Source organism: Marmota flaviventris, chromosome 10, assembly GCF_047511675.1.
Source record: "Marmota flaviventris isolate mMarFla1 chromosome 10, mMarFla1.hap1, whole genome shotgun sequence".
Taxonomy (NCBI): domain Eukaryota; kingdom Metazoa; phylum Chordata; class Mammalia; order Rodentia; family Sciuridae; genus Marmota; species Marmota flaviventris.
This window is the reverse complement of record NC_092507.1, coordinates 36,563,289-36,682,125: the sequence shown is the minus strand read 5'-3', so window position 1 is coordinate 36,682,125 and position 118,837 is coordinate 36,563,289. Positions and strand designations below refer to the sequence as shown.

General features: G+C 36.1%; 2 protein-coding genes across 2 annotated transcripts; one reads left to right on the top strand and one right to left on the bottom strand.

Moving 5' to 3' along the window:
* Nucleotides 1-13,070: 13,070 nt before the first annotated feature.
* Nucleotides 13,071-56,488, bottom strand: Cmpk1 (cytidine/uridine monophosphate kinase 1). The gene is made up of 6 exons (XM_027937241.2): nucleotides 56,185-56,488; nucleotides 33,358-33,504; nucleotides 18,446-18,598; nucleotides 16,944-17,020; nucleotides 16,609-16,705; nucleotides 13,071-15,412 (listed from the first exon to the last, which is right to left on the bottom strand). The coding sequence occupies exons 1-6, from the start codon at nucleotides 56,350-56,352 to the stop codon at nucleotides 15,371-15,373; spliced, it is 684 nt and encodes a 227-aa protein (XP_027793042.1). The 5' UTR covers nucleotides 56,353-56,488; the 3' UTR covers nucleotides 13,071-15,370.
* A 19,267-nt stretch (nucleotides 56,489-75,755) lies between these two features.
* Nucleotides 75,756-118,398, top strand: Stil (STIL centriolar assembly protein). Its single transcript, XM_027937388.2, has 15 exons — nucleotides 75,756-75,841; nucleotides 78,944-79,056; nucleotides 79,364-79,551; nucleotides 81,947-82,194; nucleotides 84,595-84,678; nucleotides 86,167-86,253; nucleotides 90,767-90,917; nucleotides 92,457-92,566; nucleotides 96,433-96,547; nucleotides 98,178-99,161; nucleotides 105,143-105,308; nucleotides 108,174-108,396; nucleotides 113,922-114,132; nucleotides 115,383-115,633; nucleotides 116,942-118,398. Exons 1-15 carry the CDS (start codon nucleotides 75,798-75,800, stop codon nucleotides 117,729-117,731), a joined length of 3,765 nt encoding a protein of 1,254 aa, XP_027793189.2. The 5' UTR covers nucleotides 75,756-75,797; the 3' UTR covers nucleotides 117,732-118,398.
* The last annotated feature ends 439 nt before the right edge of the window (nucleotides 118,399-118,837 follow it).

Here is a 118,837-nt window from a genome sequence, read left to right as displayed (position 1 = left end):
GAAATATGAGAAAGAAATATGAGACATTAAGAATCAGTTCAGGGCTGGGGCTATAGTTCTGTAGTACCTGCCTCACATGTGTGAGGCACTGGGTTCGATCCTCAGCACCATATAAAAATAAATAAATAAAGATATTGTGTCCATCTACAGCTAAAAAAAATATATTAAAAAAAATCAGTTCAGGGCCTTGGGGCATAGCTCAGTGGTAGAGTGCTTGTCTAGCATGTGAGAGGCCCTGGGTTCCAGCACTGCCTTCCCCCCACCCTGCAAAAAAAAAAAAAAAATACTATGAAGTTCACGAAGTTTCATTTTAAAAGAATGATGTTCCTAAAAATGAATGAAAAAAGTTATCTGCACTCAGGTATAACATCCTGACATTTTTGAACAGATAATGAAATTTATAAAAGCTTTCCGTGGGGAGAAATAAGAAAATAAAGAGAAAAGGTAACAAAAGATAAGAATCAGAATGACTTCAGAATTCTTTTTTTTTTTTTTTTTTTTTTGAGAGAGAGAGAGAGAGAAACAAAGAGTTTTTTAATGTTTTTGTGGACACAACATCTTTATTTTGTTTTTTATGTGGTGCTGAGGATCGAACCCAGTGCCCTGCACATGCCAGGCGAGCACGCTACCGCTTGAGCCACATCCCCAAACTGACTTCAGAATTCTTAGCAGCAACCATGGATGCTAGAAGACAGTGGAGAAATGCTTCAAAAAATGTTCCAAAATGGTGAGCAAACTTAGCTAGAATTCTATGCAGGCCAAACAATAAATTATAAGAGATAATAAAGCAAAAAAAAAAAAAAAGAGAGAGAGAGATAGAGATAGATAATAAAGGCCTATAAAGACATAAGAAGTCTGAATATTTACATCCTATGCACTCTTCCTTAGGTAAGTCCTTGGAAGTTGTGCTCCAGAAAAAGAAGGGAATAAACCAGGAAAAAGAGAAACAGGAATTTCATAAAAGAGTAGTAAGCCTTGTGTAGAAAACTATAAAAGGAAGTCAGAGTTGGAAGGACACATAACCAGCAGTCTTGGGAACTAGCAGACCAACCTGGAGTAGGAGAACATAGGGTCTTGAAAAGAGACTGCAGGAAGGAGCAGAAGGGGGGAAAGAGAGACTGCAGAAGGGAAAGTTAAGGCCATTAGAAAGAGGAGAAGTGGTGTTAAGCAAGGAAACGCAGTCTAGTAATGGCAGCCCTGCAGTAAATGGCAATAACACAATTACACAAAAATCACAGTTTATTTGTCTAAGCTCCAGGATGTGTCTATGATCAAAGTGAAGAAGACTTAGTTTTGGTTGAAGAAGAGAATTTAAATATCTTTAACCTTAACAATGTAAAAGTAAAAGCTACCCGTGACAAAAGATGGGAGAGGCAAAGAAAGCTATATTATTCATTCTAGGTGATTCCTTGCAGCATCGTGTACAACAACAAGAGGCTGAAAACAAGCCACATGTTTATCAGGAGGGGATTGATTAAATAATAGGGTATACAATATATCCAGTAAGGAGAGTGAGGCAGAGGTATGATCATAATCTGTAAAAAAAAAAAAAAAAAGCCTGAAAGAGAGTGCATGAAGCTAGGTGCAGTGACCCACACCTGTAATCCTAGCAGTGACTCAGGAGGTGGGGGCAGGAGGATCACAAGTTCAGCAACTTAACAAGAAAGACCCTGTCTCAAAATGAAAAACAAAGATAAAGGTCTGGGGATGTAGCTCAGGAGTAGAGCATTTGCCTTGCAATGTCTGGATTACTAGGATTGATCCCCAGTAATGCAAAATAAGAAAAACCAAAACAATGTATTATGTTTCTCAGTGTAATGATAGAGACATATGTGCAAATATATACATATATATGCAATATGCTTATGCTTATTTATTCATTGAATATTTTGGAGAAAACAGACTGAAAACCAGTACCTGGTATTACTTTGGTGGGGGCCTGTAGAAATAGAGACTTGGATCAGACAGAGACATAATTTTCACTAGTTGAAATCTTTACCATGTTATTTTGCCTAAATTAAAAAGAAAAAAGTACCAGGCATAGTGGCACATACCTGTGACCCCAATGGCTTGGGAGACTGAGAAAGAAGGTTTGTAAGTTTAAAGCTACCCTGGGCAACTTAGCAAGACCCTGTCTCAAGATAAAAAGGGCTGGAGATGTAGCTCAATGGTAGAAGAGCCTCTGGGTTTAAACTCCCAGTACCACAAAATAAAATAAAATTGAAAGACAAGAAAAGAAAAAAGAGCAAAGACTATTATTTTAATATATGGAGGCAAGTCTAGAATCAGAGTCTCAAATCTTTCACCTCACAGAAGATGGGGCAGGGGGTAGCAGCTGCTGCTTTTAACCACATTATGCATCACTTTGATGAACTTTGCAATTGTTTTATTGTGGTAATATATATAAACCAAAATTCAGCATTTTAACCATTTTTAATTATGCAGTTCAGTGGCAGTATGTACATTCACTTTCCATGTAACCACCACCATCTTTCGTCTCCAGAATGGCCACATCTTCATCAGCTGAAACTCAGCACCCATTAAACAGCAACTTCCTGCTTCCCAGCAAGCACCATCTACTTTCTGCCTCTGTGAATTTAATTACTCCTATAAGTGGAGTCATTCTGTACTTGTCTTTTTGTAACTGGCTTATTTTACTTAACATAATTTCTTCCAGGTTTATCTATGTCGTAGTATGTGTCAGAATCAGCCTTTTGCTGTTGTTGTTGTTTGCTTTGTTTGCAGTACTGAGGATTGAATCCAGTGCTAAGCATGCACTCTACCACTGAGCTACATTCACAGCCCCTTTCTAAAATTTTATTTTGAGTCAGGGTCTTGCTAACTTTCCCAGGCTGGTCTTGAACTTGCAATCCTCCTGCCTCAACCTCCCAAGTCACTGAGATTACAGGTGTGCGCCACTACACCCAGCAAAACTATGTTTTAAACAGAGGAGGAGGAGGAGGAGTAAAGGAAAAAGATGTAGGTAGATGATCAGAGCTCACCGTGGTCTGGTGAATGCAGTGCTATTTGACTGGCATATTAGCTTTCTATTGCTTTATAAAAAATTACCACAAACTTGGCAGCTTAAAACAGCGCCTCTTTATTACCTTACTTCTGCAGGCCAAAAGTTCTATGGGCTCAACTAGGTCCTCTGCTCCTGGTATTACAAGGCTAGAACTAATATGCAGTCTGGACACAGCTTTTATCTGGAGGCTCAGGTAAGAGTCCACCTCCAAGTTCATTCAATCGCGGGCAGAATTCAGTTACTTATAGAACTGAGGTCCCCATTTCCTTGCTGACTGCCATCTGGGTGTCGCTACCAGCTCCTACAAGCCTTTTTCCTTTCCTGGCACCTGTCCACCTCTATTTTCAAAGCAAACAATCACAAAGCAATTATTTCATGTGTCTCAAATCTCTGATTTCTTCTCTCCTACCAGCCGGAGAAAACTCACTTTTTATGGGCTCATGTGACTTGACTGAGTATACCCAGATAATCCACCTTTCGCCATATAACATAATCACATGTTCAGTTCATAAAGGGAAAGGAACTATGCAATGTGAATGAAGGTCACTGGGCAGTCAGAATTCTATCATGGCCCCCAAATATCCTCACCTTTGGATAACTCCCTCCTCTATGAATATGTTACATTACATGCAAAAGGGATTTTGCAGATGCAATTAAGGTACTAACCAGTTGACTTAAAATTGGGAGATTGCCCAAGAGGGCCTAATATTATTACATGAGCCCTTGATATTAAGGCAGAGCCTTGTCCAGTTGGTGACAGAAGTCATAGATTCAAAGAATGAGGAAATTCTTTCTGCCTTTACTCTCTTGAAAATGGCAGGCGCACATGCAAAGGATCTGAGAGCAGGAGCCAAGAGTACCCCATGGCTATCAGTCAGCGAGGAAATGGGAACCTCAGCCCTACAATCACAAAGAACCACATGAATGCCAACCACATGAATGAGGTTGGAGGTGGACTGTTTCTTGAGAGTCTTCAGGTAAAATCCTGGTCCAGCTAACATCTTGATTTCAGGCTTGAGGTATGGGCTGTGAATTTAGTCAACTTTGCTCAGACTTCTGACCTACAGAACCATGAAGTAATAAGCAGTGTTGTTTTAAGACACCAAGTGTGTGGATTTTTTAATGCAATGATAGAAAACACACACTGGCATGCCCTTTACCTGTCTGTCCCAAACTCTTGTTTGTGTTATGGGAGACATTCTGGACCAGTAGTTATGCTCTCAAACTGCAGACAGGCAGACCTTGTTGGAATTTTTTTCTGTGAGGATTAGCGGTTGTGAGCGCAGTAGACATTCACTAGACAGCAACAGTGATGCCTGTCTGTACTCATTCTGTGAGTCTCTGATCAGCGCTCTGTGAGCTTTCCCACTCCTCTGGAAAGTTCATCACAGCCTCCTCTGTACTTTGCACTTACTCTACTAGTGCACGCTTCACTCTGCTGGCTAATTCCCTCAGCAGAGCATTAACTCTTGGAAGGCAGAAACCTTGTCTTTTCAGAGCTTGCCCTAGACTCTGTCATGAAGGACTCTGAGGATGTCCATGGAGGAGGAGCCTTGAAGAAGAATTCTGAGCTACCCAGTGAGGAGGGTTGCTCAGGGAGGGGCGTTTTTTCATACTAGATAGCTACCTGTCAGGGATGAAGAAAGGAATGGACTTCATGACATTTTGGGTCTTTCTGCTGCTACCTTGTGTTTCAAAGCTGGCATTTTTATCATTGAAGCACAAAGAGCCAGGAGGTAAGTGTTGAAGGGTGAGAGATCACCCCAGCCGTGGTGAATAGGGAAGGCAAAGTCAGTATTTGGACTGGGTATTAACTCATTCACTCAATTTTACTTTAAGATGTTGAAGCTGGAGTCCTCTGCTGGAAGATGCTGAAATGAACTGAAAACAGGTAGGATTTTGACAGATGCTCCTGATAAGGAAGCTCTAGGTAGGAATCATGTGATGATCAATGCCTGACAGATCCAGTTATCCAAGGAGCCCATTACAGGAGCAGCCTGGAGCTCCAAAGCAGGCAGTCTGCTAGAATGGCAAGGATCTTTTTCAGTAGTGTGAGGCAGAAGAAAATGAGAATAAGTACAGTGGATCCTAAAGGGTTGGGGCTGGAAGCTCGGAACTTTGTGCAGGGAACCAGAACAGGGAGGCGCAGCCTTCTGTGTGCAGAACAATTGACCAGCTGACAGTGAAAAGGTGAAGGCAAGATGGATACTGGGCGCCCCCTGGTGGCCACACTGAAAACTACACCTAATACCACCCAGACTCAGCCAGCACCCCGCAGATTGAGTGCTTATTTGTTGAGTAGGAGGACCCACTCACTAACCCAGGAGAATCTCTCATTGTAGTAAAAATGAGTTGTGTGAATGCGTCTGCATCTGGGGTTGTGTTCTCCTGTTGCCCAAATGTGTAGGTGTATACAATGTGTTTGTGTGTATGAGCATGCCATTTTGTAAGTGCCTTGGGAGTGTCTGTATTTGTGCTGGTAATTGGGCTCATGTGAGTTGTGTGTGCTAGTGTGCAAGCATGCCTTTTGTGCACCTTTGCCAAAACATGGGACTATATGTTTGTATGTTGTATATATCTGGTGGTATGATCACTGTGTGCTTGCGTCTGAGTGCATGTGTTAATACAACTTCTTGGAGCTTGGCTTTCTTTTCTGTTACACATTGAAATAGTTAAGCTTCATAATCTTATTGTTTGTTTAAAGTTTGCTCTTGGATGCAGGCCTGTTCCAGAATAACTAGCAGATGCAAAAAGTATCCATTATGTATTTTTGCAATTAGCCAAAAACCCAGAAACTTTTCTTAAATAACAGACACAATTCTGTGGGTTACTTATTGCTGAGACCTATCTCCTCTCCCCGGTTTGCCCTGGGCCCAGCCCCAACCCAGAGAGATCCCTAGTGAGATGGAAAAACCATTAAGGGTTTCAGAATAGAACTCAAGGGAGCTTATAGTGAGGAGGAAGAGGAGAAAAGCAAGAGAGTAGCCTCCACAATCTAAATGCCTTTGTGGAACTGACTCATCCAGCTTAACAGTTACCCAGTCTTCAACCACAAAACAGAACCCACATTCCTTCACCTGTCACTAAGTCTTTCCTTTGTACATCCTCATCTCATCTTTGCACACTCCTATTGCCCATTAGTTGGTACAGGGACCCTCACCACCTCCACCTAGGTGAGTCTCCTCCATCCCTCACTGCTATCTCCTTGCTAGTGCTGCCTCTCTCCTCCACTACAATCCAGTCACCTCCTGGCCACCAGCAATACTTCCACCAGCAAACTTGGTTGGGCGGTTGCCCCAAGCACTGAGAAAGGCACCTAGGAAGCAGGAACAGAGGCTTAAGAGAATTTCTCAGTATTTGGGTTCTGAGAAGACACAGACCCTCATGATGCCCTTCCTCCTTCCCTCCCCACTTCTATGGAGGGTGTTATGGTTTGGATGTGATGTGTCCCACAAATGCTCATGTGTGAAACAATGCAAGGAGGTTTAGAGAATGATTGGTTTCTGAGAACCTTAACCCAATCAGTGAATTAATACCCTGATAGAGATTAACTGAGTGGTACCTGAAGGTGGGTAGGGTGTGGCTGGAAGAGATGGGTCATTGGAGGCATACCTTTGGGGCATATATTTGGTGAGCTGAGCTTAGTCTCTGCTTCCTGATCATCACATGAGCCGCTTCCCTCTGCCATGATATTCAGCCTCACCTGGAGCCCCAAGGAATGGAGCCAGCTTACCACAGACTGAGACCTCTGAAACTGTGAGCCCTCAAATAAAATTTTCCTCCTTTACAATTGTTCTAGTTGGGTCTTTTAGTCACAGCAGCAAAAACGCTGACTAAAACAAGGGGGAACTCCTTCCTCTGTGTCCTGGGTTTCAAAAGGGCCTACAGAATGTGCCTCAAGTTCCAGGGGGTGGTAGATAGCTATGATTTGAATAGGATTGTCCCTGAAAATCAGGGCTAGAAAGCTTCAGTGCCCAGGCTCTGCTTGCACATTTCCAGTTATGGGAAATTCATCGTGTCCTCAGGAGTCCAATTTACTCCTGGGCAGTTTTAACAGAAGGCCTTGCCTCCTCAGCCCTAGCTCTGCCTTCAAGCCACACTGAACATATGGACTCCATCCTTTTCGGAGGTTGGAGACAGTAACGGTAGTCCCTTGAGCTCTTTGTACCTTTTCAGAGAGTGGCAGCTCACATGTCAGTATCCATTTGACAATTCCCTGTGAGAGAACATTTGGGACCCTCTTACAGTATTCACCCCCCTCAACCCATGAACTTCAGGGATGGCAAGATGAGGCAACTATTTAATATGTAAGCTTTCATTAAGGTTATCACCAGTTGTCAATTCTCCAAACACTAAGTACCTACTCTGTGCTAGGCACTGTGGATACGAAGACCAAAAAGATGTGGTCCCTTGCCCAGCAAACTGCAAGGCTGTTTCCATTATCTGTTCTGTTCACTTTGTGTAATACACTGGTTCTCAAAGTATCAATATCAGTGTCACCTGAAACTCTATAAGAAATGCAAATTCTTGACCACACTGTAGATTTACTGGGCAGGGGGCCAACAGTGTGGGTTTAACAAGCCCTCTAAGTGATTTTGATACACTCCAACATCTGAGAGCCACTGATTTAGTTTAGATCACCTTCTCCCAGGAGACTTAAACCTAACTTTAATTCCTGGAGGTGAGGCCTGAGGCATTGGTTTTTGTCTTAAATATGGTTTAAAATACAAAAATTCAATAAATGCTTGGCTACTAAATGAAGTCCTGTCACACAGTAACTGGCTCTAGAGCATCACAAGATACTATTTTGCCTGTCCAAGTCCTTGATGGGAATGACAGCAGTGAAACCATGCTGATGCTGGAGCCAGAGCAGGGAGAAAGGACCACAGGTTCTAGGCCAGCTTCTGCTCCAGACTGTCTGGAGGGCACTAAGGAGGTCACTTTCCTTCTTCCACTATACAAAAGTTTACTAAGAATCTACCCTATGCTGGGTCATTAAGAGTTAGAGCCAGGCATGGTGGTGCACACCTGGAATTTATTAGCTAATCAGGAAGCTGAGGCAGGAGGATCACAAGTTTGAAGTCAGCCTCCACAACTCAGCAAGACCCTGTCTCAAAATAAAATACAAAAACAGGGCTAGGGATGTAGTTCAGTGGTAAAACAGCCCTGGATTCAATCCCCAGTATTGTGTGGGGGGAAAAAAAATCTACCAACAGAGATTGAATATAGATTGGTGGGAGGGGAAGGTTTTTACCAAATCTTTGTTTTCTGGTCATGGCCCTCCTTTTTTCCAAGATAGTTACATTTTAAGTCATTCTCAGTTTTGTACTGAAAAGAGAGGGAAGCTGATGATGTCCAAAATCCAACTCCCTTCCTACCCCTAGTACTTTATAACTATCAGCTCACAATCTTCAAGAGGAATGAAAATAGAATCCCAAAGGTATCACAAGCAGACCCTACTGAGACCCAAAGTTCAGTGATGGCTGCTGTCCAAAATACTTTTTTCAGTTTATTTTTTCAACAAATACTAATTGAGTGTCTACTGTTCCGGCACTGGTTTAGGATCTGGGAAGTAGGGATAAGAAAAAAAAAAAATTAATGTTTTTTCCTCTCCTCACACTTAAAATCTAGAAGGGAGATCAGCAACAAGCAAAGTAACTTCACAAGATGATAAATACAATAAAGAAAATAAAAATTTTCTTAGGCTAGTGCCCAAGAAAGGCTGGTAGAGGACATACTGCCTGATTATAGGTAGGCAGACTGGGTGAGGCTCAGAGATCTGGATTCCAGTTCCAAATCCCACAACTATCTAATGGCTATAGACATTTAACTTGGACTCTTTGGGTCTCAATTTAATCATTCATGAAAAAGTAAAATCACTATTCCAACCTGACTCAGAATTGTTGGGACAACAAACATGAGATCACAGAGGTAAAAAAAAAAACTGCCAGCTTCAAAGCACTAGGCTGAAACACAATAATTAAGAAACCACTGGATTTATCTAATGAGTTTGCTAAGGGCAATGGTCATATATTAATTGATTGTTGTATTCCTAATATCTCCAACATATTTTGTATCAGGGCCAATTTTTTTAAACTATTTTGTTACAATAGTTATTATTTTGCTATTGTAATTCTTTGGTCTGCTGACAGACACAATGCCCAAAGATGTAACCTACCTGCAACCAACTCTGATCCCAGTTACAGGAGTCAGCATCTCTGAAAACTGGTTTGCTAGTGAAAAGCTAGCTAACATTAAGACAACAGACCCTTGCATGAACATGATTACAGACTGAGATAACGCCTCCTATATGTATCTTGCCATTATTTCACCAATTAGCCATAAACTGTATGGTCCATAAAATGAATTTGCTGATGGTAATAAATACTTTCTAAAATCAAATATGCAAACTAAACTCAGAAATATCCATAAAAATTACTCAAAACACAAACTAAAGATAAATGAAGATAGATGGTATTAAGGGGAGTCACATTCCTAAAACACATTTTCTTCAACAAAACACTCGTTAAGAGGAAGGAAATGGGATTATGAAAACTTCTGAACAGATTAAGAAATGGTGTTTGTTTGGGGTTGTGGCTCAGTGGTATGGATGAGGCTCTGGGTTCGATCCTTAGCACCACAAAAATAAACAAACAAACAAATAAATAAATAAAACAGTTTTGATTTGGCATGGTGGTATATGCCCAATCCCAGCTACTTGGGAGGCTAAGGCAGGATGATCATAAATTCACAGCCAGCCTTAGCAACTTAGACAGAAATTGAGTACCTGCCTAACTCAAATTTTAAAAAAGAAAGAAAATGATACTGTTAGGAGTGACAATCTGTAGAATAAGTCAGCCTCCACAAGAGCCATCATGTATGGTACAGAACCTGCAAAATCCTAATTCTCTAAATAACGGGTGTTACTCTCCCTGCCTCAGCCCATCACCTGAATTTTGGAACTTTGAATTAGTACACACAGTAGCAGCCTCAAATCCAATTGTTACCTTCTTTCCCCAAGTAGCTCTTATACCTAAAAAAGGCCCTAAATAGAGAAAGGGATATAAATTACAGCCTCTGCCCAATCATGTTTGATAGTATATGACATGAACATCTGTCACAGTTGTTTTGAGACCAGAGGAATTCTAATATAGCTGGGTTTTTTCTTTTGTTTTGAGAAGGAGGTCTCACTATGTTGCCCAGGCTGCCCTTGAACTCAGGCTCAAGCAATACTCCCGACCCAACTCTCCCAAGAAGCTAACTAAGCCACGTGACACGATACCCAGCTGACACAGGTGTTTTAACTTGACTGTTTCAATGTGGGAATAAATTCATCCAATATAAAAGCCAATTAAACGTTAGCATCTCCCCCCTTCAAATAATTTGTCCATCTTGACCATTATCCCAGTTGAGGATAGGACATAGTGCCTACTGAGCACCAAGTAATAAGAGGAAAAAAAGCCTGACATCATGAGGTCATTTTGATACAGTCTCATCATGATCAGATACTCAGCTGGCCAATTTTTGGCAGCTGCTTTGGAGCCACTTGTAAAAATGTTTTTTTATAAAACCAATAAACAAGTCAGGGTGAGCCAAACACACAATTTTGTGTAAGTACTGATTGCTGAACTTACTCAGTGTTCTCCCAGCACTGGAAGCTTTTGGGACCAGGGCATGAGAAAGTTCAACCCAGAATCCTCAGAAAACTTGAAGAGCTTAGAAATTTGCAACGAAAAACTTAATATCTCAAACGTATTTTGTATCAACAGACAAGTTTAAAACTATTTTGTTATAATAATTATTATTTTGCTATTGTCATTCTTCGGTCTGCTGACAAACACAATGCCCAAAGATGTAACCTACCTGTAACCAACTCTGAATACCAGTCACAGGGATCAGCATCTCTGAAAACTGGTTTGCTGTGAAAAGATACATATATATATGCTCAGTAGCATACTCTTTCCAGGAAGATTTCAAGAAATTAGTACAGGAACATTTCCAAAGTTTGCAATGTGGCTTTAAATTCTTTTTTTTTTTTTTTTTTAACTTTCTTCCTAAATGTGGTTATTCACCCAAATGAGGACACATAAGCTAATTACATGTATATTGCTTAATGGCTTTTGATTCTACTGTGTAGAAGACAACCTGTAGAGTATATCTGTAACCACACTAAGTGTGGTGTGTTACCAGATTCCAGGCCAGAGGCCTGATGGGAAGGGCCCCAAAAATTAGGTCTAGCCATTTGCCCCAAAAACCAAATGAAAAAAGGAATGGTGAAAAGCAAAAAGGAACTTTAATCAATATGGCCCTACAGGGTATAGGTGATCAGTGTCTCAGCCCTGTCTTTGGGAGAACTGACATGAACCAAAGTGTGCAGTCAAGCAATCTTGGTCATAGGGTGGTTTGGCTGATGATTATCTCAGGATTGGTCAGGCAGCCTTGTAGGCTGCAGTAAGAAAGTGGTTGTTGCCTTGGAGGTAGTTTCCATTCATCGTTAAGATGCTTATTGATGAAACCTATTGTTCCTGGAATCCAAGGTGACTGACTCAGAACAAAGGGACAGATGCAAAACAAAGGCAGAGATACCAAGATTTTTATTCTGCTTTGAGCTAACCACTGGGCACTTACAGGCCCAAGTGAGGAGCCAAAGTCCTTGTTACTGGTGGGTGTGAAGTGGTAATGGCAACTTGCCTCTGAAGATGGTTTCCTCTAATTGGTTAGGCTGTCAAGGTCAATGTTTAGAATGTATAGTTACTTCAAAATATATCATAAGTAAAATAATAATTCTCTGTCTGAAACAACTTCATACAAACAGAAATTTTCTGACTTATTACCTCCCTGTCTCCCCTAAATAAATAAGTAAAATCTCTTCTTAGAATTGGGATTTAGGAAGGCAAGCCCACGAAAGAAAAACCTCCTTGAAGATGGACCTGAGAGAAGCAGGTTCTGCTCTGAAGAGCAGACACAGCAGGACTCCATAAAGGTCTGAGCCTAAGGGATGCTGGAGCTAGTATGGTTAGCCATGACCTTAAATTCAATTTCTTTCTTCAGCTCTCCCAACAGAAAGATGGTGGCCTTCAGGGATTAATGAATTCCCATATGAATATCACCCATCCCAAGCACACCTGGATCCAAGCAAATACTTATACTGGCCTCAGGGAAGAGGAAATAAAGGAATAGGTCATTAGGACCATTGTTTGCCTTTCTTCAGTGAAAGAAAAAAAATAGAAAGAAAGATGGTTAGAATTAAGGAGTACTTAATTTAGGTGAAGATGCAGGTAGATTGGGGAGAACTGAAATAAGAATATGTAAGAATGCCTGAGACATCTGAAAATCTATGCATATCAGAGTTTTTTTAGACAGAAAACTCCTGGAATATTTGAGCACTACGGTTTGTGCGATTAGTACCCGTTTGAAGATGAAGACCCAAAACTCCAGGGAAGAGATGCTAACCAGTTTGGCCTATTTCTTCAATTGCTATTATCTTCAAGAACCACTGGAATATTTGACAACCACTATAATCACAAGGACAAAGCCATAAATCCACAAAAGCCCTTCTGAGACCCATTGCCTGCTATCAATTTCCCTCTCAAAGGCAAACAAATGATGCTTCCCACAGTAAGAAACAGGCTGCATGTGACTGAATCCAGATTACTACAACAACTACTTTTTTTTTTTTTTAAACATACTACAAATTGAACCCAAGGGTACATTACCACTGAGCTATATTCCCAGTTGTTTTTTTATTTTGAGACTGGGTCTCACTAAGTTGCTGAGGTTGACCTTAAATATTCAATCCCCCTGCCTTAGTTTCCAAATTGCTGGGATTACAGGGACGCACCACTGTGCCTGGCCCAAATTACTTCTTGAAGAAATGGGATAAAGGCATGCTTCCCACCTAAGTCAAGATGCCCAAACATAATACACAGGGCAGAAAATTCTCCCAGATCTGAATTCTGCTTTTGCCTTTTGAGAACCCACATGTTAAATATGATACTTCTTGATCTTTAATATGCTTAAGAGAACAAAAATCTGAGCCAGCAAATACAAAAGGCCTTAGCACAAAATTTATTGGGATTATTTTACTAAATAACTTATACACATTCAACATCACAGAATGGAAATAATTTAAAGAAACACAGCAACACAGTAAGGCTCAAATTAGGGACTTTCCAGAAACTGAAGAATGTCTTAGTGACTATATCTTTAACAAATGGAATGACCAAACTAGTGAAATCAGATGTATCTCAATCAACTACAAAATTCAATCTTGCCAACATATTTTTCTACTTAAAAGCAAACAAAAAACAAAGCTTCATAATTTAGTAATTACCATATTTCTTGGTTTCTATTCTCAAATGCCAAAGAAAGATACCTGATGAAAGGAGGCAAAACACCTAGTCTCAGCAGTCTTCAAAACTGTATGGATGCTCTCACAGTTGTTGGTATAAATATTTAGATTCCCACCTGACAGATTTATTTACTTGTGTGACTAGGAATGCTCTCAAAACCTTAGTCTTTACTTTTGCTTCACACTACAGTGGTATGATGAAACCATTAATAAAGGTCCTCTGTATTGGATGGATTAAAGTTTTAGAAAAAACTACAATCTCTTCCAAGTAACCAAGATTAATATCAATATAAATTTTGGTGGCCAATATATTATAGTACTAAGGGATACTTTGTTTTCTAATGGCAAATATATTGAAAAATTTCTCATTAGTAAGTCAGTTTCATAATGTGCCTAGAAATAAATGATTCTATTATAAGAATAGCCATTAACTCGTTCTCACTATTCCCAATAACTTTAAATATAAAACTTAATTATTAAAAAATTCCATGCCTTATTTAACCATGTATACCAAGTAATTTAAGTCTTGAAAATGAAAAACATTTAAGAACTCTCTATTAAGAACTTAGGAGCCAGGCATGGTGCCACACACCTGTAACCTCAGCTACTAAGGAGGCTGCCGCAGGAGGACTGCAAATCAAGGCCAGCCAGGGCACCAACTGTGTCTCAAAACAAAACAAAAAAAAAAAAAACACAAAGGGCTGGGATGTAGCTCAGTGGTAGAGTACCCCTGGGTTTAATCCCAAGTTGTACCACCACCAAAAAGAAAGAGAGAGAGAGACACCATGGTTACTACTTAGCATTAGTGAGAGAAGGAGAAAAAAATTTCTCAGAGATTTTAAAGGAAGAATGGACTCGAGCCTTTTTAAAATTTTGTGCCTTTCAATGCTTCAATGTGATGCCCCCCCACCCCCAATTTACTAAACAAAAGTAGCCAGGAAGGGAATCAAACATTTGTAAGATAAATTTATTATTTTTTCTGACCAAAGTGCAATGATTTTTAAAATCTTTTAAAACAAGTAACTATGAAAAAAGTATTTCAGAAAATAAAATGCAAATGGGAACTTTAATCATTAGGTTGTTTTACAATTTATCTTATCCCTATATTTAGTCTCAAAAAAACAAAAAAAGACTTGGAAGCATTGCTAAAATGAGAACTGAATCATTTTAGTATAAATCTAGCACATGCATTTCAAGGTTCCACTGCTAGGAATTGTGTTAAGATCAGTTTACTAAATGAATAGCACTATACAATTGAGCATAAGGAACATAAGAAATTAGATGTGATCCTTGCTCCATATCCTCAGATTATGTCAGAATAAAACTGACAATTCCTCCAGGCTCTGAACCCCTCGTGCCCCCAACCCAAACCCTGGAAGCTCTGACATACAACTTTGTGCAAGTTGAAGTAAATCAAAGCCTAAGTTTTCCCATCTTACTATAGGAAATGGTCAGTTATTTCATAAATACTAAAACACTGTTTGAATCCATTTTATGAGTTTGTTTACCAAACACCTCGCACAAGAACTGACTACACAAAATAATTCCTTTGAAATTTGGTCCACAAATTCAATTAAGAGGTTAGAAATTTAAAACCTGCAAGAAAAGAAGTGGGAATCCCTAATTCTAACATGTTGTAATTACTAAAGGGATGTACATGCATACTAAAAAATTTTGCTCACAGAAGGCACAAACTATAAAAAGGACAGTCGTTAATAAAATCAAAGAACTAGCTGATACCCTTCTTTGTTTTGTGAGCACCATAATAACTAAGAAGTAATTAAACCTGAATTCACTGTCTACTCCTGTGACCAAAAACAAATCAAAAAGAAAAAAACACCATAAAAATTTACTTTGTCTTGTCTTACTATGTATTTTCTAGTCATTAATTGAGATGTAATTTTGAAGATTAAAATTGCCTTTAAAAGGGGTTGTAATAGCAGCTATCAAAGCAATATTCAAGCATGATTTCAAGGATGCTTTCAGGTTTAGAGTTAGCCTTCTTTGTCAAAAATCTTCACAACTTCATCAAAAACCTGTGAAGAAAAAAGAATAATTTTAAAACCAGACAGTGAAACACCATATAACATATGCAAGGCCATGGATTCAGTTCACAGCATGGAGATGGCATGGGATGAAGAGTGGGCAAAACGGGGGACAAAAAAAAAAAAAAACCCTATCATACAGATAAATTGTTATTAAAACCAATATTATATTAATTTTTAAAATGGATCTATTTTTTAAAATCACATAATTTCTTAGGTTCATCTATTTCACTTTAGACATCATAAACATAAAATTACGAACATGTGCATTCAATTTTATTGATGCTTTTAGGATAAAACATAATTTTTTGTTTGTTTTGCCATACTGGGTATAGAACCGAGGGCACTCCATGAATAAGCCACATCCCCAGATAGGTTTTTTTTTGAGACAGGTCTCACTAAGCTGCCCAGGCTAGCCTCAGTCTCCAAAGTCATAAGATTACAGGCATGTATCACCTCAACCAACTCAAAACATACTTCTTGACAGGCTATCAATACTTTAGTAAAAATGTAAACTGAAGTGGCTTATTTCCTTAGTTCTAATTCTAAAAAATGAAGTTTTCTTATGTATTACCTCTACAGAAAGTGGTAACAGATTTTAAAAAAGATTCACTGAATATTCTTCTTCTGGACCTTTCTATCTTATGAATATAAAAGAAAGGCGAGTCAAAAAAATAAGGGAAAGAGCAATTAGTGAACTAAGAAACACTAGAAAATGTGCAGACACTATAGGTTCAAATCACAATTTAGAGATCATTGATTTATGAAGGCAGAGATGAGTTGTGGAAACACTGCACCTTTGGAACTATGTGTTCTGTGATGAAAAAGGAGAAAGCACTGTGGAGCTCTTGCATTAAATGACTTGCCAGTCATACTATAGATTTTTTTAAAAAAATTAAATGATCCAAATCACAGCGATCAAAATACCAATGTTCCAGTGTTTAGGAAAAGAGATTTAGAATGAATAAACCACCCACTTCTCATGAAGAACAAATCTGAAGTTGTAAAACCTATTTTAGACCTGATATTCAAAAGAGAGAAAAACCTATTTTCTCGTTGATTCTCAAGTGTCTTGAAAAGCAAACAAACTAATCTGTCGTTAGTTTTTATTTTACTCCTGCCTACTTCTGAAGAAACAATCACATTTTCACTTGACTCTTTCTCAAAAACAGGCCAGGGACACTCACTTCATCAACAGACTTAGAAGCGTCTATTTTCTTGACTTTCCCCATTTCTTCATATAAGTCAATAATTGGCTTTGTTGACTGAAGGTAAGTCTGAATTCTGTAAAAGAAGCAAATATCATAAGATTCTAGGTATCTTCTTCCATGTTACAGAATGGCTCAGAGGACATTAGGCCCAACCCAAATGCCTCAGCATCCTCTCCTTACATAAGCCACTGCACCTGTATCAGCAGAACCTTTTAATTTAGTTTTCTACACTAAAACAGGACAGGAATTTAATATGTCACTCAAGGTCCACACTGGGATTGAGATGATTAAATGTAAAAACTGAAAAGTACCTCTTTTCCAAGCTCTCTCTGTTGTCATCACTCCTACCACTACTCTTTCCCCTCTCAAGACATCGTTCGATACAGATCTAAAAAGAGATATTTAAGTAAAAACGTTATTTAAAAAACAGAAAGATATGAGCTTGCCATTCTTTTAGCCTGAAAAGTTTGAAAAAACTACCAAAAATATCCTGCATTAAACCCAATGTGTCTAATTCATTAATCAACATGCAACTCTTTTTAAAATTAAACATGTGGTTCAATTTATATAAACTAGGTTAAATAAGTACAGAACATAATAAGAATTCATTCATGACTCAGTTTTTCCTGTGTATATTTTTTTCAAACCGCAATAAAAAGAAGATCTGTATGTGTATGGTTCCATCTCGGATATATTATTAACTTATTAGGTATGAATTACATGCCTCAAACTTTGTTTCATTTTTGCTTACTTTACAATAATTCCATAAATATCCAAATATTTAAGAGTCAACATATTTGAAAAAAGCATTTATTGTTAATTGTGAATAAACATTTTTTAGTTATAAAGCTGTGGTAACATTCTAAAGTTAACTTTGAAGGATAAGTGAAAACACATTTTTGGGGGTTAGAAGAAGAGTTACATTTAAAATAACTCAAAGGCTGCAGCAAGACTCTACCAAAGGCACATCTGTAACTCAACCTAAGAATAGCCAACTTCCTTTAAGGCAGTACTTTAGATTCTTATTCTTTCAGGCTGTTGGCATTAATTTAATGAAATTTATATCACAGCAGTTGTCAGACAGTCAGGCCTTTTAGTTAAATAAGAAATTCATTTAGTTATTTAAAGGTATGTCTGGGCATGTTATTAGAAAAAGTGGGGGAGGAAAAAAAAGAACTCTTTCCTGCTTTTTTCAAGACCATTTCATTCTTAGAAGTGAACTGGGCTACACTGCAGGTTTCTTTTAAAAAGAAAGCCTCCCTAACTTTCCAGAAAAGTTTTTTCCCCCCTAGTAAACAATACACTCTCTGAGAACACTGCATATTTTAAAAAGTAGTAGTTCAGTTTCATTACATAACATTATGGTGCATGTCAATTCCCCCCCCCCCCTTTTCTATTGCAGTACTAGGATTGAACATAGGGATACTCTACCACTGAGTTACACCTCTAGCCTTTTTTGTTTTTGTTTAAGTTTTATTATGAGACAGGGCCTCAGTTGCTCAGTCTGGCCTTGAACTGATGCCTCCATAGCAGAAATTACAAGTGTGTGCCACTGTACCTAGCCATGCATGGCAATTCTTAAATTTAAAAGAACTGATTCTTGTTATTGTGAAATTAAAGCAAATTTTAGGTTCACCAAACTGCTGATGTCAAGCAGCTGTTAGTACTCCAACAGCAAGATAGTCCTGTTCTGTTCACCCAGTCTACCAACTGGAAAAATACTGATTTAAAAAAAAAAATGCAAATAGAAATAAAATCACTTAGTTTTTCTCTTAATAGGTGACAATCAGTTGCTTAAAGCTGATTGTCTTACCTCATTATTACAGTCAAAAAACAGAACAAAAGATACTTCTGCCTTCCCATCCATGGTCTTGTTCCAACCTTGAAGATTGTCTTGATTTCTTGGAAATCCATCAATCAAGAACTTATTCTTCTCAGCATTGGCAGCCATTGTTTGATCCATTTCCTAAAGAAAAAAGATTTAAGTTTTAGTACTACATTAACAAATTTCTTAAGCAGAATAGTGGATCTGTGGTGTTTTGTTATTGTTTTCTTTTCATTTCCAGTTTTATATCCTCAAAACTTTTATTCAGGAGAGAAAATTCAGTAGTTGTTGCTGTTCAAGTCTCAAGTTTTCAGTTTTGCAGATATCCCAATGAAACTGACATGGGGGCATTAAAATAGACTGTAAATAATCATCTAGAGCTTATATATTATTATGTTTATTAATATTATAATCACTATATTATAACTGTCTTCTATTATATAATTATATATTATGTGCTATATAATTGTATTACATATTATATACTATATTTAAGTTTTTATAGGGGTTCCACATCTGGGACAATGGGACAAAATGGGTTAGTAAAGGCTATCCTGCCTTCCTTTAGCAACAGCTCTGTGAGTGCCAGAAAGCCCTGCTCTTTCATCAGAGCTGAGCAAGAGAGTGGCAGCTATCTTTATCCTCAATATTATATTTTCATTTCTTCTTTGTTTCTCTATTCTCCTCTTCTCTATTTAATTATTTTTCTGTGCATTGATGCAGACATCAGCTTAAATATTTGGTCCAAGTGAAACAAGCATAATGGGGAAAAAAAAAATCCTGCGTTCAGCCTCTACCAGAAAATTAAGAGTGGGGTGAAATGAATCAGAAATGGACACATCAAAGGAATTGACAGACTTCTAAGGAAGAAAGAATATATACCAGGAAACAAGGATGTATCGGGGACTAAAGACTCAAACTTCTCCAGATCTCAAGTTTATTTTGGTTCATGGTTTCAGGGGTCTCAGTCCATGGTCAATTGACTTCATCTCTCTGGTACTGAGGGGAGGCAGAGCATCATGACAGAAGGCCAGGATGAAGGAAGGTTTCTCACCTCAGGGTAAATGTTTTGTCATTCTTGCAACTGTAGATGTCATAGCAGGAACTATCTGCTTAATGCTGTATGTTGTTTGCATTACTTATCATTATTATTTGTCTCCCCCTAAACATTCAGGGACCCTGTTAAGTCCACAGTGTAGAAACTCTACTACTTCAGATCCATACAATTAGATGGGTAAACACACGAACAGCATGAAAAAGCAAGGGAACAAATCACCCCAAACAAAACAAAATACTTGCATAACAGAATCCATTGATACCACAGTGGAAGAAATGTCAGAGAAGGAGTTCAGAATGTTCATAGTTAAACTGATCTGCAAGGGAAAGGGTAATATAAGGAGTGAAATCAGAGAAAGTACAGGAAGTGAAAGATCATTTAAATAAAGAAAAAATTTTTAAAAAAAGATAAATCAAGAAGAAATTCTCAAAATGAGACTCAATAAACAATTTAAAAATTCATATCATAGCAGACTAGACCACTTGGAAAACAGAGTTTCAGGCAATGAGGACAAAATATATAATCTTGAAAATAAAGTTGACCATGTAAAAAAGATGTTAAAAGAACATGAATAGAACTTGCAAGAAATATGGGATAACATGAAAAGACCAAATATAAGATTTATTAGGATAGATGAAGGCTCAGAAATATAAACCAAAGGAATACACAATCTTTTCAAATACATAATATCTGAAAATTTTACAAATCATAAGAATGAAATGGAAAAATCAAATAAAGGAGGATTACAACAGACCCACACCAAGGCACATTATTATGAAAATGCTTAATATACAGAGTAATGATAGAATTTTAAAGTTGCCAGAGAAAAAAACAACAGGTCACATTTAGAAGGAAACCAATCCAGATCTCAGCTGATTTCTCAACTCAGACCCTCAAAGCTAGGAGGTATTGAGATAATACATACCAAGCTCTGAAAGAAAATAAATGCCAGCCAAGAATACTATACCCAACAAAATTAACTTCAGATTTGATGATTAAATAAAAATCTTCCATGACAAACAAAAGTTAAAAGAATTCACAACTAGAAAGCCCACAGTACAAAACATACTCAATAAAATTTTTCATGAAGAAGAAATGAAAAATAAAAGTGAAAACAAGCAAAAGGAGGAACTATACTAGAAGAAAAGTCAATCAAAAGAGAAACTAATACAAATTAAAAACCACAAATCAATAAAAATGACAGGGAATAAAAATCATTTCTCAATAATAACATTGAATGTAAATGGCCTAAGCGCATTAATCAAAGGACATCGACTGGCAGATTGGATTAAAAAACAAGACTCAACAATATGCTGTCTCCTCCAAAAAACTCATCTCATAGGCAAAGTCATCCACACACCGAAGGTAAAAGGATGGGAAAAAAACATCATTCTCATCTATCTCGTAAACAAGCAGGGGGTTTCTAACCTTTTATCAGATAAAGTGGACTTCAAGCCAAAGCTAATCAGAAGGAAAAAAGAAGGTCATTTCATGCTGTTTAAGGAAAATATTCATCAATAAGACATAACAATTGTAAATATTTATGCCACAAACAATGGAGCATCTACATACATCAAACCATTTTCAATTTCAAGAAGCAAACAGATCACAACATGTCCGAGACCAGCTCCAACAGGGGGTCTCAGGAGACAAACGGATGGTGAGGAGTCGGCGAAAGCAAGGTGGAGAAACAACACAGACACTAAAGTGAAGGTGTTGATCCCAATCTTTACTTGTGAAGTTAATCGTATATACTTTTCATTTTGGCAGGCTCACAGTACTTTGTGGTTACAAAACAGGAATCATTATTCAAAGAAACAAAATATTACATAGCTACAATTAGAATAGAAGAATGTATCTTGGCTTATGCATAAGCAAGCATTTGTACTTTCAGTTCACATTTTGCTTTGAGCTGTTTCTGCTTAGTTAACTTTTAATAATAGTTACAAATGTCCCAAACTATTGGCCTATACCTTGACTATTCTTTCTTGACTTACTGACTGGAACCGGTGCCATGGTTACAGCAAGTGGTTGACTTGTTATTAATTTTAATCAAAAAAGAGTAAGAGCACAAACCATTGTGCACAGGAACAAGAACAAGTTGCCCAGTACTAAGCACTAATCTGTCTTCTTAACATTAATTTTTCTTCTCTAGATTTTAATTTAATTTCTCAAAAACTTCCTTGACAGGAATACAGGGAGTTTTTCATTAGACATTAACAATTTATGCTCCACAGCTGAATCACTGCATTTAGAGCAAACAGATCCATTCTTTAGAAGTAGTTGCATTAATTGGAAAAGTCATGTTTTTTCCTTCATACTTAATGGTCATATGAGAAGTCATAACTATACTTATTAACGGAATACAAAAACAAACCAGCCCATTCCCAGAAATATACTGTGCTCCTCCAGAGGATGGACGCCTTGCGCCATCCACCTCAGTAGGGCCTTGCCATTGCCTGAATCAGGGGAGGGGCGCAGCAACAACACAATAATACTGAGTGACTTTAATGCAGCTCTCACCACTAGATAGTCTCCAAACAAAAACTAAATGAAGAAGATATACAACTAAAAAATACAAATAATTTAATAGACATGTATAGAATATTTCATCCATCAATGACTGAATATACTTTCTTCACAGCAGCACATGAATCCTTCTTTAAAATAGACCATATCTTAAGCCACAAAGCAACTTTAGGCAAATACAAAAAGAGAGAGAGAAATATCATACCTTGCATTCTATCAGATCATAATGGAATGAAATTAGTAATCAACGATAAAATAAAAAATGAAATACACTAACACCTGGACTCTAAATAATACATTATTTAATGACTAATGGATAGCAGAAGAAACCAGCAATGAATTAAAAAAATAGAAAGTCACCAAATAACTAATTTAACATTACATCTCAAAGCCCTAGAAAAAGAACTGCTGAGGGCCATTGCTAAGTAAGAATGACGCATGGCATGACCCAGGTCATTTGCAGTGTCATTGCATGTAAGGTGACCTTGCTCAAGGACCAGGGCGGATCCCGGTTTAGGGCGGTTCCAGGTTTAAGGTGTACCCTGCTGGGAATAGGGCGTATCCTGCTCCTCAGGCACGCCTGCTCTTTGAGTTCCCCGCCTGCTCTTTGAGTTCCCGTGGAGTTCTCCTTGAGTTCTCCTGGGATTCAGAGAGTATTTTGGGATTTTGCCCAGAACGTGATTTGGGCCCAGAACGTGAATTCCCCCAGAACGTGTTTGTAGAGTGACAGTTTGAGAATAAAGAGTTGCTGTTTGAATCTACAAGGCTGTGAGTGGCTCGTGATTTTGTGCCCAGCCAGACTGCGGCATTTGGTGGCCTGTACGCGGAACGTCTGAAACTTGGAGGTAAGTGAAATTGCTCACCCCTGAGGGAAGGCGAGAGAATGGGTGACCATTTCAAAAAACAATGTGTTCTTGTTTTGATTTATTTTGTTTTTGTTTCAAGCTGCCTATCCCTAGAAATTTCTCAGGCAAACTGGGAAAAATGGTTGGCTAAAGGTTTGAAGTTTGTAGGCCCTGAGGAAGAGAAATTTTTTATTCCATTTTTGTTTCATTCAGTTTCGGTTTTGTTTTGTGTTATCTTATTGGGTTGCGTTATCTTTATAGTAGATTAGAAATTAGTAAAAAACAAATGGAAAAGGTGTTAAGTAAATTGTTAGAGGTTCAGACCATGGAGAAAGACATTTTAGATCAAGCAAAAGAGAAGGTCTCTCGAGCTAGTCAGACAGGGGAAGATAATTTAAAGGAAAAGGGATTATTAGGAAAAAGACCACAACAGGAGGCTATTACTAACTCCGTTTTATCACCAGAGGGCATAATTCAACCAACAGCCCCACCTATGGAGACAGCTGAGTGGCCCTCAAACCCCGTAGTTGATAAATGGGATCCTGAGACAGGACCTTAAAGATTAGCATGCCCTGTACTTGAACAGGTAGGAGGGCAGCGAATTCACCGGGCTTTAGATTTTAAAACAGTGAAGCAGTTAAAGGAGGCTGTAACAACCTATGGTCCCCAAGCACCCTTTACGGTAAGCATGGTCGAGTCCATTACTAACTTGGACATGATGCCAGCAGATTGGGCTAGCATGTGTAAATCTGTGCTAAATGGAGGACAATATTTGTTATGGAAGGTTGCCAATGAGGAATTTTGCACGGAGACAGCTAGGCGAAATGCAGCAGCCAATTACCCTCAAAGAAATCTAGATATGTTGTTAGGAAAAGGACCTTATGAGGGTCAACGGCAACAAATTGAATATGATCCTGCTATATATGCACAAATTGCTGCAGACGCAGTTAGGGCATGGAAGACTTTACAAGATCAGCTATCTAAGGTAATACAGAGAACTAATGAACCTTACGCTGAATTTGTAGACAGGCTTCTTCAAACAGCTTCCAGAATTTTTGGGGATACAGAACAGGCAATGCCATTAATAAAACAACTGGCTTTTGACCAAGCAAATCGTTGCTGCAGAGAGGTCATTAGACCATGGAGACATGAAGATTTAAACACATATATTAAATTATGTAGAGACATTAATGAACAAGGGCAAGTCTTGGCAGCTGCAGTACAACAGGCTTTAGATGCCAGGCCAAAAACATGCTACAATTGTGAACAAACAGGACATTTTAAAAGGAATTGCCCCATAGGAGGAGGGTTTAACAAAAGTAGGTATCAAAGGAATAGAATACCGGGTATTTGCCCACGATGCCGTAGAGGGAGACATTGGGCTAATGAATGCCGTTCTCAAACCACCATAGAGGGTACTCCCTTATCAAAAAACGGATATCGTGGAGAAAGGCATCAGGCTCCATTGCCAAAAAACGGACTGGGGGGCCCAATGCTCCGGGGCCCACAACCACAAATATACGGGGCAGTGGAGGAACCCAGCAACACCATCAGGGTAGTGCCCAGGACACATTGTCCATTAAATCCCTCATCAGACAAACCCGAGGGAGCGCAGGGTTGGACATCTGCGCCTCTGCCAGAGCAGTACTAACTCCAGAGATAGGAGTTCAAATCATTCCCACAGGAGTAAAAGGACCTCTTCCCCAAGGAACAGTAGGCTTATTATTGGGATGTAGTTCATCTACATTAAAAGGACTTATGATAAGTCCTAGGGTAATTGATCCCGATTATGTAGGTGAAATAAAAATTATAGCTAGTTCTCCAAGAGGTATATCAGTAATTTCACCAGGAGATAGAATAGCACAGTTGTTAATAATACCCAGCCTACATGATAAATTCTCCAGCCGTAGTGTAGAAAGAGGTTCCAGGGGATTAGGCTAAAAAGGTGTAGATTGGGCTATGCTGTCTTTAAATTTAGATTCTCGCCCAATGCTAAAACTAAATATTCAAGGACATGAGTTTAATGGGCTACTGGACACAGGTGCTGACCTTAGCATCATATCTCGTCAAGAATGGCCAAAACATTGGCCATTACAACAAGCCACTCAAACGCTTCGAGGCCTAGGAGTGGCGACTAATCCCCATAGAAGTTCAATGATATTAGATTGGAAGGATCCTGAAGGATGTGAAGGAACTATACAGCCATATGTATTGGATCATCTTCCTATAAATTTATGGGGACGAGATGTCCTAGATCAATTAGGTTTGACGTTAACAAATAACATCAATCCTAATGCGCCCACTACTAGGGCTAGACAAGGTTTTAGGAAAGAAAAAAGATTAGGAGAACAAGAACAAGGTATAGTAGCACCAATACAAATAGATCAAGGAACAGACAGACATGGGTTGGATTTTCAGAAAGGGCCACTGAGACAATCAAAATTACTTGGAAATCAGAAAGACCAGTGTGGGTTCCTCAGTGGCCCCTGACTAAAGAAAAGATTCAAGTAGCCCATGATCTGGTAAAACAACAATTAGCAGAAGGACATATACAACCTTCCGTATCTCCCCATAATACTCCCATTTTTGTCATCAAAAAGAAATCTGGTAAATGGAGATTATTGCAAGATTTAAGAGCCATTAATAATGAGATGGTTATTATGGGACCTGCTCAATCAGGGATTCCTCAATTGTCTGCTTTGCCAAAAACCTGGTATGTTTTAGTTATAGATATTAAAGATTGTTTTTTTTCAATTCCAATTCATCCTGAGGATAGTCCACGTTTTGCATTTACTATCCCTGCACTGAATCATGAAGGTCCTGATCAGAGATATGAATGGAAAGTACTCCCTCAAGGGATGGCTAACAGCCCAACTATGTGTCAAATTTATGTTAACAAAGTAATCCAGCCACTTAGAAATCAAAATCCTGAACTACAAATATTTCACTATATGGATGATGTATTATTAGCACACAAAGCTAAAAACACATTGCTAGAATGTTATGCCACACTTACAAACTTATTAAAAAATTATAATCTAGAGATAGCAATAGATAAAGTACAATTAAATTTTCCAATTAATTATTTAGGAGTTCTATTATCCTCAACCATGGTCCGTCCACCAAAAATTCAAATACGAGTAGATCAACTCAAATCACTTAACGACTTTCAAAAGTTATTAGGAGACATAAATTGGATAAGGCCTTATTTAGGTATACCAACAGGAGAGTTGGGACCTTTATTTGATATCCTAAAAGGTCCATCAGATCCAAATTCACCCCGCATGTTAACGCCTGAAGCAAGAAAGGCATTAAAAATCATTGAAACATATATGGAAAATATGCATTTGGATAGAATTGATATAAGTTTGCCTTTATTATTTATTGTACTACCAACAAAAAATATTCCTACAGGAGTATTTTGGCAAGAAGGTCCATTATTATGGATACATTTATCTTATTCTCCTAACACTATTCTTACTAGGTATCCTGAGGCTGTAGGACAATTAATACTCAAAGGAATAAAAGCAGCAAAGGGAGTGTTTGGAATTTCTCCCAATAAAATTATTACTCCATATACTATGAATCAAATTGATGAGTTAGCTAATGAGTTAAATACTTGGGCAATAATCATGTGCAAATCTAATGTTTCATTTGATAACCACTTACCATCTAATCCTTTATTGTCCTTTTGGTCATCGCATCCTGTAATTTTTCCAAAAATGACAAGAAAAACACCTATCATGAATGCTCCAAATATATTCACTGATGGATCAAATAATGGTACATCAGCAATAGTTACACCTGATCAAACTTTTACATTTTTAGTACACAAACAATCAGCTCAAAAGGTAGAGCTTAATGCAGTATTACAAGCTTTTGTGATGTTTAAAGATTCTGTATTTAATTTATTTTCCGATAGTCAGTATATAGTTAACGCTATAGTATCCCTTGAAGATGCTGGTAGGATTTCCCCTTCCTCTACTGTTTTCTACTTGCTTTCCACTATACAAAGTCTAATCTGGGACAGAAAAGATCCATTCTTTATAGGACATATCAGGGCACATACAGGATTGCCTGGAGCCCTTAGTTTGGGCAATGATTTAGCAGATAAAACTACACATGACATATATATTTTTTCTACACTAGAAGAAGCTACAAATTTTCATAAAAGGTTTCATGTTAATATTAATACTTTACAAAAGCATTTTAAAATAACTAAGGAACAAGCCAGACATATAATAAAACAATGTCAAAATTGTGTGACATTTTTACCACAAGTTAATCTTGGAGTCAATCCTAGAGGACTGATACCTAACCATATTTGGTAGATGGACGTCACACACTTGCCAGAATTTGGAAAATTAAAATATTTACATGTTACAGTTGATACTTCTTCCGGATTTTTGATGGGCTCCCTTCATGCCGGAGAAAAAACTAATGATGTTATAGCTCATTGCTTACAAAATTTTGCCACTGTGGGCGTTCCTAAACAGTTAAAAACAGATAATGGTCCTGGTTATACTTCTACCTCTTTTAAACAATTTTGCTCATCATTTGGCATTACTCATATAACAGGAATCCCATACAATCCACAGGGACAAGGCATAGTTGAAAGAGCTCATCAAACTATTAAAACGTACTTATTAAAGCAAAAAGAGGGAATTGGAAAGGGATATATATCCCCCAAAGATAAACTTAAAATAACGCTTTTTACTCTAAACTTTCTAAATTTGGATTCATCAGGACTTAGTGCTGCGGAAAGGCATATGTATCCAAAAAATGTACATAAGCCTAAAGTACTTTGGAAAGATATTCTAACAGGACAATGGAAAGGTCCTGACCCAGTGATTGTCTGGAGTCGGGGTTCTGTTTGTGTTTTTCCACAGGGAGAACAGCAGCCGATTTGGATTCCAGAGAGATTAACTAAAGCAATTTCTACAGACCAAAAAGAAGATGCTTTGACTCAAATCCATAACAGCTGATATCCAGGGCTCCAGCTTGGCTATTCTTACATCTGCGACAGTGATTAACCAGGGTGCTTTTTTTCAATATCTATTTTATTATTGCTTTATCCCACATCATAAAGTTCTATTTTATTTTTTGAGCTCATACAAACCTAGGTTAATGTTTTTCTGATCAGTTTTATTTTTTGACTGTGGAGTTTTTAAACATTGCAATGGAGATTTCACCTAGGTAAAGCTACAAGGCCTTTACTATTGTCTTATGTGTTGTACGTTTGTGTGCGCATTTGTGTTTTGTGTTGTATGTCTGTGTGTGTGTATGTCCATAGATCTTATATGAGGAGCGCTCATGAAAAAATGGATCCGAATTATTTTTTTTTTATTCACATGATTTATATGGCTTAATTTAAATTAGGTAAACAGCTGTTAAGGATTGTTTTTAAACATGGTTAACAGATCTGTTTGTTTACTTTCACCTTTCCTTTTCATTATATTTAATAATTCTGTTCAGGATAATGTCTCTTTAGCATCATTGCCAGAATTCCTATCTCCATCCCAGTGCCGGTGAAGACAAAGATAAAACCAGACTACAGCTTCTATGATAGCTATCACAGTAAACTGTATAAACTGATGCATCAATGAATATAACTCAACAAGTAATGCTCAATCAAGGAGTCGATTTACTTTGGGAGGAAATGGACATATTGATAGACTCCTCCGCTTTGAACTGCCTGCAGAACTTGCCTGGACTATATATCACTTGTATGCATTGTGAACTATCGTTTGGTGCAGCGAATTGTGGTAGTGCTGGCATATCTTTGCTGATGGTGTCACCAGTGATGCAATTTTTCCAAAGGAGCCGTCAATTTGCTTGGTGTCGTGGCATTTCTGTATCCTCCTCCCTTCTGCTAGTGATGGTCTAAAATTTGGGGGCCAACAGAGGTGAGGCAAAGAACCTCACCCCCCCACTGGCACCAAGGGCAAAATTGGGGGCCAACAGAGGTGAGGCAAGAACCTCACCCCCCCACTGGTGCATAGGCCATTCCACAAGTATGGCTGTATGCTGGACCGTAGTCAGTGACGGGTATGATCCAATTGCAGTGGTATCAACCTAAGACAGGAGGCTGACGCCTAGAGGTCAGTTTTTCCCATGACGGGTAAGAACCATATGTTGAATTGGACAACCTACCAGGCACGGTCCTTAAGCCACATTGCTTGTTGTTTAATTAATCAGAAGGGGGGAGATGCTGAGGGCCATTGCTAAGTAAGAATGACGCATGGCATGACCCAGGTCATTTGCAGTGTCATTGCATGTAAGGTAACCTTGCTCAAGGACCAGGGCAGATCCGGGTTTAGGGCGGATCGGGGTTTAGGACAATCCGGGTTTAGGGCGGTTCCAGGTTTAAGGTGTACCCTGCTGGGAATAGGGCGTATCCTGCTGCCTCAGGCGCGCCTGCTCGTTGAGTTCTTGTGGGATTCAGAGAGTATTTTGGGATTTTGCCCAGAACGTGATTTGGGCCCAGAACGTGAATTCCCCCAGAACGTGTTTGTAGAGTGACAGTTTGAGAATAAAGAGTTGCTGTTTGAATCTACAAGGCTGTGAGTGGCTCGTGATTTTGTGCCCAGCCAGACTGCGGCAAAGAACAAATCAACACTAAAAGCAGAAGTGAGGAAATAATTAAAATCAGAGCCAATATCAATGAAACAATCAAAAAATTCAGAAAAATCAACAAAACAAAAGCTAACCAAGAGAAAGAAGGAAAAAACTCAAATTACTAAACTTCATGATGAAAAAGGAAATATCACTATGGACACTGAAATATAAATGATAATCAGAAATGTAAATGATAATCAGAAACTATTTTGAAAATTTATACTCCAATAAAATAGAAAATCTTGAAGACATCAACAAATTTCTGGAGATATATGTATATATAACCTATCCAAATTGAGTCAGGAGGACACAGAAAATTTAAACAGATCAATTTCAAGCAATGACATTGAAGATGCCATCAAAAGCCTACCAACAAAGAAAAGTCCAGGACCAGACAGATTCTCAGCCGAGTTCTACCAAACCTTCAAAGAAGAACTAACACCAATCTTCCTCAAATTATTCCATGAAAAAGAAAAGGAGGGAACCCTTCCAAACTCATTCTATGAAGCTAGCATCACTCTGATGCCAAAACAAGACAAAGACACATCAAGGAAAGAAAACTTTAAACCCATATCCCTGGTAAACAAAGAGGAAAAAATTCTTAATAAAATACTACAAATTGCATACAAAAACATGTTAAAAATATAGTGCACGATGATCAAGTGGGGTTCATTAAGGGGTGCAAGGTTGGCTCAACATACAGAAATCAATAAACAATTCAACACATCAGTAGACTTAAAGACAATAATCATATAATCATCTCAATAGGTGCTGAAAAAGCACTTGACAAAAAACAGCATCCATTCATGTTCAAACACTAGGAAAACTAGGGAACATACATTACAATTGTAAAAGCTATATATGTTAAACCCAAGGCCAACATTCTAAATGGAGAAAAATTGAAAACATTTCCTCTAAAAACTGGAACAAGACAGGAACGCCCTCTTTCACCATTTCTGTTCAACATAAAAATTAAAAGGATACAAATAGGAAAAGAGCTCCAACTATCCTTATTTGCCGACAACATGGTTCCATATTTAGAAGACCCAAAAACCTTCACCAGGAAATTTCTAGAACTCATAAACAAATTCAGCAAAGTAGTAGGATATAAAATTAAGACCCATAAGTCAATTGTGTTCCTATACACCAATGATGATCAGCTGAAAGAGAAATTAGGAAAACCATCCCATTCACAATAGCCTCAAAATAAATAAATAAATGAATAAATAAAATACCTGGGAATCAATCTAACAAAAAGGTGAAAGACCTCTACAATGAAAACTACAGAAAACTAAAGAAAGAAACTGAGGACGATGTGAGAAGATGGAAAGATCTCCCATGTTTGTGGATAGGCAGAATTAATATTGTCAAAATAGCCACACTACCAAAAGTACTATGCAGATTTAATGCAATTCCTATTAAAATTCCATTGACATTCTTCATAGAAATAGAAAAAGCAGTCATGAAAATCAATTGGAAAAATAAGAGGCCCAGAATAGTCAAAGCAATCCTTGATAAGAAAAGTGATGCAGGGGCTGGGGTTGTGGCTCAGCGGTAGAGCACTCACCAAGCACCTGCAAGGCCCTGGTTTCAATCATCAGCACCATATAAAAATAAATAAATAAAATGAAAGTATTGTGTCCAACTACAACTAAAAAATAAATATTAAAAAAAAAAAAAAAAAGAGAAGTGATGCAGGAAGCATCACAATACCAGACCTTAAATTATACTACAGAGCTATTGGCACAAAAACAGACATGAATACCAATGGAAGAGAATAGAAGACACAGAGACAAACCCACATAAATACAGTTATCTCATACTAGACAAAGGCACCATAAACATACATTGGAGAAAAGATAGCTTCTTCAACAAATGGTGCTAGGAAAACTGGAAATACATATGTAGTAGAAGGAAATTAAACCCCATCTCTCACCTTGCACAAAACTCAACTCTAAGTGGATCAAGGACCTAAGCATTAGATCAGACACCCTGAGCCCACTAAAAGAAAAACTAGGCCCAACTCTCCATCATGTCTTCTTAGGAACCGACTTTCTCAAGACTCCCAAATCACAAGAAATAAAATCGAGAATCAGTAAACAGGATGGTATCAAACTAAAAAGCTTCACAGCAAAGGAAACAATCAAGAATGTGAACAGAGAGCCTACAGAATGGGAGAAAATCTTTACCACCTGAACCTCAGAGCATTAACCTTCAGGATAAATAAAGAACTCAAAAAACTTATCCCCCCCAAAAAAAATAATCCCATCAATAAATAAGTAAAGGAACTAAACAGGCACTTCACAGAAGAAGAAATATGAATGGTCAACAAATATAGCAATTAGAGAAATGAGAATTAAAACTATACTGAGATTCCATCTAATTCCATTCAGAATGGCAATTATCAAGAATATAAGTAACGATAAATGTTGGCGAGCATGTGGGGGAAAAGGTACACTCATACATTGCTGGTGGGACTGCAAACTGTGGCAACCACTATGGAAAGCAGTATGGAGATTCATCAGAAAACTTGGAATGGAACCACCATTTGACCCCATTTTCCTGCTCCTCAATTTATACCCAAAGGACTTAAAATCAGTATACTACAGTAATACAGCCACAACAATGTTTATAGCAGCTCAATTCACCATAGCTAAGCTATGGAACCAAGCTAGGTACCTTCAACAGATGAATGGATAAATATATGTGATATACATATACATACACAATGAAATATTACTCAGCCATAAAAAGAATTACTTTCTGACTTTTTCTGGTAAATGGATGGAGCTGGAGACTATCATACTAAGTGAAATAAGCCAATCCCAAAATACTCCCAAAGAAGGTCATTAGATAAGATAAAAAAAAAAAAAAAAGAAGGTCATTAGATGAGACAAGGGGAATGAAGCAATGGGAGGGGGGTTGGGAATAAGAAAGACAGTAGAGTGAAACATACATAATTTTCCTATGTTAATATATAAATATATACCACTAGTGAAACTCCACCTCGTGTACAACACAAGAATGGGCTCCTAAATAGAGTAAATTATAGTCCATGTATGTATAATATGTTATCATACACTCTACTCTCATGTATATCTAAAAAGAATAAATTAAGAAATGGTGTCACAAAGAACAAAAGAGGAATGAGTTTCAAATGGTGATAAAAGTTAAATGCTACAAAAAAAATAATAAATACTCCCTGGACTTGGTAGAGAAGATCAGTAACATGCAAAAACAGTTTCCATGGAGATGGAAACAGCATTTGGCTGGAAAGGGTTGAAAAGCGGAAAGTGAATAAGTAAAAAATAAACTACTTTTTCATGACGCTTAGCTATAAACTAGAGGAAGGGCACTCAGTTCAAAGAATAAGGAAACAGGATTTATCTACTCTGAAATGGAAGTATGTTATTCTAATTCTGAGATAATAGAGTGTATATTGAGTCACTCCTCATCCTTAAGTGTCCTTATCCTTGTTCCTTCCTGATACTTATATATATATTTTAGGGAAAAAGAAGAGATAAAGGTTTAAAAAAAAAAAAAAAACAAAGTGGCAAGGGGTAAGAAAAGAGAAGAGGGAAAAGAAGAAAGAGAAATGGAAAAGAGAACAAATGTTTGTATGTTGCAAAGTAAAGGCTCAAGTATGTACACACGGATTATTAAGTTGAGGTATACAGCTGTTCAATTTCTTCCCAAGGGAAAGCAGAGTTTCCAGTTCTGCCATTCTCAAACATCATGACTACCTTCTACATGCAAGGAATTCAACACTCCTATTGCTCCACTACTCCAAAAAGGGTGGATTTAATTTGCTTCCTTGCTGCCCTGAACTAGTTGGCATTTGTGCTCCTTACCCTCTTTAATAAACTGATGGTTATCTCAACTGGCACAATCTTTCCATCTTTAATGTACTTTTCAATGAGTTCACCATACTGTGAATCTGGGTTCTTCCTTTCATCACGAAGAAGTTCTCCTGCAGAGAGGTGTGTGTAGCCATATTTCTAAAGAAAAAACATAAAGGAAAAAACTCAAAATTCATTCAAACCCAGTAGTAGGACTATACATTTTTTATTTCATGTTAATTTTCTATATTCTATCTTTCAACAATAAATAAGTTTTGCTTGTATATTAATAAAAAAATTTTTGAGATTTCATATACTCCAGTGGGATTACTAATAAGTATCCTTACCCTTCATAAACATGTGTGTGAACATAAAATCATTCCCAAATTTTTCTTAAATGTTCAAGGCATTAGCACCTCATTATACTCCTGCACAAACACAACCCAAGCTTAAGTACTATAAATACTGTTCAAAGAAAAGTCTAACAAAAATTTATATGAATCAAGACAAAACATCAAAAATCTTACCAGACTTTGCTACACCTACCTTCTATAAAAATTTCTGCTTTCTTAAACTTGAAATGTCTAAATTGGGGGCGGGGAGTGTGGCTCAGTGATCAAGCACCCTAGCACATATAAAGCCCTTGGGTTCCATCCCTAGTATACACTGCCCCCCAAAAGCTTAAATTAAACATCACTATTTATAAACCTCATTCCATTTGGTTTTCCTTTAATAATAAATAGCATAAGATCTACCTTCCCCACAAAATCACCTTTCCTGACCACTCTGGAGAGTGCTCACATAATCAAAATGTGCCTGAAAGTATCAATTTCTCTCTACCTAGACCACTCCTATCATGCCCCAAAGTCCATTTTCTACCTTTCTACTTGTGATAAGAAGTCTCATTTGTAAAGTGGGAATACAGAAACCTACTTTTCAAGTTTGTAGGTATAATTAAATGCGATAATGCACATAAATTGCCTACTACTATTTGGACATAAAAGCCATTCAATTACATTCTTGTTATCATGAAGATACTTACCTTATCTTTTCATATAATACACAGTCATGCACTGCATAACAATGTTTCTTTCAATGATGAATCACCATATATGATGGTACAAAGGATTATAATGGAGTCAAAAATTTTTATTGCTTAGTGACACCGTAGCTGACAAGTTGTAGCACAATGTATTACTCACATAACATTGGCAATGCTGGCGTAAAAAAACCCCAAAGTGTTGTCACTCATATAAAAGTATAGTACAAAAAAAAAAAGTATAGTACATGCAATTATGTATAGTACATATTACTTGATAATAATAAACAATATTACTGGTTTATGTATTTACTATACTTTTTATAATTAGAGTGCATTCCTTCTATTTATCGAAAAAATTTCACTATAAAACTGTTTATGCATTGGTGCACACCCATAATCCCAGTGGCATGGGAAGCTAAGGCAAGAGGATCATGAGTTCAAAGCCAGCCTCACAAAAGCAAGGCGCTAAGCAACTCAGTGAGACCCGGTCTCTAAATAAAATACAAAATAGGACTGGGAATGTGGCTCAGTGTTTGAGCACCCTGAGTTTAATCCCAGTATCCACCCTCCCCCCCCCCCAAAAAAAAACCTGTTTATGACATGTTCCCAGCATCAGCCTCAAACATCTCATGCTTTCTGTGTCTACTGACTGCATCAAGAGGCCATATTGAGTAACTACCCCAAATCATGTAGGTATGTGAAAGTGCACTCACAACAACAAAATGCCTAATGGCTCATTTCTCAGACCTTATTCCTATCACTAAGGAATGTATGACTTAATGACAAAGATACTTCTGAGAAATGTGTCATCAGATGATTTTGTTGTTGTGTGAACATCAGTGTATACTTACACAAACGAAGACAGCTACAAAGCCTTACTTTAGTGATATATCTTATGGCACCAAATCATACATGTAGCCTGTGGTTGACTGAAGTGTTTTTATACAATGCACATAAGTTTTATATAGAGAGAAAGAGAGAGAGACAGACAGACACACACATACTTTAGGGGGTTTTGACAAAAAAACTAGAGGAGCTTAAGTGAGACAACAGATATGAATATCTTCTAAAAGGTCAACAGTACGGTATTATTATTATGGCATTGATCTTTATTATTCAGGACTCAGAAATCATATATTAGGTCAGGGTATAGGATGACAGTTAAGCTAAGTCCCTTAAGATGCTATATTATATTGCCATTTCCCCTTGGGTAAAATGAGAAAACAATACAGTGTAAGAAATAATTCTGAGTAATGAAAAATAAAGACGTTGTGTCCACCTATAACTAAGAAATTAAAAAAAAAAAAAAGAACTATACAAGCCACTTTAAAAATGTTCTTTTCTCTCAAATATTAGAAGACATTCAATGCTTGGTTGCACCAACCAACATCCTAAATTCTTTAAGATTTCCTCTATAGATTTTTATCTTATCTATGATAAATACTTGGATAATTTAAATGTTATATTAAATTTCCATGTGAAGATTTGAGATAGCCCACACTACCATCCATCTTTTAAACTGTTTGCTTTCTCATTTTATAAAAAACAGCTCTTTTGATTATCCAGGACATGGTGAGCTTTGTATTGTTTAAGATATTTAAAAATTTTTTTTTTGTTTTAACAGTTCTGGAAATCAAACACAAGGACTCATGAACACCAAGAAGGTGCTTTACCATGGAGCTATATCCCCAGCCCAAGGGTCATTTTATTTATTTATTTTTTGGATGGCAGAAGCCATATTGTTTACCTTTTTCCCACTTTCCAAAATTCTTGGTTAAGCTTGTTCTTGCTTACTAAATAGTAAGCTAGCAGTACGGTGGTCAATAAAGGAAAACAAACTCTGAACAGATTATTTGCTGACTTAACTTGGGTAGGAAGCTAAATGAGAACAAACAAAAACCTTAATATCATCCCTGTCTCTTAGTCATATAGGTCCTTCCACTAGAAGAAATGACCAAAAAGTGATATCTAATTACTACAATTAGTATTTTTATTGAAAAACCACATTTACATGAAATAGAAATACAAAGTTGTTTAATTATTTAAACTTATTTTTAAATTATTTCACATCATTTATAAATGCCTATTTGGATTAGTGAGTATAGGCAAACTTCTGAAAGCTGTTTAAAGAAAAGGACTTTATTTAAAAAATGAGGCATGACCTACTTTCCCACCTACTATGTACAATTTTCAAAGAGCACTGTGTAACTGCTGTCCACAAAGTTTATAGCAGCTTCATTTCCCACTGTTTATTTTGGCTACTACTTGGCAGTCTCCTCTTGCTGGATACTCACTCTGATCTAGTGATTACAGCATATGGTAATATTGAATAAATGCAGAGACAAACAGTACCAAACAATGGCAAACACTCAGTGAAAACATCAATGATACAGATTGCTTTATAATCTCTGCTGTGTGAAAAACATGTACATTTAGAAGCCTAGTTAGTAATTTAGAAATTAGTATACTGTTTGTTTCCTGACACAGGAGAGCCCAAATCTGCAAGCTTTATATTGCATTAAAATGGGGTTTGGCATTATAACACTATTTTTTAAAAAAACAGAAACCAGTAAACTATAGATATATATAAATGATATAATAAAAGAGAATTTTATGGTTTATCAAAGAGAAAATAACCTGACCTGCAAGGTAATTTAAACAAATACAACTATGTTAAACCTATACATGTGTCTTTCAACTTTTCATCCACATTCCATTTTTAAAAATTCTCTTACCAGATACCTTTTCATACTATATTCTTCTTAAGGATTTTATTGAAGTTATCCTCTTACCACAGAGTTGCAACAGCAACAAAAAAGGAATGATCACTTACATACTAGTTATTATGGCATTTTAATAACAGCTAGACTCTTGCGGGTATATTTTCAAAACATTCTGTTGTTACTAAGTAATCACTGATGGCAATTTTTAGGAAAGCAAGAATGAACATTTTCCAACCTTTACCAAAACTTTTTTACATCCTGAGACTTTCTAGCAATCAAAACCTAGTGGGTCACTAACTACAGTCTTAAGGGTAACATTCACAGCCACAGCACCTTATAAATACTATAACGGACAATAACTACAATTACCAGCTACTAGTCAATTGAAAAGTAGTAGTTTTCTAGTGACAAATACATAAACTTAGAAATCATATATTAGGTCAGGGAATAGGATGACAGTTAAGCTAAGTCCCTTAAGATGCTATATTATATTGCCATTTCCCCTTGGGTAAAATGAGAAAATAATACAGTGTAATAAATAATTTATTTAGTGTAACTGTCTATATTTTTTATTTTCATTTTTTCCTTAAAGAAGTTGAAAAACTTCTCATGATATAGCTCAGTTGGTAGAGTGCTTGCCTCGCATGCACAAGGCCCTGGGTTTGACCCTCAGCATCACAAAAACAAAACAAAAGCAACTAATGAAGAAGCTGAAAAACTCAACCACTTTCATGAATCTCACACTAAGATCTGAAGGGAGCAAAAGGAACCATGTTCAACAAGTACAAAAACATCATTCTATTTTACAGCAACTAAGCAAATGCTGCCAATCTTATAGCTTCAAATATCAAACCATCTTTTGTGGGTTTTTTGTTTTTGGTACTAAGGAATGAACCCAGGGGCACTTAACCACTAAGCCACATTCACAGTCCCTTTTATATGTTTTAATTTTGAGACAGAGTCTAAGTTGCTTAGGCCCTCCCTAAGTTGCTGAAACTAGCTTTGAACTTGCAATCCTCCTGCTTCAGCCTACTGAGCCACTGGGATTACAGGCATGCACACCGTGCCTGGCTCAAACGACTTGATTAATCTGGAGACCAATGTAGCTCAGTAGTAGAGCATTTCCCGAGCATGAACAGGGCCCTGGGTTTGATCCCCAACACCACATACAAAAATTATTATGGGCTGGGTTGTGGCTCAGTGGTAGAGCGCCCACCTAGCACCTGTGAGGCCCTGGGTTCAACCCTTAGCACCACATAAAAATAAATAAATAAAATAAAGGTATTGTCACCAACTACAACTAAAAAATAAATATTTTTTAAAAAATCAGATTATGTAGTTCTATGTGAACAATAAAAACAAAAATGTTCAACATACAAATGATGCATAAATAGCAAGTTTCTAAATGTAGAAAGAGATCCAGATGTCAGGCACCTCCTATTAATGTGGCAATTAGAAAGGACCACAGATAGTGCTACTGAACCTTCTACATTACACAGAAGGAAGGAAGCAGAAATACTAGATACAAATATATTTTTAAAGCAACGGAGTAAAATGTTTTAATTTTGTTTTACAACCACATTTAAAAACTTTATTAACTAGTATTAACTAGTTTCAACAAGAAAACAAGTGAATATATCTACAAACATGAACTGCATTCCCCCAACAGCAGGTGGGGTAGAGTTAAGCTTAGGGTATTCCATTAGGGAACTGGAAAAGCTGAATGAAGGAACAGCAAACAGTGACCCAAGTGTATCACTTCAGCTTAAGCATGAGGCCTCACATACTGGAGATCATACTAACAGGTTCATGTAGTCCAGTATCAAGTCATCCAAAGCCAGGTTATGCTCGCTCAGCAGGGGTTTGTCCATCAGCACTCTGTGGAGCTCCATGCATATGAGACATTGTGGACATAGCAAATCAAAACTACTATGTGTCTTTTAAATGAACATCTATGAAGTATTTAAGACCAAGTTTACTTTGTATTCTCTATAAGATTAGTGAACCTTAAAATCCATATGTTGGGGCTTCCAGGATCCCCAGACCCGCAAGCCAATAGTGGACAGATAGATGGTCCTATTGCTCCTGATCTTAAGGTCCATCTCTTCCTCTCATTTTTGCTTTTCTACTCAGATTCTGCCTGCCTCAACTCTTGGTAGGAGCAGGCTTAGGTGAAGACAAAGGTTAAGAGGCAACATCAAGGGCTGGTGTTGTAGCTCCTGCCTAGCAGGTGTGAGGCACTGGGTTCAAGTCTCAGAACTGCACATAAATAAATATAATAAAGGTCCATCAACAACTAAAAAAATAATTTAAAAAAAAAAAGAGGCAATGTCAAAGCCCAGATGAAGCTCTGAACTCCATCAGAGTTCCTCAAACCCCTCAAAGCCTATCTTGAATGGCCTTACCTCGCTGGGGATACCTATTATTATAAGTGTTGTCAGACAGGAAGATGAGCACAATGGAGATTTTTTAAAAAATATTTATTTTTCTTAGCTGTAGTTGGACACAATACCTTTGTTTTGTTTATTTTTATGTGGTGCTGAGGACTGACCACAGGGCCTCATACGTGTTAAGCGAGCACTCAATTGAGCACTCAACCACAAACCCAGCCCCCACAATGGAGATTGAGAGTTTTGTTTGAAAAGCTCTTTATCAAGTCACTCCCTGGCCTGAAACCTTTTAGTAACTCTCCTTTGCTACTACATAAAATCCAAAGTCTGGTCTTTCCAGAGCCAGACTATGTTCAAATCTTGAACTTTCCACTCATTAGCCATGTGATCTTAGAAAGGATCTGTGATCACTATCCTTATTTCCCCTTCTGGAAAATGGGAAAGATAGTACTGGCCTATACTGGACATGTTATATGTATGGCACCAGTTTTTTGGCTTTTGTTTTTTGGAGGTTTGGGGGTTTTTGTTTTGTTTTGTTTTCTGCTACCAGGGACTGAACCCCTAGGTGCTTAACCACTGAGCCACATCTCCAGCCCTTTTTATTTTTATTTTTACTTTTGAGACACGTTCTAAGTTACTTAGGGTCTTGCTAAATTGCTGAGGCTAGCTTTGAACCTGCAATCCTCCTGCTTCAGCCTCCCAAGCCGCTGGGATTACAGGCATGTGCCACCACACCCAGCTATATAAGATTATCTTTGTCACTCATGATCCACATGCTCAGAGTTTATCTCTTCCAGACTCATAGAATGTCCCACCATAGGGCATGGAGTTTGGCATCCCATGTAGCCACAGCAACCTTGAAGTGTGGGGCAATTAATACTCACAGAGGAAAATTTTGACTAATGGGAAATGGGAGGTAGGAGAAAGCCATGCGGATGAATTCTGCCTTCTCTCCCTTCCATGAATTGCTATAAGGCATTATTTCTCCCATACAGCCAAGCCTCTGGGGAGATTCCCAAGTAGGCAGGGCATATGCATGCTGGGCCTCTTCAAGGCTTGTCATGAAGCAGTGTCCAGCTTGAAACAATCACTGCATTACCTACCGTTCACCCCTGCCTTGCTTCCATTTTCTCACCACTAATGCTTTGGTTTGTACCTCCAAAATAAAATATCAGCATTTTTAAAAAAAATCTATATGATGGCTGTCGACAATTCACCTTCCAAAGAACATTCAAGAAATGCTGTGGGTGCTATGAAGAGTCATCTATACCCACCAGTCTGGTACCTGTTGCAAACAATTGTTTTACAGCCTACAACATGCCAGGACACTTTTGTGAGGTTTTCATTTGTTTCAAAGGCAAAGCTAATAGAATTTCCCCAATTAATCTAAACAATGTCATAAAGATATTCCATGAATATACTTGCCAGTCCTGGAAAATTTACTTTTCTTTGACTGTAAGATCACAGTGCCTGGAGAAATATTGGGGAATTCAATCTACCAAATTATGCTATGTCCACGTATGAAAGAATATACACAATGAATCCTGTTTTTATTAGTTGTAACACATTAATAATAATAATAATAATAAGGAGGAGGAGGAGGAGGAAGAGATCAGTAGAGTCGAGCAAGGGGACTGAAGGAGGGTGAAGGGGAAGGAAAAACTGGAGAATAAGATTGATCAAATTTCATTATGTACATGTACAAATATAGCAAAACGAGTCCCTCTATTATATACAATTATATTGCACCAATTTAAAAAAAGAATGTATATTCTTATGTTATGGCCTGTAGCAGTCTGTAAATGTCAAGAAAACGAATGTAGTTGATAGTGTTGAAAATATTAATAATAATCATAACAGTGCCCAGGTACTTATTTGCCAACTTTCTAGGGTTCCTTCCAGTCCATCCACAGAGGATTAAAAAACAATTTTTCCTACTATAATTACCATTAAGAAAAAGCATTGTTAAGAAAAAGCCTCTGGGAGGAATAGATGAACTCTAGATAAGGCAGAGGGGTTGGAGGGGAAGGAAGGGGGCTTGGGGTTATTAATGATGGTGGAATGTGATGATCATTATTATCCAAAGTACATGTATGAAGACACAAATTGGTGAGAATATACTTTGTATATACCAGAGATACGAAAAATTGTGTTGTATATGTGTAATAAGAATTGTAATGCATTCCACTGTCATTCATAAATAAATAAATAGACAGATAGATAGATAAATAAAGAACCTATGGGGCTGGGGTTGTGGCTCAGTGCCTGGCATGTGTGGGGCACTGGCTTCCAGTTTCAGCACTGCATATAAATAGGTGAATTAAAAAAAAGGTCCATCAACAACTAAAATATATATTAAAAAAAAAAAAAAACAAGAAGAAAAATCCTAGGGCTTGGGGCTATAGCTCAGTAACACAGTGCTTGCCTATCATGTGCAAGACCTGGATATCCCTCCAACATTTTGCAAGTCCCAGCACTATGGGGAAAACATAAAAAACAAAGAAAGGAGTTGGAGTCGTAGTTCAGTGGTAGAGCACTTGCCTTGCATGTGTGAGGCACTGGGTTCGATCCTCAGCACCACATAAAAATAAATAAAATAAAGGCATTGTGTCCATCCTCAATTAAAAATAATTTTTAAAAAAATAGAAAGAAAAAGTCTAGATCCAGTGAGAGAAAAGCTGAATGTAATATCTGACTTAAACTGCTAGTTGATTTCCAATCTCATTTTCAGTTGGTGCTCACTGAATTTCTAAATATGAGCATTGCATTTAATGATACCTATTTAATTATGAATCCACATTAACTATAAAGTATAGAATTTATAAATTAAGTTAAAACTTTTAAGCAAGAAGCATTAACAGACATACTTCAAATTAACATGTAGCATATTTTCCTATGATTAGAGAATGATATTTAAAGCTTACAATCCTGTAAAGGAGAAAAGAGGAAGGAGATAATCTATTCAAATGCAGACAATTACAGCCCCATTTCATTTTTCTCAATGTTTTGATCTTCATGTAAAAAAATCTTAATTCAAGCAACATTTTGAACTTATTTTAAATCTACAAATATTTATTAAACGTTTACAAAGTGCTGGGCAGTAAGCTGATTCAGAAGAGATAAAGAGTTTGTATTTACAAAAGATGTAATAGTGAGGGCTGGGGTTGTAGCTCAATGGTAGAGGGGGTCCCTCACTGTGTGAGGCACTGGGTTCGATCCTCAGCACATAAAAAATTAAAAAAAAAAAAAAAGATATTATGTCCATGTACAACTTAAAAAATATTTTTTATGTTTATTTTTTAGTTTTAGGTGGACACAATATCTTTATTTTATTTTTATGTGGTTCTGAGGATCGAACCCAGTGCCACACGCATGCCAGGCGAGCGCGCTACCACTTGAGCCACACTCCGAGCCCCTTTAAAAATATTTTTTAAAAAGACATAATAGTGACTTGAATTTCTAAAATGACTTGAATTCTACTACTAAAAATAAAGGAAATTCTTCATATTTCCACAACTTTACTAGTCTATATCAACTGTGTCTGCTTGGGAAAAAGTAGATTGTTCAGAAGGCAGAATAATAGACTTGAAGAAAAAGTGAGTTAGGAGTCACCAGGTTTTTAAGACCTGGATATCCCTCCAACATTTTGCAGAAAGCTTCTCACATAATTGAGGATTATGGTATTTTACTTACATACCAAATGGTCCTTATAGCAACTGTGAATTGAAATTTTCACACTCCTTTTCATTCATAGTTGGTTAATTCCAGTACTTGTATTTCTTTTAACTCATCTCCATCATTCTGAATGAATTTGCATTTCCTACATTGGAAGCAAATGGAAAAAGGATCAAAGAGGAAGACCAAGCAGAAAGTGGTGGCACAAGCTTGGAATCCCAGGGACTAAGGATGCTGAGGGAGAAGACCAAATTCAAGGCCAGCCTCAGCAACTTAGCAAGACTTTGTATCAAAATAAAAAATTCAAGAGGACTAGGGATATAGCTCAGGAGTAAAGACCCCTGGGTTCAATCCCCAGCGCCAAAAAAAAAAGACCACCAGGACCAGAAACCCCCCAAAGAAATCAGGAGTTCGTAGATGATCATGTGAAAACTTTCAGCATTAATGAATAGACAGAGAGGTCTTATTACTCTTAGAAAACACCCACAGTTTTGTTAATTAAATAATCAATTTTTATTATCACTAAAAAGCCTACAATCTACATACTTATCTTATTTCTAGGCAAAAGCAGTATCTTAAGAAGTCCCTCCCATATCACTACAACCCAAACAGGCAGGTGGCCTAAGACTAGAATTCAGTTAATTCCATTCCTATGAAAGCACTTCAAGAAGGTCTACAGCAATGGTAAAACTGGTCTTTATATACTGATGAAGCCCTAATAAAACTGAGGTTTCTCAACAACCACTAAGCTGGCCAAATTGTACTTGTTTCTTATTTTAAAAGGACTAATAAAATTAAAATGAGAATGGAATTCACCCTGGGAAAAATCAAAAACAAAAAAGTCAGCCTAAGAGATGCAACTCCTTGAGAATGCTGCTTATAAAGAGACTCATCACAATCCTATAAAGGAGAAAAGAGGAAGGAGAAATGATAGCATTTTAATAGCTCAAATTCTCTTTAAGAAAAAAAATTTAGATTTAAGAATCAACACTTGACAAAAATATACAAAGATAAAACTCTGAATGACAATAATATGCAAACAAAATATCTAAGCACTGGCAAAATGACCAAACAAATGGGGAAATACAATTAAAGAAACACAGAATTCATCTAAGAACATGAAAAGGGTGAATAAAGTAAAAATACTTAGTATGCTGAACAAGCGTGTTCATGGTTTTATAACTAAAACTAAAAGCTTTATAACTAAACGCCACCACAGCCCAGTGTGACACTGGGAAATTTAATCTTTCTTGGTCTTTTGTTTTGGGGGGTTGATGGGGACAGGCAACATGTTACTACCTTGCTCAGGCTGGTCTCTAGATTGTGATCCTCCCACTAAAGTCTCCCCAAGTAGCTGGGATTACAGGGATGTATTACCATGCCCAGTTTCTCAAGTCTTTATTTTTTAAACAGAAATACTATCTATACTATCAGAAATAACATGTACACTATACTACCAGCCACAACAAAATATCATTCCTAGTTCTAACAATCAGAAGAATCTTCTGAAACACATTCTCCTAAAATCATGGACTATTCACTATCAGATTCAAGCCTACTATGAGAACACTCCAATCAGAAAAGAGAAAAACATACCTTTTACTCATAATCAGTTTATTTTGGAGCAAAGTCCAAAATAACTAGTGGATAAATTACAAATTACACACCAATAAAGGAACAGAACTACCAAACCAGCTCAACATAAAATAAAATGTATTCAAAAAAGGAGCAAACTTAGAAGTACAACAATACAATAAATATTGTAGAATATGAAAATCCAGTTCATTATGTAAATAGCCTTAAACAGAGGTTCTAAAAATCAGCATCAGGGATATATTGGAGGATATTAAAAAGCTTATGAGAACCAACAAAAATTTATCTTGCTTACTTCTTTTGTTTTTATTTTCTGTTTTCATCCCTCCCCAACCCCTCAGTACTGGGGATTGAACCTAGGGGTGCTCTACCATTGAACTATACTCCCAGCCCTTTTAATTTTTTAATTTTGAGACAGGTCTTGCTAAGTTGTTGAGGCTAGCTAGCCTCAAACTTGCTATTCTCCTGCCTTAGCCTCCTTAGTTGCTGGAATTACATGTGTGAGCCACCACATCTGGCTCTGCTTACTATCTTTTTATAAGCAAATAGATCAACAGCTTTTCAACCTACTAGCAGTGACTAATTAAAGAAAACACATTTAAAATATTCTATTAAAAATGTCAATAAAAACAAATTTAGGAATAAACCTAAAATTAAATGTGTAAGAATTATATTAAGAAACTAAAAACACCTTACTATAGGACATAAATAAAACCAAAGCCCTGGGTCTGATCCCTAGCCCTGCTCCAAAGAATCTCAATATAAAAAAACACCATCAAGGAAATAAAAAAAGGAAAACAACTTTCATAATTAAAAATTTATTTAAACTATAAAACTAAATCATTGTAGAAAATAGCCTTTCTACATGCCTGTAATCTCTGTTACTTAAGAGGCCATGACAGGAGGACTCCAAGTTCAAAGCCAGCTTTGGCAATTTAGTGAGGTTCTGTCTCAAAAATTAAAAAAGAGCAAAGGATGTATCTTGTAGTAGAAGGCCCCTCAGTTCAACCCCCAGTATCTACCTCCTCACACATAAAGAAAATAGCAGCTTTAATGATAAGATATCGGGGAATTGCTCTAAAACCAAAAATCAATTCAAATGTTTAGATAAAAATTTCTCTGGAAAGTGATCCACCCCTTAAACAAAGGAAAAACAAAAGTATAATATAGCAACACAGAAACACTCTGCATGGGCATGAAGTCAGGAGTTGTAGAATGAGACAGAAAACAGTCCAGTTTCATAGACTAGAAACAGATGGCAATTTAGAGACATACTCAGTTGAGAGAATCCAAAAGGCATAGCAGAAAAGGTTAAGAAAAAAATGTATTCGATGAAGCCCTACTTTAGACACCGGAGTTCAAAATTACAAACAGGATGTTCTGGAAATGCCATTTCTATGGCACAGAAAATATACCCACACTATTGGTCTCCAGAATAAACTGTTGGAGCACTTTCAGAAGTTTATTATGCCAAGCAACTTTCTCATTCACTTTAAAGAATATGTATCACTGCTTAGACATTAAAGAATCACCTGCATTTTTAGTTTAACAATCTGTGTTAATTGAAGAAAGTGTGAGGAAAAAGTAGTACATGTTTTTTAAATTTTAGTATAAAATTTACCTTTATGAATACATTTTGTTCAATCTAAAATTAAAGTCAATGTAGGAATATACATTTTGATGATATAGCAATCAAATCTTAACCCAGCCTAGGATTTAATGCTGATAGCTGTGCCATTTTTATATGACAGGGTAGAATATAAGGGGTTGCTACTAATTCTTGATTAGAAACTAATTTTATCAAGTAAAATGCCCTCTGAAGTGGTAAGCTTCATGGGAAAATTTTGTATAACATTTTCCTTCCTGCCATTACAACACAATAGGAAGACATCTGAAAAACCATTTGTAAATGAACACCTTCTCCTAAGCTACTAATATGACTTAATTAACTAGAACCCACTATATCCCGAAATCAAAGTAATGAGACCGTTTCTGTCCCACCTTCTTACTTTTCATCTATCACTATCCCCTCTATTTTCCACTCCCATGTCCCAAGCAAAATATACACATTTATCAATTATACCTCTTTTTTAGTTTCGGGCTAACTTATCAGTCTTTTCATCTCTGTACCACAAGAGAGAACTGTAAATTCTAATGTGCAAGATGTAAGACCTCAACAATATTAACTTTTTAATTTCATGGACACATAAGCTTCATAATTCAATAAGAAGATATATAACAATAAAAAATGAGCAAAGATAACTTTTAAGATACAGTATTCTGAAAATAATACTACTTCACAACTACTAGATGGTCATAATTTTAAAAATAATAACAAGAAAACAATCCTTGTTTTGGTGAAGAAGAGAATCCTTGTACATTGTTCCTAGGAATGTAAAATAGTGCAGCTGCCTTGGAAAACAGTTTGGTGGTTCCTCAACAAGTTAAACACAAAATTACCATATGAACTAAAAAAATTCCACTACTAGATATATATATTCCAAAGAACTGAAAACAGGGACTCAAACAAATGTTTGTACAATAATGTAGACTAAAGCATTATTCATAATAGGGAAAGGAGGAAATGACTCAAGCGTTTCATCAACAGATGAATGTATAAGCAAAATATGGTACATACATACAATGGAATATTATTCAGTTACAAAAAGAAATGAAGTTCTAACTCATGCCAGCACAGATGAACATTTATAATATTAAGTGAAATAAGGCAGACACAAATTGACAAGTATGATTCCACTTACATGAGGTACTTAGAACAAGCAAGTTCAGAGAGACAAAAAATAGATTAGAAATTAATAGGGGCTGGGAAAAAGGAAAACAAAGTTTCTGCTAATAGTTAGCTTTTGTTTGGGTGACAAAAAATTTTTAGAAATATATAGTGACAATAGTTATACATTCACATTGCAGAGGCAATTAATGCTGAACTGCACACTTAAATAGCAAAATTTCATGTTATATTTTACAGTTTAAAAAACTAACACGAATCCCCAGCACCATTACAAAAAAAAAAAAAAACTAACATGATAAGATATACAGTTTAGTAACTTATGATACTTATATTACTATGAGGTCATTAGTCCCATTTACTAACTATTATGAATATAAATAGCCTTACACCTTAAACTTTTCCTTAAATCCATTTATCTTTTCTAAAATGCAAAAATCTAATTCAAAACACAAAGTAGAAAAATTTTTTTTCTTATTCAATAGACCCTAAAATACCATACAGATTTTTAAAAATCTGTTAACTGATTAGTGTATCATTAGTAAACAATGGAGATATCATTCTCCCCATAACTACTTTTGTACAAATTACTTTTTAATCTCTCTTTCCTATAAGTATTTTCTAAAATAATAACAGTCACTATTTACACACTGCCATGTACTGTATAAGCATTACCTTTATAACAACCCAGATGACATTGTTTTCAAATGAAGACACAGAATCAAAAAAAAAAAAAAAAAAAAATCAATATAGCCACAGATGCTAGACAGAGATCCAAACCAATATCTGACTTCAAAGTCTACATTCTTTCTAAACCTTTGTTATACTATAAGAAGTTAGCCCTAATATCCTTTTAAAATATTTTAGGGGCTGGGGTTGTGGCTCAGCGTTAGAGCACTGGCCTAACACGTGTGAGGCCGTGGGTTCAATCCTCAGCACCACATAAAAATAAATAAATAAAATAAAGGTATTGTGTCCAACTACAACTAAAAAATGAATATTTAATATATATATACATATATTTTATAAACACACACATAAAATTGTTACATTTCAAAAACTATTTCTTTTCTCAAAGTTTCAGGATCCTTGGTACCACTCTAAAGTTGTACGAAAACACAAAATACAGAAGGGAATCTATTAAATTTATTGGTACTCCCATTCATACAGTATAGAACAGGAAAGGCACACACACTCAGGGTAACTGGGTAATTTGCCTTTTGGCTAGACTGGGTTGCATGCTAACACTGAAGTCTTGAGATACAAATCTGTTTTAGGACTGGCAACACCACCTACCCCCTTTTGTAAAAGGCTCCATTTTACAAAAGAGGAAACAGATATGCTGGCTTGTCAGTGGAAAGCTGGCACTTGAACCCAGGTCTCCTGACTCTTAGTGACTATTATTCTTCAGTGGGCCTGTAAGGTAACCCCTCAGTGACCCATGTAGAGATGCAAAGACTTTCACCTCTAAGCTACCATAATCTTTGAATACCAGAGTCTAGTGGTGAATATCTGGGGGGGAAAAAGAGAGAGAGAGAGAGAGAGAGAGAGAGAGAGAGAGAGAGAGAGAGAGAGAGAGACCCAAAGTTGCTGGACTTCTAATAAATCCTGGCATACAGAAGTGATCAGTGGCATACAGAAGTGATCAGGAACTTACTGAATCCACACATAAAAATCCAGGTATATTTGACCCGCCTTGATTCAGTCTGATTTTGACTATCCTTGCTTCATCCTAACAGGCAAAAAAAATTTCCCACTATCTGAAAACTTACATTAGGCATCAAGTCAGTTCCAATTACATAATCAAAGTATCTACTACGCTTTCTTTGTATTCTTAGTAGACACCAAGAAAATGAAAATTCATGTTATTATCTATGTAAACAATACATAATTAAAAGGTAAATCCCATGGCTTAAATTAAACACATAATACTCTTCAATAGCAAATATCAATGACTAATACATTCTGAAAGTTCTATACAGAAAATGGGAAGGGAAGCAATCTTTTGTGTAGTCCTAAATTTAGGCATATTTAACTACTTGTTGGTATGGGCTATATGGCTAGTGGTAAATGGAACCAACTTTCAAGTCTTTTGGAAAAGACTGATGAAAACCAGGCATGAAATGTGTTTCATGGATCCAGTCCCCTCAAAGTAAAAATTTCTGAGTAATAAGTTAAAAAAAAAAAAAAAAATGATGTTTTGTTAACTTTACTCACCAGGCAGGATAAAACTGTCAGCAAGCACTATGTCAATGACACCTGTTCTCTATTAAGTTCAAAATGTTCTTATCACATGTTTAGTCTGTAAAAATGTTCTTGATTTACGAGTTAAAGCAACTAAAATGCCAGAGCAAATGCACAATGGCAATTGGGCTATACTATAAGTAGCTTTAAGATAACCAGAGTCAGTATGACCAGGGCAACATGAACCAAAGAGTAAGACAGTTATTCTCTCTCCCCATTCTCATTCTCAAATCTGGTCAAAAAGTCCTCCTAGTAGAGCAACTTGCCTGAAGTGCTTTGAGTTTCAGTTCAGAAGGCCGATTGTTAAATGCCTGTACTCCCGTGTGACTTTGGACTAGAGATCTTTTAGTGACTAGAGATCTCTTTCATTAGCATCTTAACTGGAACTTGGTATTTAGGTAACCAATTATTGTCAATGAAACTTTAATCTAAAGGGTGTAAATCAAGGATATTTCACAAATAATAAAGATAATGGAAAAAAGTAATACTGAAGTGGGGCTTTGAGTTAGGGCAGAGGCCTTAACACAAAGAGATGATATCTAATTATGATTGGGGTTAAAAAATTACACATTTTTTTCCAGAGAAACCCCTCCTGAGCCCATCACAACACATGCATATCAGTAATTTTTTTTTAAATGCATGATTGAGTTGGCAGAAAAGTAAAGAAACAACTCAGATATCAGATAAGAAAGCACAAATCTGGAGTGAGTGCCAGCATTGTGTCTGCCCTGGGGACTCCCCATCCCTAAATCACTGATGGCTTAGAGTCTCAGATTTAATGGAGGAGGGAGGCTATACACCACCACAACAAAGACCTGAGGCCTAAATAAGGTAGAGGCTTGGAGGTAGGATCAGAGCTCCACATAAAGTCAGAACCCCTGAAGAATGATGCCTTCAGTGGTTGAACTAGGAAGAAAGAACTCACCACACAGGGAAAATAGCAAAAATCCCCAGCCACAAGTTTATACTGATTAAAGAAACTCCAAAGGATATACTTTAAAAAGAAAAACAACCTCAGAAAGGAGATGTGAGGCACAAAAAGAAATGGTGAATTAAAAAAAAATGGTACAAATGCATGGGAGATATTCTAAACAAACATTACATCTTTGCTATAAAACATTAACATAAATTTTGTGTAGAACAGTCAACATAAAATTAAAATTCTGGAAAACAGAACAGAATAGAATATAGAGCTAAGTGTCCTAAGGTGTTTGTGTTGTTTGAAGAAAAGTAAAGATATTAATTATTAGACTTTAAATGTGTGCTTAAAATTTCTAGGGTAACCACTTAAAAAAAAGGAATAGGCTTTACAGCTTCCAAAGTAGGAAAGAATAAATCTGAGGGCCAAATCAAAAGTCACGGAAGGGATAATGACAGGTAAAAGAAACAGAACAGCCAAATTGATAACAGCAATAATAGCTAACATATAGGACCTGGCATATACCAGGCATTGCTCCAAGCCCTTTACATATTAGTTCATTTAATGCCCAATGACATAGATACTATGTGTATTGTTACCATTTTACAGATAAGGAAACTGAAGCAGAAAAGTTAGACTAAGGTGATACACATAGTAGATGGGAAAGTGAACTTCAACCCAGGCGATCTGATCAGAACTCCACAAATTGCCTCTCTAATAAACAATATGTAGATATGGCACTTGTGAAATGTGCCTCCCTTTAATCAATGTTTTGTCAATGTAATGAAAAAATGCCTAACAAAGAATAAGTACACTGCTAAAAACATTTCCTTCATTGACTATTTATCGATAAGCAAAGAAAGAGAGGTATGTTGACATATATGAATTCATTCTATTATATGGTTCCCTTGGTAATCCTCATGATCTCTATTTAAGTAGATTAATATTCCCAGTTTTCAGTGTTGGAAACTAAAAAGCCAAAAATTTTAAAAACTCACAAAGGAACAGGAGCCCAGGTCTGATTGACTTTCAAACCTACTCACATATTCATGGAACATCAATTTATGCCAAGACTTTGTGCTAGATATTAAAGATACAATTGTATGTTTTAAAATCCAGGATTTTTAGAGCTTAAAATGGAGGAGTCAAATAATCAAAAGATGAAGACAAATAACAAACTAATAAATGTTATAAAGTGTCCTGAGGGTATATGAGAAACCTGACCTAATCTAAAAATGTCAGGATGAGTTTCACTAAGGAAATATCACTTAAGCCATGGTTCCCAAACTGTAAGCCAAGATGCCCTGGAACACTACAGCAAATTCGCAAAAGAGCCCTGTGTTTAAGTTTTCAAAAGAAACACAGCAATCCTAGATATGTTAGATACCATGTGAACTACCAGTTCAAAGTAGCTCAGTTTCAACATGAGATCATGGTACAGTCCTTTCAATGACATCATATCTTTGTGATTGTTTTTTTGTTTGTTTGTTTTGGTGGGCAGTTGCTATAATAAAAACAAATACCACATGAAAATTAATGTGAAAAAGGAAAAGAAGGTGGAAATGTCTAATTTGATTCCAAGACATGAGAAACTGCTTCAGAAGGGCCAAGGATTCTGTGGACCATTTCTTTTTCTGAAAAGTCAAAATTTCATAAAAAAAAACAAAAACAAAACCCAATACTCCACCAAGAGCAAAAAGTCCCATTTTTAAATACTGAACATTAATATCCAATGAATTTTTTTTTCTAACTACCTTCTTTTGAGTGCTAATCTGTTTGGGGGATTTATAATTAGGAACTTGAAAATCTGCTCAGCATACCATTAATTCACTGAGCATAAACACAAGTGTCACATGAGAAATCCAAGGAAGACAAAGGTTGGTTTCATTCACACTTCTGGTCCAAAAATTGAAAGCACTAACTACTACTTGAGCGCCCCCTGGGGACCAATTTTTTTAAAATTCATACATCTTCAGAGGATTCACACATCTTCTATTAATATTCATCCAACAATTACTTATTAAGTACATACTATGTGCCAGACAAAATTTTCCACAATAGAGACACAAAAATGAATAAAATCAAGTTTCTGCTTTCTGTATGCTTAAAATCAATAGCATCACAAACTTTTTCTAGGTATATTATGTAGGATGGCAATGCAAAATACGAGTTATACATAGAGGTCATGAGGAAGTTATGACACAGATGACAAATATACTTTTTGGGTGCGACAGAATACAATTTGGCATGGATATAAACCTTAGTCATAATTTGTTTATGAAAGTAAAATGTTCACACTGTGTAAGACAGCAGGTTTAAATATTTCTTCCACAAACACATATAAATAATTTTATATGTGTTTGTTGGAAGAAATTATGGTTGCTATTTTAAAAACTAAGTTTAGATTATAGTCCCACAATTTCTCTTAGTTCATAAAAACAAATGTAAATAAAGCTTATTTATAAAGATTCAAAAATAATACAGCAACCCCATAATTTTTTTTATAAACAAGTCATTACAAAATAATTCCATTCTGGGCACTTAATTAGTAAAGTATTTCACTGCTTGACTGACTGACTGATTATTTATTGGTACCAGGAATTGAACCTAGGGGTGCTTTACCACTGAGCTACATCCCCAGCCCTTTTTATATTTTATTTTGAGACAGGGTCTAAGTTGCTGAGGCTAGCCTCAAACTTATGATCCTCCTGCCTTAGCTTCCAAATTGCTGGATTGCAGGCATGTGCCATTGCTCCTGGCTTGCACTGATTTTTAAAATGTTAATTTTCAAAAATAAACTTAGTACAAAAGGTCAGAGATTTAGAAATAATTAGTTAGGGAAAAAAAAAAAAAACTGGAAAAAGACCAGTATGAATAAACAGGCAAAGTTAATCTCAAAACTTCCTCACATGTTTTCTTCTCAGTTGGGAACATTTTCAGAAGGATATCCTATCAAATTGCCTTTCCCTTCTTATGAAGCAAATAGCAGAATAGAATGCAGCCTCCAGAGGAAAAAATATGTACCAGCTTTCCTACAACCACACTCCTTTTCCTTAGCTGCAATGTTCCAGGGTCTTAGACATCCTCAGGTTCTGTGGAAAGGACTCAGATGTACTTACAGTAGCTAGGGCTGGAAATCAACATAATTTTCCCAAAGAAAATTCTATTTCAGCTACATTTCAGGTACCCTATGAACTAAATTAGCTTGAACATGATAGCTGCAGAATTTAACACTGATGCAGATATCTTTTTCCCTACCAAAAAAAATAATTTAGTTCAAAACAATATTATCTTTTGGAATTCAGTTTATGAATCCTATTTAAAAAGAATACTGAGCCAGGCTGGGTACAATGGTGTACATCTATAATTCAGTGACTCAGGAGGCTGAGGTAGGAGGAATCCAAAGTAGAGACCAGCAGCAACTTAGCAAGGCCCTCAACAACTCAGAAAGACTCTGTCTCAAAAAGAAAAAGCCCTAGGGATGTGGCCCAGTGATAATAAAGCGCCCCTAGGTTCAATTCCTTTTGTAACAAACAAACAAACAAAATACTGAACCAAAATACAATAGACTCACAAAAGGAAGTCTTAATAATATAATACATTATAGGTATATCTCAGGTATATCTCACATAGAATTCAATTGGTAAGAATATTCTTTGTTCAGTAATAGCTGATTATACTTTTAAGCCTGTTAACTTCTTTACTTTGTTCAGTAATAGCTGCAAATATTTTAAACCTCTTAATTACCAATTATTGGATTCTAGTAATATGGGTAGAATTAATTTGTGTGTGGACATTTAATGACACCTCATCATTCAGAAAGAAAATACTTAAATGTACTCAAATAAAATAGTCATTAACCAATTTTTAAAAGGTAATACTACTTCAAATTAAAAAGAAAACTATAAGAACATCACGAAGTTTAAAGTACGGAAAAAAAAATCATTTGCATCTGTGTTCAAGATATCTTGCCTCATTTAATATTCACCAATACCATAAAGGATAGGTATTTCTATTTTCTTCCTTTTTACAAAGCTCAAAGTAACCTCTCTGGTGTTAGGGAAACAGTAACTGCAATCACAGTTTGAATACATATTTGATTGACTCAAATCTTTGCTCCTCCCCCTACCATGCTATTTATGTGAATTATTCCATATATAAAACAAAAACATGAAATCATCCACTTCTCACTTATCTTTTAAAAAGTGCAAACCCAACAAAATTAAAATGAGAAAAATAGTATGTATTTTTGGCTTAACTAGTTCCTAAAAATAATTGATAATTATAAATACAACGGTAAAACAATGACTTCATAACACATCTTACTTTTTCTGGTCTCTACAGAATAAAATATAGGACATGAGCTGATTTATGAACAAAGAGAAGTAAAAGCCCAAAGCAAATATAGGCCATATCCTGGAAAAGGAGGAAATCATTTTACAAGTTCTAAGTCAAAAACTTTTGTTGGTCACTGAGTTTCACAGTGATTTTTTGAGTGTTTTACGCCACCACAGATCACCTCTTCCGTTTCTAGATATTTTGGTTTTGTTTGTTTTTTAAAATATATTTTTAGTTGTTGATAGACCTTTATTTTGTTTATTTATTTATATGTGGTACTGAGAACCCAGTGCCTCACACATGCTAGGCAAGCGCTCTATCACTGAGCCACAATCCCAGGCCTAGATATTTTATTTTTTTAATCTCCCGAACTGTCCATTAATCCTTCTTAACGGTATCACTGCAGATAACCACGCTTCTTTCAATTTTAACTGGTAAAGTTATTGCACCTTACAGCAAAAGAAAGAAAACAGAAACGTAAACTTTGCGTTACGAAGTGTTTGATATTTTCAGTCAATCTGGGTGCAGAGCCTCTTACTTTATTAGGTGGGACAGGTGAGGCTCCAGGAAAGGAAGTGACTTGCCCAAGGACAAAGCGTGAGCTGACGACAGGGCCAGAGGCTGAGCTTAAGCTCGATACAGCGCTCCGTCACCCTTCCCAACCACAGGGCAGGATCTAGCCTCCGGCTTGGCACTGCCCCGAAGCCAGCAGTGGACTGGGCCCAAAGTGCACTCACAGTTCACTGGGCGCGCTGCCACGCAAGGCTTCTTTATAGGGTAAGGGCTGGAAGTTTGAACGGCCTGCAGAAAAGCGCGGAAAGCAAAACCCCATCTCCCTCTTTAGAAAGCCGCGCACGGCCTCGAGCCCAAATCCGCGCTCCCCATCCTCACCCTCCACACACACCCACGGCACACTGACCTCCACGCCGGACCTTCTCCCCGCCCACTTGTGAGACGCATCTGGTCCCCCAAACGCAAGGAAAAGGGGGCGCAGGAATAAGCTCCCCCGGCGGCCCCCGTGGCAGGACCGCGCACCACGCGCCGGCGCCCCTCGCAGCTGCCACGCGGGCGGCGCGGTGGCCGCCGGGACGCGTAGTCCGCGGACGCGACCGGGGGGCGCGGACCGCGTCGCCGCAATCCCCGGGAGCCCGCCGCTGCCCGGGCCTCACCTCGACGATGCGGGCGCACTGGGTCCCCTTGCCGGCGCCGGGACCGCCGAGGACGAACACGACCAGAGGCTTCATGAGGCTCCGAGGGCAGAGAAGTGGCAGGCGGGTCAGCAGCGGGGAGCTTGGGCCCAGGACGTGCAGCAACCGGACGCAGCAGCGCCTCAGCATACACCGAGTCTCTGACAGCGCCCGGCGCGGCGCGGGCGGGGCGGAACGAGGCGGGGCGGGAGCCGGTGAAGAAAGGGGCGGGCCGAGTGGGCGCCGCGGCCCCGCCGCGGTAGCTGCCCGGGCGTCCGCCGCGGCCGGAAGGGGCGGGGCCTGCGCAGTGCGTGGGCGGTACCGCCGCGTGGCATCCGGCGGGGCCGCACCCCCTTCTTTCTCATCCCGGGCTGGAGCCGGCGCTTAGGGCCCTCGGGTTGCGGTTATTTCGTCCTGGACTTCGGAGTGTGTAGATCTGTTCCGGGGCTGGCGCGTGGTACTCGGTAGCGCCAACCCACTGTCTCGGCTCACAATATGGGGGTAGTCGAACTGAATAAATGCCCGAACAACTAAGTACAAACAACTGTATGATTTTGAATGAAATAAAGGAAGGAAAAGCAAAGATATGATTTGATTAGGGTAGAGAAGGCTTCTGAAGAGGTGACGTTTAACCTAAGACAAAAAGTAAGGTAAACTCAAAAACAGACGACTCCTGTGATAGCATGTCCCACAAAGGGAGGAAAACACGGAGATCCGTGAGACCAGGTCTCCGTGGAATGAAGGGAGAATGGAAGAAGAGGTAAGGTCATCTTTTAGTTATGGAAAGGAACTTGGATTATAGTCTGATTACAGTGGGAAATCCTAAACTATAACTCCATTTCACTGCGTCGTTTAGTAGTGGAAAATCTTAACGGAGAAGAGTTAAGAGTCCCATAACAGGTTGGTGAACACAAACCTTTAAAAGTTGGAGAGAGGAGGAGGACATTGAAAAGATCTAGAGAGGTAGAATGGAAACCAGGAGAATATACTCCCAAAGACAGGAGAATATTTGGAATGGGATTGTGGTGGTGTTGTGGCCAACAATGTATTAAAAGCAGATGTACAGATAAATTAGATTTGGCAACAAGGAGACACTGATGATGTTGCCCAAAGACATGACAATAGAATGCACTTTGACACATCATACATAAATGGAGTATAATTTCTCACTTTTCTGGTTGTACATGATGTAGAATCACACAGGTGGTGTAATCATATATGTACATAGGATAATAATGTCTGATTCATTCTACTATCCTTCCTACCCTCAAACCCTCTCCCTTCCCTTCATTTCACTCCCCTCTACCTAATCCAAAGTAACTCTATTCTTTTCTACTCCCCCTTATTGTGAATTAGCATCTGCATATCAGAGAAAACATTTAACCTTTGGTTTTGGGGGATGGCTTATTTCACTTAGCATGATATTCTCTAGCTCCATCCATTTAACCTGCCAATGCCATAATTTCATACTTCTTTGAGGCTGAGTAATATTCCGTTGTGTATATATACCATTTTTTTTTTGTACTGGGGATTCTTTATCCATTCATCTGTTGAAGGGCACTTAGGTTGATTCCGTAGTTTAGCTATTATGAGTTGAGCTGCTATAAACATTGATGTGGCCGCATCACTGTAGCATGCTGATTTTAAGTCCTTTGGGTAGAAACTGAGGAGTGGGATAGCTGGGTCAAATGGTGGTTCCATTCCAAGTTTTCTGAGGAATCTCCATACTGCTCTCCATAATGGTTGCAACAATCTGCAGTCCCACCAGCAATGTATGAATGTACCTTTTTCCCCACATCCTTGCCAACTTTTAAAATTGCTTATGTGTTTTTGTTTTTGTTTTTTTTTTTTTTTGGAGGGGGTTGTTTTTGTTTTGTTTTGTTTTGTTTTTGTTGTTGTTGTTGTTGTTTTGGTACTGGGGATTGAACTCCGGGCCACTGAGCCACATCCCTGGTTCTTTTTTGTATTTTATTTAGAGACAGGGTCTCACTGAAGTTGCTTAGGGCCTGGCTAAGTTGCTGAGTCTGGTTTTGAACCTGTGGTCTTCCTGCCTCAGCCTCCTGAGAATTTTCATTCTGACTGAATTGAGATGAAATCTAGAGTAGTTTTGATTTGCATTTCTCTAATTGCTAGAGATGTTGAACATTTTTTCCATATATTTGTTGGTCAATTGTATTTCTTCTGTGAAGTGTCTGTTCAATTCCTTAGCCCATTTATTGATTATTTGGTTTTTTGGTTTTAACGGGTTTTTTTTAGTTCTTTATATCCTGGAGATTAATCCTCTATCTGAAATGACATAAAATTCTTAAAGAGGAAAATGTCCACTTCTGATAGTTGCAAGAAAATTACAATTGTGGCAAGGTTTGAAGATTGATGAGAGTAGGAAGATGATGAGAGGGGTTCTATCTAATGTTTGTTTTCTCAGAAAAGAAAATGCAGTATCAGCTTAGAGTAAGGAGAAAGAGTAGGATGATTGAGGAAAGAAAAAGAATGAAATAAATACCTTTGAGAGTAAATAAGTGGTTTTCTAAAGAAAGCTAATTGGTAGGACTTCTGGGTAATTTAAAATAATTGAAGATGTTCTGCTGTTCAGGTGAAGGCAGAAAAGACAGATAGTTGAATTCATTCAGGGTTGGGTTTTCCTGGCAAGTACAAGAGAGCTTAAAGCCAAGAGAGCTGAGGATGTTTGCATGACAATATTTATGGTGATATAGAGATAAAACTATACAGAAGGGTACTACCAGAGAAATGAAAAGCTATGCTCCATTTGTGTGCAATGAACTGAAATGCATTCTGCTGTCATGTATAACTAATTAGAACAAATAAAAAAATATATACAGGAGTGGCTAGGGTTGTGGCTCAGTGGTAGAGCTCTTGCCTAGCACACGTGAGGCACTAGGTTCAATTCTCAGCACCACATTAAAAAAATATATAGTGTGTCCACCTGCAACTAAAAATATTTTTTTAAAACTGTACAGGAAAGTAAATAATGGTATGTGAGGTCTGATATTCAAGAGTGGTGGGGAAAGGGACTAAGGTATTAGAACACTGACTGGAGAATGGTTGCAGTGGGTAATTTAAGAAAGTGAACTGGCAGTACAGATGCGGTGGTCAATGTGGGATGTTTGAAATTGACATTTTAGAGATTGTGAGTTTTTCATCATGCCTAGGTCCAGGTTGAACTCATGTGGGGCAAGACTCCAAGAATGGAAAGCTAAAGAAGAATGCATGTTGTTAAAACTGAGAGACCAGGGTATTAGATTTATCATCCAGGTAGAAACTAAAGTCAAATATTATTCCAGTGAAGAGAGACTATGAGGAAGAAACTCAGTTGCTGAGGGCAGAGTGATCAGGAAATTGGTAAATGATAGCAAACAGGAGAGGAAAATGGTGGTTTGGCTCTCTCTCAGACTATTCTTATTATTTTCCTTCCACTATCTGTTTTCTCTTTGCTTACCCTGTTCAGGACCATACAGCGTCTATGGCTTCAAAATCTGCATTTTACTATACAAATGCTGACTCCATAAAAGTTCTATACTCAAAAAATTCCTCGAAGTGTTACATTACAGGCAAGAAAAGTGATTGCAGAAGGATATATGGCAAAAGCTATCCTTGGAACTCACCCCTACCCATATTTGTTTAGTTATTATTAAGCACATTAGGTCTTTTGACATGTATTCAGTGCATGAGTAGTATTCCCAAGGTATAGCTATGTTCCTAGTACAGTCTCTAGAGATTTAAGAAATAGGGCCTTGTTGCCACTCATCTGTCCTAGTTATAAAAATTGCCCTTTAGAATTAGCTTATCTGTCCCATATTGTCATTCCCTTTGGTTATGTTTTGTTCATTGTTTCAGGATTGAGCTCTAGGAAGTTTTCTCTGAATTGCCAAGACTGGGTTAGGTGCATCCTTTTGTACTTCTATCAACTCTCTGATTACTTCTGTTGGAACACTGTGTTGTACTGGGTTTCTTCCCCAGCCAGCTGAACAATCTAGCTCTACTTTTAGAGTTCCTTGAAAGGATTGTGTCTGATTACTCTTTGTACAGTATTGAACTAAGTAAATGATGATATCATTATTACAACATGATTCACTTTCTTATGTATGTTGGTTGCATGCTTTGTATTCAGGCTTTCATTACCATCTGTTGTATTGTCATCTATTTCCTACTGTGTTGCTTACCTCTTTGCATAACCTGATGCTTAATGGAATTGTTGGTTTGTTGTTATTGGTTTTTCTTTCTTTCTTTCTTTTTTTTTTTTTTTTTAATGAAGGCCCCTATTACATCTGCCTGGTCATTGCTGCAAGACTTTGTCAAGATTCTGAGAATATTAATTAAGAGAAACATCATCTTTAAAAATCTGATGTGCTAAGTCTGGCAACAAACAATATGCTTACACTCTTGGGAATGACTTTGTCAGATGAGCTTAGTCAGTTCTATATTATAGAACTGCAGGTAGGCCAATGAAGGGAGATTGTCTTAAGCTGATATTATAGCATCTTTGCATCTTTGCTCATTAAACTTTGCAAGTTTAGGTAGGTTGGTATAGCTACAGTTTTCTTGTCTGCAGAGTAAGAATAATGGTACATTAACTCGGTTTAGCAGTTTTGTTTTGTTTTGTTTTATACCATGGATTGAACTAGGGATGCTTAACCACTGAGCCATATCCCCAGCCTTTTTATTTTTTATTTTGAGACAGGGCCTTGTTAAGTTGCTGAGGCTGGCTTTGAACTTATGATCCTCCTGCCTCAGCTTCTCTGAGCCACTGGGATTACAGGTGTGTACCATGTCCCTGGCAGCAAATACTTTTAAAGAAGTTACCAGCATGTGATAAATATGAAAGAAATTTCACATAAATTGACAGATTGGCAATCCCCTTAAAATTTAATTCCTTAAAAAGCAAAGTTATACTTGTTTTTAGAAAGCAATCATACAACTTAGCTCAGAAGTATAAATTGAGAAAGGGATAGTTGAGTATTTGGAGAAACTTAATACAGTAAATAAGTAATCAAACAAGGGAAGAAGAGAACTGATTCCAACTTCCCTGTTCTTGATGGTAAGACTAGGTCTTTAATCCTCACAAACAGCTTGTTAGCAAGCAAATCATGGTTTATGACACTAAGCATTTACCTAGTCTAATTGTAAAGACCATGTCACACGGATATTGAAAGGAAAAACAGTGCATTAGTGTATTGTAATTATAACAAGTATTATAATATTATAATAAGTAATTACATTAATTAATGTAATAGAATTACTGTATCTGGTCAGGGCCTGCCTTCCATTTCATAAAAAGCCATGTTCCTGTGACTTCACATGGGGAGAAGGACAAGGGAGCATGCTGGGGGATTTCTTTTATAAGGACACTAATCCCAACATCAGGGCTCTACCTTCATGAACTAATTATCTGACAAGGGCCTCGCTTCCTACCATCACATTGCAGGTTAGGATCTTGACATGCAAATTTTGAGTAAGACACTGACATTCAGTCTACAGCAGTTGGGGTGTAGAATTGTGGATGAATTCTTCCCTTTACATTTTTTTTCTTTTTGTAACATTGTATAACAAATACAAATACGTACTTTTTTTAAAAAGTGTGAACCACTGAAAAAGGTTTTCTGTGAAGTAAAGAACTTGGAATGGTAGCTCTTCTCCACAGCAATTCCACAATGTCTTGAAATGCTGCACAAATATGTACAAACAAGGACCAAAGAATATCATAGTATATATTCAGTCTACTTAAATGGGTGTGCAATCTAACAACAATTTATATTTGCTTTGGATAATTATCTCTTATTATCTAGCCTATAAAATTGTGCCTTCCTTGTTCTGTGCTTATAAAGCCCTTTCAATTCCCCCATACTGTCTAGCACAAAGTTTAGTGTGCAATAGGTCCTCGGTACAATATTTATAGAGTTTTCTTCATTAAACTTGCTCTTACAAATTTAACAAATCAGTTCCCTTTAAATCTCTTTGAATGTAGGGCAGTGTCTTTCTCATTTATTAAAAATGTCAATTTCAGTACATCTAGACTAATAATAATATCTGGACAGCTTTCAAGTAATTTTCAATTAACTTTCACATCCCTTATGCATTAATTTTTTCATGAAACTGTACAATATGCAAGTTATATCATAATTCAAAAATATTTTAAATATCTAGAGGGATACAAGGTTTTTTGTTTGTTCATTTCTTTGGTACTAAGGATTGAACCCAGGGGTGCTTACCCACTGAGCTATATCCCCAGTCCTTTTTTTTTTGAGACAGGGTCTCCTAAATTGCTTAGGGCCTCACTAAGTTGCTGAAGCTGGCTTTGAACTGGCAATCCTTGTGCTTTAGCCTCCCCAGCCACTGGGATTATAGGCATGAGCCACCATGCTCAGCTGAGACACAAGCTTTTTAGTCACCTCCAAGCTCTTCTAACTATAAAGCTATCATTTCAGTCCCAAAGTGAAGTTGAAATGAAGTTTTTTATTCTGATAAAAGTGTTTACTTAATGCATCACATTAAGTATATACATCCTTTGTAAAAGCCCAGTAATAATAAAGTGTTCAACTGAAATCTTTCTGGTATTTGAGTTATTAAGCAAAAACAAAGACGTGTTATTTTAGTTATTAAAAGAATTAGTATCTATATTGTTCAGAAATAGTGGCCAGCCTCAGCAATTTAGTGAGAACTTGTCTCAAAAACAATAAAAAAATAAAACTAAAAAACAAGTACTGGGGATGTAGCTCAGTGGTAAAGCACCTAGGTTCAATCACCCACCCCACCCCACCCAAAAAAAAGCTTAGTATAAGCTAATAGGTTTTATTTTAAAAAACAGCTTGAATTTTTGTTGGATACTGTGGATTGAATCCAGAGAGGCTTTACCACTGAACTACATCTCCAGCCCTTTTTACTTTGAGACAGGGCTTTGTTAAGTTGCTGAGGCTGGCCTGAAACTTGCAATCCTCCTGCCTCAACCTTCCAAGTTGCTGGGATTATAAGCATGCACCACCATGCTGGCTAGAACAGCTTAATTTTTAATATTTATTTATTTACTCATTTATTTTTTATTTTGTAGTGCTAGGGATTAAACCCAGGTCCTCATGCATGCTAGGCAAATGCTGTACCACTGTTTAAGCCCCCCCAGAACCATTGTGGATTTTTAGAAAAACTGAGACTATAGTACAAAGTTCTGATACCCTACACTTGACTTTCTGTCTCTTTTAACATCTTATATTAGTATGTACATTTCTTACAATTAATAAGCCAATATTGATACATTACTACTAACTTAAGTCAATAATTTATTTGGACTGTTTTAATTTTTACTTTGCATCCTTTTTTTAAATTTCATGATCCCGTCCATGATACCACATTAAATTTAGTTGTCATATCTTTTTTAGGCTTCTCTTAACTTTCCCTGGGTTTGATGAAGTTAACTTTTTTTTTTAAGATATAGGCTTTACTTTCAATATTACCCAGGCTGGCAAGTGATATTATCAGTTCAGTCTCCCAAGTAGCTGGAACTTCAAATGCACAACACCATGCCTGACAAGTTTAATTGTTTTGAAGAGTCCAGGTTACATATTTTTTAAAAAATTATATTTTTAGTTATAGATGAACACAATACGTTTATTTATTTATTTTTATGTGGTACTGAAGATCGAACCCAGTGCCTTACATGTACTAGGCAAGTGTTCTACCACTGAGCCACAATCCCAGCCCAGGTCAGCTATTTTTATAGGATTGCTCATTATTGGAATTTGTCTGATGCGTGTCTTGTGATAAGACAGAGCTATAGATAGAACTATAGGGTATTGGGAAGAAGATCATATAGGAAGTGCCATTTAAAATCACAATTCCTGGGCTGGGGTTGTGGCTCAGTGGTAAAGCGCTGGGTTCGATCCTCAGCACCACATAAAAACAAATAAATAAAGGTATTGTGTCCAACTACAACTAAAAAAAAATAAATATTTTTTAAAAAATCACAATTCACAATAGCTAAACTGTGGAACCAACATAGATGCTATTCAATAGATGAATGGATAAAAAAAAAAGTGGCGTATATACACAATGGAATATTACTCAGCAATAAAAGAGAATAAAATCATGGCATTTGCAGGTAAATGGATGGAGTTAGAGAAGATAATGCTAAGTGAAGTTAGCCAATCCCCAAAACCAAATGCCGAATGTTTTCTCTGATATAAGGAGGCTGATTCATAGTGGGGTAGGGAGGAGGAGCATGGGAGGAATGGAGGGGAAGGGAGGGGGCATGGGGTTAATGGTGATGGAATGTGATGGGCATTATTATCCAAAATACATGTATGAATACATGAGTTGGTATGACTATACTTTGTATACAACCAGAGATATGAAAAATTGTGCTCTATATGTGTAATAAAAATTGTAATCCATTTTGCTGTCATACAAATTTAAAAAAGAATTTAAAAAAAGAATTTGAAAAAAATAAATAAAATCACATCATATTAAGCATACATACTACCAACATGACTTAGGACTATTGATTAACTGGAGAAAGGAGTGTTAGGTTTCTTCATTGTAAAGTTACCTTTATACCCTTCCCACCCACTTTTCACCTTCTCCCTTTCCATATTGTACACTTTGAGAGAATGTCTTTATATGCAGCCAACACCTAAGGAATGGAGAATTATATGTTATGCTTATCCTTTTCTTTTTTAAAATATTTATTTTTCAGTTTTCAGTGGACACAACATCTTTATTTTATTTATTTTTTTTTTAATATTTTGTTGTTGTTGTTGGGGTTCTTTTTTTTGTCTTTTTTGGAACTGGGGGTCGAACCCAGGGCTTTGCGAATGCAAGGCAGACGCTTTGCCACTGAGCTACATCCCAGCCCTTTATTTTATTTTTTATGTGGTGCTGAGGATCGAACCCAGTGCCCCGCGCATGCCAGGTGAGCGTGTTACCTCTTGAGCCACATCCCCAGCCCATTATCCTTTCCTTTTTATATAATCCATATCATTCTTGCATTTCTTTTCCACATACCTTAAAATAGCTTTAAAAAATTAAGTAGCATAAATCATGAGAGGCCTGCACAGAGTTCTTGTCTTCTACATCCTAAATTCAATCTGTAATCAAACCCTACTGAGTCTGTCTTCAAAATAGAATCCCAACAACTTTTCCCCCTCTCTGTTGCTACCATTCTGGTTCAAGCCATCATCAATCTCTCTCCTAGGGTATTGTAGCAACTTTCTAACTGGTTTCCTTGCTTCTGCCCTCATCTAGATTATTTTCAATGTAGCAACTAATGATCCTTTTAAAACCTAAAATCAGTTCATTTCAGTCCCCTATTTACATTCTCCAATGGCCATACTTAGGAGTACAGGCAAGTCCTCATCATGGTCTATAGAGCTATTTGTAGTCTGTCAACCCTACTAATCACCTCCATCTCAACTCTTTCTTTTTTTTTTTTTTTTTTTTTTGGTACTGGGGATTGAACCCAGGGCACTTAACCACTGAGACAATCCCCAGCGTTTTTAAAATATTTTATTTTGAGACAGTGTCTTGCTAAATTGCTTAGGCCTTGATAAATTGCTGAGGCTGGGTTTGAACTCATGATCCTCCTGCCTCAGTGTTGGAATAACTTTCAGTTCACAGCTAGTAGCTATGAGCAGCTCAGAGTGCAAGGAAAACCTACACTTGTACAGGCCCGACAGGAACACCTGCAGGACAGGGCACTCTGCTCTAGCGAGCCATCTGTGAAACCACATCCTCAGCACTTGTGGTCAGCGTTGCCAAGCTACCAGACTACCAGGTCAGGAAACCTGAGAGTCAAATGCTTCAGGGCATGTAACCCCACCAACTCATAAACCCCCTCCCTTAGGGACAAAGACCCTTCCAGACTGCCTTCCATCATGACAGCAATATTTAGTGCTTCCTCATAGTGCAGTTACATTAGGCATAAGATGATTGGCTTATAGATGCTAAGGTGCTTATGTGTGATTGGTGGGCACGCCCTCCCTGAACCCTATAACAGCTGTACGCATTCCAAAAATAAACGAGCTTGCTTGGAGGTGGACTGAGGTTGTCACCTGCCAGCTCTCACCAGCTCCTGGTGTCCATGTGTTGCTTTGACACCTTACCCCCGCGACTGAGGTAGCCGAGTGACCACTGACCACCAGGGACATAGGAACACATACATCTCAGCCTCCCCAGCCGCCTGACCCATCTCAATTCTTTTTTTTTTTTTTTTTTATTGTAGATAGACACAATGCCTTTTATTTTATTTATTTATTTTTAAAAAAATACTTATTCTTAAGTTTTAGGTGAACACATTATCTTTATTTTACATTTATGTGGTGCTGAGGCTCAAACCCAGTGCCTAGTGCATGCTAGACAAGCGCTCTACTACTAAGCCACAATCCCAGCCCCTGTTTAATTTTTTTAATGTGGTGCCTGGGATCGAACCCAGTGCCTCACTCATGCTAGGTAAGCACTCTACCACTGAGCCACAACCCTGGCCCTCCACCTCAGTTCTTTTTTTTAAATTTTTTTTTAGTTGTAGATGGATTCAATATCTTTATTTTATTTGTATGTGGTGCCTGGAATTGAACTCAGTGCCTCACACATGCTAGACAAGTGCTCTACCACTGAACTACAACCCTGGCCCCCACTTCAGTTCTTAATACACTTTTCCTCACTTGCTTTGCTCAAGATATACTGGGCTCCTGCTTTTTCTTGAAGATGCCTGGACGCTCCTACCTCAGGACCTTTGCACTTCATATACCCATGGCATAACACTGAGATGTGTACATAAGATCTCTCTCTAAAAAGAACTTGCTGATCAGTTGCAAAACAGGAAGTTGGGCGATAGCCTCTTGCTTGTTGCCTTTGGGATTTGCCTTATCTTTAGTGTTTGTTCTTTTTGGGAAGCTACACATGGTCATCCAGAACATCAAGAGTTTGGGGCCGCCAGGCGCAATGAAGTATGCCTGTAATCCCGGTGGCTCTGGAGGATTGCGAGTTCAAAGCCAGCCTCAGTAATTTAGCCCTAAGCAACTCAGTGAGACCCTGTCTCTAAATAAAAGATAAAAAAGGGCTGGGGCTGGGGCTCAGTGGTTAAGTGACCCTGGGTTCAATCCCCAGTACCAAAAAAAAAAAATGGGGGGCCTAGCCAATTCTGCCTATTACAGGATTCCTCAAACGGGCAGTTCTTGTTCTGGAGATCATCACTGGTTTGGCCAACAGTTTGTCAGATATACACTGATGTCTGACAAAAAAATTCATAAGGCTCTTTCTGCTGTCACAACAAAAAAGAACACACTTATGTTTTCCCTAGTTTTCAGGAACTTTTCCAGGAAAGCAGAGAATGATACTTTATAAAGCATATATTTCTTGGCTGGCTTGATGCATTTTCTAGGTGAGTGTTCTTGCAAAAGGGTGGATGTTTATTCCACACAGCATAGCATACAGATGTAGCTCAGACTTGAAGACATACCCATGTTATTCAGGAAACTAAGAAAAGTAGAGTTTTGGACTGGGAGTGTAGCTCAGTGGTAGAGTGCTTGCTTAGAATACTCAAGGCCCTGGATTTGATCCCCAGTACTGCCAAACAAAAAAAAACTTAAGTCAGCAAAGTATGTGGCATTTATACTTCTGACTCTGTACTAACAGATTAATGGATCTTTAATGTTTTGTCCCTTGTTGAATACATTTGTCTACTTTGTCTGTTAGGAAATCATGTACTGCTAGCCCTTGGTATTCACAGGTTCCACATGCATAAGTTCAAACAACTAATGATTGAAAATATTCTGAAGACAAAATTGCATGTACTGACCATGTTCAACTTTTGTCATTAATTCCAAACAATACAGTATAACAACTTACATAGAATTTACATTGTACTAGGTATTATATTTAATTTAGAGATGATTTAAAGCATATATACAGGATGTGCATAGACTATATGCAAACACTACACCATTTTGTGTAAGGGACTTTGTGCATAGACTATATGCAAACACTACACCATTTTGTATAAGGGACTTGTGCATCTTCAGATTTTGGAATGGGGGAAAGGGTTTGGGAACCAATCCCTCACCATACTAGCGAGGGCACAATTATCACATTAGTAATCTGGCTGAGTGACACAGGTCTATAGTCTGTGCTGTTGGAGAGACTGAAGCGGGTGGACCACTTGAGCCTTGGAAACCCAAACCAGCTTGGATAATTTAAAGAACCAGTCTCACACACGCACACAAAAGGAAAGAAAGAAAGAGAAGGAAGGAAGGATGGAAGGAAGGAAGGGAGGGAGGGAGAGAGAGAAAGAAAGAAAAAAGAAAACCGACATTAGCTTTGGAAACAATTATAAATAACCCTACCACTATAATACTACCTATAACATGAAAGGTCAGTACTATATATAATAACGATATTAGTTGTTCAGGCAAGTATAAATGGCTTATAAATTTATCACTTTCTTTTCTGCTCAATGGGAAAATTTTTTTAAATCTGCTATAGAGAGGAGAGGATCTTTTAAAAAGAAACTGGAAGAAATCCAATTTCCCCTTTCTTTTCTCCATTCAAGTAAAAGTTGTGGGATCCGTTTTTAGGTTACAGGGCTACGACCTTCCGGGTGACGATCCGGCTGGCGAACACTTCCGGCTTTCTCGCCTCACAGCCAGCCTGCAGGGTTTTTGATTGCGCGTGCGCAACCACTCCCGCCCCCCCCCCCCCCCAACCTAACCGTTCACAAAATGAAGGTTTAAAATCTTCGGAGTACTCTTCCTGGAGCGCCGGTGGCGCCCTCGGTACTCCAAAGAGCCTTGGGATTGGTGGAGCGCGGAACAGTTTCTGGGCTCTGATTGGGTGGCATACCAGCACGTCGCGACGACTTTGCGTGACGCCTCCAGCACCGCCCCTGCTCCCTGACTGGCCGGACTTCTGACCAGTCAGTAGGCGCAGCGCGCCCTTTGGTTTCGCGAGCTAGTGTTTGCCGCCTCAGTTCCCGCGACCCCAACGTCCCAGAGGCGGGGCCCGGAATCAGCGGAGGCTCTCCTTGGAGTAGCCTCGGTTCTGGCCCAACAAACACACCTCAGTTTTGCAGAGATTGCGGTGAGTGGGGTTTCGTGCTCCTGGTTCCATTCGTGCAGCGGGGAGGGACGGTGGGTAATGTTCCGGGCCCTGTAGTGGGTGGTTTCTGTTCTTGAGGAGCCTGGGGCAGATGACGAAAAGAAATAGGGGGAGAAATTAAATGGACTAGGAATTCTGAGTTCTCGCTCTTGCATTCTTTGCAATATCCGGCCGAGACTCTGATACATATAATAAGGGATCAGTTAATGTTCGAAGTTCGTGGTCTACTGGAAATACTTTGTCAACAGCAAGGTGTAAACCATGCTATGTGTGTGAGAGGACACCGTGGTGTCCAGAAGATTTCGCAGAGATATTCGAGTTGGATGATGAAGGGTGACGCGTTTACCAGTGCATTCCAAATAAAGGGGCAGACTGCGGAAACTGGAGGGCTGCAAGTAGTTCTGTTTGGGATGCAGAATGAGTGGATGGGAATGTGGTTGTAATAATATGATAGAGTCCCATTGCGAAGGTCCTTTATTCTGTATATAAAGAAGAGCCATGAACTCCTCCCCCCACATGTTTTTATTGGTGCATTCTAGTTGTACATATTGATGGGATTTATTGTTATATACTCGTAGAAGCACACAATACAACAATATCATATGGCCAGTATCCCTCCCCAGCACTTCTCCCTTCTCTCCGCACCTCCCACTCCTTGGTCCCTTTCCTCTACTGATCTTCCTCGATTTTTAAGAGATCTACTCCCACTTTTGTTTGCCTTTTTCCTCTCTAGCTTCCATATATGAGAGAAGGATACGACTCTTAACCCTCTGAGTTTAACTTATTTCCTTTAACATAATTGTCTCTAGTTCCATCGTTTTTTTCTGCAGATGCCATAATTTCATTATTATTTAGAGCCATAGACTTTTTAAGCATGAAAATAACTTGATCTGATTTATTCAGATAAACTTCTAACAACAATGGGAAACTTTTCAGTAAATCTAGTGAAAGCTGATGAAGGGTGGTATGGAAAAGTAATTTATATGGGAGAAGACATGAGGATGACTTGATGGTTCTCTTTGATACATGATGGTGCCATTACCAGGGAAGAATATGTTTTGCTAGGAATAGGTGTTTGTGGTTTTAGTTTCAATTTCTTATGTAATACTGTTGGAATAAACTACCTTATGTATGTTTTTTAGAATTTTTTTTTTAGTGGTATATGGGCACAATACCTCTATTTTATTTATTTTTATGTGGTGCTGAGGATTGAATCCAGTGCCTCACATTGTGCTAGGCAAGTGCTAAATCACTGAGCTATAACCCCAGCCACTGTTTTTTGTTTTAAAATGAGAATTGGATCAATAATTTCCATCTCTTCACCCTCATGCACAAAGGAAGAAGAAACAAATATGGAATTTTAAAACACTTCTGTTTAATGAAGGAAATAGAAGCTATTTTGTATACTTTAGAGAGGTATTTTTATTACTCTATATACTGTTATCCATGACAACCAACTGCTATAGAAGGGTTGTGGTGGGGGGAATATTATAAATATGGTGGGAAGGTCAGTAAAGTATGAGGAGATTTTGAGGGGGAGAGAGGAGGGACAAGAAAGGAGAGGAAATAGGGACTAAACTGGACAAAATTATGCTATGTGCATGTATAACTATACTATAGTGAATTCCACCTTTATGTATACCTATAAAACACTAATAAATAAATAAGTGGAAGATAAATCAGTAGTGTAGAGAAAGGAGAAGAAGAGAGGCGGGGAGGGAGAATGAGGAACTGGGGACTGAAATGGAATCAATTAAATTCTATGCATGTATGATTATGTCAAAATAAACCCAACTATTAATATGCAACTATAATGCACTAATAAAAGAAAAAAAACATTAAAAATTTTTAAAATAAGGGCTGTGGAATTAAAATCTTGCATTCCATAGATGTTGCAGATATCTCTAATAGGGACTTTTTAGCCAACCTTACAAGGGCCAATAGGATTTTATTCTTATATTTCCAGCCTCAGATTTTATTAAAAAAGGAAAAAAAAAAGTCTTTTCTAAATGGTTTTTGCACTTACATTAGTAACCCTTCCCTACCTTATCTTGCTTCAGACAATTCCTTTGTGTGGAATTGGAACAATGCACAAAACCTAAAAAACTGTAAGACTTAAAAATATATGGAAAATACTGAACTATAAAGAAAGGGCTATGAGGTCTGTATTTTACTTCAGAAATATTTATTTATTTATTTAAATTTTTTTGGTTCTAGGAATTGAATCCAGTGGCAATTAACAACTGAGCCACATCCCCAGCCCTTTAAAAAAATATTTTATTTAGAGATAGGGCCTCACTAAGTTGCTGAGACTGGCTTTGAACTTGTGATACTCCTGAGCTGCTGGGATTACAGGTGTGCACCTCCACGCCCTGCGCATACTTCAGAAATATTTAGAAGAAGCTATTCAGTGAGCAATTAGAAATGTAGGTTTGAAACTCAGGAAAGAAGTGGAAGCTGAAGGTTTGCACACATGGGAGTGAATTAGAATACTGAGAGGGGGCATGCATATGGATCCAAAAAAAGAACACTGATTTTTTTTTCAGAGGTATAAGTCAGTTTCTGGGGATACAATATTTATCTTTTATTGCCACAGGACTGAAGGTTCCTTGATGACTTTGTTATAGGCTTGTAAGTTTTCCTCTCTGTGGTAGACTAATAAAGTTTTTGCTAAAAATTTCTTGTATTAAATACTACTTATCCTGTCCAGCTCAAAGCTGGAGTTGATAAAAGATTTTGTGGCAAAATGTGTGCTTTCCTTAGTGAATAGATAGATTTTGTTGCCTAAAATAAATATTAACAGATTTTGTTGCCTAAAATAAATATTAACACTAATTTATAGGCAGAATGTCTCCAAAGAATGAAAATGATCAGCAGAATCTACAAGCATTTAATTTTATAACTACATAGTTATACTTAATATAAATAACCTAATTTTGCCTGCAATTTTGTTAAAGTATGGTTAAATCATATTTCTTATTTCTTTAGGATACTGAAGATTTGAAGTTAAGTACATCATTTACAAATGTTATGGAGCCTACATATCTTCTTGCAAGACCCCAGATGAATACCAGGTATAGAAATATTTTTACAAAATGTTTTTTCTTAACTGCTTACATTAACTTAAGAAGGTAAACTGCAAGAGAAGAAAGAATATAATCCTTATCATAAAAATCTGGGCATATAATCCCAGCTCTACCACTTATTAAGTGACTGACCCAAGTTCATTAATTTAAGCCTCTGTTTCTCATTTGTAAAATGGGGATGATAATTGCAAAACAAGAATATTGAGAAGGGATAAATAAGATTACTAAAAGCATCTGGCACATAGTAGGTACTCGGTAAATTATTAGTTACACTCTCTCCATTTATTTCAGTTCCATAAGATATCTCTTATTGATAGGAAATAGTACTTGAACTCCTGAGGCTTAAAATTATATTGGTGTTTGTTTATATCTAAACAAATGGGAAAGTGGTTGGGTTCTTTTCCTTTTCTAAACACTAATTCCTTGTTTGGAATTATTTTACATTGAATATTCCAGGTTTCCTCAAACTTCTCTATGCCTTTACTAGTAATGTATAGTGAGAAGGAGGAGCTTGCCACCTGTCTTCTGATTTTCTCAATCTGTCATTACTTTGGGGGTTCAGGCAAATTGGCTTATATTTTCTGGCTCTTTGAATCATTTATTGCTCTTTTTCCCCTAGGGAAGAATAATTAATGCTGACATGTGAATTTTTTTTCTTTCAAACTACACTTATACCCATGGGGTACCTTTATTCTCTGTATTATCTTCCTTTGTGCCAGATTTTCTTGAAAGACAATGGGAAATATGACCCAAGAAAGCTATCAGATTTCTTTTGCCTTAATTTTGGCCCTTCTGTTCTATCCCACTGCCACCTCTTATTCTTTGAATGTTTGTCAACTGCTATTCTTTGAAAGGTACAGTTGTGTAACAAGGGTCAAATTCATTCCTTACATTCTATATAAGATATTTAATCATATGATTTAAACTCGCTAGTTCTTAACTCTAATTTCTTTTATTTATTTACGGACCTCTGGTTTTCTATGATCTCTGGAATTTAGAGCGGCAGTTCTAATTTGTATATGTGTTTAGGAGGGGAGTTAGAGCCCCTTTTTGAGTTTTGATAAAAGCCATGTATCTTTATTTCCTAAGAAAAAGTAGTTCATACATACATGCAAATGTTTGCACCCAGTTTCAGGCTGCAAGGTTCAGTTTGTGTCTCTCCTCCCTCCAAAGACTACATACAGACTCCAGAGTAAGAAAAAGACTAATAACAACATTTATTGAAGTCTTACTATGTATCTGGTGCCATGCTAAGCGCTTTGCATGCATTATTCTTTTTTTGGAGGGGGGCAGTACTGGGAATTGAACCCAGGGGCGCCCTTCCACTGAGCTACTTCCCCGGCCCTTTTTATTTTATTTTGAAACAGTACCTTGCTAAGTTCAGGCTAGCCTTGAACTTGCAATCCTCCAGCCTTAGCCTCCTGAGTGGCTGGCTTTATAGGAATGTGCTGCCAAGTCCAGTGCATGTATTATTCTTTAATCTTCACAAGAAAACTATGAGATGAGTGTCATTATTACCCATACTTTTCCCCCCCCTTAAATGAGAAAATTTTGTGGCATAGAGAAACTAGTCAACCCAAAGTCATACAGTTAGTAAGTAATATAGTTAAATCCTGAGATTTAAACCTGACTTCACTTCTTCCCTATGCTCTGAAGTAAGTAAACCTGAATATCATAGGTTGGGCTTTAAAGGTATTGTGGACTCCTAAAAGTGAAAAAGAAAGAGCTAACGCTGAGAGTACTTACAATAAAATAAGAATTATTTTAAGCACTTTATATATATTGACTTATTTAATATTTAGTGTAATGGTAAAGAAGCATTGATACCCCAGTTTAACAAATGAGGAAATTGAGTCAAAGAGAGGTAATTAACTTGAGCAAGGTCACATAGCTTGCAAATTTAGACTCCAAGAAATTAGTTGGTAGACTTCTTGTTTTTTTTTCCTCCTCCTTTATTCCCTTACCTTCCTTTCCCAACCAGCCTCCATTTTATGTATTTATTTAGTTTTTTAGCTTTATTTTATTTTTAATTGATATATAATAACTGTACATGTTTATGGGATACAATGTGATGTTTTGAATAATATATATATATTTTGTGTGATTATAAAATCACAGTATTTAGCATATCCATTACCTCAAACATCTTTTCTTTTTGGTGAGAGCATTAAAAATCCTCTCCTAGTTATTTTGAAATATATGCTACAATATTGTTGATAAGTTACGCAGCTGTGCTGTAGAACCCCAGAATTTACTCCAACTAACTGTAATTTTGTACTCATTGAATAATCTCTTCCTAGTCATCTCTTTCCTCCTACCTTTTCCAGCCTCTGATAATCATTATTCTACCAGGTAATTCTGTGAGATTGGCTTTTTCCATTCCACAAATGAGTAAGATCATGCAGTCTTTGTTTTTCTGTCTGGCTTATTTCACTTAAACATAGTGTTCTGCAGTTTCATCCATTTTAGGACAAATGACAGGATTTCTTTTCTTTTTTTTTAAACAGTTAAGTAGTGTTGCACACCACATTTTCTATATCTGTTGATGAATACTTAATTTGATTACAAATTTTAGTTATTGTGAATAGTACTGCAGTAAGCATAGGAATACAGATAATCTCTTTGACAAACTGATTTCATTTTCTTTGGATAGTATCCAATAGATTGCTGGATCTTTTTAAATTTAATATATATATATTTTAGTTGTAGTTAGTTGGAGACAATATTTTTATTTTATTTATTTATTTTATGTGGTGCTGAGGATCAGACCCAGCACCTCGCACGTGCTAGGCGAGCATTCTACCACCGCTCAGCCCCAGCCTCAGCCCCAGATTGCTGGATCTTATGGTAGCTTTATTTTTAATATTTTGAGGAACTCCCCAGGTGTGGTGGCGAATGCCTGTAATCCCAGTGGCTCTGGAGGCTAAAACAGGAGATCTGCAATTCAAAGCCAAGCTCTAAGCAACTCAGTGAGACCCTATCTCTAAATAAAATACAAAATAGGGTTGGGGATGTGCTCAATAGTTGAGAGCCTCTGAGTTCAGTCCCTGGTACCAACATAAAAATTTTTTTTGAGGAACTCCATGCTGTTTTCCATAGTGGCCATACCAATTTACATTCCCAACAACTGTCTGTAGGAGTTCCTACTTCTCCATAACCATCATAACCATGCCAGCATTTATTTTTTGTATTATTCAGCACCTTTATCCTTTTTTTTTTTTTTTTTTGATTGCCTCAAGCTCCTGGGCTCATCTTCCTGTTCCTGTAAGAGATGAATAACTGTTCTTTATAAAATTTCTACCAAGTTTGCTTTTCCTTGTGGTTTAATTATAAATTATTTTTTTGAAAAGGTTTCCTTCAAGCAAGATAGTTCCTTTCCACTTTCCTCCATCAAAGTATGCACTTTGGAACCCAATGCCAATTGGAGATTTCATCTACTTACATCTCAATCACTACAGGTATAAGATGTTTCTCTTTTCAAATCAAACTAGTATAAACATGAGTCATAAAAGGATATGCAAGGAAAGTTGATTATTATGACCAGTTGTAGGTTGAGTGTCCCTAATCCCCAAATCCAAAGTTCTGAATGCTCCAAAATTTCCATGAGTGCCAACATGGAAAATTCCACATCTAACTCAAATGTGCCTTGTCACAATCAAAATGAAGACATACAACACAGTTGTATAAAATTGCCTTTATACTATGTGTATGAGACGTGTATGAGATGTATATGAAACAAATGAATTTCATGTTTAGACTTGGATCTCATCCTCAGGATATCTCATCTATATGCAAATGGCTCAAAATCTGAAACACTCTGGTCCCAGACATTTTGGATAAGGGACACTCAATCTGTATTCATTTTTCTTTACTTTTCCACTAAAAGCTCTTCACGGACAAAAATTTCATCTTTTTGAGGAGTAATCTTAATCTCATAGTTAAAATATTCTGAAAATTTAAAGTTCTGAGTATTGTTGGAGTTAAAAAAATGTGAAATATGATAAAAACTAAAAGTGTTTTTCCTCATACTTCAGCATGTTGTCTTTGGAGGATATTGAGAAGACTGAACTGATTTTAAGTAGATCACATTAGAAGGAATAAATATAAAATATGGTGGTTTTGTTCAGGACCTTAAACAAAAGACATAGAAGTTTATACTTAAAGTAATTGAAAATTGGTTCATTGATATTTTATACATAAGCACCTACTTATTTAAAGCAGTAGTCTAAGAAGGATGGCTTATATTGGGGAGAGCCTAGAGTCAGCTTAGCCATGAGATGGTTTTATATAATCATAGATTTATGCCATAGTGGTTTAAGGTATTATAACTGGAATCATACTGCCTTTAGTCTGAAATCCTGATTCTACAACTGATTTATGTGACCTCAGTATATTAAGTATCAAGAATTGGGGCTGGGGATGTGGCTCAAGCGGTAGCGCGTTCGCCTGGCATGTATGCGGCCTGGGTTCATCCTCAGCACCACATACAAAGATGATTTGTCCGCCGAAAACTAAAAAATAAATATTAAAAAATTCTCTCTCTCTCTCTATTAAAAAAAAAAAGTATCAAGAATTTAGTTTCCTTATAAAATGGCTATAATACCTATTTCATAGTACCTTTGTTTTTTGTGATGGGTATTAAACCCAGGCTTCACACATGCTAGACAAGTGCTCTACCACTCAGCTATACCTCCAGCCCCCCTCATAGTTCTCTTATAAAGAATAAATAAGACAGGTTTTGTAAAGCAGCTGACACTGTGCCTACAATAGAAAGTATTCAATAAATGGTATCTGTGAATAGTGTAGTAGTATTCAGATCAAAAGGAAAGAACAAAATAAGATGTTTTGAAAAGATTTTATGGCATTTGATGATTGACTGAATAGAGTGACTGAAGGAGAGATAAAAGTAAAAAAAAAGTATTTAGGTTCTAAACTAGTTGGTAGAGAATAGTGGTACCATTGAAAAAAATGGGGAGAATCTTGTAGAAGTTTAATTAAATATTTGTTAGACCTGTTCATCCTTTTCTCCATGTTTCTTAACCTGTCTTTTTTCCCCCATCTGTGCTATGTTTTGAGTAATTTGTTTCTCAACTGTATTAATGTTTTCTTTTTTTTTTTTTAAGATGTTGATGAACCTTTATTTTATTCATTTATTTATATGTGGTGCTAAGAATTGAACCCAGTGCCTCACAAATGCTAGGCAAGCTCTCTACCAGTAGCCACAATCCCAGCCCTACTAATGTTTTCTTTAGCTGTGCTTAGCTGCCATCTAACCTGTTTATTTAGGGTTTAGTTTTTTGTTTTTGCTTTTGTTTTTGTAGAACTGGGGATCAAACCCTGAGCCTCATATGTGCCAGACAAACACTCTACCACTGAGCTATACATTAGCCCATTTAGGTTTTTTAAATGTAGAAGTACATACCATATATGTGAGAGAATGTTTATAATATATATAAACAACATTTTTATATATATCAGAATAACAACAAACAACTATGAATGGTAGGGTAGCACATGCCTGTAATCCCAGCAACTTGGGAGACAGAGGCTTCTAGGAGGATTGCAAGTTCGAGGCAGCCTCAGCAACTTAGTGAGAACCTGTCTCAAAATAAAAATAAGGGCTGGGGCTGGGGCTCAGTGGCAGAATGCTTGCCTAGCGTGTGTGAGCCATTGGGTTTTATTCTTAGCACCACTTACAAAAAAATAAATAAAATAAAGGTATGCTGTCTATCTATAACTCCAAAAAAATCAAAACAAAACAAAAATAAATAGAAAATAAAAAGGGCTCAGATGTGACTTAGTGGCAAAGCACCCTGGGTTCAATTCCCAGTATCAAAACAAATAAACATTCATGTATCTATACCCAGTTGATTATATAATCCATTGAAATTTTTTAAAATTTTATTTATTTATTATTTTATTTATTTATTATTTTTATGTGGTGCAGAAGATCAAACCCAGTGCCTCACACTTGCTAGGCAAGCATTCTACCACTGAGCTTCAGCCCAAGCCCTAATCCATTTAGGTTTTAAGTGAATATATTTTTTACTTCTGCAAATTCTATATACTTCCTTTTCATCTGATCTTTTTTCATAATTTCTTGTTCCTGAATCATATTTTGGTTTCCCTCTTGTATTTCTTTAAATATTTTAATCATTTTATTTTGTATTCAATAATGCTATTATCTGTAGTTCATAGATAATACTATTGTAAACAAATGGGTATGACTGTTTCAATCAAACTTTATTTTGTTTACAATAGTATTGTAAGCAATGAGTATAACTTTCCATCAAAAAAATTGGCCTCATAGTTTGTCAGTTTGTGCTCTGGTTCATAAAGTTAACCAAATTCCTAAAGGACAAATACCTTGTGTATCAGGTTATTATTATTTTAGTTTCCAGGTGGCCCTTTCTACTCTTTGCCTTTGTCCTTGGGATTTCCTGACAATGATCTTTCTGTACATTTTAAAAATTGTGCTTTATGTTTTAGGCAGTATTTCACAATGAGGGTTATTTAAGGATATCAAATCTACTATTCATAAAAGACTTGTTATTTTTCAGAAATCTAAAGCTTGTGGTGACTGAAAAGACCCTTCGACTTGCTTACCGTCATGCTAAACAGAATAAAAAAAATGTGCCATGCTTTTTACTTGGTTCTCTCACAGTAGATGAAGGTAATATACTTTAGAAAATTATTTGATGCCTATAGTAGAATTTACATTTATTGATTCAGACAGCTATTGCATATGCTTTGTGTGTGTGTTTTTTTTTTTTTTCCTGTATACCAAGGATATGAAGAAAACTGCTCTTCACAGTCTTTACAATCTAGTTGGGTACAATATATAAACAAGTCATTTTTATATAAAATGATAATATGCTACTGGATGAGCAAAGTGCTTTGCTATAATTAGCAAAGTAGCCTTGCTAAAGTGATTTATGTGTTTAATTAGCATGCTGTAAATAATTATTTTTTTTCTTCAGATGAAGAAGGTGTTACATTGACAGTAGATCGCTTTGACCCTGGTCGAGAAGTACCTGAATGCTTAGAAAGAACCCCTACTGCTTCTCTTCCTGGAGACTTTGTGATCCCCTGCAAAGTTCATACTCAAGGATGTTGTTCAAGAGAAATGATTGTTCATGATGTAGATGACTTCAGTTCAACTTTTAAGGTGATATTGATAACTTTATTATTCTTAATTTAATGAGAATCACACTATATATAGTATGTAGTATTTTAATAAACCCATTAAAATATATTTCTGATTAAATTATTGTGGAGCTGGGCATGGTGGCACACACCTGTAATCCCAGTGACTTGGGAAGCTGATGCAGGAGGGATCACAAGTTCATGGCCAGCCTCAGCAATTTAATGAGATCCTTAGGAAATTGCCTTGTCTCAAAATAAGAAGGACTGGGGATGTAGTTCAGTAGTAAAGTGACCCTAGGTTAAAACCCTAATACTAAAAAATTTAAAAATTAAAAAATAAACTATTGTGGAGCTAAAATCCAATTAAATATGGGTTTCTGAGGGCAGGAGTCCTAGGTAGACGATATGGATAGCATTCTGGAAGAGGAAGCAGCGGGACCAAGATAAAGTTTAGAATGTGCCCAGGCTAATAGTAAGGGTATAGATTTTTTTTTTTTTAATGCCTTTATTTTATTTGTTTATTTATTTTTTTTATGTGGTGCTGAGGATCGAACCCAGTGCCTCATGCATGCAAGGCAAGCACCCTACCACTGAGCTACAGCCCCAGCCCAAGGGTGTAGATTTTTGCTGAATTTGTGGGCAATCAAACTAGAGTATTAATTTGGAAAGATTATAAAGAGCCTTGATGGTCATGTTAAGGAATTTAAACTTTGTCATATGGGCCATGTAGCCTTTGAAGGTTTCTGAAAAGAGGAAATACTGTACAATCGGGAACTGATTTAACCTGACAGGGCAAACTGACTGAAGTCAGAGAGAATAGTTAAACGGCCATTTCAGTTGCCAGATTTATATTAGAGAGGGATCCATTATCGTATAATAAAGCGGTAGCATTAAGACTAGAAAAGAACACAGTAGGCTTCAGCAAATACAGAGGAAGAACTGACTTGATAATTGGGATTACAAGAAAGGAATTGAAAAGAAATCATCTTGCGATTCTGTAAGGCTGAATCAGAACTAATTTGCATCCATTTTTTTCCATTCAGTAAATATATATTGGGGGTAACATTCCCCATCAAGATTTTGAAGTGCTGCTAGGATATATAAGTTGGAAATCCATGATGAGCTTGGAACAGAAGTCTTATTTGCTTTGATATAGTTATTCACTTTATCTTTTTTTTGGTACCAGTATTAAACCCAGGGGTGCTTATCACTGAGCAACATTGCCAGCCCTTTATTGTTTTATTTTGAGACAGGATCTTGCTAAGTTGCTTAAGGCCTTGCTAAATTGATGAGGCTGGTTTTGAATTCAGGATCCTGCTCAGCCTCCTGAGCCACTGGGATTACAGGTGTGTGCCATTGCACCCAACTCACTTTTTCTTTTGATTGCTTAGAAGAAATGAGAATTGAAATGTTGCAAATCAAAACTAATTTTGTTAATGCAAGACCATTTTTTTTTATTGGTTGTTCAAAACATTACAAAGCTCTTGACATATCATATTTCATGCATTAGATTCAAGTTGGTTATGAACTCCCAATTTTACCCCAAATACAGATTGCAGAATCACATCGGTTACACATCCACATTTTTACATAATGCCCTATTAGTAACTGTTGTATTCTGCTACCTTTCCTATCCTCAACTATCCCCCCTCCCCTCCCCTCCCATCTTCTCTCTCTACCCCATCTACTGTAATTCATTTCTCTCCTTGTTTATTTTCCCATTCCCCTCACAACCTCTTATATGTAATTTTGTATAACAATGAGGGTCTCCCTCCATTACCATGCAATTTCCCTTTTCTCTCCCTTTGCCTCCCACCTCATGTCTTTGTTTAATGTTAATCTTTTCTTCCTGCTCTTCCTCCCTGCTCTGTTCTTAGTTGCTCTCATTATATCAAAGAAGACATTTGGTATTTGTTTTTTAGGGATTGGCTAGCTTCACTAAGCATAATCTGCTCTAGTGCCATCCATTTCCCTGCAAATTCCATGATTTTGTCATTTTTTAGTGCTGCGTAATGCTCCATGGTGTATAAATGCCACATTTTTTTTATCCATTCATCTATTGAAGGGCATCTGGGTTGGTTCCACAGTCTAGCAATTGTGAATTGTGCTGCTATGAACATCGATGTGGCAGTATCCCTGTAGTACGCTCTTTTAAGGAATGCAAGACCATTTTTTTCTTCTTTTTTATATGTGTATATGCACCAGTGTAAGATAAACTTTAAAAATATAAACACAAGGGGCTGGGGCTCAGTGTTAGAGCTCCTGCCTCGAATGTGTGAGGCCCTGGGTTCGATCCTCAGCACCCCATATAAATAAATAAATAAAAATAAAGTCCATCAACAACTAAAAATAAACAAGTAAAAAAACAAACACAATTCAGAATTTTTAAATAATTGTATAATATTGATTTTTTTTAGGCTCTACAGCACCATGTATGTAGCAAAGATTCCTTGGACTGTGGTAAGCTGCTTTTCCTAAGAGCTCATATTACTTCCAGGGAGAATTTGGACAATGTGGATTTTGACTTGCACTGGACAGCTGTAACTCTAGCAAATAACTTTAAATGTGCACCTGTGAAGCCCATCCCCATTATTCCAACAGCTCTGGCAAGAAATTTGAGCAGTAACTGGAATATTTCTCAAGTTCAAGGGACATATAAATATGGGTAAGTAAAAGATATATTATTCTAAAAATTTACATATTGATTGTATTAGTATTTTTTAATTGGTTTTATTTTCTAAATACATGACAGCAGAATTAATGACAATTCTTATTACACATATAGAACAATTTTTCATATCTGTTTGTATATAAAGTATGTTCACACCAATTCATGTCTTCATATATGTACTTTGGATAATGATGTCCATCACATTCCTCCATCGTTGCTAAACCTATATTAGTATTTTTTGAGGATCTCCACATACACAATATATGCGTAGTCAGGTAGAGTCTGTTAAAATGAAGTTGTTAATTGGTTGGTTTTGGGGGAGGGGTTGTTTTGTTTTTTAGAGTGGGGGGATTGAATCTAGGGCCTCACAAATACTAATAAGCACATGCTTTACTACCAAACTACAACCCCAACCAATTAAGTTTTGCTGAATATAATAAAGCTTTCTTTCAGAGTTGTGCCCACTATTCTACAAAAATTAGTAGTAAAAATCATATTAAAATTAGTTGTGGATCTGGGGATATGGCTCTGGTAGAATCACTTGCCTAACATTATTGTCTGAATTATTTTATTTCAACTATAATCTGACTATGAACCTAACAGAGTCTGGTGAATTTATTTGTAATATGCAGTCTTAACTATGAATAACAAGCAATGCAAGTTTAGAAAGAAGCAATTAAATAAAAATTTGTAGTACTCTGGCTTACCAAAATGTCAACTTCTTGAGGGTGGAGTTCCTTCACAAAACTGGAGCAGAAACCTCTCCAGCTTCCTATTCCTTAGTGTCTTGGAAAATGCAAGCCAAAACACAAGCAGAGCTGCTTCCCTGAATCCTCATTTCTTTTATTTATTGTCTACTGAACTAGGTTAGACAATGTAGGCACCCTGTGCTTTAAAGTTTGACCAGAGGTAGTTTGAAGGATTATATTTCTCGCTTCCTTTCCCACTACTCCACCCTAGTTCCTGTTAGGTCTATGGAGGCAAGAAAGTTTGCCAAGGTATACTCAACTCCAAGTCTTATCCTCTAAAAATTCTGCTTCAAAAAAGGATGAAAAAAAAATTGTTGTTATCTCTCAACAATTCTGTCTCTCAACAATTCTCAACAAAGTCCCTGAAGTAGCAAGAAAGGCCCCATTTTGACTCCCATATTCTTTCCAGAGTGTGCTTGCTGATTGGAGTGGCATAAGTGTTACTGCATTACAAAGTCTTGGAATGATCAAATCGTAATGATCAAAAAATGTTACATTTAATTTCTTTGGAATAATGAAGTGCTTCTCTTTTTGAATTATTCATACAGGATCCTTTAGCATGCTATTCAATTGCCTTTTCCCCTTGCCATCTCCTGTTGAGAATTGTCTATTAAATTTGTGACATTTGTCCTTTTTTCCAACCATATTCATTTTTTCACTCTACTATTTATATTAGAATCTATTATAGAATAGGTATTTGTGTAGGAACTAAAAATAGATTTTTACTTGTACATTAAATGTATTGACTTTTAAACACCATGTGCTATATATAATAGAGGTTTATGAACAGTGCTAGGAAGGCAGTAAGGTATGTCTGAATTGCCTGGGAAAATCATAGAAAATTTAAATTAATTCTTTTAATAGGAATTGGAATTTATCAGGTGGACAAGGTAGGGGAGAATTTTTAAAGCACATGTGTCATTGTTGGTACATAAGTTTAAACCAATTCCAACTTAATCATCATTGTTGATTAATTTATTATATTTGTATTTTAGGGTTATTGTAGGAATAAAATATATTATCCCCAGATCCCTCCCCCCAAAAAATATATATATATATATAAAAAATCTGTGGTACTATTAAGATTTAATATCATTAATGCCATTGTTTTTATTTCTGTGATATAAAGCCATAATAGTAATGTTATCACTCAACAATTCTCAACAATATAGAGATTGGAGATTGAACACAGGGTATTTTACCGCTGAACTATATCTCCAGGCCTTATTTTATTTTGAATACTGGGGATTGAACTTGGCACTCAATCACTGAGCCACATTGCCATCCCTGTTTTGTGTTTTATTTAGAGACAGACTCACTGAGTTGCTTAGCACCTCACTATTGCTGAGACTGGCTTGGAACTCGTGATCCTCCTGCCTCAGCTTCCTAAGCCACTGGGATTTGCGTGTGCCATAGTAGTGGCTATAAGTTTTAAGTTACTAAATTTTCTTAATCTTTCCATCTTACCAGAGTCTTTTTTAGGTTGAGTTTAACACTTAGAACTGTTTGTGTTTATATATGTGTAAGAGGCAGTTGTCATTTGAATTGTGTCCCCTATCTAAAATATGTTTCATAACTTGAATTGTTCTTTTTAGGTGAAAAATACATACTTTTAATTATTTTTACATTAATGTCTTCTGTTTAGATATCTTACCATGGATGAAACACGCAAATTGTTACTTTTATTGGAATCTGATCCCAAGGTTTGTTCTCTACCATTAGTGGGAATGTAAGTAATTTACATTTATGAAAATCTTTTCAGCCAAATATGTGTCTAAAATGTATATGATAAGCATGTCAATCAAGTTGTACTGTGAGTATTTAGATCATCTTACAAAATCACAAAGGCCAGTGGTTTTTTTGGGGTTTTTTTTTTTTTTTTTTTTTTTGGTATTTAAGTTCACTTAACCACTGAGCTACAACCCCAGTTCTTTAGTCCTTTTTATTTTTTGTATTTTGAGATGAGGTCTCACTAAGTTGCTGAGGCTGGCCTTGAACTCTGATCCTCCTGCCTTAGCCTTCTGAGCTGCTGGGATTACAGACATGTTCCACTGGGCACTCAAGCCAGTGGAAGTTCTCTTGTTTGTACGTTTAGCTAAAATAAGATTTTTCCTAGTCTTAGGAAGAATTTCATATATAAAACATGTAAAATTGAATTCTTCTGGTTGAAGTTGAAGACCTAGAAGCCCTATTTCTTCAACCTTCTCTTACTACTCATTGTCCTTAAGGTTACTTGAAGAACCCAGGGATCAAAATAACACTACTTAAAATTCACTGCCAGGCAGTTTTGCAGAAATTCCCTTTAGTGTTAATGACTCTTTCATTAGAGTTAGTGGTTAATGACATTTAGACAGATTATTCAAAAAGTTATATTCATTCATTATTTATTGAAAACTTTCCTTATTCATAGCATTATGTTTGCTACTGTGTTGTAGTTTAAAGCTCCTTCTTAAGTACTTTATAATTAAAGGGAGGTGGTGAAATAGTCAAATATTCACACATAGAAAAATAATGATGTATATGATTTATTGTGAATTCAGTAATACAGACAATGAATACCTATTAGTATTTGTAAGAGAAATGATGGGGGAGATTTTCTTACAAAAGGTAAATTCATGTTGGAATTTTACTTGTTTGGATAGTAGAAGAGAGGATTAGTAGGAAAGAGCATCCATGTGAAGGAATGGCATGTGCAAAGTTAATGAGAATACACATATGTCTCTGGACCATGAAACCTACTTACAGTCTGTTTGCTACAGTTCTGGTATAGGCTTTGGGTTATTGATGCCTGAGTACATATTTATTAAGAGCCTTCTATATTTTAAGGCTACCTATATGTGTTACAGCACTTGATTCTCTCAACAAAGTTTTCAGTTACAAATGTTGGTCTCCTCTAATTCAGCCCATTCTTTCCAATCTATACTAATTCATTCTTCCCTCCTCCTCACCTCTATGAACCCTTTTCTCTCTCACATCTCAGGTGGAAGAGGACAGAGAGAAAGAAACATGTGCTTGTTTTTCTCTTTTTCTCTACATTTGTAGATACATTGCTACAGATATCTATATATTCTCTCTCTAAGTTGTCAGTATTAATTATGAAAACTTTAATGTATTGCTCGTAAATGTCAAGGGCTCTGCCAATTACCTTGAGAAGGATGTAATCTAAAGTATGTTAATTTGTAAATGACTATAGTTTTAATTTCTTTATTTTTTTCAGTTGGTTGGCTGGAATTATACATATCTACAGTCCTCAGGTTTGGGCTTGCTGCTTGCGATACATGTTCAGTTCTTCTATTCAAGAAAGGCAAGTGATAATTTATTCTGTCGTATTTTACTTTGATCTTATCTTTGATTATAATTTTATTGGTTTCACTTAAAATTCATGTACTTGCTTTAATCACTTATAATACTTCTAAATAAGTACCTAAGGAAAACATACTTTATATTAAATGGGAATAAAGCTGAGCAAAAAAGATGAGGTGGCATTATACCTGGGAATTATGAGCAATTTTCTTGCCTCACCACAGAAGATACCATTTTTAGGGTGGGAAAACACCTAGAGATCATCTGTTATAGCATTCTACTTTACAAATAAAGACATTGACTTTCAGTTAGATGAAATGATTTCAGTTAGTTGATTAGAAATGATTTTGGATTTGTTCCTTTACAAGTGTTTTATTTAAGTTACACTATGCTACTACTAGTACACTAAGAAAAAATACTTGAGATATTTAATTTTCTTCCTAGAACTTAAAGCATAAGTATTAGAATTAACAGGGAAACTTTATGTCTAAATCAACTTCTCTTTAATTTATTTTGTACGTGATGCCACTATTTGCTTCTTAGTGTCTTTATCTTTTAATTGAGTCCGTTTGTTATTGTCTGTCTGTTAATAGACACTTTTTTCTTGGTACTGGTGATTGAACCCAGAGGCACATTATCACTGAGCTGTATTCCCATTCTTTTTTTATATTTTGAGACAGGATCTTGCTAAGTTGCTTAAGGCCTTGCTAAGTTCCAGAAGCTGGCCTTGAACCTGAAATCCTCCTTCCTCAGCCTTATGAGTCCTGTTTGTGCCACCATGCCTGGCTGAAATAGACTTTTTTAAAAATAACTTTTCATTGAAAAGTCAATCCAAGTACATGGCAATGAATTAGATGAATATAAAGATATACAGTAAAAGGAAATCTCCCCCAGACCTCATTTTCAGGGGCAATTATTGTTAAATGGTATCTTGACTTCCTTCCTGAAATATTTAACATGTAGACAAGTGTCACTTTCCCTCAGTCTATAAAAATTAAATCACAATTGAGAGTATTCCATTCTTCCTTTTCTGTATGTTGCTTTTTTTCCCCTATATCTTGGAGATCATTATATCTTAGCATATACAGACTTAATACACATATTTTAACAACTGAATGGTATAAAATATATGTTACGCTTCAAAAAACTGGTCCTTTTGCTTTTACAATAGAAGACTGAACACATTACTCATATCTTTTTGTTTGTTTGTTTTTTGGGATTAAACCCAGAGGCTCTTAATCACTGGACCACATCCCCAGTCCTTTTCATTTTTTATTTTGAGTTAGGGTCTTGCTAAGTTGCTTAGGGCCTCACTAAGTTGCTAAGGCTGGCCTTGAACTTTTAGTCCTTATGCCTCAGCCTCCCAAGTTGCTGGGATTATAGGTATGCACAACCACACCCAGCACTCATACATCTTTGTATGCATATAATAATATATCTGTAGGATAAATTCCTAAAAGTGTTTCTCTGGGCCAAAGAAGATTTTGATATATTTTAAAATTATTGGTAGATATTGTCAAATTCCCTTCTAAAAGACTCTCAATTTATAATTCTTCCAATGGTATATGAGAATGCTTTTTTTGCCACACAAATGTAGATATTTATTCAGTACCAACATTGTTCATGGTATTGGGGATAGCAGTAAACAAAATAAAGATCTTGCAGAAATAGGCACTAAACAAAATAAGTAAAACACATTTTTAAAGGTGGTGAGTGCTTTGAAGGAAAATAAAGCCAGAAAAGAGGAAGGATGTGTATATGAATAAAGGTGGCAGGTTGAGTTGCAGTTTGTTGTTGCTAGAGAGATGAGATGAGGGCAGGAGATGAGCTCAGAGATAAGCAGAGGCCATTGTTAAACTTTGATCTTTGCTAATCTAATAGATGGAAATGGTTTTTCCCAGTGTTTTATTACCTCTTATGGGAACTGACTATTCTTGTCTTGGAATTTTTCTTGTAGATTGTTCATTTTTTTAATATCGCTTTGTAAGATTGAACTTTTGCTCTTATTTTTCTCTTATTCAAACATTCTGCACTTGCTCCCATGCACACATGTGTGTGCTCTCTATATACATATTAGATATGCTATATATTATATGTATGTGTATGTGCATAAAATATATATAGCAAAAATTTTTCTCAGATTGTCATTTTTTAAAAAAAATATTTTTTTTAGTTGTAGATGGACACAATACATTTATCTTATTTATTTATTTTTATGTATTGCTGAGGATCGAACCCAGTGCTTCATACATTCAAGGCAAGCACTGTACCATGAGCTAAAACCCCACCCCAGATTGTCATTACATTCATTTTGGTTAACAGTATTTTGTCCCAGACTTTTGATTTTGTTCCTGAGAGCATACTTCTCAAATGCTCTACCACTTAGCTTCACCCTCAGTGTCAGACTTTAAGTCAAATTTTTTTTGGTGGTGCTGGGGAATGAACCCAGGCCTTGTGCATGCAAGGCAAGCACTCTACCAGCTGAGCTATATCCCCAGCCTTAAGTCAAATTTATCAGTCTTCCATCTTTTGTAGAAAGGATTTGCCCTCACTAAGAGTATTATTGAAATAAAAAATCTTTCCCATTTTTTTTAGATGATTTTATAGTTTCTACTTTTATTTCACCTTTGCAAAAGAATTAGTTCTGTTTGCAGTAAAACAAATGTTTTCAATTTTTTGTTATGATTTAGTATAGCTAAATTTATTATCAATTACTGATCTTACTTTAAATTCATATTAATAGTAAATGCTCAGTAAAATTAATTTTGAATCTCTTTTTTTGTGTTTAGTCTAAAGCATTGGGCGATTTTTTTATATCAGAACTCTTAATTACTGCTACAATTTAATTTATAATTTTACAACATTCTGAATAGTGATTTTAACTGGCCTCAGAATAAGGAACTAAGCAGTACAGGCATTCTGAATGCCTCTCTGTCCTCTGCATTATTTTGTTGGTAGTATAACATCCCCAAGTTATTTTTTTTAATTTTTTTAATAATTGTTTTTTAGTTATAGGTGGACACTATATATAGTGTTCACCTATATATTTATTTATTTATTTTAGTTGTAGTTGGACACAATATTTTATTTTTATGTGGTGCTGAGAATTAAACCCAGGGCCTTGCACATGCTAGGTGAGCGCTCCACTGCTGAGCCACAACACCCCCCCCCCCCCCCCACAATATCTTTATTTTTATGTGGTGCTGGGAATTGAACCCAGTGCCTCACTCATGGTAGGTGAGCGTCCTGCCTCTAAGCCACAACCCTAGCCCCCAAGTTATTTCTTATTTATTATTTTACAAAGTAGAGATAACTAATAAATACAGTTTAGATGCTTTGGTTTAGTGTATATTTTAAGAACCCTTGAGGACTTAACATACATTCATTGAATCATTTAGTGTGACTAATAAAATTAATGTCCATTTTATCAGGGTTTATAATAGTGGAATATGGTAAACAAATATCCATTTTTAAATGTCTAGGTGAATTAATAATGGCATATCTATAAAATGTAATACTGGGCAATCACTGAAAAAATAAGGTCTGAGGTATAATGTAGAATAGTGGCATAGAAAGAGGTACAAAATAGATTGTTTTTTAAAAATAGCATTTGCAATAGTTAGGCCTCATTTTTGTTAATTTATGTAAAATGTTTGTGAATGCCTAAGGTAAAATTCTGGGTGCTTTTTTTTTTTTTGAGATAGGGTCTCACTATGTTGCTTAGATGGGTCTCTAACTCCTAGGCTCAAGTGATCCTCCTACCTCAGCCTCCTGAGTAGCTGGCAGTACAGATGTTCACTGCACCCAAATTCAAAATGTATATGCATTAAATTGAGTTCTGAAAGTTTGCACACCAAATTGGAGAATGGCAAGGAGGAGTTTTCATTTTATTCATTTGTTTTGTTTGATGTTTTTATAAGATATAGTTATTTCATAATATATCTTAAATTAAAAATTGATAATATTGGGGTTGGGGCTGTGGCTCAGTGGCAGAGCACTTGCCTGGCATGTGTGAGGCACTGGGTTCAATCCTTAGCAACAAATACAAAAATAGGCAAATAAAATAAAGGCATGCTGTCCATCTACAACTACAAGAAAATAATAATAATAAGTAAAAAAATTGATAATATTAAAATGGGCATAAGTTTGTTTCCCAGTTCTCTTTAAAAAATTGGACTCCAGGGCTGGGGATGTGGCTCAAGCAGTAGCATGCTCGCCTGGCATGAGCAGGGCGCTGGGTTCAATCCTCAGCACCACATAAAAATAAAATAAAGATGTTATGTCCACCGAAAACTAAAAAATAAATACTAAAAAATTCTCTCTCTCTCTCTCTCTCTCTCTCTCTCTCTCTCTCTCTCTTAAAAAAAAAAAAAACTACTAAAAAACTTGGACTCTCTTCTTAATCTAATAATTAGATTGGGAGACTTACTTCAGAGTTCTTTGAATATAATCTTACTATCATTATTAAATTTTAACTAAATGGTGGTTTTTTTTGTTGTTGTTGTTTTGTCCAGGGTTTTTTCACAATCTGGAAATTTCATCATAGTTCTTTATTCTTTGACACATAAGGAACCTGAGTTTTATGAATGCCTCCCTTGTGATGACAAAGTACCTGAGCTTCGATTTCATTTACTGACCAGCAAGGAAACATTACATCTTTTCAATGTAAGTGATTTGATTACTCACCTACATTGATGACTGTTTCCAATTGCATTTTGGCGGTTTAAGCCCAATGGTCTTACACTTTAAAATAATAATTTCATCAATCATTGAATATTAACTTTTCATTTATGGTTAATTTTTGTTCAGTAAATCTTAGACCGTATGTCTAGAACCAAATTATAATAGAAGATAAAAGATTATCCACAGATACCTAGCCTGGGTTTTTCTAAAATTTTTGAGGAATATGTCAATAATTTTTATATGTTGTATCGTTTTGTACTGGTGAGAATTAATTTTGTGATTTTAGTATTTTCTTTGCCTTGACTATTATTTTAAAAATATGTATATAACTAATACATAAAGTTTTCACACTTAAAAGTCAGTGTTTATATAATCCAAGAAGTTGTATCTATTAAAATATATAGAAAAAAATAAAATACATAGAAATTCATTAAGGATGATCAAAGAAAAAGAAGATTTTTTTTAAAGTACAGGTGTCATATAAAATTAAATTTAGCCAGCATGGTGGCACATTCCTGTAATCCCAATGACTTGAGAGACTGAGGCAAGAGGATTGCATATTTAAAGCCAGCCTCAATAATTTATCTAGGCCCTAACAATAGTGAGACCTTGTCTCAAAATAAAAAAATAAAAAGGACTGGGGATATGGTACAGTGGTAATGTGTCCCTGGGCTCAATCTCCAGTACCAAATTTTAAAAACTGATTTTCTTTTTCTTTTTTGAAACAAAGGTCTTGCTTCTGGGTCTGTAGCCAAGTACCACCACACCCACCTAAAGACCACTTTTTTTTGTTTGTTTGTTTGGCTGTACTGGTGATTGGACATGGTACCACTGAGCTATGTCCTGGTCTCACCACCCCCACCGTCCACCCCTGACTCCGCACATCTTTTTTTTTTTTGAGATAGTTCCTTGCTAAGTTGTTGAGGCAGTCTCAAACTTGTGATACGCCTGCCTCAGTCTCCCAAATCACTGGGATTACAGGTGTGCACCACTGTACACCTTGTTTAAAAATCATTTTTTAATGAAATTCTTTTTATTAGATCAATAATAAATAAATTTATATTAGATCAATAATAAATAAAAATATTCTTTATTTTATTAAAAAAAGTTGAATAACTCTAAATAACCATGTATATCCATTCTGATCTTTTGAGTTCATTTATAGGTTATAGCAGTTCTCATATTGTAGTTATTATTATCTTAAATGATCTCTGATAATTTGTTTCTACTTTAGAGACATGTCATTTATCATTTTTCTTTAGATGTCATCCTCAGTTTATAGTTATTTTATATTCATTAAAGTCCTGGTTACTGAGTTAATTACATAATACAGGTGATTGAGTTTTAACTTTCACTTACAGATCTGGGAAATGGACATTTTACAAAAGAAGGTTAGAGTTACAGAAATCAGAAGTTTCCCCACCAATTTACCCAGTATTTCAGAGCTACTTTTTATCTAAATTGAATTCTCTGGTGTTTTTATTTAAGTCACATCTCAAAGTATGACCTACTTCATTTCAGAATGTTGAACCTTCTGACAAAAATCAAATCCATTTTGAACTGAGTGCTGAAAGCCAAGATACAGAAACAGAATTTTTCAGCAAGTTTTCAAAGAGTCTTTCAACTAAGAGGTAAGAGATAACTTTTTATTGTCATATATACTTTATTATATTTATTATTTTTTGGTAATTAAAATAACTAATTATTTTTGATAAAACTGTCTTTGCTTTAAATGTATTCTTTCATAGTCTCTAGAAAGCTGGCTGATAATTTTAATAAAAAGACAACTCTAATATAATTTTCTTTTGACTTGATGTATTATGTAGGAAACAAAAAAGGCATTTGTCAAGAAATTATCTTGCCTAAGAAGTAGCATTCTATTTCTTTCCCCACATTTTTTTATTGGTGTGTTATAGTTATACATACTGATGGGATTTGTTGTTACATATTTGTACATGCACACAGTACACAATATAACAATATAGTTTGGCCAATATCACTCAATGTATTCTATTTTTAATGTCTTTTGTTTGTTCTTCCCTGCCTTATAATTTTAAACCTGGCTCTGTCAGATAAAATACTATTAAAATAACTCCTCTACCTAAAAAATAAATGGTTTGTTTAAAAATTTTCAAAGCAAATACACTTGGAGAATATTAAATAAGGGCTTGTGACTCTTTGTGTCATTGTATCCTACTTTTGTGGTAAAGAGGATACACCCTTGTATTAATGAGGGTTCTCCAGAGAACAGAAACAGTAGGATGTATATATGTAGAGTGAGATCTTTATATTAAAGAATTGGCTGCTGTAATTATGGAATTTTGGCAAGTCCAAAATCTGCTGGGTAGGCTGGTAAACTGAGATTCAGGGAAGAGTTGTAATTTGATTCCAAAGGCTATCAGCTGGCAGAATTCCCTCTCCTGGGAGATTAGTCTTTCTGTTAAGGTGTTCAGTTGATTGGAGGATGCCCACCCATATTATGGAGAGTAAAATAACATCCACAGAAACATCTAGAACAATGTTTGAGCAAATAGCTGGGTATTCTGGCCTAACCAAATTGACAAATAAAATTAACCATTACATCCCTAACCCAGCTTTATCATTTATTCTACCTATGTGCCAGGTGATGTGATAAGGGTTAGGGACATGATGTTATTAGTTTATTCTTTGATTCCTTAGTTTAGAAACAATTGTTATTTTTAATGCATCATAGCAATTGACTTTTCTGTTAGTCAACTTTTTTACTATAACTCAGATCTATCTTTGGACCTTTAGTGCTATCTGTTTATAATATTAGCATGATAAACAAACAAACAAAAAATCTTTCTACTGAGTTATAGAAACCAAATTTCAGTCAAATCAAGGCCTTTTCATCCCTTTTCCTCTTTTTTTTTAATTTTTTTTTTTTTTTTAGTTGTAGATGGATGCAATAACTTTATTTTATTTATTATATGTTTGAGGATCAAACCCACTGCTTTACACATGTGAGATGAGCACTTTACCACTGAGCCACAACCCCAGCCCTTTGGGTTTTGTGTAAAGGATTGTAATGGTGTACCAATACTTGGAATAAGAGTTGACATAATTCTCATCCATCTCTACTGCTGTATATTGAGATGTTATCATTAGCAGCTGATCTTAAGCAGACTTGTGCACATTCCTGCAGTGAAACTCCTATGACCTTATTCTGGTTCCTGGCTCTCTCTGTCATGTCTGTGCTATTCTGAGCACTTGGGATATCATTCTGTATTTCACTTGTCCTTTGACTTGATGGGAGAGCTTTGTGGCTTGGTATAGAACCATCTGCTTAAACACACTATGCAGATATTCTTGTTGCTTCATTGCAGTACCTTGCAGAGAAAGATCTTTGTGTCTCTCTCTCCAGACTATCAGTTTGGGGGAAGTTCTCGTCTGCTATTAGAATTTCAAGTCTGCTTTGGAGTTACTTGTTCTATTATCTTCTACAAGAAAGAATTCAACTTGTATAAAACAGGATGCAGGGTCCTTTCTTTCTTTTAACCTTTATTTATTTATTTTTGTTTGCTCTTTTTAGATATAGAATGTATTTTGACTTGTTATAAAGGGAGTGTATAACAAGTGTATTTTGACTTGTTATACGTAAAGAGAGTATAACTTATTCTAGTTAAGATCCCATTTTTGTGGTTGTACGTGATATGGTGTTATATGCATATATGAACATATAGGAAAGTTATGTTCGATTTATTCTACTCTTTCCTATTTCCACTACTCCCTTCCCTTCATTTCCCTTTGTCTAATCCAGTGAACTTCTATTCTTCCCTCCCCACCCCTTATTGTGTGTTAGTATTCACATATCAGAGAGAATATTTGGCATTTAGTTTTTTGGGGGATTGGCTTATTTTGCTTAGCATGATAGTGCCATCCATTTACTAATAAATGCCAGGATTTCATTCTTCTTTATGTCTGAGTAATATTCCATTGCACATAACATTCCACATTTTCTTTATCCATTCATCTCATCTGTTGGAGGGCACCTAGGTTGGTTCCATAGCTTAGCTATTGTGAATTGAGCTGCTATAAACATTAATGTGGCCACATCACTATAGTATGCTGATTTTAAGTCCTTTGAGTATATACTAAGGAGTGGAAGAACTAGGTCAAATGGTGGTTCCAGGACTGGGATGTAGCTCAGCAGCAAAGTGTTTGCCTTACATTCATAAAGCCCTGGGTTTGATCCCTAGTTCCAGTTAAGAAAAAGAAAAAGAAAAAGTGGTTCCATTCCAGGTTTTCTGCGGAATTTCCATATTGCTTTACAGAGTGATTGCACGAGTTTGCAGTCCCACCAGCAGTGTATGAATGTACCTTTTCCCTTACATCCTCGCCAATATTTACTGTTACTTGTATTCTTGCTAATTGCCATTCTGATTGGAGTGAGGTGAATTCTCAGTGTAGTCTTCATTCAACTTTCTATAATTGCTACAAATGTTGAACATTCTTTCATATATTTGTTGACCATGCCTATTTCTTCTTCTGTTCAGTTCCTTTGCCCATTTATTGATTGGAGTTTTTTTGTTGTTTGTTTGGTGTTATGTTTTTTGTTAAGTTTTTTGGAGTTCTTCATATACAGGATCCTTTCTTAAGAGCCTCTTTAGTTCTAAGCTCTCTTTTAGCTTCCTTTTTGTTGGTTCTTTTTTTGGTACTGGGAAATGAACCTGGGGGACTTAACCACTGAGCCCCATCCTCAGCCCTTTTTTATTTTGAAATAGGGTCTCACTAAGTTGCTAAGAGGCTGACTTTGAACTTGTGATTCTCCTGCCTCAGCCTCCTGAGTTGTTGGGATTATAGGTGTGTGCCACTACACCCTGCTCTTAGCTTCCTTTTGACTTTACTTTCCCCTAAAGCATTCTATTGAAACTTTATCTAGTTTAGACAAAAACATGATACATATAGTATTTCAAATCTTTAGTCTTAAACCCTAATTTCAGCTTTTGAAACTTAGTACTAATACTCAAAATTGTTCTATATTCTGCAGAAGTATGCCATCTGTGATACAATAACCATAGCTGACTAAATGAGAGGTGATACCTAAATGTATTTTCCCATCACAGATATAACTTCATAGGAATATGTAATTCTTTAATTATTTTCCTTTTTAGCATAGTGTTTGTGTCAATGTGCATGCCTTATCAACAGATTATAATTTTTATATTAAGTATACTTGTAGACTCCTTGCATAATCAATCAGAAGGTGCTCAGTTACTATTGATTTATTGTAATGTTAATAACATAGGGATAAACCTGCCATGATCAGGTAAACAAGGTAATCAATTAAATAAGAACTTGAATAGATCAGCTTTCCTGGTCAACTAATATTGATCTGAAAAAAAAATCTATAGTGTTAGATACTAAATTAAATGATCCAAATACTACTTTTTAAGGTCTTATTCACTCAGTTTAAGCTAGAATAAAGTATACTAGGTTGCTAAAATTTTTTCTTGTCTCCTTTTCTATGCCTTAGTTCTTCCCAGAAGTTATCTCTTGGAAAAATACCAGTAAATGATCATGACTCTGGTGTTGAAGATGAAGATTTTTCTCCAAGACCAATTCCTAGTCCTCATCCAGTGAGTCAGAAGGTATCCCTGATCTTAGTATGAATTCACCTTTGTGATTAGAGATCAAAAAGCCTCTTTTTAAAGCATTAAATAGGACCTAAAATTTATTTATTATTCTAGCTATATATCTCTATATGATTTTACACATATAAACACACACACCCTCAAAGTACATATAATTATTGTTAAAAGTAATAATGCATATACACATTCTTTATACTCTTTACATATATGTAATTATATATATAATGATTACATATAATTGTTATTCTCAGAGAAAAGTGAGGCATAGATTGGTTAAGTTACCTGTCCAAGATCACACAGTGAGTAGTAAGGCTGGGATTGTTAATTCAGGAGGTTTGGTTTTAGAATCTGATAGAGATTTGTTTTGGGTTTTGTTTTGTTTTCTAAGACAGGGTCTTGTTAAATTTCCCAGGCTGTCCTTGAACTTGTGATTCTCCTGCTTCAGCCTCCCTAGTAGTTAAGATTATAGGCATGTGCCACCACATTCAGCCCAGAATCTGGTGCTTTAAACAACCATATAGCCAGGATTACTCAGGCCCATAATCCCAGTGGCTCAGGAGGCTAAGGGAGGCAAGAGAATCATATGTTTGAAGCCAGCCTTAACAATTTAGTGAGACCCTGAGAAACTTAGAAAGACCCTGACTTTAAAAAAAGAAGAAAAGAAAGAAAGAAAATCTAAAAAGGACTGGGGATGTCGCTAGTGGTTAAAGGCCCCTGGGTTTAATTCCTGGTACCAAAACAAAACAAAACAAATACAGCCATATAGACTCAACATTCTATACTATCAGCAAAGCTTGATTTTTTTGTTTTTTGTTACCATATTCTGAAAAAACATCTCCTTTGCAATCAGAGGTTAATTTTCTGATTCCATCATAATTTTTTGTGCTGCCAACCAGTGGGTTCTTTTAGAATTGTTGTATACCTCACATGGATTTGTTACTTATTTTATTTATTTATTTTTTTATTGATAGTGGGATTGAGCCCAGGGGTGCTGTGTCACTGAGCTACATCCCCCAGCCCTTTTTAGTTTTTTGTTTTGTTACTTATGTTAGAAGAGAAAGGTATGGGAAAGATTTTTTAAATGAATATCAAGGTATAACCAAATTCTCCACAAGGAGCATTTTGTTTAGTCTTCCCTGCTCTTTTTCCAGCCCTTTTAGCTGACATCAGTAAAAGGAATAACAGAATAACATAATTTAGTGGAAAAATATTTTGAAATATTTATTGGAAAATCCCTTGTTATTTGAGATACATAAACATTTGCTACTAGGTCTCTTGAAACATTCTACCTGTGATAACTTCTTTACAGAGTGAAGATGTAAAACTAGTGTATAAAAGTTTCTCATATCCTATGATCTAAGCAACATTAATTAGTGGTCCAATAAAAGAAGTTCCATTATTAAATAAGTCTGGGAGATGCTTAGCTATGTTCTTTCAGAACAAAGACCTTGTTTATTTTGCTTACAATTATATTCATACTGCCTACATTCAAGATATCCAGAAAATATTTATTGATGGTATAGATTATGAATAATATTTAAATGGCTAATATTAGAGAAATACTAATCTAAGGAAAGTAATGCATATATCTTTTCCTAAGAATTTCTTTTTTCTTTTCCATTTGTAGATTTCCAAGATCCAACCATTAGTTCCTGAACTTTCACTTGTTTTAGATGGCAATTTTATAGAATCAAATCATATGTTGAATCCATTAGAAACGGTGAACACTGAAAATTCTCCTTTGTTGATTCAGCACTCTGAACACTTGAAGGCAATGAAACCTGAGCTTTATGATGAGAAACACAGCCCAGAAGCTGAACCTGGAGAGTCTTCCTTAAAAGGGATATCAAGTCAGTTTAATCAGGACAGTGCTCCTTTGAGGAGCAAGAGCAAGACAGACAGCAAAGTAAGACAGCCATCTACCTGTAACATAGGGAACCCTCATTTTAGGAATAAGAGTGTTCAGCCATCTTCTTTTAATGTTCCACCTCCTGATATAACTGAGAAACTTCAAGCAGTTTCTGCTGGAAATGTACAGAAAGAAGAGTATCCTCTAAGAACCTCCTCATTTAATTCTAGACAGTCTTCTCTTGCTCCACAGTCCCATCCACACAATTTTGTTTTTTCACCTCATAATTCAGGAAGACCAATAGAAGTTCAGGTACCTGCTCCCCCACTACCAACTTATTATTCCACAAATGTCTGCAGCTGTTATCAGCATCATGGCCATATTCAATGTAGTCCAATAAGTTCTTGGCAAGGAGTAAATACGGTTGGATCCATTCAAGACCTCCAGTCTGAAGCCCTTCAGAAACATTCATTGATTCATCCAAGTGGATGTCCAGCTCTATGTCATAAAGCATTCTATTCTTCAAGTAGCCCTGTAGCCTTGAGACCTCAGGGAGGCATGGATAGTTGTTCTCCCCACAACAATGTAGAACCATCGCCTGTGGCAAGACCTTCACATATAGACTCTTGTAACCCACATCCTTGTGCAGTGTGTATGCACACAACCAAGACTGAGTCAGATAATGGAATGATGGGACTGTCTCCAGATGCTTATCGGTTCGTCACAGAGCAAGACAGACAGCTGAGGCTACTTCAGGCACAGGTTTGCTTGAAGATTTCTTAGTTTTGTTCAATTCTTTGTATTGATATGGTTTCTTAAAAACTGGTTTTATTACTCTTCAGTAATTACGTTTTTATGAATAGAGTTGTCAGAATTAAAAGAAACCTTCAAAACTGAATTCTAGTACCTCTCATTTTATAGATAAGCTGAAGTGAGGATTAGAGAGAATAATTTAACCCAGTTCCTCATTCCTAGTTAATGGTAGAACCAGAAAAGAAAGCAAGCCTTCTTTCACACTATCTTGTGATATCCTAACCTACAAGACTATTGCATTTTTCTTTGCTTTTTTGCTCCTATAAAAAAAGATTGTATAATTCTTCTAAACATTTATATACAACTAAACGTTGACACATCTTTACTTTTTTAATCATTTATTATGTATACCGACCTTTAGCCAGTGTACCTTCAGAGAATAGACTAAAACTTGACTTGTTCCACTCAGTTTGTTCTGAAATGTTCTGTTCCTTAAGGGATTTTATTACAGAGTTCTTTTTTATTTTTTGTGGTGCCAGGGATCAAATCCAGGACCTCACATATGCCACATCTCCAGCCCTTAAGCTTTATTGCAGTGCATAGTTTAGTTTATAAGTATTATGTCTTTATTCATTGATATCCTTCCTGCATATACCCACCCCATACCAATTGTTCCTCATTTTCATGTTTTTTCCATAAAGCTATATGGAATATATAATATATAATATGTATTTATGTGTGTATGTATATAGTATGCATAAATACATGTGCTTTATAAAATTGGAGGCATCTTGTTTGCAGTTTGGAAAAAAAAGCAATTTGAAATTGTGCTTAAAAATGCTTTGGATAGGAGCACCTGGGAAAAATTCAGCTTTGCTCTTTCTTTCTTTTTCTTTTTTTTTTCTTCTTTTTTGTTATTTTTATTTTGAGACAGGGTCTTGCCAAGTTGCTGAGGCTGGCTTCGAACTTGGAGCCCTCCTGTCTCAGCCTCCCAAGTCTCTGAGATTACAGGTGTGTGCTAATACACCTGGCCAGGTTTGCTTTTTTTGTTTGTTTTTAATATTTTTAGCTGTAGATTAACACAATACCTTTATTTTTAAAGTTTCATTTTTATGTAGGGTTGAGAGTTAAACCCAGTGCTTCACACATGCTAGGTGAGCACTCCTACCATTGAGCTATAATCCCAGCCCCAGCTTTGCTGTTTTTTTAAACCTAGGTAAATTCTTTGAAATTATAAAATATACATTGGATTTTAACAAATTGTGATAAATATGTAGCAGAAATTTTAATTTAGTTAAATATTTCTATAATGAAAATAATTCTTTTTTGTCTTGTTCAAAAAAATAATAATAGAGGCTAAAAGGATTCTTTAAGCTGTTGAGAAATCTTAGTAACTTGGGACAGGCGCTATAACACATGCCTGTTATCAGCAGCTTGGAAGGCTGAAACAGAAGGAATGTGAGTTCAAAGCCAGCCTCAGCCTAAGCAACTCAGTGACACCCTGTCTCTAAATGAAATATAAAATAGGGCTGGGGATGTGGCTCAGTGGTCGAGTGCCCCTGAGTTCAATCCCCAGTAACCATCCCCCCCAAAATATATGATACAGGAAATCTGTGGTTAAATATAGTATTCTCCTCGTACATGAAATTCTTTTTCTTTTTTAGCTTTTTGTAGGTTCTTTTTTTTTTTTTTAATACTTTAGGCATTTTCCTTGTAAGTACATATAGAACTCTCATACTCTACATAGGAATTTGTTCTGCTGTACACAGAGTTTTCTAATTGTTCTACTGATTATATCAACAGTTTGAAGTACCTATTATTGCAAAAAAATGAAGCAGTGAGCATCCTTGTATTTGCACCTAACTGCATATGTGTCAGTATCTGTGTACTATAGATTCTTAGAAGTAAAAGTGTGAAATTAAGTTATATGACTTTGGACAAATAATCTTACTTCTGTGAATTCAGTTTTTTGTCTTTATGCTGTTGTTGTTTTTGAGTTTTTTTGTTGTGGTGGTTGGGATTGAACTTAGGGGCTTATATGTGTATTAGGCAAGTTTTCAACCCTGAGCCATACCCCTAACCCTGAATTCAATTTTCTCTTATACAAAATAGGGATATACGTGAGTTGTATGGAGTTCTAAGGATTGAATGAGTTACTAAGTAAGGGCTTAGATTCATGCCTAGTATGAAGTTAATGCTCAATAAATGTTAACTGTTACTATTATTTTTATTATCATTATTGTCTCAGTTAATGACATCATCTGTCATCCAGGCACTCTGGCCAAATTTAAAAAACAAAAAACACCTCGGCTCTTGGATCTGGGGATATAGCCATGATAGAGCACCTGCCTAGCATGCATGAGGCCCTGGGTTCAATCCCCAGCACTACAAAAAATAAAAACAAAAAACTTAGGCTCTACTTTATAGATGCATCCTAAATTTAACTACTCTGTACTGTCTTTCCTGCTATACCCCAAGTCAAACCATTCTTTAATCATGCCCAGTACTGTTCCATATTTCCTGCCCTTGAAAACTCCACAAAAATCTTTTAAAGCACAGATCAGATCATGGCCTTCTTCCTTAAAGCCCTCCAGAGATTTTCCATTACAACTAGAATAAATCCACATTCTTTACTTTGGCTCTCAAAGACCTTTGTGATTCTGTGTCTGTCTCTCTCTTCCAAATCATCTCTTAACACTCTCTTCTATGTTCACTACATTTCAGCCACAGTGTTATGCTTTTTGTTCTTCAAACATGCCACAACATGCTTATATTTAATTCTTAAATTTGCGTCTCCCTTTGACTGAAATATGCCTCCTTTGGTTCTTATAATGGCTAGTTCCTTTACGTCATTCACGCCTTAATTATATGTTGGTGTTTTTTTTTTTTTGGTCTGAGATATAAAGTAGCTCTAAGGAGGCAGCTACTTACCATCACTGTTTTAGCACCTTTATTAGTACTTGACTTGTAATTGTTGCTTAATACATGTTTTGTTACTTGAATGAGTGAAAGTGACTGCCAGAGAGGTTATACCAGTGTTTTTTTTCTCTCTCTCTCTCTTTAAATAAGGAGTAGGAGGGAGTCTTTTCCCTTGTCTTTAATAAAAAGAATTAAACCTCTTTATATTATTTATTTATTATTGTAGTATTGGGAATTGAACCCATGGCCTCACATGATAGGTAAGCACTCTACCACTGAGCTATACCCTCAGCCCAGGTTATACCAGTTTAATACCCTGTATCTGCAATGTTAGCCATATCAAACTCTAAAATTATCAGGTTTATAATTAGAAACTTTTAATTTGCATTATATTATTATAAGTAACATGAATTATTATGGCCATTTGTATTCCTTTGGTTAAAAATCTGTTATTTAAGTATTCTCTACTAAGTCCTTTTCTAACTAATTTATAAGAGATTATATATTAAGAAAATTTATTCTTTATCACACATGAAATCTTTTACAGTTTGTCTTAAGTGTTTTGCATTTTGGCCATTTGTTTCATGCATAATAATCTAGCTTATCTAAAGTTAAATATTACTCATTGTCTTTCTGAGTTGTATATTATGTTTAGAAAAGTCTTCTTCCCTTCAAGATTATAAAAAATTTACTCTCCATCCCTCCCCTGTGGGATTGTTGCTTTTATTTTATTTTGTTTGGATGTGGAGGTAAGATTTTTTTTTTAATCAGATAACTAGCCCCACATATTTATTGAATAATATATCTTTGTGTGTGTGTGTGTGTGTGTGTGTGTGTAGTATGGTATTTAACTGGGGGGCACTCCACCACTGAACCACTTCCCCAGCTGTATTTTGTTTTTATTTAGAAACAGGGTCTCACTGAGTTGCTTAGCACCTTACCTTTGCTTAGGGTGGCTTTGAACTGGTGATCCTCCTGCCTCAGCCTCCTAAGCCACTGGTATGTACCACCAAGCCCAGTGTAAAATTTTATTTTGAGACAGGTTTTCTCACTAAGTTGCCCAGGATGGCCTGGAACTTGTGATCCTCCTACTTCAGCCCGCGACTCTAAATATTTGAGATTATAGGTATGCACCTCTGCATCTGCTGAGAAAGCACATTGTTAAAGCATACTTTCTGATTAACTTTAGGCCCTGAATATGTATAAAAAGTCTCTTATTGAGTGTTTCCTATGTGTTCTTTCTAAATCTCACTTTTCTCATTGAAAAATAGGAGAGATGATTGGTATTATCTGTAGATTTGAAGGTTAAATATGTTTATTATAAAATACTTTAGTGTAGGACCTGGCTGTGATGAGCATTCAACAAGTTAAACTATTTTATTCGTCTCTTTTAATATTCACAACAACCTTAGTTTTGGGTGATATTGAAGCTTATAATATCCCAAAGGTAGCAGAGTATAATTTAAACTTATGTCTTCATGATACTAAAGCCCATGCTCAAAACCACTATAAATACATATGCCATTTTATGTTGACTCAGCCTTTATTTCTACTGATCTTAATAATTTGTTGATAATATTTATACTAATAATGTTAATCCACTAAAATTAATGAGATTAGTTAAATACAGTGTACCATTTGTAGGAAATAGAAAAATCACAGTATTTAAAAAAAAAAAAAAATCACAGTATTTAAAATCACAGCCCAGGGTTGGGCTGGGGATATGATTCAGTTGAAGGGTTTTTGCCTAGCACCTGTGAGGCCCTGGGTTTGATTTCCAGTACCTCCAGAAAATAAAGGGAAGCTCTTCTGGTATACCCAAAAGAAATGAAAAAAATATTTCCATACAAAAACCTACATATAAATGTTCAAAGCAATATTATTAATGATAGCTTAAACAAATAATCCAATTGTCCACTAGCTAATGAATGGATAAACAGGGTTTGACATATATTCATAAAATGGAATATTCAGCAATAAAAACTATTAGTAAATGCTATAATATTGTTGAACCTTGAAAAAATGAAAGAAGTCAGACACAAGGCTATATACTGTGTGGTTCTGTTTTTACAAAATGACCGGAGTAGGCAAATTCATAAAGATAGAAAGTATTTTAGTGGTTGCCAAGGGTTGGGGTAACTGTTAATGGTATGGAGTCTATTTGAGTTTAATAAAAATGTTCTGGAATTAGGTAATAGTGATGGCTGCAAACTTTGTGAATATACTAAAACTAATGAATTTTTTAAAGTGGTAAATTCTGTGGTATGTGCATTATATCTCAGTTTTTTATAACTGTTTTTTAATTTTTTTTTTTTAATGTGATGCTGAGGATCGAACCCAGGACCTTGTGCAAGGAGAGTGCTCTACCTCTGAGCCATAACCTCAGCACCTATATCTCAATTTTTAAAGGAGGAGGAGGAGGGGCTATTTGTCTTTAAGCCTCAGTTTTGCTACTTGTTAGTTATGTGATCTGGGCAAGAAACTTAAAATTTCAATGCCTTATGTTTTCTTGTCGGTAAAGTGTATTTTATAGTAGTATATTCTTTATGGGGTTTTTATAAAAATCATTCATAAAAATTTATGGTATCTTGTCTTGCAAACAAGAAACACCCAAAAGGTGATGGCCATTATTTATTACCATTTCCAGTTTCAGCATGGCCAAATGTGGGCAACTCTGATTAACATTATTAAGAAAATTTTGTGTAAAATGTTCCATATTTGGTACATGGATTCACAGTATACCATTCTTCCTTGATTTATTAGTGAAGTAGGAATAAAATGTTGAAGTATTAACCATTCAGACTTTTCTATATGAGTGTCAGTTTACAAATGCTAATCTAAACACTTTTATGTTTCACTTTTAAATTTTTACTTAGCTTAAAGTGTTCTTAATAACTAATGATAATGACTCTACACAGAGTTTCATGGTATGTTCTAATTGGAATGTGAGAAAATATAGTTAAAAGTCAGCTCTTTATAACTGGGACACTTTGTAATTCATTATTAAACTCTCCTGCCAATTTTGTTGATAACTTCACTGTCAATTTAAAGTATGTTTTTAATTGATACAGATTCAGCGTTTGCTGGAAGCACAGTCTCTGAAGCCTGGTTCCCCTAAGACAACTATTGTTGAAGACACTGTGCAAGCTACAAAGCAAATGGAGCTGGTTTCCATGGAAGCACAGTCTTCCCCTGGCTCGCACATGAAAAAAAGTGTAAGCATTGCTGTGAGCACAGGTAATTTCATTTTTTTTTTTTAATTGTAAGAAATTTTTAAGAAATGCTTTTTTATATCTGGCTTTTGGATTTTTATACTAAAATTGGTGCAGAGTACAATAGAATAAAACCAAGGTGATGAAAATATAACTTAAGTCTGTTATTTTACTCTTTTTTTAGAAATGTATATACATATATTTTAGTTGTAGGTAGACACAGTACTTTTATTTATTTTTTTTTTTATGTGGTGCCTCATGCGTGCCAGGGGAGTGTTCTACCACTGAGCCACAGCCCCAGCCCCTGTTATTTTACTCTTTATGAAAGAAAGATGCACCGAAGAACACATAAGAAATTACATAACATGATACATTGTTTGGTTTTACTACTTTTCTAGGTTGGACCTAATTCTTTAATTCTTTTTGTTTGCTTTGGTTTGTTTGTTTTAAGGTCCTAGGGATTGAACCCAGGGCCCTCATGCATGCTAAGGCCTGGCTACATCCCCAGCCTTTTTTTTTTTTTAAACTCTGGAGTGCTCTACCACTGAATTGTATCCCCAGTCCTTTTTTTATTTTGAGACAGGGTCTCAATAAGTAGCTCAGGCTATCCTCGAACTTGGCAATTCTCTTGTCTCAGTCTCCCAAATAGCTAAAGTTAGACGCAGTTCTAATAAGATAAATCATCAGTGCTTTGAGGGATCAGGGTAAGGTTTTATCTATGCATTGTAATTGAGTGTGGGCATTAGAAGTTATGCAACATTTCAGTAAGTAGAGTTGAGAAATGGCAGAACAAACTGGGTAAGAAAAATAGTATGGACTCTATGAGAAAACATGGGGCTCTGAATTGTATTTCTGGTGATTAAGAATGAGCAGGAGGGGCTAGGGATGTGGCTCAAGTGGTAGCGTGCTCGCCTAGCACGCGTGAGGCACTAGATTCAATTCTCGGCACCACATAAAAATAAAGATATTGTGTCCACCTAAAACTAAAAAATAAATATCTTAAAAAAGAAAGAAAAGGAGCTTGTGGGTATTACGAACCAATAAATGTACCAAAGTGCAGTCTTCTATGTTCTCTTGTAAAATTCTGTGTTTACGATATTCCAGTTGCTTAACATCTATATCTATCACTAGACTGTAAGCTTTTGAGATCTGGACCACTGAAACAATGTCTATTGAGTAAATAAACTGACAATTGAATGAAGTCATTCACATATTCAAAGTGATTATGAAATTGAGACATGTTTTCAGACATAATGTATGAATTCAAATATATTAAAACATCATAGATTCATATTTAGTTATTATTTATCTACATAAAATGAATTATTAATAGTCTTTTTAACCAAATGACTTTTCAAAGCACATTTATTCTACATGTACTTAATTCCCTAAAGGTATATATTGATACATAGAGTAAGCAGGACCTTTTTATCTTTTTCAAAATTGTCTTTAATAAAATAATGAATTCTAAGTTACCTCTTGCTTTTTTATTCGTTTATTTTATTTTTATTTATTTTTATGTGGTGCCAAGGATCAAACCCAGGGCCTCACACATGCAAGGCAAGCGCTCTACCACTGAGCTACAGCCCCAGCCCTTATTCATTTATTTTCATAACACCTAAGTAGAAACCATTTCAACTTGGATTCACTTTTTGGTTTTAATCATATTTTTTAAATCATTATTTATAGCAGTGTTTCCCAAATTGTAGAATGCAGATCACTGATGATACAAAAGAAGATTTGGGGTAATGAATATTTTACATTTTACAATGTATTTTTTCTTTTTTTTTTAAGTTTTAAAAATTATTTATTTTTATTTGTTCTTTTTAATTATATACAACAGTAGAATGTATTTTTACATATAATACATAACTTCCCATTCTTGGGATTGTACATGATATGGAGTTATCACGGATCATGTATTCATATATGAACATAGGCAAGTTATATCCAATTCATTCTACTGTCTCCCGAATTCCCATCCCCGCTTCTTTCCCCATTCCTCTCTGTCCAGTTTGGTGAATCTTCACACACACACACACTCCCCCACATTTTGTTTGGGGGGGATTGGCTTATTTCACTTAGTGTGATAGCCTCCAGTTCCATCCAGTAAATGTATTTATTGTTATGAGTATTAGAAGAGCTATAACTAGCACAGCAAATGTACAACTTCACAGAAACGATGACACTAGGCAAAGGTAAAGTGGGTTAGCCAGTCATGGTAATGCATGCTTGTAATCCCAGTGACTTGAGAGGCTGAGACAGGAGGATCGAGGCCAGCCTGGGCAACCTACTAAGACTCTATCTCAAAATAAAAAGGGCTAGAAATGTAGCTTAGCAGTAGAGCAGAGTTTAAGTAGGGTTTAATTCCCGGTAATAAAAAATTAAAAAGTAGTTAATTTAACAAAAAGTATAAGCAAATATGCAAAAAGCTCTGAAAATATATGCAGATGGTCCATAAATATTGGGGAGCATTTGATTTTTACATATATGTCTGATGCCTCTCTAATATAGTTTCTTAAATATTCTATTTAAGGATGAAAACCAGAGATCCTAGGGTTTTGTATTTTATGTATTTTCTCCTGCTATTTAGAGCAGCAGTTTTCAACACACAAAGACACCCTACAGTTAATATTCAGAACCTTAATATGTAAAACAGAGTCATTCCTTTAAAAGAGGCAGAACCCAGGATGTCCCCTTTCCCTTTGTCCCAGTTTTCTTCTTTCTACCTTTCACCTAACTTTTTGTGGCATTTCTGAGGAAATATAATCTGAAAACAGTTGTAGATAATTGTGTTAAAATAATATAGCTAATCATAACAAGCTTTTATTTTCATTATTTTTGTAATTGAATATTTATTTCAGTGTCTGTTAAATCACTTTACCTCCAGGTGCCAGCCTGTTTTGGAATGCACCAGGCGATGATCAAGATTCTCAACTGAAGCAAGATGACACCAAGATTTCTAGTGAGGACATGAATTTTTCTGTCGATATTAATAATGAAGTCACAAGTCCTCCAGGTAGTGCATCTTCATTAAGAGAAGTTGATATTCCCAGTTTTGAAGAAAGCAACATTGCTGTGGAAGAATTTAATCAGCCAGTTAATGAATCCAAGTAAGGTTTCCTTTATTCGTGTTTCATCCTATTTTTGTCTTTTTCTTTTTTCTTTTGTTTTCACATTTTATCTTTAATTGACAATTTTGTGGGATACATTTAGATGTTTACATTGTAGACTGAGCAAATCAGGCTGTTCAACATATCTATCATGTCACATAGTTACCATTTTTTTGGTATGATGCAAACATTTAAAATACACTCTTAGCAATTTTGAAATATATCATGCATTGTTATTTACTATTATCACCATTCTGTGCAATTTTTTTTTTTTTTTTTGTACCGGGGATTGAACTCGGGGACACTCAACCACCTAGCCACATCCCCAGCCCTATTTTGTATTTTATTTAGAGACAGGGTCTCACTGAGTTGCTTAGTGCCTCGCTGTTGCTGAGGCTGGCTTTGAACTAGCAATCCTTCTGCCTCAGTCTCCTGAGCCACTGTGATTACAGGCGTGTGCCACTGCGCCTGGCTCTGTGCAATTCTTATTTAATCTTTTTTTTTTTTTTTTTTAAAGGGGGTGTACTGGGGATGTGACTCAGGGTTAAGTGCCACTGGGTTCAATCCCTAGTACCCGCACCCCCCCACCAAAAAAAAAAAAACTTATATTTTTTGTTACTCTAACATAAAACTATTTTCTACATGGTATTTTCATTGATATATTTCCATAATATGGTGTCTGCATAACTGTCATTTTTGAGCTTTCTTGAACCATTCCCAGATGTCAGTCACTGGATGTGTTAACAGCCTGAATAACTCAGAATAACTGAAGAAAACTTCAAATTACATACACTCACTCCTCACCTTTGAGATTCTTATAATACTAGGTTCTAGATGGAGATGGGGCTCAGAATCATAAAATTTTTTTACGATTCCCTATTAAAATTACACACAAAAAAGAATATTTTTGAAAGATAACAACCTGAATACTTATCTGAGATTTGCTTCAGAATTATCTAATGGAAGACGAAATAGCTAAGAGTTTAAATGAAATAAAATTGTCTTGTAATTGATAAGTTTTGAAACAGATGGTATGTGGTAGTTTATTATATAATCTCTTGTTTGAAACTTTTCATTGTGAAATTTTCTATTAAAAAAATTCCAAAGTAGGGGCTGGGGATGTGGCTCAAGTGGTATAGCACGCTTGCCTAGCATGCGTGAGGCGCACGGGGTTCGATTCTCAGCACCATATAAAAATAAAATAAAGATATTGTGTCCACCTTAAAAAAAAAAAAAATCCAAAGTAACTCAGATCCTCAGCACATTTGGTAATAAATTCAGCAAATTTTCTTTGAACTTGTGGTATGTGCTCCCACAGAACTTGGCACTAGAGATCAAGCAGTAGGTTAGACAAAACTCCTAATTTTATGAAATATATCCTCATAAGCAACAAAATAATATAATATCATATGGTGACAGCTACTATGAAGAAAATGAACAGAGTGATCAAGTGCGGTGTAACTTGGATGGTAGCATGAGAATGAAGTGTGATATGTTAAATAGGGTGGGAAAGGAAGCCTCTTTGAGAGGTGACATTTGAGCAGTGATTTGAATAATGAGAAGGAACCAGTCATGACAGGATCTTTGGGAAGAGTGTTGTGGTTAGAAGAAATACCAAGTGTTAAGACTTTGAGTTGTGCATGAGCTTGACAGATCTAGAAGCAAGCAGGAAAGGCAATATGACTGGATACAGTGACTGATAAGGAAGAGTGTAAAAAATGAAGGCAGAGATCAAGGCAGGAGCCAAAGCATATAGGGCTTTGTAGGATGTAGAAAGGAGTTTTGGAGGGGCTGGGGATGTGGCTCAAGCGGTAGCGCGCTCGCCTGCCATGCGTGCGGCCCGGGTTGGATCCTCAGCACCACATACAAAGAAAGATGTTGTGTCCGCCGAAAACTAAAAAAAAATAAATAAATATTAAAAAAATTCTCTCTCTCTCTCTTTAAAAAAAAAAAAAAAAAAGAAAGAAAGAAAGGAGTTTTGGAGTTATTCCCTATTCATTAAAGCCAGGGGAGGATTTCAGACAATGGTGTGGTATGATCTGATTTTCTTGTTCTTTTTTTTTATATTTTTAGTTGTTGATGGACCTTTATTTTATATATTTATATGTGGTGCTGAGAATCAAACCCAGTGCCTCACACATGCTATACAAGCACTCTACCGCTGAGCTACAACCCAGCCCCTGATTTTCTTTCTTTTTAATATTTTTTTTAGTTGTAGATGGACATAATACCTTTATTTTATTTATTTGTATGTGGTGCTGGGGATCGAACCCAGTGCCTCATATATTCTAGGCAAGTGATCCACCACTGAGCCACAACCCCAGCCCCCTGATTTTCATTTTTTTGAAGACCCTTTTTGTTGTTTTTTGAACAAATGAAAGAGATTTAAGAGAGGAAATTGGGAGACTGGTTAGTGGACTTAATAAGCAAGTAAGATGAGGATGGCTTGGACCTGTGGAAATCATGGAAAATATCAAATGTAGGATAAGTTTTGAAGGTAAAAGAATAATGTAGATATAAAATACCTCAGGTAAAAGAGGTGAACTTGCTGGTAAGGTGACATGGGGCAGATAGAAAGTGGATGACCTATTTTTATCCTAAATCTTGTGATAATATTTGACATTTTAAATTGTTCTAATTACAGTGGTGGTTAAAACAATAAACATGCCCCTCCAGAAAACAACAGAGAACCACAGATCTCCTCATTTTAGTACACAGTGTTTTAATCTTATAAATCAATTAGGGACTCATTGATGTACCACAGTATATTGAAAAGATCTTTTGTGTATATCACCATGGCCAGATTGAGTTCCTACAGGGTCATGATCATATTAATTTCTGTAATTTTTTCTGTAGATCCACATTTTATTTGGAATATTTACAGAAACTGAGGAGGACAAGGAATGAACTATGGTTATCTCTGTTTATTCTCCTTGACTTAGTTCTGTAAACTGAAGAATATTTTCAAGGATTATGGGAGTTTTCAAGTTAAAACTTTAAATATCTCTAATCCTTTGGTGGTTTTTAACTTTAGAAACAGATCTGAGTTAACTGATAGAAAGAACTTAATTGCTTTTTTAGAGCAATTAATCACCTTCATTGATTCTAACATATAACTAGATGTAAATCTAGTCTTTTGTTCAGGAAATGTATTGAGTTGGATTAAATACTATCTCCATTGTTGTCTATGGAGGTTCTGGTGCTTCTCTGGACTCCTCCCAAACATCTGGTCTGACCTACGCTGTAGTTCCCCTTGCTGAGTATTCATACATGTCCCTCAGCTACCTGGGCTCTCAGTCTCCCTTGGATGCCTTTCTGGATCAGTCTTTCTGATGTTGAAATAGTCTGTTAAAGATAAGTTTATTTGCCTTGCAGCTTAATTGGTTATTGATTGCTTATTCCCCATGGAGAATAATGGTATGTGGTATTATAAAGACTTTCTTTTAATATGATTATTTTTTCAGGAGCCACCCTTTGGGTATACCTAATATTCTTTGGCATATAAGAGTCATCTTTTAAGGTTTTGTTTTAATCTTAAATCTTTTGAGAGATCTTTGTAATGTTTTGGTTCTTTTTTAGCTTTTGTTTTTTGCTTGCTAAGTTAGACATCAGGACATATATTTTCAAGTCCTTGAACATACAGTGTAACAGTGAATTAGAGCATGGTCTCTGGTGTTAGACTGCCAGATTTGAATCACAGCAGTATGATTATGGACAGGTCTTTTGATCTCTTGGGACTCTGTTTTCTCATTTATGAAGTGGGAATAATAAAAGTACCTGTTTCATAAGATTGTTATGGGAATTAAATGAGTTCATATATGTAAAATAATTAGAACAGTGCCTTAGCACCTAATTATTGTTAAGTTCTGGTGTTTTCATTAAAGTGAAATTGGTCAACATGGTTGAAGATAAAGGCTCAATCTGATGTTTGCGGCACAGGGAGAAGGCAGTAGTAGTTGAACTAATAATTACGGATCACCCATTATGTACATCTGGTACTGTGCTAGGTTCTCTGAATCTCCATTAATTTTATCACAGTTTTTCAACCCAGGAAAGGAAACTGAGGTTCATCGAGATAAAGAAATTTGCCCAAGGCATTATAAACACACAGATAGTTATAATATAAATAAACACAAATGCAACTTAAAACATAAAAAGAAGGTGCTAATGGGAGTTAAAAGAAGCAAGAGAACATATCCAATTAGGGTGCTTCAATTTCTTTGTCTGTTAAATGGAGATGATATATAATATCTATCTCATAGACTTTTTTGGTAAGGTTTACATAAGATGATGCACTTGAGGGCTGGGGTTGTGGCTCAGTGGAAGAGCACTTGCCTTGCACACATGAGGCCCTGGGTTTGATCTTCAGCACCACATAAAAATAAATAAATAAAAATAAAGATATTGTGTCCATCTACAGCTTAAAAAAAATGTTAAAAAGAAAAAAAGATGATGCACTTTAAACTATGCCTGGACTAATAATAATGCTGCTTCTACTAGCTAACATTATTGCTTTCCTTCATTTTCTATAATCCACAGATTACTGTTCTAATAAGAATATACTACTTCCGGCTGGGGTTGTGGCTCAGCAGTAGAGCACCTGCCTAGCACATGAGAGGCCCTGGGTTTGATCCTCAGCACCACATAAAAATAAATAAATTAAATAAAGATATTGTGTCCAACTACAACTAAAAAATAAATATTAAAAAAATAAAAAATAGGGCTGGTTTTGTGGCTCAGTGACAGAGCACTTGCCTGGCACATGTGAGGCACTGAGTTTGATCCTCAGCACTACATATAAATAAATAAAAAATAAAGGGTACATCAACAACTAAAAAATATTTTTAAATAATAATAATAATAATAAACAGAAATATACTACTACTTTCCCTAGTTACTTAAAATGTTTCATATTTTTTACTTTGAAAGTATAAATTGTTACTGTATAAAATTGGAAAAAAATACACAAAAGCATAAAGAAAAGAAATACCATCAACTATATGACTATCGATGGCAACTTAGGAACTTTCATTTGACAAGGATTTTGACAATTATTTTAAAACTCAAAGTGAGCAAATTATATATTTTAAATTTTTATTGCATCAGGTTTAGAAGAAATTAACAGGTTGTTTTTCAACTTTCAAAGAAAGTTGTCTGAAATCATTACACATAACATAACTTTAAAAGGTGTTATTGGACAAGCCAGGCACATTGGTATACACTTGTAGCCTCAGCAACTTAGCAAGACTTTGTTTCAAAATAGCAAATAAAAAGGGGATGTAGATTAGTGGTAGAGTGCCCTTGGGTTCAATACCCAGTACTACCAAAAAAAGAAAAGCTATTATGTTCCAGTTTATATGTAGCTTGTCAATATGGTTTATTTATATATACCACCAGCTGAAAATACAAACCAGATGCTGCTTGAGTCTTACCCTTTTCTTCCAAAGTTACTACATTTCAAATATACAGTTAAAGGTACCTTGATACTAAGATACTAACATTTACTTAAATGTCCTATCATGCAGCTCTTCTTCAGATGTGAGAAAAGAACCCGATGTGCCGATATTCTTTCCAAATGCCTTGCTGGCAGAGAGCATGAACATGTGCTTACAGACCGGGCCAACAGAGGGTGCCAATACCAATATTGAAATGTCTGAGAAACCAAAAATTGAGCAAGTAATGCAACCTTTGTCTCATCAGCCATCAGATAACCAGAACATCTACCAGGATTTATTGGTAAGAACATGGGGAGCATTTCATCTTTTGTGAGATGGTTTTTAATACAAGTAATATTAATTAAACTTTCCCTAGATTTAAACTAATAGGGAATTTGAAATAAAAATATTTTTACCTAATGAAGAGTATATCATGTATTTCTTTTAGCTTTTTATAAATTATGATAACTTAAATGTAAATATGCCAGTTATCAGATACTCAGCAAAAAAAAAAAAGCTTATTTTTTAAATGTAAGTGTAAGTATTGATATTGTGCTAAATTCATACTAAAGTTAGTAACAACAACAACAAAAAAGCAAAGAGTTTGTAAAAAGCTTGAAAATTGAAAAGTTAGTGGAGTATTTACGGTAATACTTATTGACTTCAGGTAAGCAGATATTTATTCAATTTTTAGCTTAGTCTAAGAAAGGGGATTAAGAAAAGTGGATATATAAAGATAATTACGAGAACATAGGAGAAATAACAATACAAGAACACAAGCAACCACTCTGTGACAAGTTGAAAAGTGGTGTAAAGCAAAAGGAGCACTGAATCAGTAGGGATAGCTTTAGTTGGAGTACCTCATTTTCTTAGAAAACTTAGAACATGAACTGGGACGTAAGATGACCCTGCCTATTAATTCGATCCAAAATTTTTGACCTAGGAACATTTGATTTCTCTATTTATAATTGACAGCTAATTAAACATACTTCACTAGGACTCCATGTATTCATCAGTGAACACATATTTTTTATTTGCCTGCTAGGTCCTAGATTGGTGTTAACCCTGTATGCTTTAATGCCAAGAAAGCAGAGATAGTATCACAGGGCATTTTCATTTTTAGAAAGTGAAAAAAAAAAAAAAAAGTAATTCTGAAAATAACATAAAAGTTTAATTTACAACCCTAAACATATTGATTACTATTTTGTAAATGAAAGCATGGTTTAAAACTTGTTTATACAGAATTTATTATAGATCCTTAAAAACACTTGGAATATTACTCAATATATTTTTAAAATGTTGGTTTAAAAAATGAATATTTTGTTTTTCAAACAGAACAACTATTCTCTTTCCTGTACGGACTGACAAATAATGAAGGTGGACTTCTTTTGTAAAAAACCCCCTAATACTTGCAGATATACTAAATATTTTATAGAATTTGATAAGATAATGTAAATTTGCCTTCCCCTGGCCTTCCTTGTGGTATTATTTAGGATCTTATCTAAGATTGTTAATAGTAATTTTTAAATATGTAATTTTTCTTTTTATCAGGGTCAAGTGAACCATCTATTAAGTAACTCCTCCAAAGAAACTGAACAGTCATCTACTAAAGCAGTACTTATCAGCCATGAATGTACCAGAACCCAAAATGTTTACCATACAAAGAAAAAAAAACACAGTTCAGGACTGGTGGACAAAGATTGTGTTCTGAATGCAACTCTTAAGCAACTAAGAAGCCTGGGAGTAAAAATTGATTCTCCCACTAAAGTGAAGAAAAATTCACATAAAGTGGATCAGGCCAGGTAACCTTTTAAAATTTGTTCTAAAAGATGAATAAATTTTAGGTATATTGTAGCAGTCTCATGGGAGAAGATATAAATTTGTACCTTAATTGATTCATCATTTGTTCAGGGCCAGCTTACCTAGAATGAATGAGATCATCTTTATATTTTAGGTTTTTTTCATTTTTAGGAGGAGAGGTTACATACATAACATATAACATCTGTTATATACATATATAAGAGATATGTATATACTTTGGAGAAGAGAAATGAGATTTATTGACAGAGTCTAAACGTTCTTCTGGAGGTGGCAAGGCAATATGCTAGCTAGTAGATGTATGGTTACATAGTTGTGTCATCTAAAAAGCAAAAACATTCCTTTTTCTAGGAGTGTATCCAACTTACATACCCTGTTCAGATCCCTTTTTATTAAAAATAACCTCAAAGTTGGGCATGGTGTTATATGCCTGTAATCCTAGTGACTTGGGTGACTGAAGCAGGAGAATCATAAGTTTTAAGACCAGTCTCAGCAATTTAGCGAGGACTTAAGCAACTTTGCAAGATCCTATCTCAAAATAAAAAAATTTTTAAAAAGGGCTTGGGGATGTTGCTCAGCACATACAGTCCCTGGTACCCCAAAAAATGAAATAAAATAATACCTGGAACAACTAAGAAAAAAATTTTTTTAAAAAGTTTATGTGTGTATTTGTAAGGCTCTATCCAAAGACCAATTGATGATTTTATTTATTGCAAATGGAAATCTCTTCTACTATGAGCAATTTAATTTTCTGAGCTACTTACCAAAGCTTGTACTGTCAAATCATCAGATGTGTTTTGTGATTCATTTTACTTTACATTGAATATTAGCTGTTTAGGGTTAATGGTTGAAAATTAAATGACACAGCAGTATTGAATAACTTTTACATTTAGAGCCTTGTATTTGTTCTTAAAACCATGACTGATGTACATATTTAAGAAAATCAGAGATTGAGGATGTAGCTCAGTGGGAGAGCAATTAATTGTCTGGTATGCCCAAGGCCCTGGGTTTGATCTTTGGCACCAGAGTAAGTGAACAAACAAATTTTTCCAAATTTAGGAAAATCAATTTGTATTCCACTTTCAGTCTGTAAATCATGAATTTTACTTTCTAGGTTATCGTATTTATCCCTTGAATGGGCAGATAGGTCATGGAAACTTAAATGTCCGAGTAGTCAGATAAAAAGCACCATGCACTTAAAGCTGAAATCTTTTGTTACTTTCATATTCAGGAACGCATTTAGATGAAACTCTATTACTCAAAATGATGACTTATTATTTTGTGTCTTTCAGTGTGTTGGCATGCATCAGCCCAGAAGCAGTGATCTCTGGATTAAACTACATGTCTTTTGCTAATGTTGGCATGAGTGGTTTAAGCCCCACTGGTGTGGATTTGAGCATGGAGGCAAATGCTATAGCGCTGAAATATTTAAATGAAAATCAGCTGTCACAACTGTCTCTCACTCGATCAAACCAAAATAATTGTGACTCATCTTTTAGCCTTCTACATATTAATACAGACAAAAACACAGTGGGACTTAGCTTAATTTCACCAAGCAACATGTCATTTGCAACCAAAAAATACTTGAAGAGATATGGACTCATACAAAGCAGTGATAATAGTGGAGATGAAGAGGATCCTCCTACCTCTGCAGATAGTATGAGTTCAAATTCATTGAATCAAACCCCTACTTCCATAGCTGCACAAGTTGGTCATCAGAAAGAACCTTTGAGGAATACCTATGAAACAACTAATTGCTATAACTGTGAATCCATGGACACTAACACAGATGTACCAGTATTGAGAAATATCACAAATGAAGTTGTGCAGCCTAAAGTAACTCAGCAATTGAAGGAAAACCCAGCTTTCTTATTAAAGAACCTCAGGCCTGGTCCTGCAGTAAACCTCCGGCCTGGAAAAGCCGAGTTTACTCAACATCCTGAGAAAGAAAATGAAAGGGATGTCCCAATTTTTCCTGAAAGTTTACAACCTTCTGAAACTTTAAAGCAAATGAATAGCATGAACTCAGTAGGTACCTTTTTAGATGTAAAACGTCTCAGACAGTTGCCAAAATTATTTTAAACCTTTAACTCTTTCTTTTCTGATACAAGAACTGGTATCTTCTGAAGGTACTTGGAGAAACCAGAGCCTTTGAGTAGTTTTGGATTCCTAATCACTGTAGGAGACAATCTCTTTATTGGTAACAGCTGATTACAAAGAGCTGAACAAATGACTTGATTGTCTGTGAGATAACAGGCTAATGAGGAGGCCAGATTCTTATTCAGCATCACTGAAACCTTTTAAAAAAGAAAAAACTCCTAACAGTTATTTCAACAAATTTAGATAAATAGATGCTCTTCAACTCTCTCAACTGCTGTTTTATGTTGTGTGTTTTAAAAAGTCCATTTTCCTAGCATGTTGCATTTAGGCATCTACCCAGTATCAGTAAAAAACCATAAACTTACCCTGACCCTGGCTGAATTAGCAAAATCAGCCCTTCTTGAGTTTAAGGGGAAAGTTACTTTTTAAAATATTTTAAGATATTTCATATAAGGTATGTATTTCCTCTTAAGTATATTAGTTAAACTCTGCAAGTAAAACTTGAGATCTGGTGGGTTGATGTTCAACATACAGCATTAGTTATTATTAAATAAGAAAAGTATTGGGTATGAGTGTGTTTTATAAACTTTGTGATTTTTTTCAAATGTCTTAATATTTTTAAATACAACAATAAAAATGTCTAAATTGACTGTTTTCCTTTGTCTTCTGCTATAGTTTTTCCTTTCCCACTTTTGTTTTTCAACTCCTGCAAGATACAAAAATTATACAGAGGCCAAATGCACACATGCAATCCAAGTGACTTCGGGGGTGAGGTGGGATTATCACAAGTTCCAGGTCAGCTTCAGCAACTCAGTGAGACCCTGTCTCAAGTTTTTTAAAAAATTAGTCAAGTCATGCTGGATTCAATCCCTAGTATAAATAAATAAATAAAAATCACAGAATTCAGGAGTACCCTTTACTAGTGTCCCCCATGATAACATCTTACAGAATCATAGTAAACTATCAAAACCAAGAAATTGACAATTGGTTCATTATTAATAAATAAACCTCAGACCTTTTGAATCTCCTTTTTTGTTTTGTGGGGTAGGGGGCTGGTAATCAAACTCAGGACTTCAAGCATGCAACTA

What these genes read in the sequence shown, in the direction of transcription:
- Cmpk1 (XM_027937241.2), bottom strand. Translation starts at nt 56,352, where the DNA reads ATGCTGAGGCGCTGCTGCGTCCGGTTGCTGCACGTCCTGGGCCCAAGC. An exon ending in AGTGCGCCCGCATCGTCGAG is followed by an intron (nt 33,505 to 56,184) that starts GTGAGGCCCGGG and finishes TTTTTTCTTTAG; the next exon opens with AAATATGGCTACACACACCT. An exon ending in AGAGAGAGCTTGGAAAAGAG is followed by an intron (nt 16,706 to 16,943) that starts GTACTTTTCAGT and finishes CTTCTTTTACAG; the next exon opens with AATTCAGACTTACCTTCAGT.
- Stil (XM_027937388.2), top strand. Translation starts at nt 75,798, where the DNA reads ATGCCAATTGGAGATTTCATCTACTTACATCTCAATCACTACAG. An exon ending in AAGAGTCTTTCAACTAAGAG is followed by an intron (nt 92,567 to 96,432) that starts GTAAGAGATAAC and finishes TCTATGCCTTAG; the next exon opens with TTCTTCCCAGAAGTTATCTC. An exon ending in AAGCATTGCTGTGAGCACAG is followed by an intron (nt 105,309 to 108,173) that starts GTAATTTCATTT and finishes CTTTACCTCCAG; the next exon opens with GTGCCAGCCTGTTTTGGAAT.